Source organism: Leptidea sinapis, chromosome 2 (assembly GCF_905404315.1).
Source record: "Leptidea sinapis chromosome 2, ilLepSina1.1, whole genome shotgun sequence".
Classification (NCBI taxonomy): Eukaryota; Metazoa; Arthropoda; class Insecta; order Lepidoptera; family Pieridae; genus Leptidea; species Leptidea sinapis.
In genome coordinates this window covers 13,451,623-13,595,801 of record NC_066266.1, presented here as the reverse complement: position 1 = coordinate 13,595,801, position 144,179 = coordinate 13,451,623, and the positions used below count along the sequence as shown (strand labels likewise).

The following is a 144,179-nucleotide window of genomic DNA, read 5'->3' as shown; positions in this document are numbered from 1 at the left end:
AGTCAGATTTCTATGAAAATTATTCATATTGATATCCGCTGAATTTAAGAACTTTCTGAAAGTAACTAAACAAGAAAATAACTTTTATATTTTATTTATTTTTATTGGAGATAAGGTAAATACATTTACGTATTGAAGACCCCGAAACGGGACCCATATTGTATGCAACGTGCAGTCATTGATAGATTGATAGATGAAGGCGGATCTTGTAAAACACGGAGATAACCGAAATCCACTACGTTATAAGCAACTGTTCGCTTTAAAACTTAGCCGGATTATACTTCGTCGCCAATCGCCATACTTTAATAACTACTATATTATATCGAACTTATGTCAAATCATTGCACGTTTCATACTGAACTAAATTTAAATTTTTACGTAGGCAGTCCCTGTTCTTATTATGTAGTATTTACATCCTATTTGCTTTATCACACTAATCTCTATGACGTAGCTATGCCACGTGCGCGTCATAAGTCATTGTCCATTGTAAAAAACGTAATAGGTCTAATTAACTGAATCACAGGATTCGAAGAAGCGGTCCCTTTATACAATAAAATCATTCTTTGATGATGCGATACTGTATTTGATACTGAAAACATCCTTCAAACTAAGTATTAAATGAGTTTGACTGATCGCAGATTTTAGCAAGGTTGGAACTTCACCAAACGTGTTTAATCCATTGAGTTTAAGTTTAAGGCATTGACTATTCGACGTTTGAGTATGTTTGTTGCATCATTTTACATATTATATTGTAATTGAAACAATTTGTAAATCGACGGAAATGTAAATATTGATATAAAAGAGTGGCAATGAGTTTCTTGCTACTTCTTCTCATTAGCTCAACCCTTTACGAAGTAGCGGTAGATTCAATAAGAAAAATATTTTTTTGACATTCATAAGTATCATTTCCGTGACCTACATGAATAAAGTTATTTTGATTTGATTTGAGTTACAACATAACAGCCTTACATTAAGGATTGGTCTCCGCTACGCTCCAACTAGATATAGAGCCTCTTATTGAGGGCCTCCGACTGAGCCAGTGGAAGTCTCCTTTACACAGGATGCCAGCTAGATTGTCAGGTACCACAAGGGTGCCTATTTCTGCCATGAAGCAGTAATGTGTAGGCATTGAAGCGTAGCTATTGTAGTTACTGGGCGAATGAGACTTAACATCTTAAGTCTCAAGTCTCGCCCAGAATTTTTGTGTTTTCAAGAATCCTGAGCGGTGCTGTATTGAAATGGTTAGGGATTATCCATCACCATCAGCTGATAGTCCTGCTTGTCACTTATTATAATAAATAAATATATTTGATAAAATTTGTAATCCTCTTCCATAAAAGAAATCATTTATTTGAACAAATCTGAGACCAACATATTTGCGATGTGCAACATTTTGTCGTCTTTTTCTATTTATTCTAATTATATTTTATTCTTCTATAAATAAAATATATTATGACAGATACATAAATAAATAATAATAAGAAATAAGCCTTTTAATCAGTCTATTCATAAGCTATAATCCTAGAAACTAAGACTAGGTACATCTAATAAGGCAATATTAAATGTTTCTTCACATCAGCTATCCACACAAATAAATTTTTTGAAAGACAAAATTTTATGAACGATGCGGGACCCGAACCTACGACCTCCGGCGTTCCGTGCCGGTGCTCTAACTAACTGAGCCAACCGTTCGAGTACCGCCTCGTTACAAATTTCTGTTTACTTTGTTCAACTCTCAGGTTGTGGCTTCATCTACAGGATCGGCACGGAACGCCGGGGGTCATCGGTTCGGATCTCGCATCGTTCATAAAATTTTGTTTTTCAAAAATTTGATTTGTGTATTAATCCTAGAAGTCAGGGTTATCACTTTAAAAACATAACATATTGATCAGCTATCTACTTATATACTAGCATATATATTTTAGGCCTTTGGCATAGGCTTCTACAAACTGCCTCCACGGGCCTTTGCTGTTCCAGTCCATAACTTTCCACTGTTCTTTTCAATGTCGTCTCTGCGTCTTTTATTTTGATGTCCTCCATTTCTTTTTCAATTCCTTGGATGCCAGGTTGTTACCCTTGCCTATTACCTATCTCTACTTCAATCTTGTCACTTTAACTGAAACGTCTTCTATTCCTGTCGCTATTCTTATCTCTGTGTTTATTTTCTTTCTACTCTTCTCTACAGGTATATATTCATTGTTAATAAAATACCACAAAATAATTGAGAGGTTTTCAGTTGTTTCCATCAGACTGTGGGCTAATTGCAACAGTACCTTTCAATTCTTTAAAACCCTTTCGTCTTGCAAAAAGGTCAAACGAAACCTGACGTTAAGATGTTAAATGTTTAATGATGCGGAAAATGCTTTGGTTTAGTAACTTTATACTGTGGACCAGACCGATATATAGACAAAGAAAAAGCAACCTTAAATGTACTTATGTAAAGAGAAATTTTAAGCGACGCCGAAGTCATATAGATTTTGAAATAATTTAAGGCTTAAATTGTTATGCTTTAGGGCTGATATTTCCATGGCAGCGATGTGATATTTGAGAAGTGGTAAGCCACTGTTTAGTGTCGGTTTACTTATGAGTTTCGATGTCAAATTTCGATTCCGTTCAGTTAAGCTTGTGTTTCGAAGAAGTGTTGCGGTGGTTAAATAAATAAAAATAAATGCGGGTATTTAAAGATTTTATCTCTTTTTAATTCTGTCAAAAGCCTATATTCGTATAAAATACGCATGAAAAAGCATTTATTATCTGTTATTATGTTTATATGTTTTATTTTAAAATATGAAATTATGTATTTGAGAGGAATACAGGCTATTTTGGTATAAAATAGGAAATCAGAAAAATATTGGCTATTTAAGAAAGTTGTAATTTACTTTCAAACTATGACTAGAATCATTTATAATTATTATAATTATAATATAAATATAAAAAATTTATAAAGTGAAAGTATAAAAATTTTATAAAAGAAAAAAAAAAATATAAAAATTTCATAAAGTGAAAATATAAAAAAAATATATTTATAATGTGGAAATCTACTTAGACGAAGTCTCTGGCACAAGGTATAGAATAATGCTACACTAAACAAAGCTGTTGACACCAATGGCTTTCAAGGTCCTTAAGAAAGCGACCGAAGCTGAACCAATGATTACAATACATTCCCGGCTCCAGGGTATATAAAGCCAAAAATTACTGACCCAACCCAGCAATGAGTTATGCAAATCAAGAAATCAACTCAAAAAACAACTTAATTACCTCGTATTAGAATTGCTATGAAGGGTTGTGCGTTTTTCTTGTTCTTTTAACTGATTGTTTGAATCTTTAATAAAGGCAACGCATTCACATTTTTTATGAGAAATAGCGACGAGATTAGCAATACGTCCATCTGATTCTCTTGCAACACCAGTGGAATCACAGGAGCGTTGCCGGCCTTTTAAAGAAGTATACGCGCTTTTTTTGATGGTACCCATGTCGTATTGTCCTGCAAACACCGAACTAGGAATCTCATTCCACATCTTGGTTGTACGTGGAAGAAAGCTCCTTGGAACCACACTGGAGGAATACCACACATCCAGATCGTTTGGATGATATCCTTACTTGTGGCGTTTCGTGGTGGAATTCCTTCCCCGTGTTAAATGCCATTACAATGCAGTAGTAGTGTTTAGGATTCTTGAAATTACCAAAATTTGTGGAGGCGGTGATCAGTCAACATTAAGTGCGGATCACTCGTTGGCCCTCCAAGTTCTTAAAAAAATAAGCATAACAATTATGTACATTATAAGGAACTACTGAATTTTGCTTTTGGTATTTAAGCCGTATGTCGTATAGTCCCGGAAACAACGCTCAAGGAAGCATTGTTGTAGTTCTTTGATAACCGTACTGTGGAGGAACGAAACATATTACAGAGTTGGAGTTAAATAAATTTAAAAGTCATGTTCAGAGAATTTTACTAAGAAGGCATATTATATAGTAGTACAGAAGGTATACCTAGTAGTACAGAAGGTATGGTGAGTACAGAAGGAATACAACTGTAAGATTAGGGGAATAATTATTCTATAGTAATTAATAACTTTTTTTCATATGTTTATTTTATTCGTTATTTAATTTTTAATTGTTTCGACCTTTATTTTTTACTGCTATTTGTATTACATATATATTCATATGTATAAAAAAAACCGGCCAAGTGTGAGCCGGACTCGCACAGCAAGGCTTCCGTACCAATATCTATAAAACAGTAAAAAAAATGTCCGTTGTATGGCAGCCCCACTTAAATATTTATTTTATTCTGTTTTAGTAGACATACTGACAGACAGACAGACGGACGCTTTATTAATTAAAATTATTCGACTTTTTAGTGAGCTTACTCCATTTCGCGTGCACCATTTCTCAGTACTTTTTTTTATCTCATTAGTATGAGATCACAAAAATACCTGTAGCGTAAATTCACAAACAGTTTGGTTGACTTTTACTAAAACAACTTACTTTTCGGTATTTGTTTGCGAATCACCTTTTACAAAACACAAATGCACTGCTATAGGCCACTGGTTAGCGACCTTGCCTACTGAGCTAGAGGTCCCGGGTTCGAATCTCAGTAGGTGCAAACATTTATATGATGAATATTTGTTTCCGAGTCATAGATGTTTCTTTGTATTTATGTATGTTAAAGAAAGTATATTGTACTAAATATATCGTTGTCTTGTATCCATTGTACAGGATATGCCTAGTTTGGGGCTAGATAATTTGTATAAAAGTGTGTCAATATTATATTATTATTGGCTTCAGTTTCATGCTTGAAATAACAATAAAAATTTGTGCAAAAGAAACTCATTTGATTTTCGGTAAAGTCGGATTCCGAAAAATTTCTTGCAAGATGCCATTCGAGTGAAGCATCAAAACTTGCACTTGCCGGATCCACCATTACATCTCGACCTTCCGCAAGCACGTCACGCGACGCCATGATTAAAACAGTCATCACGCTATCCATTGACAGATAATGTACGTAAGTTCGCGTGTGGGAACCACGTGGTCTAGCGGTTATACGTAATGTACACGCAAGCACGCGATAGGCACACGCATAAGCTCAGTGCGTAGTCAAGCTTTGGGAAGGCACGTAAAGCAATTTGTATGCGGCGTGGTCACGGCTGAAGGACTTGAAGACACGACATGTAAACACTGACGCTGAGACAATTGGACTAAAACACGTGCAGCTGAAACAATAACTAGCCTCGAACTTATTTTGAGACTTTATAAATCGAGGCACTAAAATAGTTAAATTCAATGAAAAGACGGGTAAGGACACTTAACCGTTATGTTTTATATAAGAGTAAAATTGTCGTTAAATCTTCTAGTCCCAAATACCACAGTGTCTGAAGATGCAGGTTTTTAACCAATGTGTGTTGCTAGTGATGACATACGGAACGCAGACATGGTCGGTAACTTATGAGAAAGCTCATTGTTGCTCAGATGGCAAAGGAGGGGGCTATGCTCGGAATTTCCCAGCGAGATCGAATCAGGAATGAGGAGATTGCGAAACTGAAGTGACAGTGGGCAGGGTACATAGTTCGACGGACAGATGGCCGTTGGGGCAGAAAAGTCTTTGAATGACGACCATGTACCGGAAACGCAGTGATGGTAGGCTCCCCACAAGGGCAGCGCAGTAGCAGTCGTCGTGGAGATCTTTGTGGGAGGCCTTTGTCCAGCAGTGGACGACTTCCATGATGATGATGAAACAGGCTTGAAGCTCACTATGGGGAGTGGTGAGGAAATTGCCAATGAACATCAGCAACGACGGCGGTCAAGAGATGCGTTCTTAAGTATCAGTTCGGGAAAACAGCAGCCGGTAATTGATTCACATAGTGGATGTGCGAGGCAAGAAATTTCTTGCGAAACGAGCGGTTTTAGAATGCTGGACGTCAACATGATGCGGGTGGAGTATTGACACGCTGCAAAATAAGATATCATCCCCACCACCTGGATGTGTGTGGTTCCTCCACAGTGCGATTTTCAAGAAACTTTCTTACACGTTCAACCAAGCTGTGGAATGAGCTTCTTTGTGCGGTATTGATAGGAAGATACGAAATGGGTACCCTCAAAACATGCGTATACCTTAAAGGCCAGCAACGCTCCTGTAATTCCCCTGGTGTTGCAAGAGAATGTGGGCGGCGGTGATCACTTAACACTAGGTGACCCGTACGCTCGTTTGTCTTCCTCTTCCTAAAAAAAGCAAATCGTATAGCTGACCACTAAGTGAAACCTTATTTAGCGGCGTTGAGCACTTTTCGTGGGATGGGTATAAAATGTTAAACTCGCGTCAGGACACGTGAACTGATCGAAGATTCATAAGACAGCCATAAAAGATAAACTTTTTAATGTATAATAATTATAATAGTTCTGAAATGTTAATTTACCATTCAAAATATTCAAAAATGTACAACGCTAATGTTCAAGTCTTCACTTCTGTCGGCCCTCCCGGAGTGCAACCCGTATTTTTGTTTGCTTTTAATCAAATTTGCTCAAAGAGCCGTTTACGTACTTCATAAACTCAATCTTCTTCTTATGGTTTTCCTGCTTGCGGTATTTGAAAATTACAATAGCTATCTCGACAAATCTTTTTAAACAAATAAATACTAATACAAAACCTTATTCCTTCTATTCTACCAATATATGTGGCCTTCAGGTTCACTTCACAAAATATTACATTCTGCATACAAATGATTTGTTTGTTGTTCGCTATTATTACCTATTGACGTCATCATTCAATATGCGCTGTCAAATAAAGATAAAAATAAATGATGGAGATATCTTAGAGAGATATCTTGGAGAGATCTTAAATTATATATGGTTATCCGCCGCGATGGCTAGCGTCCTGATGGAATGACGCTGGTGGCTTGGGCACGGGGAAGGGCGCTGGTGTGGCACGCGACTTGCGTTGACATCTGGCTCCTTCTCATGTCCAAGTTACGTCAGTTGGTGCTGGGGCTGCTGCTTCGACTGCCGAAGACAGCAAGCATCGCAAATATGTTGGTCTCAGTGAGTCATACATCTTTGTGTCCTTTGGAGTCGAGACACTTGGCCCCTGAGGCCCAGAGGCGCCTCAATAAGGCTACTGGAAACCCAAGCGCTGGCAGCTATCTAGGTCAACGGATCAGCCTAGCTATCCAACGCGGAAATCCTGCCAGTATTTTAGGTACGCTTCCACGTAATGATAGTTTTAGTTTTATGTAGTCATATTATTGTAAATATAGTTATAAGATTTGTTTTGTTTGAATATATTTACTAACAAATGGAGATATTGCAAATTCAAATATTTTATGAAATTTTTTATTGAACATCAAAAACTACCACATACTCAAAATTTATACCTCTACCCCGAGAAGAACTGTCTTTTTATTTCAAATTTCGTTATAATATTCTAAGGTAACGAACCTAAAAATCACACGAGTTGATAACCTTCTGTTTTTTAAGGTTGGTTAAAACTGAAAAAAAATTAAACAATTTCTGTTTAGTTCTGTGAAAAAGTACGGTTCTAGTTTATTAGATGTATTGCGATAAACTTTGGCCCAGCCAGTTGAATGCACCGTCATATTGTCACGCTTGGCTGGCTGTGGACGGGTTCGATTCCCGGTAGATGCCGCGATAGCAACGGGTGTTCACCCCTTCACGATAACAGTGTTTTATAAATTAGCTTTATTCGAACTTTTTATAAAATGAATTTATAACAGTAGAAATAAGGGTTTGCTTGTAACTAACTCTAGTTAGCTTCCTAAGATACGAGTACATAATAGCTTTAAAGGTATTCGTAAAAAAGTCCCAGCCATTGCTTTAGGTATTATCTATAAATTTAAATGTTTTATTAAAAAAATGGCTCTCTCGTAAGTCCTACCACTCCATACCTGAATATCGAAGTGATCGGACAGCCTAGGAGTAGGATTTTATAGGCTGTATATTTATATAAATTTTCAAGTAAATAGATCATTTTCAAAGGCGAAAAATCAAAACGAGATAGTTATATTAATGGAACGTTGCCGGAAATGAGACAGTATTATATCGAAAGAAACCACGCCTTTTCTTCTGAGGGAGGCAAGAGGGTGAATGAGGCAGCCAACATTGGCAAGTACCTAACAGAAACATTGTTCAATAGAAACAGATTACGGTTTGATACTATCTAAATCTAAAATAATGTGACATCTTGATATAATAATAATCTTATTATTATCGCAGTTAAACATTAAGAACTTAATAGACATTCACGACCATATAACCCAGTGGTTAGTGACGCTGTCTACTGAGCTAGACGGTTCCAATCCCGATAAGTGCAAACATTTATATGATGAATATAGGAGTTGTTTCCGAGTCAAGGATGTTTATATGTATGTATGTTTAGGTAAAGTGTTGTCTTGAATAGGATATGCCTAGTTTAGGCCAAGATAATTTGTGTCAATATATTGTATAGTGTAATTATATATGTGTAAATATAGTGTAAATATATATTATTATGTCATAAGTATTGTAGTTGATTGAATAAATTATAAAAGGCCGGCAACGCTCCTGTTAATCTCTGGTGTTGCAAGAGAATGTGGGCGGCGGTGATCACTTAACACTAAGTGACCCATACGCTCATTTAGCGTCCTTTTCCATAAAAAAAAGAAAACCAATGGCTTTCTGACAGTGCTTGCAAATCTAACATCTAAATCTTACGTGATTTTCATTATTATAACACTAGAAATAAGGGATTGCTTGTAACTAAATGTAATAGGCTTCATAAGATACATAATAGCTTTAAGGGTAAATGTATACACTTTTATAATAAATTTTCAGCCATTGTTCAGGCATTACCTTTAAATAAATTTAAATGTTTCATAAAAAAATGGCTTTGTCGTAAATCCTAATACTGCACAGCTGAATATCTAAGGAATCGGACAGCCTGGGACTAGATTATGATTGTTTTATAGCGATAGAAATAACTGTACAATATTGTAGTATATTTTTATTGAAAAGAGCGCAAAAAAAAGAATGCTGGGAGAGTTTCTTGCGCCGCCTCTTCTCTCTCGGAGCGCCATTTGTTTCCGAAGCGGTAGTAGTATCTAGCATATTAGAAATGACATCAAAAAGAATTCTAAACAAATCAATTTTGAGAAAATAAATGCCTTTTATGCTTTTTTAACAACCGAGCCTCGCTACTGAAGGTTTTCTTGTGGCAAGTCCCTAAGCTCTAAGGGTGAGATGTGTACTCAGACTTTACTCAAGAGAAACTTAGCTGATTGTAAGCTTAGCATAATATTGGATTTGTTTTTATAGTAATTTCTAAGCTGAAATCATATTGAGATAAAGATAAGTCAGCTCAATGCAAATGCACTCAGCAAAGTTTTACGTGGGTGAGGTCTGAGCAAAGGCTAAGTACGCTCAAAGCTAAACGCGAACTTGACTTCAGCATTGGGCTGTCTTGGCTTAATCTAAGCATAGTTTCAGCTGTCAAATGACTATAAAAACGAATACAAAGAATATGCTAAACTTATACTCAGCTATGTTTTACGTATAGTAATACCAACTTATCTGTGAAGTGGCAACACTAGGAACTACGGTCGCCATGTTGAAATATATCATTCGACTGTCAGTGTCTACTTTCGAGTGTTCCGTGTATTACTGCGATACTTCTGAATTTTAAGCGTTAAATACGTCCCGACTTTTGTGCACATTGGAACTAATTAGCAACACTGAAAAGATGATGATGGCATCCATCCATCCAGTTCACAGATAAGTTGATGACACTGTAAGTAAAGTCTGAGCAAATTCTAAGTATGATCTATAGATCTCTGACCTAAGTTCTTAGAACGGATTCAAAACTTTATACTATACGGCCACATTACCTCTGGATCTCGCTGGAACGTGAAGCCCCCTCCCGTTCCCCTTTCACCCCCTGGCGCTCGCCCTGTTGCGTCAGTACGGTTTGCAGTTTCATTACCGTTAAGTGCATGTCGTGATATATTTATGCTATCACTGCTTTGTTTTTGAAGTTTTCATAGTAATGTTTTGACTTTTATTTCTTAATAGTTTTGTAGTTTCAATTGTTCTATGTCGCTATAATAGTTTTTTGAGAAAAATAAATACTCTTTTTATTCAACGTTGATGCTTTCATTGATTTTTTATAATTATAATGATAATAATCAGCATAACAACACAACAATGAATAATACAGAAAAAATAGTAATTTAAAGTAAATAATTCAGCACAGGATACATTGTTCTTCGAAGAGCAGTTCATAGCCCGACGAATAAAGGTTTCATGGGGCATTTGATGGTAAGATAATGACCAGACACGCAACAACCCCTGTGTCTATGGGGTCTGTTGAACTAATCGATACCAGTCGAGAATTAGTTTGATAAATATTTACGTTTCTGTTATAACAGTGACATTGTATGCTCCTTGTAATGTAACCGAGACTTAGATAAGCTATACGTCCAGATAGATACGACAGTTGTGAACACGCTGAAAAAATTGGGCCGAAGAGTTATCCTCTATTTTCCAGCCTATGTAAAAGTAATAAACCTGGCCTGTTTTCTAGCGTTGTGTAACAGCAAGAGACTCTATCCAGACGTATAAATTATCCAAGTTCAGCGGCATTTTCAATTGATTTCCAAACTATAATTTGATAAACTGTTGTCTAAAGGTACGCAATTATATTTTTGTTCTTGTTCCAACAATATAACAAAACTTTGATAGTACAACATTATCTTCGAATATCTAATATATATATTTATTTACCATAGGGAGTGACAATTACAAAAATATTGGTATAATATAATCATATAATTTTAACAGTTGAGATTTTATATGTTTTATAAAGAATTATAACGAAATATAACGTTATATTGACCATCCGAACATAACTCATACTAAAACCAAGTCTCGCAAATCAGTTCTTCTAACGTAAAAAGTTGTGAGATCCATTCAGACATAGAGAGATTTATTCAGTTCCTAGCTGTTATGGCTCCTTCTGTCTTAAGTTGTTATGTAATTAGCTAACGTAGCAACATATTATAGTCACTATACCAATATTAATAATATTTTATTTTATAAATAAATACATTAACTTGGCCCTCGTATGACACAATGTATCTTTTTTCATTTAAAACTCAATTTATCTCACAAGTAATAGAGGTTACATTAGATTGTGTCGTGAAAATTCAGGCTTCTAGATTTATCCACAACTAAGTAACGGTAAAAGGTAAGGGTGGTTGAAAATGTCCTGAACTTCTTCGAGAAAAGAATGGTACGGCCATGCCGCTTGTTTTTGGGAGGATATTATTCAATAAAGAATGTACACTTTTTCAGAGATAAACTCATTATAAAGTTCGTGATTTTCTCTTTTATTCTTATTTATTGATGAAAGAGTAAAATGTTCCTGGGACTCCGCCATTTCATTTAAATGTGATTTACTTTCCGTCCGTTGTCCACTTGCTGTATCTCCGTTAGACTTTCTTCTCTCTTTCACGTTGTCTTGGTGTATATACGCTTGTATATCGTACTTCTTAGCTAGGTTTTTTTTGGCAATTAAGAATGAGATGAGCAAAATGTTCAGCACATCGTATTTGATATGCCCTGCCAGGAATCTTGAAAAACTCAATCAACGCTCTTCTGACCGAAACATAAAAATGTTTACACATTACTGCTTCACGGCAGACAAACGTGCCGTTGTGGTAGCCATAATCTAGCCGGCAACCTGTACAAAGGATCCTCCCTGACTGGTAAAGTTTAACCAACAATTCTTTCTACATCGGCCCTATAAAAAGCTTCACATTTAAACAGATATGATAGATTACATACAACTTTATCAATTTCATTAACATACGCCAATACATTCGTGAGAATACTTATCATAAAAAGCCAATTAGACGGCAAAAGGCGTATAACAATGATGTTTACACTTGAAACGAAGTTTTCACACGGAAAGTGGATTAACGGTTTACTGGTGAACTCTGCTATTGATGCTACTTTTTTTTTATTCTTCAGATAGTTTCTACAATAACCATTTTAACAATAAAATATGTTGATCTTAGGCGTTACCTACACGAAGGATAACCAGCCGGGCCCTATTACTTAAATCTACTCCGTCCACTCGTCCTTCCAGTCGTGTTACTACATGAGTAAATAAAAAGGGTACAGAGACCAAAGGTCTTAAAAGCGGGCAGATTTGTTACCTATTTTGTTAGGCTTGTCACAAAAAGTAAAGAAAATATTTTTTATAAGCTTTTTTATTGGGTTCGATCATGGATATTAAATAACCCTAGATACAAGATTTCATATAAAGTTAGAGTTGAGGGTGACCGTATTAACATTATAAACATCTATTAATATAATTTATATCTCACCTGTCTAGTTTGGTATTAGTATGATATATATTTTTAAATATTTATTTAATTTAAAGATAGACCGACTAGACATTGTATATATACATGTATAAATTGATTGCCAATGATGTTTTCACTTCTGCCGTGTGGTCTTAAGTACTCCATTTGTATTTTTAATTGCATAAATATACATATATAGTAGTTCTAGAGGATATGGCATTATATTAAGTAAATATATTTTCAACGCCGGTGCATTCAACCATCAATGGGAACGCTGTTGTTACCTACTAAGGTATTATACCAAAAGATGTAAGTTATTACAAAAATCCCTACTTTACAATTAATTCGCAAAACACCTAATTGCTTATAATTTAATTATTATCATAATATCGCATCACACAAATCCCACAGTAACCAAGATAAGTTGCATTAATTTCTTTATTTATTATGCAAATTGGTTTGCGAATCCTCGATGCTTACTGCGTTACATCAGAATCAGATTGTAGCGATACTGCTCCTGCGTAAATTACAAGTGATAGCGGAAATATTGTTATAAAATTACAAACATAATAATAATAGCCTCTATTAATTATCTTTCTATAAGTACAATTACATTTCTTATCTTTTACTTTTATAATATGTGTTTATAAATAAAAGTACGTAATAATTTACTGTATTAGATAGTTAGTTTAGTTTTATAGTTTTTTAGACTGTCTTGCTTTCCAGCATAGGCCTCCTCAAGTGATTTCCACAAAGATCTATCTCTTGCTTTCCTCATTGATCTTCATAAACGAAGCCGCCTTGGTGGTCCTTTTTTACTTAAGGCAGTAGCAAAATGCAACCATTACTGTATTTCGTTATGAAGGGCCTTGTAGCCAGTTACATAACTAGGCTTAAAGGCAGGCTTAGAAAATGAATATTTTATCGATAGGCACAATTTTTATTCTTATATTAATATTATATCTAAATTGCTTGATTGAAATATTTGTATTGCGAATATGTAACTGAGGTATCGATGTAAGAGAATCCAAGCTAAAACAATGATATTTTTTTACAAATCGCTATCGCCTACAGCTTGTTCCGTAACCAAATTTAAGTTCTGCAGTCATATGAGCGATTATTACTTACCGCTGGGGTGGTTTTAGTGGTCTAAGTACAGTTACTATTCCAATTATTTGCTCAATACATATTCATAAGCGTATCCCCTTTGCAATTAATTGTATACAATTAATGAGGCATTACTTTTTTAACACTTATATATAGCAGTAGAATTTTTACTATTTTCAGCAAGTAATTTTAACACTTATGATCCGGGCAGCAACTGAAGTGTAAGAACAAATAGGGTTAAAAATCAAGTATCTCAATAAGAGCGGCATTATAATATTTAATGTATAATAGTATAATCACTTGATTTAAGCGCAAAAAAATATGTAAAAAAATTAAAATTATATGCAATAATAATTATTCGTTATAAAAAAAAACGATTTCAAGTCGAATAAATTACTTGTATTTACCCTATAAATATTATAAATGTGAAAGTTTGTATGTCTGGATGTATGTTTGAACTTCTTTAACGCAAAAACTACTGATTGGATTTTGATCAAACTTTACAATAATATAGCTTACACACCAGAATAACACATAGGCTATTTATTATTTATAAAACTATCGCATGAATTATACTTTATATGGCAAAACAACGTTTGCCGGGTCAGCTAGTTGTTAATAATAATATGATACGTATATTAATAATTAGTAAATAAAACACTGTATCAATGATTCTAATATTCCATAAATAATAACATCACAAAAAAGTATTACTTTGACCTCGATTCAGTTTATTGCATTTCAAACAATGTTCAATCTAGGACGTATAGTTTTTTCTTTAACTTACAGAACAAAAGTATTAGCTATTTATTGTACCAACATTAGCTCCAACGGTAATTAAAATGATTAGATGTTGAGGTGCGGTCTTACTTATAGCGATTTATAAGTGACTTTGTTTTTCATTAATTGCTTTGTAATTACAAACAATTAAGATGGCATAATATAATATAATAATAAATAATTAAAAATAATAAAATATTTATCGAGACACTAATCGAACTTTAGATAATATTACATAGTTATTGATTATTATTTCTATGAGAAAAGCTATACAAATACAACGTATAACTAATCCATTTTTGACACTCACCTCATAAACATCATTTAAGTTAATTTAACAACAATTTCTTTGTTTATATAATATTATAATTAAAATAATATATTATTACACAACATATAAAAAATATATGTGGAAATTAGCATAATTTTAGTTCATTGTTATTTTTTAATAAAATTTATAAGACCCACTTTTTATGTAAGCAAAATAATTAAAGTATGTGTATAAAATTAATAATTTAATTATAAATATTGAATAATTTTCATCACAATATTTACTAAATACATTATTATTAGAACTATCATACCAAAAATAAAAGTATAAATGCATCAGTGTTAAACGCTATAACAGACAACACACCTCACTAGCCGATTATGAATTATGTAAATTACAAATGCTGAGCCATCTAAGAGCTGATTGCGGTGTTTCTTACGGAAAAAATACCCCTCCACGCTTCGTCTGCCGCTCATTAAGATAATAAGTTCTTATACTAGCAGTTATTGGCGATTGCAGATAAATAACAAACGCTCTTAAACACTATAATACCGTACATGTTCATTTGAGAGACGCAGAGGTTGTGTAAGAAGTGTAGAGCGCGTTATTTAAGCAACTTGGCTTATTCCAATTTTTTTAATGATAATAAGGGATGAGACAAGCAGGTCGTTCAGCTGATGATAATTGATACGCCCTGCCCAATACAATGCAGTGATGCTCAGGATTTTTGAAAAACTCAAACATTTTGAGGTGCACTGCAACTGCGCTCGTCACCTTGAGACATAAGATGTTAAGTTTAATTTGCCCAGTAATTTCACTAGCTACTGCACCCTTCAGACTGAAACACTGTAATGTTTACACATTACTATTTCACGGCAGAAATAGGCGCCGTTGTGGTACCCATAATCTAGCCGGCATCCTGTGCAAAAAAGCCTCCGACTGGTGAAACTTTGTTTAAATATCTTCATAATGTTATCTTACTTAGATACTTCTGTAAGTTATTAATAAAATGTATTGATTTTACTTTTATTTAGACTAAAAATATTGAAACACGCGCTCTACATATTTGTACATAACTTATGAGAGATACGTAATAAGTCAATTCTTAGAAAGCAAAACCAATGTATAGGTGGCAATAGTGGTAGGTACTTAGAAGTTGCATTTTACATAACCAATAGGCCCATTGAAAATACAATTGGACTTATGACTAAATAGTTTCAGACAATCACTTGCTTGGTACGATATACGAATTTTACTTATCCAATATCCATAAGATACATAATAGCTTTAAGGGTAAATGTATATACTTTTATAATAAAGTTCAGGCATTATCTATAAATAAATTTAAATGTTTTATTAAATAATGGCTCTGTCATAAATTCTACTACTCCACAGCTGGATATCTAAGTGATCCGACAGCCTGGGACTAGATTATGATTATTTTATAGCAATAACAATAACAGTACAATATTGTATATTTGATTAAAAAGAGTGCAGTAGAACTGGAAGAGTTTCGTTCGCCGCTTCTTCTCTCTCAGAGCTCCATTTGTTTCCGAAGCAGTAGTAGTGTCTAGTATATTAGTAATGACATCAAAAAAATTGTAAAATAATCAACTTTGAAAATAATAAATGCCTTTTATGCCTTTTGACAGTTACCTAAGGAAGCGATTACGAAAATTCAAAGAAAATTCAATTGAATAAGTTACTTACTGAACAAACAAACATTAGGAGGTTTTACGATGGCTGTGAGTCACCTGGCACCAGGCAGTACCAATTGATACTTAACAATTACTAAGCCGACTATTCGCCGCAAACAGTGGGAGGCTTCATAGCGCAGTAAAAACTTATGGATTGCTTTAGCGACTCCAAATTATAATAGCGTTTAGAGCATTCCGTACTCTCTATAATATACATACTCCGTATTTTATAGCATTACTGTGTTTCGGTCTGAAAGGCGCCGTAGCTAGTGAAATTACTCAACATCTTATGCCTCAAGGAGACGAGCGAAATTGTAGTGCCGCTCAGAATTTTTGAATTTTTTAAGAATCCTGAGTGACACTGTATTATAATTGGCAGGGCGTATCAATTACCATCAGCTGAAAATCCTGTTCGTCTTGTCCCTTATTCACTGCTACAGCCTGTATTGGCATACTTGGCGTCGATATATCGAGCGACATTCAGTTGGCTTGGTGTACTCAGCAAGGCAAGACAGTTACTAAAAGCCACCGGCTGCAACTTTATAAGGCGCAAATTCGGCCTCACATGGACTACTGTTCTCACCTCTGGGTGGGTGCTCCGCAGTACCAGCTTCTTCCATTTGACCGCATACCACGAAAAACGGCTCGAATCATGGACGTTCAAGTCATCTCTGATCGGATTGATTCTTTAGCATTGCGTAGAGATGTGGGTTCTCTCTGCATCTTCTCCCGCTGTTATCACGGTGAGTGCTCAGAGGAGCTGTTCGGGTTGATACCAGCGGCATAATTCCACCACCGGACATTACAACCGCGCGTTTTGTTAGAAATTTCTCGCCTCACACAGCCACTTTGTGGAATCAACTACCGGCGGCGGTCTTCCCGAACAGATACGACTTAGGCACCTTCAAGAAAAAAGCACACTCCCACCTTAAAGGCCAGCAACGCATTTCTTGACACACCTGTTGTTGCGGATGTCCATGGGCGGTTGCCTCACCTCTCCCGATCTCGTGAGCTTCTTGCCCGTTTGAACCCTCTCATATAAAAAAAAACATAAAAAAAAGCGTTCACCAACCCTAATATAGTGGATTAGGATCTGGCCTTAATGATGGGCAGTCTTTAGCTCTGAAGTCAAAAAAGCCTTATGGTCTTGAGTATTCCTGAAAAGACCTGTCTTGGTTATGGAACATGGTGTTTTAAAACAGCTTCTCATAATTAGTATCATGATTGCTGATGTTTTAACATCCTCTTCGCAAAATATATTATATCAAATTCCTCGAAAGCTAACCCTCCGCCAAACCATTACTGAACTCTAAGCCTAATTATGAAGCTTCTATAGAGCTTTGAGCATAAACTGAATCATTTTTCTTTTTAATATATTGATCGACAGCAATAATTATCTTTGACGTCCTTATTCATCCTATTTATTTTTAAATTATAAGTTAAATAGTGACCAGTCTCTTGCAAACTCCAAGACCTAAGTCACCTTTTATGATTCTCGACGTGGTTTTAGGTGCTCGGGACAAAATTTTAAGCTTACTTAGAATTACTTTAATAGCTGTCATGGCATTCCGTCAATGCCCTGACAGCTATTTCCCAAATATTTTTCTGTTATAGACAAAGATAGTTTCATTGAATCTATTAATACCAAACGGAAGATGAGTTTCAAAAATTGCATTTGGCTCATGGCCTGTGATATTTAGAGCGTACTTAGATATTGCTCAGACTTTACTTACGTAAAACTTAGGTGCGTCTAAGCTTAGCCTAATCTTTCATTTTCATTTCATAGTCAGTATATGGACGACTGAGCAAAACTTGAACAAAAAAAAAGTAATAGGACATCTGGATTCGAACCAGGGTCTTCTGCTTTCCGAATCACCCAATGGCCCATCTGAGCTATTATTTAATATACTGTGGCGAAATTTACCTTTGTATTCTAATGTTTTTGTAGCTGTTTCTCAAGAATACACGGATAAAAATACAATTTTTTTATTGAAACCTAGCTAGATCGAAACTACCTGTATACTAAATTACATTAAAATCGTTGGCACCGTTTCCGAGATTCAGATTTTAAATATATAATACAAGAATTGCTCGTAGATATAAGATTTGACAGCTGTAATTATTTTTATTGTCATAGCTTAATTAAGACAGCCCAATTCAAAAGTCAAGTTCGCGCTAAGTTTTACGTCAGTAAAGTGTCAGTACCCTCTATTGATCTCAGCTATAATATTCATCTTTTTATTATTATTAAGAGCATTATTATTGAGTCCGTCAACTCTGACCAAAACACAATATAGGACAATATTTATTTTATGTTTCATTAAAGTCGATTACAACTTTACTTGATAAACTCAATAATTTTCACTCAGGAATTACAACGAATTTTCATACAAGAATGTCAGGTTCCAAACTCAAACTGAAACGAATTGGTAAGTCTTTTATCGAGTCAGTAAGCCTTATATTGGGCGACGTATATGCTTCTACAATATGATACCAGAAAATGTACAAAACAAATGTGTTGAAATTTAAAAGAATTGTTAAAAAACGTTTGTGTGGGAAAGGTTACTACAGCATAAACGATTTTCTTAATGCTACCACAGACTGGGAAAGACGCGAACACCCCCAGACTCTTTATGTATAAATGTTTATTGTACGATATATTGTAGTCCATATTTAAATATTATAAAAAGAGCCCGCTGAGTTTTTCCTGTTCTTCTCAGGTCTGAGGCAGTCTATTTTGAATAGGTGGTAATTTTTGACGTTGAATAAGTGATTGTGAATCCTATTTCGAATAAAAATATTTTTACTTGAAACGTAATACTAATTGTTAAATTACTATAGCATATAACTATTGAAAATATTACAAACGAATTGTAGGCTATATTATATACTTACAATAAAACACGTAATCTTTTTGCATCACTACTAGTTTTCTAGTTTATTTCTCGACGTTTTCAATTAGTTAAAAATACATTACGGAATTAAGTATTTATTATCTTATTAAACGATGTCAAACCATATAAATTAATCCCCGGAGCCTTTAGTGCGTTCACCTTAATTCAATCAGTGGTCTCACTAATCGAATAAGCCATGTTTAACTCGGGGAAAGGGTTTGTGTCGTACACTGAGCGAAACAAACGCGTCAATTTAATCGCGCGTTTTTTATTTAACGAATATCAACAAAATTATTATGTTATACTAACTGTTATTTATTCGAGTATAAAATTCGGTAAATTTAATAGTAATATAATATGTACATTTATATAAAAATATTATTGAGGTGTTTTCCGTAATTAGAGCGCATATATTTATTAATTGTTAACGTAAATTTAAATAAAGTATGCATTAAGTCACGTATGTATTGATTTTGAGTAATATTTACGATTTTGGTGTAGGGTTAGGCACGTATAAAGTTTTATAAATATGCGTTCTTTTGTACAGTCTGGTGATTGGTGTTACTGGATAATGTGTCCAGTGTGCGTATGCCTTTACTGCTATAAACTGCACTATCGCGACGCCGACAGTGAATCCAATAGGTTTTCATTTAATAAAACCCTTTTATTGGTTTAACTGGGATTTAGCTAGCTTTATTCGCCGCCAGCTAAGCTCTTTATGCCGTTACATACATTATTTATACACATACCTAACCTCAAAGCTCGTAATAAATCTAATTAAACTTAATCTACTTGCTAAGTCGTGCTATGTACTCTAATTTCAAAGAACAAACCGTGTAGGCATAAACTTATCCAAATGAAACAGCGTTTTTTACACTGCGTCGTTTTAAACTCTTTGATCAACGCTGCAGGAGTTTTGCGCAATATATATTTGCATTAACGAAATGGAATTACACGATTATGAACAAGGTTTTCGATTTAAAACCGTAGTACACGGTTTTAGAACTGTGTATTGTTTGATATTATAATGTACATAAGTTTTATTACCTTAAATCCTAGAACTGTTGTGTAAAAACCGCTTTCATTGGTTGTAAGGCGTGGTTGGATAGGTTATAATGAGATAATCTTCTTGTACCTCGATAGAGCGACGCCTATGATTAAACTTAACATGTAGATTAGCGCATAAATCGTGTTATCTGGCGTACTTACAGCGGCTTTACTGTTGCCACTATGTATTGTCGTCCAATCAAAATTCACCCATCAGACGTGGTTATATCCCAGTGTGAGCAAACGATTTGTGGCGAAAAACCACAGCGAATTGGTGACAAAAAATGAACGGTGGCTCGAGCAAACTGTGATACTACTGCCCTTAAAAATGATATAACCGCAAAATACGACACCCCTGAGTAAAAAACTGGCGAGGTTAGAATTGACACTCCGAGAAAATCAATCGTTTATAACTACAATGTAAGCGAATGTATTACAAACTCCCGATTTAAAAACAATGTAACCTTATGACGTAATATAGATACTTACTATGAGAGATATATCATGTTACAAGCTTACAGGTTGACGCAACATAATTGCAACAAAACCAATACGAACTATATTGCTATGGGGCAACGCTGCCGATATTAATACAATATTCGTGCTGCAGAAGAGGGCTATTCGCGCTACTTATAATCTAGATCCTAAAGAATCATTGAGAGCAAAATTCAAAGAAATTAATATCGTGACTGTCGCTTCTCAATATATTCTTGATAATGTAATGTTTGTTCAGAGGCACATAAGTGAATTTGCTAGACTCTGTCATAACCATAATGTTAAAACAAGGAACAGACATAAACTTATAATGCCTAATACTCGGCTAAGTCCAGTTAGTAAGCCTCTTGTGGGGCGATGTATATGCTTTTACGACATTATTCCAGAAAATGTTCAAAACAAAAGTATTACTTTATTCAAAGTTAACATTCAAAAATTAACACCCATAATAACAACACATACACACAGAATCATATGACAACATACACATGCAAACAGTATATAATGCGTGCATTTATTTTTTTCCTTTCTCGCTTTGCTATATTTATTTTTATCTCGAGTAGATTATTTATGAATTAATGATTATTTTTTAGTGTTTTGCCTATATAATATAGAATCACTGTTGGCCAACGAACTGTACTTTATTACATAGCTAATAAGAGATGTAATGTGTTACTATAACAGAAATGACTTTCTTAATGATACCACAGATTTGGAAGGGAGCGACTGCCCTCAGACTAATAAATAATATGTTTCATTGCATAATATTACTTTGTAAACCTATTTTTTCGATGAAAAAAAAGCCAGCTGAGTTTGTTGCGCCCATTCTTCTCAGATCTGAGGCATTCGTTTTGGAATAGGTGGTTGTTTTGACTTTCAATAAGTGATGTCACATCCTATTATGAATAAAAATATTTGAATTTGAAGCAAGAGGCTCCTTTGTACAAGATCCTGGCTAGATTATGGGTACGGTATTTCTGCCGTGAAGCAGTAATGTGTAAACATTACTGTGTTTCGTTCTGCAGGGCGCCGTAGCTAGTGAAATTACTGGGCAAATGAGACTACATCTATGAAAATACGAGGCATACAGACTCATAATTGAATTTGGTGTTGCGACAATGTAAAAGTGTAAATAACTGGGCAAATGAAACTTAACATCTTCATAGTCTCAATATGTCGAGCGCAATTGTTATGCCGCTCAAAATTTTTGTGTTTTTCAATAAAGTTGAGCGGCACTGCATTATTATGGGCAGGACGTATCAATTACAATCAACTGAACATTCCTGCTCATCTCGTCCCTTATTTTCATAAAAAAAAAGTGAAGCATCTCGCGTTTGCTTACATATTTAAAAAAAAGCCAACAGGCCCGTATAAGGAGGGAAACATATTATACAGAGGAGAATAAACAATTTTCTCCCAGCAAAAAAATATTAGCATATTCCACAATGATTTATGAGATGGACAGAGTTAATAATGCATGACAAACACTTAATGATGTTTTTATTACAGTCCACATTGGCTGCGTTTATTTCTGACAGCTTGTCAAATCTTAATTTAAATTGATCTATAGTATTTTCTGTGATTAACGCGTTTATTCCGGCACTATTATTCTAAAGGCGTAGTTCCTGACTCATGGAAGTCAGCCCTTGTCCATCCGATCCAAAAAAAAGGAGACAGTTCGGATCCAGCAAACTACAGGCCTATTGCTATCATCTCCCTGCTCTCCAAAATCATGGAGAGCATAATTAGCCGTCAGCTCTTGGTATACCTAGAGGGTCACCAGTTGATCAACGACCGACAATACGGGTTTCACCATGGTCGGTGGGCAGGTGATCTTCTGGTATACCTAACACATAGATGGGCGGCGGCTATTGGAAGCAAGCGGGAAGGCCTGACAGTTAGCCTGGATTACGAAGGCCTTTGATCGTGTATGGCACAAGGCGCTCCTCTCAAAACTTCCATCATTAAAAGATTAAAACGCGTGTAATTGTAACTGCGTCCTTACACTAGATTTTTGCGCAAAAGTCACATTTTTATTTTAGATAATCCGTCGTTTCAAGACTTTAATAGATCTCGATTTCAGGGGGACTGCAGATGAAATGAGTCAAAGATAGTATTCGTAATAGTTGTCATACGAAGTTTAGTGCCATTTATTGCCTTGGAGGTGATATTTGCTATAGGCAGACGCATTTTGGCATAATTTACTGACTTTGTCCTCCTATTTTTTGGTATGTGTAGTTGTGGGTTTTAATTTAGAGATCTACATTTCAAATTACAAAAATAAAAATGTAATGTATAAACATTGTAACAATTATTACACAAGTTTTAATCCTTTAAAAGTGTTTTATTAAAATTGAATTAGCTACTGTGCCAAACTCCGAAAAATGATAGGAAAACTTGCAGTCAAACAACCCCGACGTATGAATGGATCTTCACCATTATTGCTCCATGATAACGCGAGACCTCATACAGCACGAGAAACCGTAACTCTACAGACTATTAACTTTGGACAATTTTCTACTTGATAGAAAGTTTTCTTCTCAGGAGGCAATACAAAATGCTTTCACACCACACTTCTAGCGCAAAGGCATAAGTGACCTTCCTATTAGATGGCAGCAATGCAATTTGATTAAATAAATATGTAAAATTGAAAAAGGTTTTTCAACTTTTCTGTACAAATCGGAAATTCCATACTTTAGACCTTAGGGTCTAAAATCATAGTTTGACGGGTCAGCTAGTATAATATTACATTTAATTTAGTTAAATATAAATTCATCATCTAAAAACCTTGGTACCCAGAAATATGAGAAGTGTAAAACACTCTTATTTCTGGATTATTACCATAAGTTGAAATCGAATATCGCAATCGGAGCATATTTATGTAGTCGATGCATAGACTTAATTAAAACCTTTCTTATTACAGTCTGATATGTTATTTATCTATATTTTATTTCAATTTGTTATATATTATTCTTGAAAAATTATTTTCTCATACTTGATTTAATCGTATTTGTAAAAGGGCTTTAGCGTAAAAACCTCACAGAAAACAACGCAAGAAATGAATTAAAATTTGCAGGTTCTATAATCCTTATTAACACATCACTGCACGATAAAGTCTATCAGACATCATAAAATGTCTAACAAGTCAAAACTAACCAAACAAAGAGTGTAAAGAATATGACAAAACAGATTGATTTTGAATAAAAAATCTTAAATGCCCTATACACTGTACAGTGTAATTTAATTTATAGATTTAGCACGGCTTTTAGTAAAATGTAAGATGGGACTTAGCCAATTTTAAAATTAATTATTTATATTCTTCTATAATATATGTACCTGATGTAAATATATGTAAAAAGGTGGTCAAATCCTTAAAATTAATTGAAATTAGTTATTTGAGAGACTTTTTTTTAATATAATTAACCTTTTTCTACATCGTCTCAAACTTTTTCGTCTGTGTGTTGCATGTCGCGTGACGGTCGGGCACCTATACTTCGACTATTACTTATTTGTGCCAGTGCTCCACGCTATTTTCAGTTAAATGTCTGTAATGTGAAATAAAGTTTCACTTTTACCGTGGTTTCATAAAACCACACAATCCTATTTTTATTTATCTCGAGGGAGCATCAAATATACTGAAAAATTAATATAATCAATTTCATCTTACAGTGTAAGTTGTATGTATGTTATAAATGGCCAAAAATATAAAGATATTATATCGTCATCTGTTCTTGATAGGTGTGTGTAGTTTCAACGTAGTTAAGTGAAAACCACGTTAAATGATTCAGTTATCAGACAGATACAGGTGAAGTTAAAATAAGGCCTTATAATAAAGGTTTGGTCTCCGCTGCGCTCCAACTAGATACCGCAGGCATAGTCGCAAAGTGCGGCAACTACGCCCAGTCAAACCAGTTTCGAACAATGTGTGACGTGCTTACATGTTCTTTTAAAATATTACTACAGGAAATCAGTAAGTATTTTGTATTTTATTAATTTCAATGTAAAATAAGAAAAAATTTGAAAGATGCAACAAGCATCTAATAGTCGCCGCAATTAAAAAGGTTGGAAAAAAAATCATGTTTACTAAACTATTTTTTTTAATGAATAAACGGGACGTGACGAGCAGAACGTTCAGCTGATGGTAATTGTTACGCCCTGCCGATTTCGATCAGTGCCACGCCACTCAGGATTCTTGAATAGCCCAAAAATCCTGATCGGCACTACGATTGTCACCTTGAGACATAAGATGTTAAGTCTCATTTGCCCAGTAATTACACTAGCAACGGCGCCCTTCAAAAAAAAAATACAACTATTTGCCTCCATTGATTTAGCGTTGCAATTTGACAAGTTTGCACTCAGTAAAATATCAAGTTATTTAAATTATTGTAAGTATATTGTGTAGTCTCCTTAACAAACAATATCAGGTTACCGCACTACTGTACGACGCTGCCTTCGGACGCAGTATCTTAAATCGATCGCAGTCTTTTTATTTCTCTATTGAACCGCACGAAATTTAGAAGAATTAATTAAACCGTCGCATGTTATTTAACGTTTAAAACAGATTGTTGATATGTCAAATTTTACGCTTTTTTATCTGCGAGTACAAGGGACGTTCGGAATATACTTAATTCCTAAATTGGTATTTGATTGGCTTTATTGATTCTCTAGAATTAAATGCTTTAAGAGTTAAATGATATTATTAAGCAGTCTTTCTTTCTTTACTTTTGATTACATTATCGATATCATCTAAGATTATATCGATAATGTAATCGAAAGATTTTAAAGGCACGAACCCATAAAATTTTCACTTACAAAAAAGTTCAGGGAGTTATTATTTCAAATATTGTACAGAACCCTCGGTGGGCGAGTCCGACTCGCACTTAGCCGGTTTTTTTTACTTTTATTATTCTGCGTTTGGTGTCAAAGTACTTATATAGGCGTTGTTTTAATTAAAGCAATCATTACTTAGTAATTATTATTAGCTACGATTTATTGCTTTCCCACAAGACAATATTAAAACAATTGATTTTAGCAAACAATTGAAAACAATGACATCGTTAAAATTCTGTTTTAATTAAACATTCATATTATTGGAAATAAGAAATGCTGTATTTTTTGTTTCGTGATATTTATACAAAAATTGTAAACATTTGTTATTTTAATTGATTATTATTCACTTTATAACAAATAAATGTTATTTCCTATATTCATATAAATAAAAAACAACACTATGAATATAAATATAATAATAAAAGAAGTAAAAAAAACTAAAAAACACCCTTTGGTTGAAAAGATAATGGTTGAAACTTAAAATGAACACCAATTCCTACCTTGTCGAAGATACATAAATGAAGAAGCTATATAAACTAACAAAAATCTTATTTTGCAAATTGAAAATGGAAATTTTTTATCAAATTAATGTATTGTCAGCGGTAATCGATAAATCTACGAAGTTTGAACGAAATCTGGCCGTTTAAAATGCGTTAAAGTCGTGATTAAATGAGCCGGTTACAAACAAACATACATACAGGTGAAGCTAATAAAAAAAGTAAAAAATAGAATCCAACCCACGTAGGTTCACTACAATTCCGCCGGTGGTTACGGCAACAGGCTGATGAACTTCCGCACGATGCGTGCCGTTCCCAAAATAGCTACCTTCTGTATCTGACCCTTAATACAGTTATGTAGCGAGAGCCTCTTGAGATGATGGTGTTTCCTATAAGACCGTTTAGGGAAACAACTTCCTGGCAAATATTGTTGAATTAATATCCCACATGTCAGTAATCTCGTGTGCTAGGTCTAGATACTTCGACAATTTATCTATCTCAGATTTCACGAGGTTATCATCACACGGAACGGTGATATCAACAATGCCCGACGCTCCAACCGATCTACCAACACAATATCAGGCTTATTAGTAATAATATTCCTTGACTGATTATTATATTCATATTATTATCATTATAATCATACCAGTGGGAGGCTTCTTTGCACAAGATACCGTATAGATTACGGGTACCACAATGGCGCCTATTACTGCCGTGAAGCAGCAATGTGTAAGCATTATTGGTTCGGTCTGAAGGGTGCCGTAGCTAGTGAAATTACTCGGCAATTGAGAATTAATAATATCTTAAGTCTCAACGTGACAAGCGCAACTTGACTGCTTCTCAGAATTTTTGGGTTTTTCAAGAATCCTGCACGCCGCTGCATTGCAATCTGCAGGGCGTATCAATTACTATCACCTGAATGTCCGGCTCACGTCCCTTACTTATTGTCATAAATAAAATATTTCTCTCACTTCTGGGATAATAATATACAGACTCGATCTCTTGTTTTGATAACTACAGGTTTTAACTACAGTTTTGTATATAAATACTAATAATATAAATAATAAAATATTTATGTTCAGCCTTACAAATAACTTAGTATACATTTATACTTGAGAATAAACAAAGAATATGCAAAATGTTGACTATATCGCTGACAATATGGTCAATACAATGATAATTCTGAAGTTTTCCGAATGTGAAGCAGGCTTGCAAATAAACGCGGAAAACGATAACCAATCATTAGCAAAATGTCTATTTGAAAACATTTTGCATATTCTTGGTTTATTCTAAAGTCTAACTTTATACCAAGTTTATTTGTAAGGCCGTTAAAGTATATCAATACTTAAGTGGATGAATCGAAAATTGACATAAGAAGACCGCACTCGTGCATGTAACACGTATTAGTGCGGAGGGGACATTTCGGGAACCTAATGGATTGAAAGGGATTACTACGCGTTACTTCTCAGGCTTAAGATTTTCCTCCAGATATTTAAAGGTTTCTTATCAATTACTCTAATAGTTCTTTTTATTATGTAATAACTATATTTACAATACTATGATTACACTAATTTAAAACTATCATCAGATTTATCTAAGGAATTTGTTATTTTTTTAAAGTGATAACCCTTACATCGGGATTAATGACACAAAAAAAAAATTACAACAAGATTTATGAACTTGAAAACTTGAACAGTTGGCTCAGTGGAAGAGCACTCGAATGGAACCACTTGCAGGCTTGCACTATAAAAAAAATGTTTAGATTTGAAAGAGCGACATCTCAAGTCAATTTCCTTATATGCAAATATTGGGGTTGAGCAGGTTATCAACTGTAAAGTATATTCTGTAGATGAAGCCACAAACTGAGAGTTGAACAAAGACATATCAAGATTTATGAACTTTTCGTCACTCGACCGGTTTGCTCAGTGGAAGAGCGCTTGCACGTAACATTAGTGGTCGCGGGTTCGAGTAACTATAACTTAAATAATAGCGCTTTTGAATCGTCACTACAAATATTACTTTTAAATCGTTCATTAATTTTGTTTTCAATTTTAATTTGTGCAGATTTATCTATTTATTTATTTGGAAACAAAAAAGAAGCATTACTTAACACATTAAAAAATAGTTTCAACACTTAAAAAGAAGTACATAAACTCTACTTTCAAATCTATAATATTTTAAAATAATAATATAATGTTCCTCAACTAGTTTCACGGACAATATTTAATAAGATAATAATTAAATATTATCTTAGCGAAATATTATCTTTAATTAAATAAATAAATAAATTAAATTAAAAATAAAATCAAAACAAATATACAAAAACAATACAGTACTGAATGAAAATATGTATGATATAATTAAATTGAAAAAAGATGTTATGGTCAAGACGGGGCTCAATAAGACTATAATTTTTTAATTCACAGAGGAGGAAAAAGAAAACATATTTGATTCATATAATTAGGTATTATAAAAGTGGAACATTCTGTGGAGTAGTGCAAGTTTATGAAATTGATATTAAATGACCCCCAAGCCCAAAAACAATTTGGATTTAAACACCCTTTATAGATAATCGTATCCGAAATGTACTTAACAATTTCAATGATCCCAAACCATTACATTACTGGACTAAATCGGATTACACACCCTAACAGCCAAACCCCCCTATCCATTTCGCACCACAAAAGCCCCATATTGTATTTTGACAGGAGTTAATATAAGAACATCTCTCTCTACCTGTAACAAACCCCGCTGCGCCCGGCATGTGTCCATTGTACCATTCACTTGTTCCATCTGATGCGGTACATTTTCCCGTCAATTGGCGTTATTGGAGTATTTTGTTTGGGGTATGAAAACATCTGGTGGGTATCATTCATTGTTTCGATATTAATTGAAATGCGTATTGCGTTGTGACTTTATTATTCCAGTGTTCTATAACCGCGAGGGATTCGATGGCTGATCCATGCGTCGTGATCGTGAACTTGCGCTGCTTGTGGAGCACGGTCGTTTATATCCTGGTATATTGATAATACCATTTTAAGTTATTGTTTTAAATATTATATAATTGCTCGCGTTATGTCTTTACTTACGTACAATGTATGCGAATTGATACATCTTACTGCACTCGCTATTGTTTTGGTTTTTTTTTCAGATTAATAATCATTTCAATTTCTTTCTGTATAATGTTAAAGCTGTAATGTTTCATGTACAACAGTATATACAATACTCAAACCAGAAGATAACCATACAAATATCGTCCACCAGAAATGCGAGTGGTTACAGTACACCCTTGGAGTATCTGCTAGTGACACTAATGCATTTGCTTTGGTGATAAGGTAACGTACTTTCGATATCAGTCTTAACTTTCTTGATATCTATAATAATTCGTTAAGTGTGACCAATTATTTGGCCACACTTAACGATTACACCCTGTAGATATAGATTATCTTTTTAAAGACCTTGCCTAAGAATTGTTTTTTTTTTTGGAGAGGAGGTAACTACATTAACGTATTGATGACCCCAAAACGGGGCCCATATTTCGGGCTCTTGTGTAAACACCCCCTAATTTTACAGCGAAATCGGGCGGGGGCCTTGGAGGTCGAAAACGTAGCTAACAGGCGCGGGGCGCTCGGAAGGAGACTCGAACCTCGGATCGACTGCTCACTAGGCTGGATGGAGAGAAGATCACTAACGATCTAATATATCTGTTAGTCCATCATAATATATCTGACCTAAATATTTTATTTATAACTTACCATGTTACATCAAAGCAAAATTTAAATCTATTGATGTTTAAAAATACAAGAATCGCTTACAACGTTACCATTTTACGTCGTCAAAGTCTACTGCAGATTTTAATATTTTATGAGTGTTTACTTCGACTGTACATATCACATTAACATAAGTAGGGTCATCATATAATAGCAATGACTGCATGTTGTTTGTACAATCAAGTAGATAACGTCTGCAATTTGTGGACAATTGGAATGATTTAGACTAATCATCTAACTATCGGGAGTCATAGGGGAAACTGATTTAAAGTATTGAAAATAATTTAAAATTTCGCTGTTGGTCAGCTGGCAAAGTGTAATGTATACTAATACGGCCTTCAAACAAACAAAAAAAAAAATATTTTTATTTCGTAGGTAAATTGCATTGTACTTGAAATATGTCATTTTTTTCTTACAGCTCGTTCGGAAGGCAGATTTCCTCAGACAAGAACGAGCAAGAAAGTCTAAGGTTGCTCTTTTCAAAACTGAATGATATTACAGATTTTTATTTTCAAATTAATTTAACAAATCATTTCAACTGCAATATATGCAAACTTCAAAGTGATCCAACAAAATACACAAACGTCAATTACTAATGCTTCACACAAGTTAGTAAAAAAATGTAAATTAATAAGTAAAAACATAGTTATAGTTATTGAGTACATACTTAAAGTACCGTAAATAAAATTATGCGAGCATTTTATTAGCTATTAAATAAAAAAATATATACATAATAAGTTTGATTTATAAAAAAATATATAAAAAATAAAAGAAATAAAAAACATACATCACATTTCCCGGTCAGAGGATCATCCAGCCACCACAAGCAGCACCCGTTCACGAGCATGACGCATGGACCAGCTAACGCCTCCCTCAACCATATTTTAGGGAAAGTAACGACCCGCCCCACGTCGCCGCCACAAGCACTTTGGCATTAAGCTAGCATGACGATGTCTGCCACGAGAACTCTACCAAAATATAAAAGATGTTCATCTATGTGTATATATATGATATTATATTAGATGTTCATCCTTACAAATAAAATTGGTATAAACTGAGCATAATCCAAGAATATAGATAGATAGAAAGGTATGCAAAATGTTTACAAATAGACATTAATTGCCTATGATTAATTTATTTGGACGTAAAACGTTTCCCGTGTATATTTGCAAGGCTGCCTGATATTTGGGAAACTTTAGAATTATCATTGTATTGACAGTGTTGTCAGCAATATAGTCATCAACATTTTGTGTATTCTTGGACTGTTCTCAATTATAACTTTACACCAAGTTTATTTGTAGGGCTGATAGAGATTTCAGCTTCTTAGATAGAATAGAAATACATTCATTAGGCTTTGAGATGAGGACAAGAACTTATAAGAAACTCCCAGTACATCTTTCAAATTATACTGACAAATTTTTTTAGTCAATACGTACAATGTTAGGTGGCTTTCGCAAAACCAGACAAAAACCATGCATCATTATTCTCTACATTATATACTATACCTTCGTAAAGGACCATCACAGTAATGACTATGGCCGAGTATAAAGTAGAAATAAGGAAGAGACATTTGATATTGCAAGCTGACCTAAATTTTGGCGTTCACTCAAATCAAAACACTGCCTAGTAAAAAAGGAAGTATTTTGTCGATGAGAGGGCTCAAGTAAAAGAACAAAACGGGTTAGCTGTCAATGTTTGCCATTTCTTCATTCGGCACACGACGTCGAGGTAAAAAAGGTTCCAATAGTATTAGTTATTTTAGCCTTTATCATTTTAATTATGCATGGTGATTAAACTTACACTATCAATTAACCTCCTTATTCATAATGGTCCGCTAACTTTAAACAGCCGCTAAGGAGTGTTTTTTCTCATTCTGACTTAGATCAATAGAAGAAGGCAGAACGAGAATTAGCAATGCTTTAAGTTAGCAGACTATTATGGGGGTAACACTCCTGCAATTATTTATCTGATTCAGGGTGAATTACAATCGGGTGTCCCTATCCAACATTTATAGTCCCTTCCAAAGGACCTTAGGTGGTATGGTCTTAGTATTCTTTCAAGTTTTTATTCAGTGTTTTTGTTCCGATACCAAATGTTGTTATTACAAATAGCCTAGTAGTTTGTATTTAAATTTGAAAATATAATATTGTCCAATGCAAAGGAATATCGTCAATTAGAAAATAATCTTGAAACGATCGTTAACAAATCTAACTTTTATGAAATTACAAATATTTATAAATGAAACATATTTTAATGTAAAAAAAAGGGCGAAATAGGTAATGTTCATATCACTTAAAACTTGCAATGGTATTAATTATGAATGTTGTCTGATTATTTATTATTCAAACAATTATTTCACCTCGATTTTTGAAATGCATTATTATAACTATATATTTTATAAAGTAAAAGGCATAAAAAGCATTTATTTTCTCAAAATTGATTCCTTTAGAATTCTTTTTGATGTCATTTCTAATATACTAGATACTACTACCGCTTCGGAAACAAATGGCGCTCTGAGAGAGAAGAAACGGCGCAAGAAACTCTCCCAGCATTCTTTTTTTTCGCTCTTTTCAATAAAAATATACAATATTGTACAGTTATTTCTATTGCTATAAAACAATCATAATCTAGTCCCAAGCCGTCCGATCATTTAGATATTCAGCTGTGGAGTAACAGGATTTACGACAGAGCCAATTTTTTGATAAAACATTTAAATTTATTTATAGATAATGCCAGAACAGTGGCTGGGACTTTATTATAGAAGTGTATACATTTACCCTTAAAGCTATTATGTATCTTATGAAGCCTACTAGAATTAGTTACAAGCAATCCCTTATTTCTAGTGTTATAATAATGAAAATCACTATTAAGAGCAAAAAGGTGGCGATTTTTGTGAACGTATAATAAATTTTCATACATTTCAGTACAAGTACATTCGAATTTAAAGTTAAAATTCTGCAAAAGTTTCACAAGGTATCGTTTTTAATTTTTAGCTTAAAGTTGTGTTTAATAACGGAAGTATTTAGTTTTAATACAACTATTAGTTTTCACTTTTTTTCGAAAACCTTTTCAAAAGATATTAAACAATTCCATTTCTTAATTTCAAATCAATCTGATTTTTATAACACTTAAAAATATTTTGTTAAAGTGCTCGGCCTTTATCACCATAAACATTTGGACCACAGTTTCCTTTAATATCAGTTATATGCTAACCTTTTAAAATAAGTTAACTAAAACCTATCTTACACTTAACGATTACACCTGTATACAACATATTTAATAATAGCCTCTATTATGCAGGCATTTCCTATAATCAAGACCTTGACTGGAATAGAAATGCATATAAAGTACAAGAAAAATCGTCGGAAAACAGTTATTCCGTCGAAGGCTAGACGCGATCAAGCGAGAACTTTGATATTGGCACACTTAATTCGCTTGGCATACATGCTCATCTATGTACATCTACTTATACAACTCTAGCATCTGTTAAGTGGAAATAAATATCATAATTGCTTGAGATAATTCTCGTACTTATAGCTTAATAGTAAGCATTTTTTTTATCTAACAATGCTAAGGAATTACAGACATTATGCGTATCGAATTAGAGGTTAGTTTTTTGTCCGGCTAAATTATAGGCTGTCCTAAATTCTCATATTCGGATAAGGACAATGAAGGTTATGTCGGAGCCATTGTCTATGATTTTTACAAAGTACGATGAGTAACAAAGAATATTGTCGTATTTCTTTTAGATATATTCCCATGTCTTCAATTATAAGGTCATGGTTGGTGATACTGTCACATCAAATTATGTTTTTATCTTTCGCGTACAAAGTTCTGTCTTTATATTATAAATGGTTATCTGTACATTGTTCTTTATTATAAATTTTACGTTTTCAGTCAGATCCTTTTTTCGAACTAGTTTATTATATTGTTTTTCTCTTTTAAATTTTTGAAGTATAAACTTCTTTAGTGGCGTTGAGAACTTTTCTTGGGATGGGTATAAAATGTTAAACTCGCGTCAGGACACGTGGCCTGATCGAAAATTCGTAAGACAGTCGTTGAAATTATGGATGAAAGTTGATTTTTCTGAGAGAAACTTTTTAAATTTAGAATAATTGTAACAAAGTTAAATTTTTTATGTAATGTAAATTGTATCTTTTGTGTACGATGGCACAATAAATTAATATTGTATTTAACCACATAAATGCTAGTACTTTTATACTGATAAACAACGAAATTCGTGCGAATTACGAAATTATTCCCTAACCATTCCAAAATATTCAAAAATGCACAACGTTAATGTTCAAGTTTTCTCTTCTGTTGGCACTCCCGGAGTGCAACCCATATTTTTTGATCTTACTTACCTTGACAGAATGAAAAAATAAGGAAGTTGACGTTTATAATTTGAAATATAACTATTTTCACTGTGCAAGTTTCTCTACCCGACTTTACTCGAGCGTTACATTGTCCAGCGTGAGGGTTTAGTCTCATTCAATGCTCGAAAATAAAGTGCTCAGTGGAAAAAAAGACGAGGAGGGGTAAGGTAAAGGAGTTTTACTTCATTTTTTTTATCAAAATTGTTATGAATATTAAGTTTTGAAAATAATGTTCAGTAAAATATATTATCAATGAGTGAGCGTGAGATCACTTGAGATAAGACTATATAGGTGATCACCTCTGTCCCGTGCTAGCAGAAGGAGATAGGAGAAGCTCATTATTATAAGATATTATAAGATGTCATCTTCTAATTAAAGATGTCAGTAACATTATCATAAATAAAGTTCATGCTTTAATAATTCAACGCTATCTCTTTCAACTAGTATTGCTGTGAAAGGGATACCATGACAAAAAGCCACGCCTATGCAATCCTTCGCGTTTTCATTGGATATAATGCCAAGCGCCATTTTGATTTTTAAACATTATTGTCTATTCTTAATTTTGGTGATTGTGTATGATTTCATTCCATCTCCTGCTTGCATACCATTTTTTTAATTCTAATACCTTATAAAAAGTTTGAACACAAAATGTTATGAACGATGCGGGACTCGAACCCACGACCCCTCGCATTCCGTGCGAGTGTTCTCCCAACTGAGCTAACCGTTCGAAAGACGTATCATCATAAAATCTTGTATGCTTTGTTCAACTCTCAGGTTGTGGCCCAACATTAAAAAAAATTGTTTTCACATTTTACTTGTGTTACTGTAAAGTAAATCCTATAGATGAAGCCACAACCTTGAGATCTGAACAAAGCATACAAGATTTTATGACGATACGTCACTCGAACGGTTAGCTCAGTTGGCAGAGCACTGGCACGGAACGCCAGAGATCCTGGGTTCGAGTCCCGCATCGTTCATAAAATTTTGTTTTCAAATTTTATTTTTGTATTAATCCCAGAAGTGAGGGTTATCACTTTAAAAACACAACAAACTTATACAAAGTGTTCTTAAGTGAATTAAAATATTATGCAACAATCAATGGAAAACGTAAACAATGATTTTCATACAGTAATTAATAGCACTTTAATGATAGCTTAATAAGCTATAAATTCTTTGTTTTTCTGACTATATAATTGATATAAAGCAATTATAACACTAGTGATTATTGATAATTTTAATGTAGAGTTTTTTGAGTGCATAATGATCGGTAATTGGCGGTAGATTTTATTTGGGTTAGATATTACCTAATGGAACATTTTATGTACTGACAGTTTTGAATTATATTATATTTGGTCTTCATGCCTTTTTTCCCACTATGAACAATTCGCTATTCGAGGAAAAACTTTGATCAATGCTAATTTAGGACCTCATTTTAATAATTAATTACAAATGTTCGCATAACATATACCAGGAAATTATTTTTTCAAGATTCCTTACCCGAAAAATAACTAAGGGATCCCTATAACTAAGGGTAATGGGTGGTAGTTTTTGACGTTAAATAAGTGATTTTGAATCCTATTGTGAATAAAAATATTTGAATTTGAATATACCTTACATTTTGGAGAACTGGTACCCTCACCGCAATAATTGGACGGGATAAAATGGTCACAATTTGTGTATTAATAAAAATATGGCAGCTTTAACAACAAATTGTAAAATAAAGATTGTGAATTCGATATTTATAAATTTTAAGATGTTTCGTTTTAACTCTTTGTAATTCTTCACTTTTTATTGAATTCCCATAACTTGTTTTAAGTATATATAATCTATAGCTAGAAAGCAAATCAAATACATATGCTTACTAAAATGCACATTATGGGTGTAAAAAATGTTTTTAAATGTACATCGCGTCTTGATTGTAATCGGTATGCAGTCCTAGTCTTAGCGACGTTGCCAAATTTACACAAACAAAGATAATCAAAGGTTATAACAATCAATGAAAGTTAGATAGTGACATATTTTTCATTGTTGGTAAGTACAATCATTCATAATTTGAAGCGCTTAGTATGTAGAGTTGCCAATTTTCTCGTAAAAGTGTGTGCCATTGATATTTGTTAATTATAATTTTGATTTTTTTTGTATGAAAGATAAGAAACGCAAAAAAAAACATATAATAATTAAAAATAATAATACACCATTCGATTCTAATGAAAGGTCTCCTTAATAAATTAATTGTTGCATAAGAGGACGCAAATGTATATGAGACATGTGATTTGAAGTGGATAGGAAACCGCCCATGGACATTCGTAACATCAAGTAACACGAAAGGCATAAATAACTCGTTCATTTTCTCAAAATTGATTCCTTTAGAATTCATTTTGATATCATTTGTAATACCACCGCCGCTTCGGAAACAATTGGCGCTCTGAGACAAAAGAAGCGGCGCAACAAACTCTTCCAGCATTCTTTTTGCACTCTTTTTATTAAAATATACAATATTACTGTCATTGCTATTGCTATTGCTATAAAACAATAATAACCTAGTCCCAGGCTGTCTGATTACTCAGGTATTCAAATGTGGAGTAATAGGATTTACGACAGAATCATTTTCTAATAAACCATTTAAATTTATTTAAAGATAATGCATTAACAGTTGGCTGGGACTTTATTATAAAAGTGTATACATTTACCCTAAAAGCATTATTATTTATCTTTATTATGTATCTTTTGAAGCCTACTAGAATTATCTACAAGCAGTCTCGTATTTCTAGTGTTATAATAATGAAAATCCTTATTAAGAGAAAAAGGTGACTAGTTTTGTGAACGTATATTAAATTTTCATTAATGTACAGACAATGAACAGTCATACTATTCATTTCTTTAAATTTTTCAAAAAAGAAAGCTCTTAAGAGCATGATCTACTTATCTACCTACCCACTATCTACTATCAACCTTAAGGTTGAAGGTCCCTAAGTCGTATCGGTGCAGAAAAACTACGGCTGATAGTTGATTTCACAAAGTGGCTGTATGTTCGTTTCTCGAAATTTGACGTACGATCCGGTGAATTTTGGGTGCTGGTATCAAAACTGAAATACTTAAATACCTTGTGACATACGCGGCAGAAAAAGCAGCTATGTCGATTTCTAAATTAACAAATTTTAAGATGTTTCGTTTTTGTAAGGCTTTTTGTAATTCTTCACTCATCAATCGTTAGTTGAAATATAACCCTATAAAACAAAATTGAACCAAAAATTGCACCACGGCATATCCCAAATTTCTAAGCACTACTACGCATACTTGGATGGAATATCAAAACACCAAATATTATTTCAAAACAAGGCCTTCAAGTGTGGCCTTAACCCTTTCGGCCAATGACCTCACTAATACGATTATAATTATAGCTTACAACCGAGGCTGTGTGTAGGGTCTGTGGTGTAACATATATTCTTATTAATTTTTTTGGCAGCGTTTTTTTGGAATTACAAACACCTATGACCACATTCTAGCTTAAGGGGTTTCTCATACCTTCCGGAAACTCAAGACAGGTTGATTATAGAGACTTATTAAGGTTTGAGAGATTGAGGGAAGCTCTCCATCCAACAATTGTTATTTTGAAGTTATGAATTTTAAATGATTTTCTTTTAGCAGTCCTCTAGATTACTGTTTATTTACAATTACGTATAGATCTGTTGTTTATATAAATTACCTTTCATTTTTGTTCTTTTTTTACTGCTGTTGACGTAAATTTGTTAATTTTTGTTTTTCTCTATCCTTTGTCATCTTCTTCTATTTAGAAGATTTCCACTTATGTATTGACTCATGACGATATCTCAAGAACCATAAAGCTCACAGACGTGGAATTTGGAAGAAATGTTTCTTTTGTGGAGCAGAGATCAATTAAGATCGGCATTACGAAATATATTTGAGTTTATTTTATTAAAACAACATCTGTTTGGTCAGCAGGTATATTATATTTTAATGTATTTCTTGTGGTAAAGTTTATGATGTATCAGTCTTGTTTTTATATTGGTATATTATGAACTTCCAGTAGGCATGGTCATCATTGCCTGGATGCATATCATTATTGCCTGGTTTCTTCTATAATGAGTTAATTTTGGTAGGAATATATTATATTAGGACTTATGTTACCTTAGCTTCCTAAGTTTTGCAATCATCATTGTAACTAAACTTCGCATAGTATGGTATAATAATAATTAATTTATTTCAGACACAGAGACCATACAAAATACAAGATATGTTACTAAAATAATCTAAATTATGTTAGTATACACTAATATAACATTAATTAAAACTAAAGACTCTAAAGACTCTTATTGTAGGACATAAATACCACTACACACATGTCCACGCGCCCAGTGTTGCAAAAAGGGGTCCATCATTTTTGTCTGTTAGCGTTTTTAAAATGCTATTGGGAGTGCCCCATAGTATATTCGGGCTAATTTCCGCAACTCGAGGCTTCTGCGCCCTTTTTTGGAAGTGTGGGATTATATTTGCTATTCCTGCGATTCCAAATTCTCAGTAAACCTCAGCAAGATGTATAGCCACAATGTCCATTTGTACACCTGGACAGTGCAAAAGTACATGCCATTTTACCAGTGGGAGGCTTCTTTGGACAGGATACTGGCTGTATTATGGGTACCACAATGCCGCCTATTTCTGCCGTCAAGCAGTAATATGTAAACATTACTGTCTTTCGGTCTGAAGGGCGCCGTAGCTAGTGAAATTACTGGGCAAATGAGACTTAACATCTTATGTCTCAAGGTGACGAGTGCAATTGTAGTGCCGCTCAGAATTTTTGAGTTTTTCATGAAGTGCATTGTAATGGGCAGGGCGTATCAATTACCTTACGTCTCGTCCCTTATTTTTATTTAAATTTTATTTAAATGAAACATGCGAAGATGTTTCTTGTGCCACCATACAGGCTCAGAACACAGGGTTGACTGCTGTTTCTCAACTGTGTTATTATTAAACCCAAATACACGGAGGGTAATAATCGTGTATTAGTTGTAGCGTGTGAGATAAAGGGCGTTGTACACTACACAAGTAGTGACGTGACAACGGCGTGCAAGATTCGTTTTCGTAGCTTGCATGTCTGCACGGAATCCATTCAGTGTCTCTTGCCCTTGGTCATTGACTTGTTTACACCTATTGTGACTGTCGAGCACTTATGGTAAGAGCTTAGCTTTGTAAGTAAACTAAACAATTTGTTATGTTTTAAAGTGATAACCCTCACTTCTGGGATTAATTGGATGTAATTCTAGAAAAACTTTCCAAACCATAATCATGTCGAAATTGAGTTAAGATCACAAAACTTGGCACGTGATTCGTATTAACGGACTGACAAAATATGGCTGCCCTACTGTCACTCTTTAAATGACATCATGACTTAGTAGCCCAACCCACATGTATGGAATACACTAATATATAATAAATTTTAAACACGAATTCAGGAACTACGTCCGCTTACACAAATAAAATTTTAAAAAAAGTTTTTTGTAGACGCAGTTTAGATTTACTAGCGGTCAGACGCCCTAAGAGCTCGAAAATGTGTGGCCAATTTTGATTTGCCTATGTGTGCGTTACCTAATAGTTCAATATTGAAAATACTAGGGAGCTAATGTCAATAGTGGCTGACTACTTAGGACTTGTTAATCCAAAGTAGTTACAGACACAAAGGATTCATTTTCCTTTTCTATCTTGCTGTATCTCCGTTATATATGGCCTTCACACTTGCACGCTTTGTCTATACGATAGTAGATTGTAATAGTTTGAACATAGAGTATCTACTCTACAAGTAAGTAGTTTTATTATGTTATTTTTGACCTAAAAAAGTTATTATATTTATTATTTAAGGTTTCAGCGAAAATTATTATTTATGTTAAAATATAAAAAAAAGCTTAAAAAAACTGTTAATATTTTTCTGAAATAAAGGCTTTTATTATTATTATTATTATTATTATATATATGTATTTAAATTTAGATTATTTGAAATAAGTGGATTTTGTGCAAATTCTTCTCAATGTATCTCAACTTTTACAGAGTCTTGGTTATTGTTTAAATGTAGATTTGCTATTTATGTAATTTTTTACTTTAATGAATTACTTAAAGGTTTTTGATTGATTTTAATTTAAGGATAAATTATTATTTTAATATTATTTTACTTAATGTTCAGTGTATGCTTATCACTAATTTCCTTGTACTTTCCTTCGATTAGTATTGCGTGTTTGTTGCTAGTTTTGCTGTAAACTTGTTAAGTTTTAAGCGCCATTGCTTAGCTAGCTAGCATCTAGAACTATCACTTCGTATATATTTTACACAGAATGAAATATTGGCGCTCTGGTGACAGATTACTGATATACATTACACGGCACATCGATTATAACTTAATCGAGTTACAATTTATAGAAATAATCGGTGTTGATTTATCGATTAGAGGAAAAAATGCCACGGAATACAAAACCTTATCACAGTGGAGTAAGATTAAATATGTACACGTTGATAATGTATGTGTATAATTTGTATCGGAAAAGTATCAAAGGCCCGATTCTCGATGATACTTTGAATAAATCAACAAAACGACGGGCGGCAATGAGTAATGCCCAAATGTGTAGAGTAATTTTGGACAAATATACATGGAGACGCTTTTTCTTTAATTTTATAATTACAAAGATGGCTAAAAATTTTATATACAATATATTACTATTTTATCCTGTACCAAAAGTAACATATTTCTCATCAACATATAGAATTGATCTAGCATCTGCGACTTCTTTTTTAAAGAGTCTGACTGACTCCATATAGAATAAGTTGTCAGTAATGATAGGATCTGTATTAATAAAGATTGATTGATTTTAAGCTATAAATAAATAAAAACAATAACACACTGTAAATGGTGAAAGATTTAATAAAAACCAAAAAGAACACGGAAACACCAGCAAATTATATTTCACCATAGCTTATACTTAACCTCATAAATTTTAATGCGGGGTTTCACAGTACTGTTTTCAAACAGACAAAAATTTGGAATAAACTTTTATTCTAATTTTAAGTCAGTATGACATAAGGCGTAGCACAAAAAGCATTCATATCTTTTTCAAGGACCAGCACACTTATGCAATTCAGGTTATACAAAATATTGTAATTTATATTAAAATAGAAAACAAATATTTTATTCATGTTATGATTTTTATTTAAACGTATAAATAACGGACTCAATAAACTCAGTGGTTTTCTATTTTAAGAATCAAATTTAATTATAATCTAATTAATAGATTAAATATTTATCACAAGAAAGCGGTATAATAATATTATAATTTTATTCCAAAATAAAATCCATGCCATCGTTGTCCTGACAAACAAATACAAGCGAGATGTGAACACAAATGAACAAAAACAAATATGTTATATTTAAACTGTAATTTAACGCTAACTAATGCTAATTAAAATAGATTACGGCAACGTGTTGTCTTCATTACAATATATTATTTGTTCTAACAAATATAAATAAAACATATTTATAGATTTATGTTCAATTTCGGTCGTAGTTTGTGGTTACGTTTGGGTATTCATTATTTTATAGATGAAGATAAAACGATTTGAAGATGCTAGTGATATAACCATTAGCAATGGATTAACAGTCTTTTTTATTCTATTTAAAATTAAAATTTAATTCTAACTTCAAGTTAGATTAAAAAAATAAACATTAATGATTGGTAGAATCCTTGACGAGACGGCACTTCATTGTGTGTCTTCCGTAAGTATTCTGAAGAGCTGCTTAACCTTATTCCTATCGCCTAATTCCTCCTTTGCATAACACGCCACAGAATCGACTATCATCCTCACAATCTGAATGTCTATCGTTCCTCCACAGTGCAGTTTTCATGGAATTTTCGTCCACGTACAACCAAGCTGTGTAATGAGCTTCCTTGTGCGTTGTTTTAAAGACGTTACAACATGGGTACTTTAAAAAAAGCGCCTTGTACCTTTCTAAAAGGCTGGAAACGCTCCTATGTTACCACTGGTGTTGCAGGTGAATGCGGTTGGCGGTGATCACTTAACAGCAGGTGACCCAAATGCTTATTTGCCCTCTTCCATGACAAATGAATACACACCCATTTCTGCCGTATAAAAGCACTGGTCGTCTAGTTCAAAGCACATTCCGTCTTAATTACTTTACTTAAGCGTCTCTGTATAGAACCCTTTCATTAGAACAATGCCACAGGATATAATATCAGCTAAAGCAGTATGTAAACTACGCACAAACGTTAGATATAACGCACGCACACATAAGCAGGTGTCATGCATGTCTCAACGTGGCACGCGCAGGGCTCGCGCGATAACTGCACTGCGACGTCCGCCTTTTTAAAACCTGTGTCTAGCGTATATTTATACTGTGACAATGCGTTGCAAATTTAATTACATTGACACTGCTATAGACCATTTTACGATGAACGTTCAGAACCTGAACTGAAGTTGAAGCTGGAACATGAAATTTTTTGCAAGTACTAGATTGATAACACAAACGGCGGCACCACGAGTTTGTCAGATTTGGAGACTAGTTGGCATGAATAGGGTTCAATGGACACTGTTAGAGCAAGCCTTTGCCAAGAGGCATACTGAACTCAGAGTGTCTGGAGTTCCCTAACTTATTTATAATAGGTTGATTTATTAAGTATTACGATCTACCTTTCTAGCTTACACGCATAATATAACCGTCTCTTGTTCAGCCATTAATTAAAGCTTTATAATCACTTAATATTTCTATTATCGGCTGAGCTTACAGGTTGTAGGTGAGTCCTTGATAAGGAAGCTCAGTTATTAAGTAGTCACGCGAGACCTTGTGTTCATAAACTAGTTATAGATAGATATACATCTTTTGGTCACTTTGAGACAATTTATAAAACATTATAACCCTAATTACGGGTAGTCGCCGTACAACCTGTGTTGGTGGCAGTGGATAACTTTTTATTACATAAGTTTTTTATTTTATTTTATCCAGTAAGTTATGAAATCCAATACAGAGGCTGCTTATTTGCCTCTTACCTCATAAAAAGCATTTCGCGACAATATTTTTACTTTTCACAATCTCTTATTATAAGTAAGCATTCTGATCCCAACATATCTTCTTTATATTTTTTTCATATATCATTAAATTTCCTTACTCTAAATGTTGGTCCTTCGAGCCGGATCATCAAGACCCTAAACACCCTAAAGTAACATTTATTTGCACGAAAATAATTGATGACACTTGGTGGACCGCTGGTAGACTGTCAGTGTCTAATTAAACGATAACAGTTACTAGGTAAATTTAATATGTTCAAGAGAATTTCGACCTTTTTATTACAACTGTAGAAAAATGACATTAAGGTGAGTCACGATTCAATTTTGTCGATAGGCTGGCAACGCTCCTGTGATTCCTCTGGTGTTGCAAGAGATTGTGGGCGGCGGTGATCACTTAACAACAGGTGACCCGTACGCTCGTTTGTCCTCCTATTCCATAAAAAAAAATGTACAGTTTTCAATTTGTTAGGATTTTATTATTTGTATAGATTCCCAGCGGGCAGTCAGTGAGCAACGAATACCACTCTATAGTTAAACCCTCATAATATAAAATTGTTTCTTTTATAAACTGGTACATTTGTTTCAGCATTAAACCACCGACAAAAGACGGCGTGACGAAGAGCAATCCAAGCAAGAGACATCGGGAGCGTCTCAACGCCGAACTGGACACTCTGGCGTCACTTCTTCCCTTCGAGCAGAACATACTCAGCAAGCTTGATCGGCTGTCCATCCTGCGGCTGTCGGTCAGCTATCTGAGGACCAAGAGCTACTTCCAAGGTCAGTTGAACAACAGTGGGTTCAAATTCCACTTCTGACTTATAATAAAACACTTCTTCGATCCACTTCAATAGTAGGTCTCAAAAACAAATTTAGACCGTGGACAACGCATGAGCCAAGCGTAGCGTGCCGCGGCAGCGGCTTGCGAGAGTCTCTACCGCATCGGCTCTTGTACTATTTCAACAATAATTTTACATGGAAAATTGTAAGTATACACGCACCAATGTTAACTATTATTTTTTTGCAAATGCGAATGAAAATAAAATTGATCAAACAGAACGCTCGACGTGTCACTATGCTAACTTCATTTGTAATATAACTAGATTTACTATAACTTTAGTGTACCCGTGACATTACAATGATACTAAAAACACAACAGGGCGTTAAATTGTAAAAAATTCTGTCGATAATCTAACGTTTAATTATAATATTCCTAGTGAAATTATAATACCACTGCTTAGACAATATACCTACGACATATGCAAAGCACAAAGACGGCATTGGAAATGTATTCTCCGTAAATATATTGTTGGAAAGGTTGATGAAATAAACTTAAAATTATCGGGTTTCTAGGTGGTTAGGATCTAATGCTATTCAGGTTCAAATATTTCCCATACAGTTACATTGAAAATTAGAATTGTTCAATAGAACATGCGAACAATGGCCATTTTGAACAAATCAGCATTTTTTCTAACTACCATTGGATATACTTAACCAGGCATGCATACACACTCGTCGTCACTAGAAATTTTTAATATTTCTAAAATAACTTCTCGTTTCATATAAGCTACAATAGACGTAATTTAATATTTAAATTAATTATAGCAATTAATCTAAAATCAAGTAGACCTCAATTACAATGAACGTAATTAAAACCACGCTAAATCATTAAATCACTTAGAACAAAACGAAACTCGATGTTAGAATCGCATTCCGATGTATTCGATTACTTATAAATGTGTAGCGGAGCAAGTATTTAACGCTGTCAAGCAATTTTATGATGCGCCGTACGTATTAATAATAATCGAGACCGGACTCGATTCTCGCGAAAGTAATCGATACAGGAGCTCGCAGATGATTCGATTTCGTTATCGCCTCATCTTCCTATATATCAGGAGCGAGTAATACTGTTGGTTTAGACATTTGATTTTAAATCTCTCTGCGTCAGTTCTTTATTGAAAATACTAGAAAATACTTGTTATTGGACATTGACGTACAATAAACAACTAGACTCAAAATCACGCTCAGCAAAGCTCAATTAGGCAGAGTTTTTGTGCAGTTGTGTTTGACCGCGCTTTGAATACTACGCCACGCAATTACAAATTCTTCAGTGAACTTTTTACAAAACCTAAAAATTTCGTACCACAATCAATGAATATAACTTAACTCAGCACGATTCAGACGGCAATAATAATAATTTTGTGCGATGGACAGTGCAACATATCATCAAATAGGGTCAACTACTAGACCACGTCCGGAGTTCGGTTCTACCAAATCGGATCATGTGCTTAGGTTATAAAGTGTTAAAAAGACAGACGGAAAGTTGAGTCTTAGTCACAAAGCTCTCGTTTATTACCATTTGCGTTCCTTACCCTAAAAACAATACATTGAAATTGTTAATTACAAGTGCTGAGCCAGCAAACCTTTTTTTGCAATACAATAAGCAGGCGCGGTGTACTTAATTTTTTCAACATAGTCATATGTAATGAATAGTTATTGACTGAATTATTTGTATTGCGAATATATAGGTATTATTAAGTCAAACAAAATATTACCTATATTTTACGTAATCACGGTTAAGTAATCACCAACATATCATATACTAAAACATTCTCCGAAACACGCTGCATCTAATGGTATAAGTATGCTTTCGATCGGTTTAGTAGTTTTCGCAGTATAACCGAAGGAAAAAACTCTATTAACATCTTAATATATATAAATGACGTGTCACGTAGCTTGTCCGCGATGGATGCCTAAACTATGAACAGATTTTAATATGGAATAATTCAAGGAGTGCAGTTTAGTCCAACTTGAGAGATAGGATAATTTTTATTTCGATATGAGACCCTTAATTGTATTTTTTTAAATATTTGTGGTGTATGGACATATTTTGTATGAGAGAATTTATTGACACATGTTTGACAGTTCTGCTGGGAAACAATTCCATTAAAACAACAGGGAGCATATTTTAAGAAATAATTCTTGATGCTATCTAATATTATTGAAAAATTCATTAAAAACAGTATTTTATTTATTATGTACAGAACAACGTCTGTCGTATCAGCTAGTAGATTATATATGAAGGATAGAGTTAGAAAGACAAATGACAGTACATTCTAGTATTTAAAACTAAAGCCTTAACAGAAACAGTTAATAAAATATATCGTTAGAACTGATCCAACAATCATAAGATTAATATAAAAAGTAAATCAGTAATTGTTATTTTGTTCTTCGAGCTACTTTGCATAGCGAGTACTGCGTATATCAAAAAATGAATTACGAGTTACGTTTCATAATTTTATACTGAACGAATTTCGAATATAAAAACCTGTGGGGGGTGATTGGTTAAGTTCGGCCGATGATGTGTGTAACTTAGTGCTTAATCAGTACACTTGTGTACAAAAGTGTTTCACTTTTAATTATAATTTTCTGTAATGCATGAATAGCTCTTTAACAGAATCAAATATTTGTATCATAAAATTATAAACGATATTAACAGAGAAACAAGTACTTTAATACTAGTTTAAATTGTTTAAGTTGTTGAGACTGCCGGTAGAAGTGAAAACTTAAAACGTGTAGTATTAAAATTTCATAATGTTTATAAACAATTAAATTATTAATTTAAATTTATTTTTAACTATCATTTTCAATAATATATAAATCAAACAAAAACAACGCACGGTATATCCCCGCCGTGACAGCAGTGTCAACTTGACTTACGTCGTTTACTCGTAAAGTACATCATCCAGCTTTATAGTATGGAGTCAACCACACGCAAAATATACTCTAGCCTTAGAAAGGATACAGCGTAAATTTGCACCCAAATTGTGTAAAAAATCCACACCCTGTACCCGTCTTTATTTGTATCGGGTATGGTAGGGTTATACACTTTGCAACAAGGAGGACCTGGGCTATTCTGGTTCACTATTACCTATAACTCCGAAACAAAGTTGATAACTCTGATACCCTGTGCAGATGTGCATTACATGTGAGGTATAGGAGTGTCCGTTCGTGCAGGCGTCTGCCCTTTTTTCATAAAGCAACAACGCGGACTATTTCAAAATTTCAATTCACCAAACCTAGCGGGCTCTTAAGGCCTTGCTTTACTCAATGGCCTTATTGCTCAGCATCAACAATTATATGTTTTAGGGTTAATTAATATGAATTGAATAATCTTAGTTTATCCAACGTATGCGATTTGGCGTTGCTGTAAGCATACCGAGGATATTATTTTAATCAATTAATCATTGAATCTCCATTGAACTTTTCACTAAATCCATTGAATTTCTCTTATAACTTATACACAGCACTAATGGTGTACAATAGGAATTAGTACTTAATTCATTATTTTTATTTTTCTAATTCATTTTAGCATTAGTTTTTTTAGTTTAGTGACGTTGTGAATACGTTTAATTTAGATATGTAAACAGTAACAATTATTAATGTTTATCTAATCCGTATATGTTAAAATTATGCATCTAGTTGATAAGCCTTAATAAATAAATACGTCAGCTATATAGCTACAGGTAAGTTTTCACTTCAAAATAATGTTGTAGGCTGAATCGTTTTCTTGTATTTTATTTACTTTATTCATATTTATAATATGATCAAAACGATTATATACTATTTCTTTCAACAAAATTCTTTTAATTCAGTCTATTATAAAGATGCATACATTGCTCTTTATGAAACCAAATTAGGACAAAATAAAAAAAGTCTTTGTCTTTTCCGTTTGCAGTAGGATAGATAGATAATTTAATAAATAATAATCTGAGGTCACTAAAACGGCGGCCTGTCCCTCTCTCAAAGTGTGAGCAATATATATTTTTTAACTTACTCTTACTAGTAAGTTGAAGTCAAAATTTGCGCGCCTTTCATGTGTAAAAATTTGAAGCTGTTAATATTGATTTGAAACACTGGCAAGGAGTACTTGCCACTTCTCAGTAAATCTTAACTTATAGAAAAATTATCTTGTTTTCTTGCATTGCGAATTTTTAAGGAAGTACAACTATTATTATTAACATTAAAACTATAAAGAGCAAATGAATTAAAACACAAATTTAATAATATGCAGGTATATTATTGTTGCTTACAGCATTCACGTGGACGTAGTCACAGGTAGCACTTAGTCATTTATATAAAAAGTTGTAAGATTTTAAAGTCATTTTCTTCTAAAATTAAAAAGACACTTAGTACGAGTATTTTCATTGAATAACGCCAGTGTTCCACATGTTAATAAAACACTTCTTAAAGGATTTAAGTGCGTGTAAACATATCTGTGTTTTTACATTAATTTTTGCGTAAAAGTTACATTTATAACAGTTTTAATCCTTTAAAAAGTGTTTTATTTAAAAACACACACATTTATATATATATTTTTAATTTGCACTTTCGTTTGCGACTGTACTATTAAAAATATCGATAATTCTAATTAAATCGATTGTTGAAGCATCGATTACAAGTTGGAGCGCAGCCGTAAAGATTTCGCCGCGCGCGTCTCAGCGGGGCGCGCGATAGTTTTATAAAATATATTTAAATCAAGTATCAAGTGCGGCCGGTAGTGTTACCATTCTTCTCGGAATGTACCGTTTGTTCACAATAACGAGTTACTCATCATTTCGGTAGCTCGCGAAATGTTTATTGTTTGAGGAAGTCTTAAATTATTTACGAAACATCAGCTCTGATTTTTTTTTATATATTTATCTGTGTTTGTTTTATTAACATTGAAAGGAGGGGTTTTATTAACTTAAAACATGCACGTTCATGATTATTACCTACTCAAATTCAAATATTTTTATTCAAAATAGAATATGATATCACTTATTCAAAGTCAAAAACTAGCAATCATTCGAAAAAGTATGCCTCAGACCTGAGAAGAACGGGTGCAAGAAACTCAGCAGGCTTGTTTTTCTTAAAAAAAAAAATGGGTACAATATCATATCGTACAACAAAATTTATTATATATTAGCCTAACGGCGATCGCTACATGTATCCTCCAAGTGTTAATAACCCACAATAAAAACCGCATTTACAGACATAAGATTTTATCAAAATTGATACAGCAATTTTTGTATCATGTGATTATTACAATAATTGCTCTTATCAAAAATATATAAAGCCAAAGGTGAGATTTACAACAACTTTCATTAGGAGGAGAACTTAAAGAAATGATTAAATTAAACGTTGCTTCTAAATATATAGATATAAATGTATGTATGTATGTATGTATATTAATGAATTTTCTAGTACTAAAGCATCCATAATAATAATACCAGGAACGAATCGTATCTGGATATATTTACTACTCGTCTAAGTAGAGTTAATATTTTGTTGTACGATGTATGTGTTTCTGGAATAGAATTCCAGAATATGTATTCAAAATAGGATATGAATTCTCTTATTGTAACTCAAAAAGTACTACGGAAATGAATGTCTCAAACATGAGAAGAACGGGTGCAAGAAACCCAGCGGACTTCTTCTTTTATAAAATTTCAAATTTATAATTCAAATAGCCTGACGGCTCTATCTGTGGTATCTTTAAGAAAGTCATTTATGTTATAGTAACCTTTACCACACAAACATCTTTTAACAATTATTTTCAATTTCGTAATACATTTGATTTGCATATTTTCTGGGAGCATTTTGTAAAAGCATATACGCCCCTCAAAATACTAACTATTAAATATTATGTCTAAGTCTGTGTGTGTGAAGGTCTAATTTTTAAAGGATAATTATAAGATATATTATATAATAAATGAATTTATCTATTCTGGTCATAAGTATGGTTACAAATAAGAATACAGTTATTTTTTATGACGTAATGTAATCTTCATAAAATTATATGTATTTTTATTGAGACCTCAGCAATAAACAAAAGAGAATTATATTCGAAATGACTCAGTTTTTGTGGTAGAGTCATAGTTTTTTGTCGATTGTTGCATGGCTCCAGAGTAGTACTTTGGATGCAATTTTTTCGCAGTTCCACCTGCTAGTATGAATGAATGAATGATAATTCTTTATTACACTAAAGATAATGTTACAATTTGTTCATAAATTCAAGGTATTACAATTAGGCAACCTTATCGCTACTCAGCAATCTCTTCCAGGTAACCTAAGGGTGATTTTATTGCGACATAGGCAATAAATTAACGTACATATATTATATTAAATATACTTACATAATATATAAGCACACATACATATATATTATAATGCATCCGTACCATACAAAAAAGCGCTCCTGTGATTCCTCTGGTGTTGAGAGAGAATATGGGCGCCGGTGATCACTTAACACCGGGTGACCCGTACGCTCGTTTGTCCTCCTTTTCCATAAAAAATTATATACGAGTATACATACAACTTACATTTATACTGGTACGAGTATAATATATATACGCACAAAAGTGGAGAAAAAATAGGGTTTAATCAACTACAAAAATAGTAAGGTTAAGTATATTATAATAGTTATACTTTACACTCTTACTAAATGCCTTGTTGCAAGAAATAGTTTTAGTTGTAGCAGGTAGTAAAAAGAAGTAGTCCTCCACAGTACGGTTTTCAAGGAGCTTTCTTCTTCGTACTACAAAGCTGTGGAATGAGCTTCCTTGTGCGGTGTTTCCGGGACGATACGACATAGGTACCTTCAAAATGGCGGCGGTGATCACTTAATACCAGGTGACCCGTATGCTCGTTTGTCCTCCTTTTCCATAAAAAAAAGTGGTAGAAAGTTAATAGTAGTAAATAGTAGTCAAAGGTTGAACACGACTAATATATTAAATACAGTTCGTAACAAAATATCTTTTATATATATTACAGCTATTGTAAAATACTCTTATTGACATAAAAGAGTGGCCGTTGAGTTCAGTATGTTCTTCTCAAGAGCTCTACTTTTTCCGAACATATGCTAGATTCAGTAATTAAAAGAAATATTTATAGTGACGATTCAAAAGCGCTTAGTGTAAGCCTAATTGAATAAATAGATAGGTCCATGTAGTAGCATTAATGTGGTTAAATACAATATTTAATTATTGGACGTATTGTACACAAAAATGGTAATTTCTATTACATTAAAAATTTAACACTTCAGAACTATTACAATTATTTAACATTAAAAAGCTTAAATCGCAAAAAAATCAACTATCATCCATAATTTCGACGACTGTCTTACGAATTTTCAATCAAGTCACGGGTCCTGACGCGAGTTTAACATTTCATATTTTTTAAGTTTTCACTTCAAAAGGTATTTTTACTCTATAAGTTCTTAAATTTGTTGTTACAATGATGTTTTTACACTAAGGGAGACTTCTACAATCACTTTTGAATAAATGTAATAAATAAATAAAGAAATGATTTATCGCCATTACAGAACATTACAGAAATGAAATAGATAACTGAGTGAAGATGCAATAGGCCAAAAGAAGAACCCTCAGCTTCACCTGATATGGGATCATATTGTATTCATGTTTCCATGCAGCGCTGTTGTTCGATCCATTTCCATCACCTCGTCCCTAAAAGGCATTGAGTTGGAGCTGATGTATTATGGCTACTCCATATATACTAACTACTATATGAATTTGTCCTGTAATAATAATAGTAATTAATTTAGTCCTATCGCCTAGGGCATAAAGAGAATAGGGAAGTCCCAGGCCCGATGGTGTCGTAAGAGGCGAATTAGGGCTTTTATCAGTGGGAGGCTTCGTTGCACTATACCGGCTAGATTATGGGTACCACAACGGCGCCTTTTTCTGCCGTGAAGCAGTAATGTGTAAACATTACTGTGTTCCGGTCTGAAGGGCGTCGTAGCTAGTGAAATTACTGGGACAAATGAGACATAACATCTTATATCTCAAGGTAACGAGCGCGAATGTAGTGACACTCAGAATTTTTGGGTCTTTCGAGAATCCTCGGCACTTATTTCGGCACAGCATTGTAATGGACAGGGCGTATTACAAATTGTTACAAAATAATTTAAAATAAGTATGGTCACTCTTTTCAAGTGTATGTGTATGTAGTAGATCTTCGATGTTCGTTACAACTAAAATTATAATCATAATCTAAGCCATATTCGCATAACAATCGTAAGCATATTGAAGTTACATTATAGCTTGTAAACTTATACACAGCCTGTGCTTGGCCCGGCGTGGCACGACCGGAAGTGAGCTATCGATCGATGCTAATTCAATGCTTCACGAGCGATTTATAGAAGGCCCTATTCTTCATGAACATTTCTCTTTTATTCATAATTTTTTGTTTATATAGCCGTCTTTAAATTGAACGTTAAAGTAAGCAATAATGGTTATTCAATAAATTTCGACTTCTTTATTGGTAAGCGTTTTAAAACGAATTTTTACAATTTTAATGCATCGCGACTTTTGAATGTTTGTATAAAAATGATATTTACCAGTTGGCTTATGTTTTATTTTATTCTAGCTTATCCCAACAGTAGTTAGTTAAAGTAATATTGCGGAAATTTAAAATAAGCTTACATATTAAGTATATATTTTGTCAGTTATAAAAGCGGACTAAGTGCAACGCTACCTAGTGGTGAATAAGGAAAACGTGGATACAAGTATACAAACGGTCGCGATGAAAATCTAATATATTTTAAGGTGAATAAAAAATTATGTTTGATTTTGCCTATTCCTAAATTACCTTCTCACAAGTACAAGCAAAAAAATAGTAGTTTCATCGCAATCCGATGGAAATAATACCTATAGAAACTATATATTGAATTCTTGTTCTGTTATTTTTTCTATAAAGTTATAACCTATAATTTTCGTATCACACATACATTTGAATCTCATAATTTTACAAAATTCATGAGAATTACTAAAAATCGTTTGTGTGGTAAAGGTTACTATAGCATAAATGACTTTCTTAATGATACCACAGATTGGGAATGGAGCGTCCACCCTCAGGCTATTAAATAATTTTGAATAAAAATATTTAATTCAACATTTGAATACTCTTTTATTTAAAAAAGTTTAACAGCAAGCATCCTATCTTGTTAAATTCATCTTAACGAAATAATTCAAATATTTTTATAAGTTTCGCTTCCAGATTAATCGTAGTTCCGTGTTTTAAAAATGCTGAATTACTAATAATAATAACTTAAGCACCCCCATAATTAAATCAGAATTATATCGGAACACACCATCAGAACCAGTCGGGTATACAGTCCACGTTTGATGAATTACCCTTATCTACGATTATTGTTTCTAAACCACTCATGAAGGAAAATTACTAATTTGTCACATTGAATGTTTCGTAGGACGAAAAGTGCTTTTAACGTTTTTTAATCCGGTGCTATTGTGACGGTGAGTTGTTTAGAGGTTAAGTTGTTTGGAGCAAAATTACACTTACATGTATTATGATAGAGTATGAATTTATTTAAATAAAAAAACTTAGCAAGGAATATAAACGCGTGTGTGTACTGCTTGGTAAATAAATTATATTCAAAGTTAAAATCAAATAATCGTTAATTAACCAGGCTTAAGCTAAGCGCTTCGAAGCGTCACTGTAAATTTCATTTAGGCCGAAAAAAGTCCACTGCTGGACAAAGGCCTTCCCGAAAGTTCTCCACGACGATCGGTCCTGCGCTGCCCTTATCCAATGTATTCCGGCTATCTTGACCAGATCGTCGGTCCATCTTGTCGGGGGCTACCAACACTGCGTCTTCCGGTACGTGGTCGCTATTCGAGGACTATGTGTACTATGTGTCATGCCCACTGCCACTTCAGTTTCCCAACCATCTGGGCCACGTTAGCAACATTGGTTCGTCACTATAAATTTATCTTTTAATTTACTTAATCTACCATATGCTCGGAGATAGTAGAGCACATAAGCCCTTTACGAACTCATGTTGTTTCGTGATATTTACCTACCAAGTGATGTTGCATTATGTTATGTTATTGTCACTTCCTATGAAAAAGAAATATTTATATTCTTTATTTCTATAATATTTATATTCTCTAGAGAAAAACACACAAGAAACTCAAAAACCACTCTTTTAAATCAAAGAGTTTTCTATCTATACATATATAATGAAAATGGTCATAGTTTGAGGCTCTTTCTAGCCTAAACTACTAATCGTATCCACATGAAACTACCTTTCGATGCGATATGTATCCTAGATGGTTTATAGCTACTTATTTTTTTAACCGACTTCAAAAAGCAGGAGGTCATCAATTCGATCGGTATTTTTTATGTATGTTTACTCTGAGATTTATGATCCGATTTACGTAATTTTTAGTTCGATGCAGAATAGATGCCATTCGGTCCCAAAAAATATTAAATAATTTGGCCCTGTAGTTTTCATTTTATGAACATTTATATGAAAATTTTTGTTTACCTCGATGATAAAGTTGTTTTTTATAATTTTGACTTTAAAAACTGAAACGTGTCAAATAACTAAAAATTTAATTTAATACACCCTTACGTTTAATATTAATAAAATACTATTATTTGTATGTGCTACATATTGATAGCTTTGAAGTCGGTGGGAAGCCAAATGTAATAGTAAGTACCAACATTCGACACGCGTGGCCAGACAACCTAAATAATTACAGTAAGTAAGCTGTTTATAATATTAAGTTTAATTTTGTTTAGGTATTGGCACCGACTTAAAACCTATCAATAGGATATAAATAATTTTATTAATATTAATGATAAAGTATTAAATAAAAATTTTAGTTATTTGATGCTTTTCAGTATTTGAAGTCGGGTTTTTAAACGCAGTTTTTTTATTATTGTGTTTGTAATAAGATGAATAAGATTAAATTTTTTTTCCTTTATAAATTCGCCCAGCGAAACGGGCGGGAACGGTTAGTCTACCATATTATGTTCAAAAAAGTAATGCTCGTGAGAAGAACATACAAGAAACTCAACCGATTTGATAGTTTTAATGGAGTAGATAATATTAAATTTTAATGTCTATAATCTATATTCAACATTTTAGATCACAAATTCTCTTTATAAGCCACTTAATTTTAACTTCAATATTGCACCACTTATAATGGTTGTCATGGTACCAAAAACGATAATAAAATAAATAAACAGAAGTTAATGGTTAAAAATATAAAAAATTCACAATAAAGGTGTTCCTTTTATCAGATCAATTATATCGCAAGTCGGCTGACTCACCTGCTCATACAATTATAGTGTCTAACACGAGTGGGGTAGTGGCGAGAATTGTTGAGAATATTTAAGTACCTACTGGTCACATAGTAAATTTATGGTTTAGGTTTTACGACAAGCTTGTGTCGTAAGACTAAAGAATATGGTATTACTATAAATAATTAAAATTTTCCGAATTAACTACATCAATATCGACATTTAAACAGATTTAGAAAGAGTGGCATTTGAAATACAAACTTAATTTGTTACCTTAATTTATGAACGATGCGGGACTCGAGCCCGCGCCTCTCGGGTTCCGACCTCCATCCGAGATCTATTACCATCTGAGCCAACATCTTATATAAAAAAAACCTCAGTTATAAGACACATAAAAAATGGTAAGAATAAAGATTCCTGAATAACAAATAGACAATGAACTCAACCATTAAGTATTTACTCGTTTCTTACACCCTAAGTATCGCAGGAGGGGGGGAGGGTGCCCAAGCAGACGGTCTTACGCCTTACGTATTCTTGTAAATAACCTTTTGTTGCCTTAAGTACAACCTTTGTGTAGAACCTCCTTAAATTTCCTTTGTTGGAAGTAAATTTATGTACCACAGCCCTTTCAATACCAACATTTAATAATGTTAAAATAAAATAAATATAAAATATATTTTCCGAATTAAAATTTATCTAGTATTTTGACTCTTAATTTAACGTATTACTATGACCGTTATGAATCATTTATCTATTTCAAATTTGTTTATTGGTACCAAAAGTAATACATAATATAATTGGTTGGAACCTTCTTTTAGGTAACCAAACCTGTGTCAGAAGAACCAGCTCTTCCATATCTATAATCATTTAGTAGGTACCTACTAAACACTAATAAGGTGTGGTGGGTGTGGGTGTGTGTGACGATATGTATGTTTGTGTGTGAGGGTGTGAAGGTTTTTTTCAAGCAACTCATCTTGCCAGCTATATACAGTTATATTATGTACTTAGTAACTATGTTTTATAAGTGAGTCAACATTGAAATAAAAAACTTTTGAAAGGATTAAAATGCGTGTAGTAACTGTATTTTTACACGGTTTATTTTAGCTTCACCTGTTTGTATGTTCGTTTGTAACCGACTCATTTGAGCGCGATTGACTCACATTAAACGGCCAGATTTCGTTCAAAATTCGTAGCTATTTGATAAAATTATTGATATCAATTTTTGGTTATTTATGTAATTCTCATCTATCATTTTTCTATATTTTAGTTCGGTTTTCTATAAATAGCTTGTTTTTTGTAACCTATTATATTTTATTTACATAAGATATTTGCGTAAGTGTTCCAATTTTTATAATTTTATTCATTATATATATAATAACTGGGTTATAACCCAGGGGGACGCGTTAATAAAAAAAAATATTATGTGCCACAGACTGAATAATTCCAACCGAATAAATCACGTATGTCGAATATACGAATCACGAATAAATCAAAGAAAATACTGTCATAAAATTTTAAATAGACCATTATTCATTTACAATTCAAAGTATATAACAAAACATAAGGAAAAGAAACATACACATTCCGTTCTACATAATATAAAATCAGAAACTTTCCTGAAGGTAATCGCGAACAATAAAAGCAGTTGACGTAAAATTGATTGATTAACAACTCCAAGGAACCCCAATAAAAGTATCTTTTATGAAAAATGGTGCCAATAAAACTGCATATCGTAAAAGTATTCTCTGAAAGGTAACCAATAGGGTGCGTAAAAAAGGGACCCCTCTTAGGGTGAACATATCCCCTAAATTACTCGAGGTAGTTTGTAAAATTCGCCGACTCCTTGAAGGGAGGGGGTGAAACAACCCTTAATGGCGGAATTGCGTGACAGAATTTCGGCAGTGACCCGGCTTGGGTCTGTGAAAGTGAAAATAATTGTATAGAGCTGATGATACGTGCGCTAGTAAAATACAGTATTTGCTTTAATCTTACATCATGAAGCCGTGAATTTATAACAAAATGTTCGTTTTAGTTATATTACATATAGATATTTATTATACTGAATTCCAAAAGCATACATTTTTAAAATGTAAATGAAAAAATTGATTCCTTTGTCTTTTCAAAATATGAAGAGACAAATGAATTGCCCTGATTTCAACCTTAAATCAAAATAACATTACCCAACTTTACAATGAATTTTACAAAAGTTATGTAATATCTGTTTAACTCAACGTGAAAATTTGCTCATAGAAATAATGTTAAGTATTGACATACAATAATAATAATATATTTTTTATTTTTTTTACCACTTAATTTAATTATTTTTGAATATTTAAGTTGGTAAATTTTTTTTATTGTTTTGGTTATCGTCTAGTTTAATTTTCAAAAGAAGTTCAACTAATAAAATGTCGTTACTTAAATTGTCAACAAAACTTATACAGTTGAGGTAGTAACCACTCCTGCTAAATACTTTCATACACCTTGGAAAATTTTATTATAACCAAATTGTGAACAATGTTTCGTAAATATTTTGGTATAGAACTTGTTTAGTTTTTGTTTTGCTAACTGACACGAAGATAACAGTTATCAGCTTTTAATTTATTAATATTTTTGGAATGTAAGCGAACATTTTTAAACATAATGCTTTTTTATAAGAAAAAAAATGTCACGAGTGAGACGTAATACGCCCTGTTATTTAACGACATTTTGCTCAGGATTCTTGCAGAAATTCTGATTATTTCTGTATCAAATTATTTTTTAATGGAAAAGGAGGACAAACAAGCGTACGTACCTGGTGTTAAGTGCGCCTCCCACATTTTCTTGCAACATCAGAGGAATCACAGAAGCGTTGCCAGCCTTTAAGGAAAGCGTACTCGCTTTTTTTACCGCACAAGGAAGCTCATTCCACAGCTTTGTAGTACGTGGAAGAAAACTCCTTGAAAACGGCATTGTGGAGGACCGCCACACATCCAGGTCGTGGGAATGATATCCTAATTTGTGGCGTGTCGTGCGAAGGTGGAATTTGGCGGCAGGAATCAGGTCATACAGCTCTTCGGAACACACCGCATGATAAATGCGGTAAAAGACACAATGAAGCGACGTGAACGCGGGATACGTTATACGTCCGAATAAACCAATCGTAAGCAAAATGTCTATTTGTAAACATTTTGCATTTTCTTGGTTTATGATCAGTTATATCTTTATGCCAATTTTATTTGTTAGGCCGTTAGTGTGTTAATGTGTTTTAAACTTTATACTAAATTGTATTTTTAATAAATTAAAAAAAAAAAATGCGTGTAATTCACACGTGGTAGAAGTGAAACATTCAAAATTTTGGCTTCAAGATAATGAGACGAATAGAAAATTTCAGGAAATTAAATTTGGCATCCATAATTTAAATCAATGGATTCGCTGAATCCGATTCTAAATTTACATTAAACCTCTAATCTGCATATGAAGTCCTGGTACATGTTGCTAGGATCACACATGATTTCAACCGCTATTAACGACTTTACTATACACTGCTACCATATTTATCGTCAGAATATAATAAATATTAAGGTATACTCTCACTATACATAAGACAATCTCTTCTTCAACGATGATCGCTTGGTACCAAAACACTGTATAATGCTACCTATCTCATTTTCTCCCACGTTAAATCTTATGAATTTATGTGTATCTCTCTTTTTACTGCCGCTTTAAATCATTTTTAGAGACCGAGAACGTGTGATCAATTCCATCTCATTCTCGCGCAGGCTGAACCCTATACGTTTACTTGTTTGTGTCTCCATCGTCTCGCTTTTTCGTTTCATCGGGTTCCAAATCACAACGATTCTAAAGTAAATTACTTTATTAGCATCAATAGATGAAGTCAATAAAGCAGGCATTCATTTGGTACTCTTTACTGGTGATTTTTGAAAGCGAAAGCAAAAAATATTCGAAAATATGAACAGTGCGACTACCGACATCTATGGTACCATCGGTGAGTGCGTCTTTATATTCTCTACATTTCCTTCCCATTTATTTAACAAACTGAAAACATACTCTGAAAAGGTCACGTAACGGGCTGGGTAAAATAATAATAAAAAATGTAACTTTTACGCAAAAACTAATGTAAAACCAGTTAAAACTACCCGCGTGTTAAGCCTTTTAAAAGTGTTTTATTTAAATAATACTAATTATTAGCTTAGTTATTTTAATAACAATTTGCGAAAGTAATGTTAATAAAAGCATACCGGTGCCACCCCTAGGCCATGACAGATAATATTTTTATGGCGAAGTATTAAAAATAATTTATGTGTCAAGTTAATGACTTTATGTTAATGTGAAAACCACACCGCGTTTGTTTTTAAATTAATTTAGTAACATATTTATAATTACAAAGCTCTACTAATGTAACAGTTTCGTAATTTTCAGTTTTTATTCTAATATATTATGGCGATGTAATAGTTCTGCCGCACCCGCGATTCCTGTCCATTCTCGGGTGTTGCGCACTTGTTTCTGCGACCTACGCCTCTCCTTCCGGCAACTTTTCCCATCATGATGAATTCTAGGAGTTTGTACCTCTCGTGCCTAAGCACGTGCGCCAAATATGCGACTTTCCTCATCATGATGGTTTGCATGAGTTCGCATATTTGATTGACGCGACGCAGATCTTCCACATTCGTGATCCTGTGAGTCCAATTAATGGCCAACATACGTTTCAAAAGCTTCTATACGTCTCCTGAGGTGTTCTTTAATAGTCTACGCCTCACATCCGTATAGAAGTATTGGCCAGATGTAACAGCGCAGTAAACGAGTGCGCAAGGAAATCTTAACACCGCAAAGTAGTTTTTTCATTTTACTAAAGATGCTTCAAGCCACTTCAATTCTGGTCTTGTTTTCTTGGTCGCTATACCATTTAGCAGATTACTGTAGAGCAATAGATATCGTTAATGGCACATTTAAAATATTCGATTAAATCTTTGAAAAATCATCCAACACGATCAAATCAATTCAAACAGGATGCTATGAAGACGTATGGATGTAGCTTGACTTATAATTAAATAAGACATTATCTTATAATACACAGAATGAACGCATGCTGCACACCGTGACAGCAGTTACTGACTTACATAGATAAAATCGTTAGTTTTCTCTAACAAACATTGAAAAATAGTATAAATACGATCTGGGTTAGAAAGTGGAACAATGCCTGTTATACTTAACATTTAAAATGGCTGACTCTGACACCTTAGATTTCATTTATATGCGATTAGTTTTGTTGGAAAATATTTATGTTTTTATTAATGTAGCTTATGTATTGCGGTAACAGGAAGACTTTAATAGATTTTTGAGCTGCATTGAAGCGCGTCGGACATGTCCGCCGAAGGTTGGGTTCCCTGACATTTTCGCGATAATCCGGTCTCGCGTCGCCTCTTTCTGGCGAAGACTGCGACGTTCCGACAACAAAATACTCGTGGCTGTCTCTGACATCAGGTATCCAGTGTTTAAGCGCTGGATCTCTGTTCACATGTACAAGAACAAAAAATTACTGTCTGAATTTGCGTGTTGTAGCTGCCTATAAGTGGAATTTATATAAACTTAGCAGCGAAGACAAATAATGTAAAAATTTTATATGTTTAATTCTGTTGGTGGTTCGAAAAAAATAAAATTAATTGGTAAAATCTGATAATTAACAATGCCCTTCAGATCCCAACATTCACCCAGAATCACTTAATTGCGAGATAACTAAGCTCTGTAAAGCCTAACCCACCCTTGTCCAGTTTTCAGACGTTTTTGACTTTTCATCACCAGTTATCAAATCCCTTCATTAGATTTCTTTTAGTGAGCTCAAATGGTACCCAGGGTAACAAAAAGACCAGAGCGAGGTGCGTCCTTAACATTCCTGGATTGAAAACGCTTAAACCAACTTTGTGCTAATCTGACACGTCAAAGTTTTTCGCAGCTTGTATTGCATTGTATTTTATCCTTTTATTGTAACAAAATATTAAAATCTATCGAATGTGAAATAAGACTGGAACGATTAATTTACTATTTTGATTCAATTTTTGAAATGTAACCTTTTTAATGCCATCAAAATCAGAGATTTAATTATAAGTTTATACACTATATACTTGTTGCGTAAAGATGTAACAATAAATTATCTTACTTTTGTATCTTTACATATCTTAGAAATTAATTTTAATACTCGTTTTTGGTAGGTTAATATCGTATTATAATAGTTGTAATATCGCATTTACTTGCATATCCAAGTGGTCTTATTGAAATTGTGCCCCGATTATCTAACGGTTTTCTTATATGTTAACCCGGGAGACAATGTTAATGAATGCAATAATTGCATAATTATAGAGTTTTCACTCACGGCTTGTAAACTTTCTAGAACAATTACCGTATCTAGTCTCCGTAGTCCGGTGGTGAAAAAAATGAAAGCAGTAACAATAATGCGGTCGATATAATTGGAATCGACATTAATCATGAATTTATACACCTTCTTTGCATGCCATTTGTAATCAACAAATAGTCTTCGACCAACTTCAATCAAACGCAAGTAAAAGATACAATATATTCAAGGTCCCAGCGCTTTTACTAACTATGCGGCAGTTGGAAGAGCGCTGGGATCATAAATTTTGGTACAATTTAAATTTCTATATTTAATCCCAGAAGTGAGGGATGTGATTTAAAAATAACAAATTGTTAAGATTTTGATAAAAATGAGAAAATCGAACTCTCACCAAACTACCTTTGAAGTATATGCTTTCCAATAAAAAAAAAGAGTCATCGAAATCGTTTTGCGCGCACATACTTATAGAAAATTTTAGACTTTTATAGTTTTCTCATGGATGCCACTGTCAGATCTGGACCTAATTGCAATGGGGCCACACGGGAAGCACCAGCTTTCAAATAAAAAAAGAATTATCAAAATCGGTTCAATCGAAAGTTTTGAGGCAACAAACATAAAAAAACATACCGACGAATTAAGAGCCTCCTCCTTTTTTAAAGTCGGTTAAAAAGTGACATCTCAAGTCAATTTCCTAATATGCAATTATTGGTGTCGAGCAGGTAATCAATAAATAAATAATCAATAAATAATCAACTGTAAAGTAGATGACACAACTTGAGAGTTGAACAAGACATACCAAGGTTTACGAACCATACGTTACTCGAACGGTCGGCTCAGTTGGTAAGAGCGCCCGGACGGAACTCGAGCAGCGCGGATTCGAGAAAAACTGCATCTCATTTGAGGTAATAAATACGTACTTACATAAGCACATAAGTGAACTTTCTAGAATCTGTCATAATCATTTATTTATTTGGGCAACTAACAAATTGCACTCTTTACATGCTTAAACTTAAAATATAATAATAATAATATGGATAAGAGTTAATTCACTTATAAGCTACCACAGCATTCATAGTTTTTACTACGTTTATAAGACAGTAATTTTAACAATTTAAAAACCTAAATCTATAAATATTGTTATATGCAATTTAAAATAAAAATGAAATATGAAAACAAGGTTTCTAAGTCATGTGTGTAAATTAAGTATTTTCTTTTTTTATATTGAGCAAGCGGAAAAAAAATCAATGTACTGCGATTTGGCCAGTGAGTTATATGACCTACAGAGCCTAGAAATAGTTGCGTTTTGACCCAGATTAGTCCTAGATTGTGGTACTACAAACAACGAATAGGCATTTTTTCTTATTAATTTTGGAGGAGCGTTTATTTTGAATTTTGATAGCAAGTATGGAGAATCTATGTTACCGCTAAAAATATTGTGTAAAAACAAAAGATCTAACACTATCCTTCTATCCGCCAGTGGGATCACACCGTAATGCCTTTTTTGGTAGCTTGAGTGCTTTTTCGCTTAGAAGTCATTATGTTAACACCAGGAACAAACATAAACTTGTTATGCCTACTACTCGGCTGAGTCGAGACGGTATTTTTTTCAGTGAGGCGATGATTATTATCCTTTTACAACATGATCTCAGAAAATGTACAAAATAAATATATTTCGAAATTCAAATGAATTGTCAAAAGACGTTTATGTGGTAAAGGTTATTATAACATAAATAACTTTCTATATGATACAACAGATTGGGAACGGAGCGATCGCCGTCAGGCTTTTCGAATTATAAATTTGATGGTATCAAAAATTTTATTTAAAACAAGAAGATGACTGGTGAGTTTCTTAGGTCCATTCTTCTCAATAGTGAGACTTTAATGTCCAAATGAGTGGTTTTTTTGACTTTCAATAATAAAGATATTTGAATTTGAATATATCTCGCTATAATTTTTCGCACATATAACTTAATAGTTACAGGGTACAGAACATCTATTCAATTCACTGTATTAGGTAATACAGTGGTATAAATAGGAGGAGTCCATTCAGAGGTGATTGTGATCTGAGCGTGGAGTTAATGAGGATATAGTTCTGCCCAAGCCCACTTTATGAGACCACTTATACACTCCACTCTCACCAAGCTAAGATTATTGGCTTAATAAATATCATTGGTATTGGATAAGATAGTATTTATTACACGATTTATACCTTCGCCTGTATGTGTCACGCTCAAAAATTGTCTGAAGCAAAAATCTGTGTACGCTTCTATTAAGCAGAGTTTTGTGTTTCGACCGCGCTTTGAATACAACGCCACGCAATAACAAAGTGTTCAGTGAAAAACTGTCCCAAAAAATATTCAAATTTAAAAAGGATGGTGTCGTATTTCAGGTTAGTGCCCCTTTAAATTAACAAAAGTATGTAAGTAACTTAACATTTTTAATCATTTTGCATCTTAACATTTTTAATCATTTTGCATTTCAATTGCTATAATTAAATACATACAACAAAATCTGTGAAAAAGACTTACGTAGGTTTAGTAGACGGAGCATTTTAAACATTCTTGGTTTATTCTCAGGTATAACTTTAAAACAAGTTTATTTATCGAGATGATGTGTATAATACGAAATTCAACAGTAAAGTCCTCGAATGACGTACTGGCAGACGCAGTGTTGGTAGGCCCCCACCAGATGGAGAAATGATCTGGTCAAGATCGCTTGAATACGATTGAGGGGTAGCGCTCGATCGCCAGTCTTACAATATTAAATGCAGCAACATGATATAAAGTAGGTACATAATATATTACATTTTATTCAGCATTTGCTTACTAAAGCTGGGTTGCACTAACTTTAACATAACAATCAAGTCAAGGTACCGGTTTGAAAAAAGTGAGTTGCACCATTTAACAATTTTAATATGACGTCATAATTTTAACTGTTAACCTTCTTCGTGCAATCTTCGCCGGTTAAAGCTATTGTTAATGTTAAATAGCTAAATAGCCACTTGTTAAAAGTTTCAAATATATATTCGGCATTGACTTGATATTTCACTTTTAACTTTAATTTTAATTATATCAAGGAATACTGTGTAGCAACACATTCCGCAGTATATGTTAAAGTCATCCTTACTGTCAACGTTATATTTGACTCAAACCTTAACTATAACAGATTTTATGATACAACCCGGCCTAATCCTTCAATTTTACTTTAATTGCTAACTGCAATATCAACATAGTTTTAACGTTTTTGCCCGAATACAAAACTGGGCATGACATTCCGTAGCACTTTAAAAAACTTAACATTCCCTGCTAATTAACCAATTTTAATTGTCAAATCGCACCGATGTTATCGAGTTTTAACCTTCTCTTTTATAACCATTAAAGACGTATCGGACAACTATATTTCAAATGGGACAGCACTAAATTAAGAACGGAAGCCCCTGATAAAATTACTTAATTAAAACTCCATAAGGAAACAAATGAAATAAAACAAGTAGAAACGACACAACACTGTTTGTCACCAATATAACTGTCTGTTGTTTGGAATCTCATTTCTTGCTCTAAAACAGACTAACTGCCGCCTGTCTTTTTTTTGCGTGTATATATTTTATTTTATTTATTTATACAAAACATCAAAATACAATAACTTACCAGTAGGCTCCTTTGCACAGGATGCCGGCTAGATTATGGGTACCACAACGGCGCCTATTTCTGCCGTGAAACATTAATATGTAAACATTATTGTGTTTCGGTCTGAAGGGCACCGTAGCTAGTAAAATTACTGGGCAAATGAGACTTAACATCTTTTGTCTCAAGGTGGCGAGCGATTATTGTAGTGCCGCTCAGAACTGTTGGGTTTTTCAAGAATCCTGGTACTGTATTGTAATGGGCAGGGCGTATTAATTAATATCAGCTGTACGTGCTGCTCGTCTGTCCCTTATTTTCATAAAAAAACATCAACATCATGCTATATTTAACAATCGAGTCTTACTAAAGTAAGTAAAGGAACGTAAAGAACTAAAGTAAAGGAACAAACACTGATAAACATGACTATAATAGATGTTCTCGTACACATCACTCAGTTTGGTTAATTAGTAAAATTAAAATCTAATAATAAAAAAAAGTATCTGTGTACGGACCCATATATGACCGCAGAGAAGTGAGAAGAACATCATAAAAGACGAACTTAAAATAAGTCCATTTCCTAATTTCGAGAAACCTTACTCAGACATCAATCGGCTATGAAACAGCAATTGTTGTACTTTCAAACGATATTTTCAATCGAGAAGTGTAATTTCGAGATCAATCCGAATTTCACTTTTAACTCAATTAAACTATCATTAGTTCCGTTCATTAATTTCGTAACGATTATCGACAATTCTTTTATTTTGTGCATGTTTCTTAAGATTGTGTCGTGAAAGACCGTAAAAATTAAGTGCAATTGAATTTACCGTTACACTAACGAGGGAAAGATCATTGTAACTGATATTATATTTTATTATTGATATTTAATTGAATTGTAGGTGTAGGCATTTTAGTAATTTATTTTCTTTTTATTTTTTTTATGGAATAGGAGGACAAACGAGCGTACGGGTCACCTGTTGTTAAGTGATCACTGCCGCCCACAATCTCTTGCAACACCAGAGGAATGTTGCCAGCCTTTAAGGAAGGTGTACGCGCTTTTTTTGAAGGTACCCATGTCGTATCGTCCCGGAAAGACCGCACAAGGAAGTTCATTCCACAGCTTAATAGTACCTGGAAAAAAGCTACTTGAAAACCGCACTGTGGAGGACCGCCACTCATCCTGGTGGTGAGGATGATATCCTAACTTGTGGCGTATTGTATTTCATTGTATTATTGTGTAGGCCGAAAAGATGGACCGATGATCCGGTCAAGATCGCCGGAATACGTTGGATGAGGACAGCGCAGGACTGATCGTCAGGGCGATCTTTAGGGAAGCCGTTGTCCAGCAATGGACGTCTTCCGGCTGATGATGATGTTGATGAATTTAGTTTTATTTTATAATAATTCGTTCAACCAAGCTGTGGAATGAGCTTGCTGAAGCTGTAGACATGGGTAAAAAGCGAAAAAAACCGCGTTCACCTTTCCAAAAGGGTGGCAACGCTCCTCTGATGTGGGAGGCGGGGATCACTTAGCATCAGGTGACCCGTACGCTCGTTTGTCCTTTCTTCCATAATTAAAGTAGATACTTATATTTTTTTAATGGCAATGAGAGATGAAACGAGAAGGACATTCAGATGATGGTAATTGATACGCCCTGCCCATTATAATGCAGGGCCGCTCAGGATTCTTAAAAACCTAAAAATTTTGAGCGGCACTAAAACTGCGCTCGTCACCTTGAGACAAGATGTTAACTCTCATTTGCCCAGTAATTTCACTAGCTATGGCGCCCTTCAGACCGTAACACAGTAATGCTTACATATCATAATATGAATCATAATTCACGGCAGAAATAGACGCCGTTATGGTACCCATAATCTAGCCGGCATCCTGTGCTTAGGAGCCTCTCACTGGTGAAATGTCATGTACTTTTGCATTGTCCAGGTGTACTAACCGGGCTATACATCTTGCTGAGGTTTACTGAGGAGTTGGAGTGGCAGGAATAACAAATAAAATCCCACACTTCCAAAATCGGCGCAGAATCCCCGAGTGGCGGAAATTAGCCCGAATAAACTTTGGTAATAGTAACCATGTCGCGAGTTTTTTCCCATCTTAAGTTTGCTCTTCAAAAATAAATAACAAAATACAATTGTGTATTGCAAAGAGAAAGTTGTGGATAAATTGTGTCCCATACCATTAAATATAAGTATTCAAAAATAAAAGGTCACGACAATTTATTGTATTTGGTTCAGCTGCTTTTTACATGTATGTATTGATAATAGGAATACACCTGCCCTTACTAGCCTAGCTGCATACCGCATGCATGCATAGCATAATTGTGTTTGAAAATCAATACAAAAATTTGCAAGGAGTCCCAGTTTCATCGCAGCATGTTGAGTTCAATGTCGGGATTTGACAGACATAGGCACATTTGAGAATTTGCTAGGAACTGTGATAATTATAATGTTAGCTCCAGGAATAAACATTAACTTGTTTAGGCTTCTACTCGGCTAAGTCTTTTGTTGGACAATGTAGATACATGCTTTTAATAAATTCAAAAGATTTTGAAGAATCGTTTATGTAAAGGTCACAATGGATAACTTGGCGCTGTGTAGAGACGTCGCTTTATTGTGCGTCTTCTACGGCATTAAGAACTGTTTCACCACATTCCTGCCGCCGAATTCCACCTTCGCACATGCCACTATGTGTGGCGGTCCTCCACAGTGCGGTTTTCAAGTAGCTTTCTTCCACGTACTACAAACTCCAACACTCAAACACTCCCCGTGATAAATGAGGTAGAAGAAACACAATGAAACGACGTCTCTACGCAACGCTAAGTGATCTAGCCGTTCACGTAGAACTGGATCCCCGACCACGCGAGCAGCTCTGCGTTACACGTGTTCAAATGGTCAGACCAAATATGATGACAAGAATACTCCATGTGTGGCCAGACCTGCGCTTTGTAGAGCGCTAGAATGTGAGCCGGCTTGAAGTATTCTTCTTTAATTTTCATATGAGCCATTTTGTAAATCACGTAATATTAATTTTTATAACTATTGCAGTGTATGAGATAAAGTCTATAAGACAAAAGGACGGACAGTTGTCTAGCAGAGCCTGTATGAGGGCTTGGAAACGTAACCTTATTAATAAATTCTTAAACATTTCTTATTCTGATTAATAATACCGACATAATAATTACAAAGATATACATTATCCTTAATAACAATAAATTAAATAGCCCTTATTACATTAGTTTTAATTTGATACGGTCTGCATAACAATTACATAGTTTTATTTATAAGACGTTTTAAGCGCGTTTAACATTGCAATGCAGTGGAATTTTAAAGGCCAAATACATCTGCCGCAGAAATTAAAGAGGAAATTTAAAAATGTACACACGATTATTAGCAATTGGATTTTGCGACACACCGGGCCTGTATATTATGCGATTGATAAGTAACTGGTTGCAACCGGAAATATCTGGACTGATTACGTGCTTGAATTATGAATGGTTTGCATAATTGTGATAATCGGGAAAAGGTGGGTTCACTTTGCGAAGTGGAACTTATTTATGGTAGGTTTTTCTGTTTCAATAAGTACTCGTATATTTATGTTATGTTACGTTGCAATTCGTACATGTTAATATTTCAATCCCTCTTTTAACATTAGGAGATAAAGTACAATATACTTAACCTTATGAATAATTTTACGTTAGATAATAATGTAAAGCTACATTTAATTTTAGTTTGTTATGCGTTTATTTAGAGACAAAATGTCAATGTTGAACAATGAAAATAGAACTTCTTTGAGTCTACATCGAATGAATTCGGGACCTTTAATATTTTTTTTAATTTCTATGGCAATAGGAAACAATATCATAATTCAAGTTTCACATTTTTTTAATAGCGACTATTATTGTTATGTGAAACTCTAGTTTAGATACTGAAGTTGCCAAACAATTCTAAAAAAGGATATAATTATATTTGTTAACTAAAATTGCTCTCAAGGAGTTAATAAGTTAATAAGCAAATTTATTGTTTTATAATATTGCATCAGACTGATAAATAAGAATAAAGATACAATGTTAAAAATATATAAATACATACATACGTACAGGTACAAAATTATGAGTTCGTTAGTGATCATAACCATATTATATCTGATAGTTAAGCCGAAGAATTCTCAAACAAACATTCACATAAACAAGAACAATCACGAGGATTTAAAGCTGCTTCCAGTACAATTTACAGCGCGCACTGCAATCAATGAGCGTTATTTTGACGTTTCATTACGCGTTTGACATCTTCATATTGTAGTTATTTATGTTGCTGACTGTACCTCGAGGCGCTCTGTCCTTGTTTGAACTTACTCTATGCAAATTGCAGTACTATTCTAGAATGATGTATGGAATCGAAAATTAACTATATATTCAAATGTTGAGGAATTGTAATTTTATTCTCAGTTTAGGTATTCGGAAATAATTAAACTTATAGTAATGTTATTTTTGGAAGTTTTCTCACATCTATATTAAATAATGACAGTATTATATTTTCATTATGACATTGATGATAAATTTTCCTTTTCCCGGTCATTTCGACCATTTCCTTTTTATAAAAAGTTTATTTACGTATACAATACCGCAACATAGAATTAGGGCGCGAGTTGAATGCAGTCGGGGCCTGGGAGTCTTAGATAAAAAAAAGAACACGTGAAGTATCGAATTTTCAGACAAAGAAATCAAATCCATTTCACATATATAAATGATCTAAGAGCGGGAGTATCTCCCCCCGCTGTTCGTACGCCTTGCCTCGTGCGCCTGCAGTGTAGTACTGTGCCATAGTCGGTGCGTACCGTATTATCCATTAGGTTCCATTCCAAAAATACGAGGTTTTATTACTATTCATTAATTTATTTAAGACAACAAAAGGTCCATATATAAATGTTAGTGAAATAGTCTTAACCTATGTTAGGAAATACAATAATAAATTACATATATGTTAGTAATAAACTTATTCTATATTAGTTGATATAATTGATAAACTTACAAACTAAACCAGACATCCAGTGCGCTTTGAATGCGCTGTCCTGTCTGTCGGCTATCACCTTCAAAATAATATTGGGACTCCTCTCCAACCTATTTTTGACGGAGGCGATTCTTTTCCGTATGATTGCGGAAAAACCATCGACACGGTTCTCCACAAACATACCGGACGCGCTATAATACCGAGGCAGTCCCAACATTATCCTGAAGATGTTATTATATTGGACACGGAGGGAGAGCATTAATAGATTTTTGGGTATAGTCAACCCACAGACTGCACGTGTAAAAGCTCTGACAGAATGAGTTGAATAGCGTGATCTTTACATCTTTTGTGCAACGTGCAAATCTTTATTCATCGCCAAGCGCTGTGTTAAAGGAAGCCAGAACAAAATTTTGAGATTTAATTGTTAAGAATGGTAAACTTGAAGCAATGCTTAAATTTATCGACACACTTATGATTATGGTCATCAATAATTATAATTAGGTCACAGCACTATCGCATTCCTCAACTCTGCATTCAACTCGCGCGATATCTGTAGTTTAATGCTAGACCTAGTCTAGTTACTTGTGATAATCCACTCTTAAATTGTCTTTGTTCTCGGAAAAAAAGGTTTCTTGATAATCTAGAGGACTAAGGTCGATATCCTTCGATCACATAATTAGCTAGTCTTTGTATTATTCTCAAAAAATTTCGCCATGCATTTAAAAATAATTAGGCACAATCTTAATGTGCGTCTTAAGTATTTATTTAGCGACATGTGCACGACATTTTGCACGTAAACAGTCCACGATGTAGTGTTAAACAGTGCAATTTTGAGGTAAATATACCGTAATACTTGATTATAATTCGACTGTGTACCACCTGCCCACTCGATGATTATCGATTCAATCATCGAGTCGATTGAATCGATTCAGATCGTAATTGATTGGGCGCACGAGCCGTTAGTAAAACTGAAATCACCCACAACTCTGCGAATTTAGCTTTTATTTTTGGGTTATGAAAGGTGAAATTGCTTTAATAGTTTTGGAATTTAGTGCATTTTTGTGAATGTCTCAAAAAATCGATGTTAATAGCCGAAAGTTAAACGTAATGGAAACCGTATCACACTAAATCGTTTAATCGATGGAGTTTATTTTAATTGTTGTCGATACGGCTCGATTTTGTTATTCACATTTTATAATTTCTTTTTCCGGCACTGCCAAGATTTTTGTGTAATAAGTAGTTAGGACCTTTTTTATATTGGGTATAAATAGGTTGTTACAACACAGTTTCCATAAATATATTTGCAATACTCAACTCAATTTATATACCAAAAGCAAATACCGAAATATCATTTTAAAATACTCAAAATATTAAATTGAGTAAAATCGGCTTGAGATGACAATATAATTAACATTTAGTCTCTATATTATATTTTTTAGATACTGTATAAAGTAATAAAACTTGATTAAGTAATCATATTGTTTTTTTTTTAGATGTGGTGTGTATGTGTAAGGCTAGGATGAAAGCGCAAGTGGATTTGACAAATAATCTTGTAACCGAACTAATTAAAAAGCAGAGAGTGATTATTAGTAGTAATTATTTATTTGGTTGAATTATATCGTGATTTTAGTGATAAAAGTTAATAGCTTATACAGTATTTTCAACGTAGTAGAATGTTTAAGAGCTTATTAGTTCCCTGCTTCGCTCTTATTCTATCAATCTTCTTATAAAGCATGTATAAATATTGTTCGTTTCACTAAAAATCATACTTGCGTTAGAAAAGTTATGTTTTACGATTTCCGTTCAGTTTTGCTAATATATTATAACACATCACCATGTTTCTTAAGATGAGTTATGTGCAACACGCAATTACCACTTAAGTTAATGTTCCTAACGCAGAACTTACAAATAAATTAAGTTTGTCGGTCGCAAGTAAAGAACAAATAATAAAATATTTTTTATTTTCCTTTTTATCGATACTTTTAATAATTGCGAATCACATTCAGGCGTATACTTCATCCTAGATGTAAGGTCGTTAAAGAATAACGGACGAAACAGGCTAAGGCGTGTACACCATACAGCCATGTCAATATAAAATAATTAATTATAATTATGAATGATCACGTTATGTATTTCAATGTTGGTTAAATTAATGTTATCTGATTTATAATTCTACAATACATCTTCATCATGTTGATATAACTCTCTTATAACTATTTAATTATTTATTGTGTATGTGGATTGATGCATCTAGAACTGTACTCAATGACTCTAGCGGTTAGTTAATTAAATTACATATTTTATTTATTTCTCTCGACGTGATGTTGTAATTAAAATATGATTTGTAATTAAAATAAATTGGTGAATGTTCAAGCTAACTATAAATAGTTAACGACTTTCTTGCCACTACTTCTGAATGACACTGACATCTATTGACTGACATTCATAAGTATCATTTTTTACTTAAATACGGCAATTTTTAGATAACATAACGTTACTATTTTTGCTACGCAACAGCAGCTGTTTGTATGTTCTTTTTACTTTAGTTGCTTTTATTTAGAAAACCGAATGCTTTAACAATAAGGGAACAGTAAACAAAAAAAAAACTATAGAGTGGTATTTGTCATTGCAATTATATTTTATATAATACATCTCATTGTTGTGGCCTCGTTTCAATACTATGTATAGATATTTTATTATAAAAAAATAGCAATATACGTGTTGTTTGATAGTATATATCTCTTTTAATATAAAAAATAATCATTTTTATAAGCCAACTTAAGTCAAGTTTGAAATTTTATTTGACAATGAGTTCATATATCTCACATTGGTGTTCAGGTCTATGACTTCAGTGGTGTTCCTAGACATTCGTAATATTAAGTAACCCTCTTACAGAAATCAAACTCAAGTGACAAAAGACTGGTTCGTCAAGTGATTGGAACCTCATTAAAGAAGCCATGTTTTGATTCCATTTAATGCCATACATTCGCAGAAGGATTAAAACTGTTAATGAGATGGTATTGCTATAAACTTGACAGATAACAGGGTTACGTCGGTTGAACTGGCTTCCGCCGCGGGGTACATCAGATAGCGGGGTTTAATTGAGCCACACTCTCGTCTGATTTATGAGCTGGTAACACCGAAACTTATTTCATTTTGCATCTGATACGAAGACATACGGTAGCTGACGCTGTCAAACATTTATTTTTTATAAAAATGTAACAAATATTATATACGCTTTGGATTGCTTTAGGCATGTTAATGTACATAATTATAAGTAATATTATAATTAGTATTTTCATAATTTGCAACTTTTAGCTGAGCCAAGGGAGGACAAACGAGCCTACGGGTCACCTGGTGTTAAGTGATCACCGACGCCCACATTGTCTTGCAACAGCAGAGAAATCACAGGAGCGTTGCCGGCTTTTAAGGAAGGTGTACGCACATTTTTGAACGTACCCAAGTTTGCTATGTTTTTAAGCCTCTTTTCAACACTAATTCCGCTACGTTCTGTTTAGTATTAGGGCTAGTCTCAACTCGTCATCATTGGTATTTTTAGCGTTTCTTTACATTGCCAGTACTGTTTCATATGTTCTACAATATTAATATAATAGTAACTTCTTTGATTAACGCGAATGCTACATATTTAAAAAAAATACTTTTTAAAGGATTTAAACGCGTAAGTGTAACTAAATTTTACAGTCCTCCTGATTTATAAAAATAATTATAAAAATGTGATTTTTACACCAAAACTTATGTAAAAATAGAGTCAAAATTGGTAGTGTTTTAATCAATTAAATAGCATGTTATTTTTATATAATATTAGAACAATTCTGGCATGAAACTATTCCATGTACTTTTTTTAGGCTTTACTGTAACGAAAGGAATAAAATTAACTTACGAATAAAATATACAATATACGACAATATTTAAGCAATGCAAATGAAACACATATGATTTGACTCAAAAATAAAATAAAATATTATCAGCTTTTGTTGTCAGTTTTAGAGAGCAGTATGTATGCGTTATTTACAGTCGATACAACAACGTTATTTCTTTTATTTTACACTACGTTTGCAATTGATTTAAGTTCAGTTATAGTAAAGTGAATTGGCATCGGCCAGTGGGCTCTTTGTATGATGAAACTCGAAATAAATCAAAATTAATAAATTTTCAATTACTAGGCATTCCGAAAGCACACGCCAATCTGTGGTCTTACATTAAGGGAAAAATCTGACATTTAATTTTCGTTGCCAAAGAATATAACATAAGAGAGACTCATGGAAGAGGTTACCTTCTATAAATTCACAAATCTCTTATACCATAATGCGTAGGTAATATTGTTACAGGATAAAGACATTGATATTTTTGTCATAAATAGATATTTAAAACTATCGCAGTTTTACGGAAAAGTTGGTAAAATACACACTCCAGTGTAATATTAATTGTGTGTTTGGGCAACATATTAATTTGGCATATATCAATATTACATGGATGCAATTTACCAGTACCACCCTTACACAGGATGCCGGCTATATTATGGGTACCACAACGGCGCCTATCTGTCGTGAAGCAGTAATGTGTTTCGGTGTGAAGAGCACCGTAGCTAGTGAATTACTGGACAAATGAGACTTAGCATCTTATGTGTTCGTGTGCCGCTCAGGATTTTTGGAAAAAACCCAAAAATACTGAGCGACACTGCATTGTAATGGGAAGTCAAATCAATAACCATCCGCTGAATGTCCTTCTTGTCTCGTCATTTATTGCCATAAAAACATAACCAAAACTATTGAGATTTCTCTTACAACCATCTATATTCAAACAGACACAAAGCAGTCGGTTATAGCAATTATGATCACACAGGTAAAGGTATAAATAAAGTATCTTTACTCGAGTTCCGAAGTGAAAAATAAGCCATTTAAAACAGGCATAAAGCAAATCAGTCCTATATCCGTGAGGAATAAAGTGAACACAAAAAACTTAACTTGTGTTAATGCTATACTTTTTGTTTTATGCCATCGCGACGCGTGACCCGGCCCAGACTTCTGTTTACGAGCTGGGCTTACATGGAGACATATTTAAATGCAATTTTATTTTTTATTTTAACTATTGTTTAAATTAAATAGCATAAGCTGTGTATAATTTAATTACAAATATTATAAAATATATATCATTTTATTCTATTTTTAAAATTATTTAGAACATAAAGCGAGTGGATATTTTTAAATAAACACTATCTCTACTATTAATCATTGAAACACCGAAAATATTTATTAGCCAGTAATCACGATGCTACAACAGTTATACTTACTTATTTATTATGTTGCTATGCTAAACACAATGTTCCCTAATATATGGTTATTATTAAGGTTCTCAAATATTATTTAATTAAAATTAAAAAGAATTGAACGGACTTCATAAAACATAAGAAATTTCCTTAATCCTCAATTTCCAAAGTCTAGTTGGTGTAACGCGACTACATACAAATTATTTAGTACTCTTAATAAATTGTTCGCTCGCTCATCATCGCGATCGTATTTTTTTTACATAATTACTTTTATTTGAGGCCGCAGGCTTCCTACCTAGGATATTCTTGTTATAGTTTCTAATTGATTCCAGCAATTCTCTATGAAGCAAATGGGACCTTCAGAAAGTGTTTATGACAAACTTTATAGGTATATTCTTCCTGTGTGTGATTGAGAATTTTCTCAAATTTTGAATTAAAAGCTATAAAAATTACAGCTTCTGTTATTAAAAGAAATTAACCCAAAAATTTTTTTTTGGAATTACCTTCCCAACGGGTCGAAGCTAGCTGAAACGTGGTAAAAGTGAGAGCACTATAACTAAAAGTTTCGCAGCGTAATTTTAGCGTCATGTAGCCGTGCCTTCTCGGTACATACGGTGTGAAATCAGTATTGTGATAAGCTAACGACCGTTTCTTCACTCGGATTCCTCTCCGTATCAATTAAATGGACCGACGCAATCTCGCTCAGCGAAATATTTCTCTGTGCCACTTCTTTTTAATTAATCACCGCAAACACTTCTTGTTTTATCACGTTTTTGTTGCATTGACAATATACAAACCTTACGATCTGGACGAGCTTCTTCACCGCTGCTCATTAGGATGACGACTCGCCAATCGCGTTTATTTTAAATCATTAATTAGATCCTACACTTTTGAGAGGTAGTCGAGAGAGTAGAGTAGGTAGGACGTAGCTTTATTCGTTTGATATTAAATTTTTAGTAACATTTTTTAATAGTTATTAAATATACGTGTGTTTGTCTTACTAATGCTTTCACAAATTTTGTTGAAATTTAATTAAGGTAATTACTAAGCTAAAATTAAAATTTCACCCCATAACCTCGAGTGGAAATTATAAAGATCTGGGAGTTTTTATATGTATTAATAGATAAGTTAACTTATTCTTCGTAGAGCCGTCACATATTAGACCATTTATTACCTCAATATTTCTATCCATCTCATAGTATATTGTATCCATAAAAGATCTTGAATCAGGGGTACTAAAACGTACGTACGTAAACGTACAAACTACGTAGCATGCGATAAAAAATCAGGTTATATAAAAGTAACAGTAAAAGTAAATAAACGGATAAAACCAGTTTTCTATAACATTTTAAGGTTGATACATAAGTTCCTTTATAATTTACTAAATTATTTACTTAGGTATGTATTATATTATTGAAATGATAATTCGTAACATAAAAATGCTCGTAACGTCTCAGATTTAAATTATCTAAAAAATTTTGTAAAAACTGACAAAATCCGAATCGGTATATAGATCTCGGAGTTTTAATTAAGAAACACACAAGTTGAGAACCTCCTACTATTCCTGAAGTCGGTTGAAAAATATTACATGCACATAATTATTTATTTTAAGTAATAAATAGAAAATTGTTATTGAAAAATGACAAATCTTTAATATTCTTGATAAGTTTCAATAGATTATAACAAAAATTCCCAACAAAATACAGCTAAGTAAAATATAATAATTTATTCGCACTTCTACCCGCTATAACAGTCAGATATCAAATGAGCCAATCTCTCGATTACCACGCCCGTGACGTTTCGTTTCACGCAACTGTCACTCAATGACAGTTGGTGTAACACAGATAATCTATTTTGACGAACGGAGCGTACCGCGTGTGTAATTACTAATTAGTTTGTTTCGTCTGATAAATTATTAATTTCTGCAGTTACTTTGATAACATAGCTGTAATAGAAAAAAATGATTTAATGTTATTTATATAATACATTAACCATGCAGATCTAATACATAGGTAGGTACCAAATAATTATACATTGAAAAATTATATTACTATGATATAATGATGATGTTAATGATTACGGCGACAAGATCCCACGCACACAAGCATCTAATAGTTGCCGGAATAAAAATCTATTGGTAGTTATTGTTGATACTGCGGTATCTAGTTCGAGCGCAGCGGAGACCAATCCTTAATCAATGTCAGTACATTTATGAAAATTTAATATACGTTCACAAAAATCTGCAACTTTTTGCACAAAATAGTAATTTTCATGTAGTATTTTAGTGTTATAATATAACACTAGAAATGAGGGATTGCTTGTAAGTAATTCTAGTAGGCTTCATAAGATACATAATAGCTTTAAAGGTAAATGTATATACTTTACTGAACTGATGTTTGTTTCCAGTGAACTCCTAAACCAATGAACGGATTTTAATGGAGATTACTTCATGGAGTGCAGTTCAGTCTAACTTGAGAGAAAGGATAGTCTTAATTTCGATTTGGGACTCATAATTATTTCCAAAATTTGTTTTTTATGGACATATTTTCTATAAGAGAATTTCTTGACGCACGGTTTGACAGTTCTGCTGTGAAACAATTTCATTACAACAACAGGGAGCATATTTTACGAAATAATTCTTGTTGTTATGAAATATTATTGACAAATTCATAAAAAAAAAACAGTATTTATTTTCTTTACTGTGTACAGAACAACATCTATCGGGTCAGCTAGTATATTTATTATTTGTAAGTATATAATAATACACAACGCAATGTTTGTGGCTACAAGATTAACAGCTACGCGCCTTCTGAAGTATTCAATTTACAAGTTAGTAAATAAATATTTATTTATTTAAATTATATTATAAACTCATCGATCGTTAAACAGCTGACGATTTCTTTAAGCTAATTTTCTAAGACTGTGTGTTCAACACCTTATTAAGGCATAAACACACGAGAACGTTATCACGAATTAAAATAATCTTAAATTGTTTCAACACTGTCTACTCCCTTGAGATCATCTGAACTTTAAAATATTTGAAACTCTTACAAAAATGTAATTGTAAATTTAGAATAAAGGGTCCTATAACTCTTCAGGATTCCCACAGGGAGCGTCGACAACCAATGATTTAATGCGCGTGCGCACCTTAATTAATACGAAATGAGAAAAAACCTTGCGTCTCACTTGCTCACACGAATTTCCACGTCTAACACATCGTCTGTCTTTTTCGTGTTAAGTGTAATGCGTTTAATATAAAGACATCATTTGCTTGTGATTTATAAAGTTATCGGGTATTTTCTTTTTATTTGTTTACTTTTGAAATTAGTGGTTTACCGAAGGCAGTGGTGAGATAAATACTTTATGTTAATATGTTATACGCTTTGTTAGGTCTGGCTTGGTTGAAAATATACAAACACTTTTCGAGTATAAATTAGACTTCGCCTTCGTAAAATGTATGAGCGGTCAATTTTATTACAGTAATATGATGTCAAAATTTAATACAAAGCCTAGTCTTAAGTTTTTCCAATTTATCACTTACTAGGAAAATTCAAATTGAGCGAATCGAATGATAAAATCCGATACATTTTAAATTTGATTACGAAACAGGAAAATACGTAACACAACTTTTTTAAATCAAATAATAGGTCTAGGTTAATTGAGACAGCTGTGAAAACGTCAAAAAGTTGTGATAGACTGTTCACCTCTATTTTTTTCAAAGCACACACTTTAACACAAATTGACCCACAAATTACGTAAAAGACGTAGCTTGTCACGCACACTAAAGTAATTAATCTGGCCTGTCTTTATTTGTTGCCTTTTTTTTATGAACAGTAAGGGACAAGACGAGGAGGACGTTCAGCTGATGTTGATTGAAACTGTGCAACAGTGCTGCTCAGGATTCTTGAAAACCCCAAAACTTCTGAGTGGCACTACAATTGCGCTCGTCACCTTGGCTCATAAGATGTTAAGTCTCATTTGCTCAGTAATTTCACTAGCTACGGCGCCCTTCAGACCGAAACACAGTAATGCTTTCACATTACTTCTTCACGGCAGAAATAGGCGGCGTTGTGGTACCCATAATCTAGCCGGTATCCTGTGCACAGGAGCCTAGCAACAAGAGGCTCTATCTAGATGTATAAATTATCTAAGTTTTGACTCATTTGTAAAATATCTAGGTATACAAAATAGGTTAATAGTCCGTTGACACAAACTCACTGAAGGAAACCTAATAAACCATATACTTACTTCCGATTCTTAATTGGATTTATGAAACGATTTTTGAAGAAATTGATAACAGGTTTTCAGCTGGATATCGTTCGGCGCCATTCATTGTATTTTATTACAAGAGACTAACCGAGCAGATAAATCACAACCTAAATAATCGAGCCGTACGTTTATTAAAACGCATAACAAGGAATAAGTAGGCATTTATTTTCTCAAAATTGATTCCCATAGAATTATTTTTGATGTCGTTTCTAATATACTAGCCACTACTACCGCTTCGGAAACAAATGGCGCTCTGAGAGAGAAGAAGCGGCGCGAGAAACTCCCCCAACGTTCTTTTTGTTTGCGATAGAAACAGTACGTAAAGAACTTTAATATCTGTAGCAGTAGAGCCAACAGTATGTGCAGAGTTAGATAGCTATACAGGGTGTTATGATAAAGTGTGGCCAGGGCGATTACACCGACACAAATATCAAAAAACATTGAACTGATATCGAAAGCACGTAACCTAATCAGTAAAATGACATCAATCTTATACATAAAATTCTCGGGACCCGGTGTTTGTTACCAAACTCCTCCGAAACGGCTTAACCGATTTGTATGAAATTTTGTGTGCATATCGGGTAGGTCTGAGAACCGGCCAACATCTATTTTTCATAATAAATAATAAGGGTGACCCACCCCGAAATATATATTTTTCGTAGTGTTAATTTTTTTAATTTTTAATTTAGTTAGCATTTATTCACCATTAAAAATACATACAACGTCAAATTTTAACCCATCTACGATCAACACCTATTTTTGTATCGCGATTTTTTTATTATTCCGTTCATCCACAGATACGCAATAGGGGTGCGAGATCGAATACAATAATAATAATTGTAGTACGATAAATTTTATGTAAGATAATATATTTGGTAGGTCTGAGAATCGGGCGTCATCGTATACCTCAAAAATTTTTTTATTATTAAGAGATTATTATTATAAGGCAAGGCAACTATCGCTGGGTCAGCCAGTAACTTTTTAAAAATCAAACGAAATGTGTCCAAAATTTTGATTTTAAACACCCATTGGTACATTCAGTATGGGATTAGTAGAACTGTTTTAGGTTGCTTATTTTAAAAGGTTATTTAAGTTTAGTACTGAATAAATATTAAATTGAACTGTTTATTAATCGAACAAAGTAGTAAAGTTATCTTTTAATTACATAATATATATATTCCTTAGTAAGTTATTACAAAATTTTGTATTTGAAGTGACGTACTTGTTCTGCGAGACAATGACCTTTTACTCGGTTAATATGCTAAAACTATTATTTTAATGTTAAAATAAAACTTTGCCGGACAGACAAACTAATTTTAACGGGATTTTCAACAACAGTAGCTCAGGTTATAGAAGGTAACAAGGAAGTGACTTATGCTACTTTGATATCAGAAAACACTGGCATATAAAATTACTTTGGCGATAGAACTTTATAGAAAATAATACCATAATATCTGCTTAATAGTTTTCCAGAGGACATGCGACGGGAACCAAACAAAAATAAATTTAAAACGCTATTGAATTATTATTTATTGTTGCAGTAACATTTGTGAAAATACGTTTCAGGATTTATTTATATATGAGACAAACTGTCTAAAAAATTTTACAGGACTTTGTATTTGTTTAAGAAGAAACTGTATGTTTATAATAAATAAATAAAAAAAAATAGGAACAAAGGCTGATCATTACTAATAGTAAAAATTGAGACTTAAACTTCGTAGGCGAAAAAGCCCTTGCCGGTACGTATAAATCCCCAAAACAAATGAATCCATAATGCGTACCAACTTTCATTCTCTAATTAAAATACCGTCAAATATTCTTTTCCAACACTCCCCCAAGACTAAGGTGACCCTTGAATGTCTAATTAGGTGCTTGTAGTTGTTTCTGAGCGTCACCAAAGCGTTAAAACAATGTTGACATTGCGCGCGAACTAGCCTTGTGTCGCGTGTCGTGATACAGATTAAAAATAGTCACGATGACCATAGAGTACGCTACAAAGGAGTTTGTGTATTTGAATATAGAATATTTAGTGGCTGTATAACACTTATTTATTGTTTATCAAACTATTAGTGGTTTTGAAATGATCTGTCACACAAAATTAATGAATTGGTACTATAAACAATAGTTAGTTAGTTTTTTGCTTGTTTTACTGAGAATCGTATTGAATAATTGAACTAATTGTTTGTATCATAATATCTTTCATTTGCCTTTTTCACTTATATTTATATAATATATGTAAGTATATCAACTAATAATTATTTAGCTGCTTATTATTAAAACTTAATAAAAATTCTAAGCGTTTACTAAATACATGTTGCTTTTAAAAACAGCAAACATAAAACACTGATAATTTAAATTTTATATCATCAACTCTAATCTAACAAGGTCATAACCATAAACTAAAAAGGTGCCAACTTAAAAACTGGCCGAAAACAAAAAAATAATATCATTCGACAATTAAAAACGCCCGAACAGATGTTGCCAACCGTTTTACAATATGGCACGCGTCATGGTATATCACCCTTGACCAGCCAGGCGGAGAAAAAACATCCCATTATAGTTTTTGTTTCATCGTTAGTGCGGTTATACTGCATTAGCGCATATAGACTACGTCATGTCCATTTCAAACTTTATCCATAAATATAAACATATTCCATACGTGGAATTAAAAATAATCACGTATTTGAACATTATAAAATATTGCCGTATAGTATTCAAATTCAAATATTTTTAATCAAAATAGGAATAAGAAATCATTTATTAAACGTCAAAACTACCACCCATCCGAAAGATAATGCCATTGATCTGAAACTCTGCGAGCTTTTTTACATCAAGATATCTTGTTATAATATATCTAAAAATGAATTGCTGTTCGTTAGTCTCGCTAAAACTCGAGAACGGCTAGACCGATTTGGCAAATTTAGGTCTTCAATTATTTGTGGAAGTCCAGAGAAGGTTTAAAAGGTGAATAAATAGGAAAATGCTGCTAAATTAAATAAAAACAACAAATTTGTTTTTCCTTTGATGTGCCCATACATAATTTCTATGAGAGAATTTATTGACGCACGGTTTGACAGTTCTGCTGTGAAACAATTTCATAACGACAGCAGGGAGCATATTTTACGAATTAATTTTTGATGTTATGATATATTATTGACAAATTCATATAACAACATTATTTTATTTATTATATACAGAACAACGTCTGTCGGGTCAGCTAGTTACTGATAAAATTTAATATTAAATAGCCTGAAGACGGTCGCTCGGGACGGTCGGTCCCAATCTGTAGTATGATACAAGAATATCATAAACTAGAAAATAGTAACCTTTACCGCATAATTTTTTAATAATTCTCTTAAATTTCGTAACACATTTGTACATTTACTGATGTCAAAGCATATATTTTGCCCAACAAAAGACTTACTAAGACATCGTCATATTATAAACACTATTTTGTTTTGAACTAGAAGGTGGGTCACAGTTATATAATGAACTAATAAAGAATAAATAAAAAAATACAGGTTTATAATTGGTAGAACAATTTATCTATTGTCTAATTCAATCATTTTTCTAATTGAAATAATGTTCTTCTGAAAGTAGGCAATGTGCTGTTTAAATCCATTTCAAGTCTTAATTACGATTTTCCTTTATATGTGATTGTCGATCGATTTTTTTAACGTGAGGAAGAAAAATATGTATTTATGTATATTTTTTACTCACCTTAGAATATTGTGGATAATGACATTATGAAGCGTGCAGTTTTGGATATTTCTATTTTTTTTATTTAATTATGAGAAAAATAGTTGAGACCATTAAGACGTTCAACTCATGGTAAGCAATCCATCCTGCCAAATACAATGCAGTGCAAGATTCTTGATTGAACCCAAAATTCTAAATTTATTTCAATAGCACTCGTCATATTCTTATCTATATTATAATTTCATTGGCTACGGCTCCCTTCTATTCGGAACACAATCACGGTCAATCCTGGTAGAACATCTTAATATATATAAATCCAGTGTCCTGTTGTTTGTTTCCAGTTAACTCCTAAACTGATGAACGGATTTTAATGAGGATTACTTCATGGCATTTCGATTTGGGACCCACAATAAATTATTTCAAATATTTGTTTTGTATAGACACGTATTCTGTAAGAGAATTTATTGACTCACGATTTGACAGTTCTGTTATGAAACAATTTCATTATAGCAGGGAGCATATTTTACAAAATAATTCTAATGAAATTTTATTGATAAATTGAATAAAAACAGTATTTTATTTATTATGTATAGAACAACGTCTGTTGGGTCAGGTAGTATTATAAAATGCTATCTAATCAATCTCATTATATAATAAATTTATACACAAATAAAATTTGAAAAACAAAAGTTTTATGAACGATGCGGAATTCGAACCCACGACCTCCGGCGTTCCGTGCCGGTGCTCTAACCAACTGAGCTAACCGTTCGGCTCACCGAGCTGGTCGTGGGTTCGAAGCCCGCATCTTTCATGAAATATTGTTTTTCAAATTTTATTTGTGTATTAATCCTAGAAGTGTGGGTTATCACTTTAAAAACATAACATATTGTAATAAATTTATATACATAAATAGCTATTACTTATCTATAAATACACAACACAAACGTCTTCAGAACAAATAATTACAAATACATTCAAATGAATTCACAATGCTTCGTATTGTTATGTTCATATGAATAAACATGTGACACCAAATATGGCGGTAACACTCGTCGATATATGCCAAGTGTGAAGCTGGCAAGGTAAAAACTGTGGTTTCTTTTTCTTGGTGGGTGACCACTCGAGTGACAAGCTCATAACGTACTTATGAATTGCATATACAACTATTAATTAACGGTCGCTTTTTACTATAACTCGTACAGGTAAGGGTTTGTGTTAAATTAAAATAATACTGTCAAACTTTAGTTTAACGAACTTAATTTATTATTTGTCCTATATTTTCTTTAGTTTTAATATTAAAGTTGTTATATATCTATACTAATATTATAAAGAGAAAAGATTTGATTGTTTGTTTGTATTGAATAGGCTCCGCAACTACTGAACCGATTTGAATAATTCTTTCACTGTTGGGAAGCTACATTATTCCCGGCTGTATAGGGCATACATTACATTTTCAAAAAAATTAGGGATCCCTCCTAAAAGTCCAATAATGTAACCCAAGATGTAAAAATATGTACGCGAACGACGTCGCGGGGTATCAGCTAGTTTTTTATATAATAGCTAATAAAATGATCGCATAATGCCTTTATTTTATTTAGTGCATGTATGTATTAATTCATCTACTGACTTGTACTTAAAGTATGTACTCAATAACTATAAGTAACTATTTTTACTTATTAATTTACATTTTTTGATTTACTCGTGTAAGGCATTTAGTAATTGCCGTTTGAGTATTTTGTTGCATCACTTTGCCTATATTGTAATTGCATTTTGATTTGTAAATTTAATTGAAAATAAGAACCTGTAATTCTGTTTTGGAAAGAGCAACCTTAGAGATCCTGGCTCGCTCTTCTCTAAGGAAATCTGCTTTCCGAATGAGCTGTATGAAAAATGACATATCTCAAGTGTAATGCAATTTGCCCACGAAATAAAATTCAAGCTTTTTAGTCACTGTGTAAAAGTGTAATCCTGGTGACCAGTAATACAGGTATCTTATTACCTACCACAGGCACCAGCGATCCACGACCAAAACTCCTAAAAGACCAGTGGGAGGCTCCTTTGCACAGGATGCCGGCTAGATTATGGGTACTACAACGGCGCCTATTTCTGCCGTGAAGCAGTAATGTATAAGCATTACTGTGTTTCGGTCTGAAGGGCGCCGTAGCTAGTGAAATTACTGGGCAAATGAGACTTAACAACTTTTGTCTCAAGGTGACGAGCGCAGTTGTAGTGCCGCTCAGAATTTTTGAGTCAAGAATCCTGAGCAGCACTGCATTGTAATGGGCACGGCGTATAAATTACCATCAGCTGAACGTACGGCTCGTCTCGTCCCTTATTTTCATTAGAAAAAAGTTTGGATCCCCTGTATTTATAAGTTGTCGCTGTTTTGCAATTTTGGTTGTTGGTGAGAAATAAAGTTATTATTATTATTATAAAATATTTTTTTTTTATTGATTTGATAACAACAACGATAACCTCATATAACCGAGTATGTATATTTGGTAGGATCAAGACTAAGAGATCGGACACCTTTGGTAAAGTTATCTCCATTTTATTTCACTCTGTTCTGTTGATCGCTTTAGGTAAAATAAATCTTTTATAACTTACCATTCGACTCGTAACGGAACATAAAAAAGTGAATAAAAGCAATGTAAAAAATCTTTTGAATCACAATTCTCGTGTATACCATGGTAGGTACAACATAACACCATAAATTATTTCCTTAAAAACAGCCCATGCATTAAATACAAAAGATTGCGTTTCCTTGAAAATAATTATGCAGAAAGTTGCACTTTTAACAAATTATTCTTTGTTTATTGTAACGGAGGAAAAACTTAGCTCACATAATATAATGACCTGACGCCTGCAAATTAATTAAGCATTACTATTATTTCATGTAGGTCTTAGTTTTTTAATTTATTACGTTAGTTTTATGTAGAACCGTGAACTGGTTATGTGGCAGTATTGTTTCTTATACCTCAGTTATACCTAGTCCTAAGTCAAATTAGATTTATTCAATTAAGCTAACACTAAGCGCTTTCGAATCGTCACTATAAATATTTCTTTTAATTACTGTATCTAGCATATGTTCGGAAAAAGTAGAGCTCTTGAGAAGATACATACAGAAAACTCAACGGCCACTCTTTTAAGTCAATAAGAGTATTTTACAATAGCTGTAATATATATAAAAGATATTTTGTTACGTACTGTATTTAATATATGAATCGTGTCCAACCTATGACTACTATTTACTACTATTAACTTTCTACCACTACTACTATTTACTACTACTACAACTAAAACTATTCAGGTCTTCATCATCAGCTGGAAGACGTCCACTGCTGGGCAAAGACCTCCCCCAAAGATCTCCACGATGATCGGCCCTTTTTTTATACGTGTGAAACCCCCACGGACTTCACCCCACCTGGGTTTTCGGTAGGATGGTGTGTCGGAATCAAACCGACTAAAACCTCACGATGTACCATACCGTGTCTGGTAGGAGGAGTCCAGGAACGGCGTTAGTAGCACATCCGCCACGGTCCTGCGCTAACCTCAACCAAATATTCCGGCGATCTTGACCAAATCATTGGGGCATCTTGTGGGAGGTCTAACAACACTGCGTCTTCCGGTTCGTGGTTGCCATTCAAGGACTTTACTGCCCCAACGGCCATCCGTCAAATTGGTTTATAATAATTTATACGCGTGTATACGCGCGCTGTTAGTCTTAACCGGTTGCACATGCCCGTGCATCCAGCGCGTTCCATGAAAGAACAAAAGTTTAGTTTACTTTATGCCTAGACCATAAACTTAGAACTTAGCATACTAGCGTAATAGACAAACACTCTCCTCATTACGTCGAGACTTAATTCAAAATATTCATGTGTGCTAGTTTTACAGATGTGTTAGTGAGTCAGTGCAGTGTGTAGTATTTTGCTTTTAGTCAATCTCTATGACAAATATTGATAAACGGAGTCATTTCAGGTTGGGACTGTACGCAGGATGGCTCATAAATTCTTCTACTTTTCACTTATAAAATAAAATTTGACATACTGCCTGGCGTAATCGAATATGGCCTTTACTGTTATTTTTAAGGAATTAGTCAATAGCTCTCAGGACTAATAAATTATGATATATCAAATTACATCTTAAACATTCGATAATTCTCCAAAACAACAGTGGCCACGTGCCCATTTTTTTAATAATGAAGAAATGATCCACTTAGAGCCACTTTGTACACGCTCCATTGCGCTTGCGGTTCATCTTGAAAGACCCATTGCTGCATTTCGTTTACGATCATAACAATAAATTCATATTTTGCCACGTATTATGTCCCAGACTAAATTTGGCGCCACTTCTTTGAATATTATAATAGCACTGTACAGAGTGAGGCGGTTTTTTTTTTAAGGTGAGCCTCAAATTAAACCCGACTGAACGACCGTTCAACTGTGTGAAATCCACCGAGAGCAAAGCTTTTTACACGCTTTTTATTAGCTTCACCTGTATGTATGCTTGTTTGTAACTGACTCCTTTGGGCGCGATTTTGACCCACTTTAAACGGCCAGGTTTGGTTCAAAGATTTATCGAGGATCGATGACAATACATTAATTTGGTAAAATTATATATTTTAAGATATAAGATTTATGTTAATTTGTATAATTTTTTCATCTATCATCAATAAGGCAGGATTTGATGATAATTTTAAATTTCAACCGTTATCTTTCTGACCTTAGCGTGTCTTATAGTTTTTTGAAACTATTTTTATTATTATATATTCATATTTGTCTCCAATATTTATCTGAGATTGATTTGACTCATGCCTCAAGATGACAGACTCATAGTAGCTCACATGCCAGATATGACGATACGTTTCACAGTATCATTACTGTTTTTTGTAGCGGTGGATTCATCCGCGTCACCTGATGTTAAGTGATCACCGCCAACCACATTCTCTTGCAATACCAGAGTAATTACAGGAGCGTTACCAAACTTTTAGAAAGCGCTTTGTGCTACTTCCCACACTACTATATGGTGCCGAAACATGGAAAGTTAAAGAACGAGAGAGACAAAGAATTTACGCACTAGAAATGTGCTGTTGGAGACAAATGCTACGAATATCTTGGACGAAACACCGCACAAACGCCTTGATACTTGAAATGAAAGAAAGGCTTTCATCTATAGTCAGAGCGCATATCCTCAGATACTTCGGACATATCACGCGACTTGGGGAGCATGCCATAGAGAGACTTGTTGTTCAGGGAAGGGTCAATGGCAGTAGGTTAACATGACGCTTCTCTATGCGCTGGACAGACCAGATCAAAGCCCTAACCAACACTCCCCTCAACACATGTGCCAGAGAAGCAACAGCCAGGGATAACTGGCGTAGAATCATTCGTCGTTCGACGTGACCACGACTGCTCTGTTAAGAGTAATCCGACGAAGAAGAACGCGCTTTGTTTTGAAGGCACCCATGTCGTATTGTCCTAGAAACACTGCACCAGCTCATTCCAAAACTTGGTATTACGTGGAAGAAAGTTTCTTGAAAACTGAAAGATTGAGACGAGTGCGTTTTAATTCTGCAATCCAGCTATTTGCAGAATTAAAATTAATAAATTTTCCTAACTTATGATATTTTTTTGTAGATTATGGCTTAATTTAATCTCGGAAGCTAGTAATTCTTGTTATAAATAGTAATAAATCAGAATCAATCAAAAACAGACCGTCTATGTTACATGTAGTGATCAATAGAATGGCGGATAAGTGTCTATTGCGTGCTGTTAGAAATATACATTTTAATTGTTATACGCTTTGAGACATGCGAATCAATGTTACTGAGAATTGGAGAATATTCATTTCTAATTACTCTTTAAGTGTACTGAAATATGTTTATTGGATTGCTAAGGCATTTGTTTGTTTCCCCTTCACATTGTTTAAACAAATATATCTCTTTATATATGTAATTCTGTACGTGTGTTGACAGTGAACTCCTCGAGGATGATTTAGTTTTACAATTGAAGTACGTCCTAGGCTAGACCGATTTTGATGATTTTTTTAGAGTGTTCCATTGAATATGAGATTAGTTTAGATTCTCAATACAGTCGACGTATAGTTCTCCTACGTATGTTAGTGATCTCCTAACGTCTGGACCGATTTTTCAAATATATATCTGTTCTTCTATTCTTAATTTTACTTCCTTCTTTATTTTCTCTCACATCTTCTTTGTGCTTTATGTTTATCTAAACACTTTTTAATTTTTATAGTATATTTTACCCTTTTGCCTTTCCTGACCATTGAGTTTGACACGACAAGAGCCTACTCGATTTAATATTCAATTTGAAAAAAGTAACTCCGATAGCACCATAATGACGATTATAATGGTTGATAAGAGTGGCGCGTAGTGACGTGACGTGCCAGACGCTATCGATAAATCAGCCGATTGAACTTATCTTGATCGAAAACCGCAGCGAACTTGCTTATATGTTATTGATTTAAAAGCATCAACGGCTATAGTAAAGATCATAAAGATAGGAATTCAAGCGGCTGGCTAGGAAGTGACACAATTTTGTGTTGGTAACAATTTTATGAAATTAAGTAATGAGAGAAATTTCTAATATATTTAACTTATTTTTCTAACTTATCATAAAATTGTATATTATCTATAGTATATACAATCAAATGTATTAAATGAGGTAATAATACATTTATAATGATGTAATACAATAAATTTTGGATGACTTACAATACTGTAATTGTAAATTAAACGCTTTAAATATGTTGCAAAAAAAAGAATATTCTTATTAATATGTATTTTTATGTTGTGAATTTCCTTAATTTATGTACAGAAAGTGTGTTTTATATTAACACATTGTAATAAATCTTTATATTTTTGTAATTTTAAACTTTAATATCGATTATCGTATACTTATTCGACGTCACATCACTACGACCATATGTCGTCTCCCACGTGAGCCAGTAATTGGCCAGCGACAGCCTATCACACCGTTCTTTATTTGTGAGCTCGAAAGCGAAAACTTAAATTACACCGATCGTCGTTTCAATACTGACAGATTGATTTTTACGACCAATATTGACAGGACAAGTTTAAGTTTTCTTGGCGGAGAAGAATAAATGCTTTTTCAAAATTAATTTACCTACTATCATGTTTTGTAAATATTTCACAAAGTAAAAATATAAGTAGTGTATGAGTTTCATAGTTAGAAATTTATACTATTAGATTTAAGAATTGATCTCCGCTGCGCTGAAACTTGATACCGCACTACCTAAAAACAATAGCTTTTTTATTACGGCAACTATTAGATACTTGTGTGCGTGGCATCTTGACACTCAATGGTATTTCAAATTTTGTAACATATGCTTCGTGTTATTATTAAAATACTCTTTATTAAAATATTATTTATTTTGTATTTAAGATTGTTTAATCGTTTTTTAAACTATATTTTAATGCATTTAATTTTTAAGTGATATAACTCACTTCTGAGATTCATTACACAAATTACATTTTTGAAATTCACTTGAGTTGTCGCTCTTACGAATCTAAACAATTTGTTAACAAATTATTAAAGACCAATCAATAGCAGGCGGTACTTTAATAACTTTATATTTATTATTATAGGTTATGTGTTCTAACTCTAGGTGAACCCTAGCAAGGATGGAAAGCCAAAGCTATAAAATATTTTGCCAAAAAATCAAAAGAAAACTTGTCATTATTCTTGTGATGGGGATACAAATTTTCATGTCAGATGCAAGGACGAGTAAAAAATGGATGACTCCGCGCCGTGATATTAGCAAGTGAAGCACCGTTATGCTGGTATGTGTGCGGTTACGGGGGATTCTAGTTACACAATATTTTCTCGCTTAAATAATCATATATGGCCACAAATACTTATAAAGTATCGTTTTTACACGTTTTCACAACGCACGACAGCATTTTTCAAATGTTTTATTGTGGCGCAAACTGATCTGTCACAGACGATGACAATTCTCATAATAGCCGCCTATCGGCCTGTAGTAGTGTAAGAGTGTGCGTGGGGCTATGTATTTACACGTTAATCGGCTTGTTCTGGTGCTACACTGTTATGTAAGGTGACGTGGAGTCCTTATTTTTTTACTAGTCCGTGGTCAGATGTCTTGAATTACGTGAAAATCGCGTTCAAAGATTCCGTAGGTGTACATAGATGTATCTATACATACAGGCGAACATAATATATAAAGTTTATATTAAATATCTAACACGTTTTATTATTAAATTTGAAAGCATTGTATTTTCTACTGGTAATGGTTTTATTTAATGTACAATAGAGGTTATATTCGCGTGTGACATTGTACAGAATACACCCCTTGCAGCATCCCTTATTGAATCACAGATTCACAGCAGTGGGATTTGTCGCTCATTTTCACCGACCACGCCTCTGTACTACATTATTATAAGGGTCCTGCATAAGTGTCAACATACACTTAATAAAAGCCTGCTTCACATGTTAATTTATAGTAACACTAGCTGACCCAGCAAACTGTGTTGTATTGCCATTTACAGTAATAAAAAGAAATCAATAATTAAAATTTTTTTGACATATTTGATAAAAAATAGGTGACGACCGATTCTCAGATCTACCAAATATATCGTATATAAAATTTATCGAACTACAACAAACGTTCTATAATACAATTATTATTCAATGGCCATCTTGCAACCCTATTGCGGATCTGTGGATGAAACAGATTATTATAGAAATCGCGAACAAAAAATAGGTGTTGATCGTAGAAGGGTGAAAATTTGAAATTGTAATTAGTTTAATAATGAACCATAATAAAATAAAAATAAGAATTGTCAAAAAATATTTAGTTGCCCTTACCATTTAGAGGTATAAAAAATAAATGTTGGCCGATTCTCAGACCTACCCGATATACACAGAAATTTTCAAACAAATTGGTTTAGCCGTTTCGGAGGACTTTGCACCACCACAGACTATGAATATACGTACGTTTAGCGTGTAGACAAACTGACAGCGGGATGTATGATCAAATTAGATATGTCAATGTGTGCGTTAGCTAATGCCAACCGTAGCTGAGATAATCTTCTTTCTCGCAAGTTTGTTTGTTTATACACTAATATATTGTAAGTCTTTGGACACCACAGCCCTTTTATTGAAAGTACTATAACCTAATATCCTAAAAATCTCAAATGAAGAGCGCGTAAAAGTGCTTTTCTATAAAAAGAATCACTTTAACTTTAACATTAACTTACGGGGTTCCCAATATTCAGTCTTTCTCTTACTTGAAATGAAAATCATAACTATCGTTGACTTTTCTGTCCCAATAAACTTATCGACGGTAACTCACCCTATCCGTGCACGCTGTCTGTCAATGGGACGACGTATAGCTTACCAGCGATAGAAGTTTTTATGGAAATCGCAATTCACGCATTCCAATATAAGGCGATCAGAATAACTTATCGGGTATATTGGGACAGATTCAGATTATTGATAGCTAATTACTGACAATAGAAGGTAGTAATTTATCTCTTTCTGTAGATAGTATATTGGGAACGGCCGTTAGTGTATTTCAGACTTTACACTTTGGAACTGACGTATCGGGTTGAATGCAAAAGTAGCGACTAATATTTCCACTGAAGAACTTATACACAGGAAATGGAAACGCAGTGTTTTCTCCCTATGGCTGCTGGGAGACATGAATGTATGTATTAACGGCTAACCAATATGTACTTGTTTGTTTCAGTGGTCATGCACAAAGACAAAGATGATCTACACTCACACAGGCGCGACCACACACACTATGAACACGTAATGCCTGACGGTGAAATGTTTTTACAGGTAAGTTTGCCTTTTCCTTTAAAGGATAAATCCTCTTTTACCAGTTACGGTGTTATACATGACGCTTTAAACACCTTCTTTCCACCACGAATGATTGAAAAGCTCACGACATGTAAAGAAACCTTCTTTTTACTCAAAATATTATAACTCTCCAGCGAGATGACGTCTGTAACTCTTACTTACGTGTTATTTTGTGACGTTGTAGGGGTTAATCTCTGGATCTACAAAACCAATTTCAAAAATTATATATCAATAGAAAGCCATGTTGTTTTAGAGAGTGATAGGCTACATATTAACCCAAAAAATTAAAAGATTTCTTTTGTAGTAATCAGATTTGCAAAGTAAGTCGGTGAAAAAACGGTCATATTCTGAAAATAATATATACTGCAAAACAACGTTTTCTGCGTTAGCTAGTATTCCTTTAAATTGGAAAAAGTGTTTAGTATTTTACTAATTCAAGTGCTAATAATATAGAGGTTATAGTTATAGGATTACTTCACGAAATGAAAATACAGAAAAACGAAAGAACAGAAAAATCAAATACCAAAACGAATTAGGCGCCACGTGGACAGATTGATGTAATATTAGTGTCAAGTGTTTCTCGCCGCCTCCGCAGTTCCGCCGCGACCACGATTCATGCAATTTAATCGAATATCGGCACTAAATTAATAAAATATATCTATATATATCGTGAGTACACGTCATAATAATAACAATGAAAACACAATTTCCAATCGGTCCAATAACTTATTAATTAGCTGCGATAGATAAATCTAATACACTCTTGATTCACATTAAACAGATTCATTCCATCATTTCATCATAGTCTAATAAATGGAGAGACAGTTTTTTACTTGAATTATACAACTAAAAGAACTAAACCGATCGGAATAATACTTTTACCATTAGATACAGCGTGCTGTTTTAGTTATTTTTTTTATGGAAAAGGAGGACAAACAAGTGTACGGGACACCTGGTATTAAGTGATCACCGCCGCCCACATTCTCTTGCAACACCGGAGGAATCAAAGGAGCGTTGCCGGCCTTTAAGGAAGATGTACGTGCTTTTTTTTAAGGTACCCATGTCGTATCGTCCCGGAAACACAGCACAAGGAAGTTCATTGTACAGCTTTGTAGTACGTGGAAAAAAGCTCCTTGAAAACCGCACTGTGGAGGACCGCCAGACATCCAGATGGTGGAGATGATAGCCTATCTTGTGGCGTGTCGTGTGAATTCGGCGGCAGGAACTAGGTGAAACAGCTTTTCGGAACATTCCCCGTGATAAATACGGTAGAAGACACACAATGAAACGACGTCTCTACGCAACGCCAGTTATATGATATGTTTTTACTTTACTTATACAGAACCAATATTATTTTGATTTAGAAATACATAATATATATCCGCAATACAAATAATTCAGTCAACGATATTTCATTACATAATATGACAATTCATACAATGAGCGGGTTCATGTAAATTAAGTACCTACTATTATATATGACAAAACAACGGTTTCCGGGTCAGCATTTGTACATTACTTACTCGATATTAAGAACAGATAATATTGTTATGTTACTTGAAAAGTAAAAACTTGAAGTAGTTTGTATACTGCCAAGTTGAATTTAGTCCATTTATGTATGAAAGCTAGCTTTACAATTTCGCATTATTTCAATATTTGAGTGTCGCAATCTATCAACTTTGTCATGTTTCTGACGTTGGAATAAAGTCGAAAATTTTTATAATTAATCTTATATTGCGACGTTTGTCAAGGCATAATGCTAATATAGACAGTAAAATCTCTAAAAACTAAGAAACACGCTTTTATAGAAATTCAAACTAAAAAGTGGATTTCTACAAAAACTTATTTTTTATTTTGTTTTCTAACTATTATTTATGCTTTTTTAGACATGACATGATAATATCGTAGTAACGAATAATCGATCTATTAGCACACGTCATAGTCTTTGGCACCAAGACACTACCGGGTACGGGTGCGTACAAAGTACACAGAAAGAAAAATAGAATAGAAAATACAAAAAATGAACATACAACTATTTACTAAAACATACTACATTTAACAATATCTACCCTTGCGAGTTCACTCCACATACACCCAAAACTGTCCACTTTGTTGTAGAGTTCATTTATATCGCGAAGGTCTCTAGTTAAAGTTATGAAACGCCTACGATACTCGTTAAATTAAAAACAAATTATGGGACCATTATAAGAGCTAAAGACTTCCTAAATTAAAAATATAAGTGCGCCGGCTCTTGAAATATCGAGGAGACAGTAGAAGGCTGTAGTTATTTATAGCCTGAACTCGAGTATAGATTTATTATCAGAGGTCTCGCGCGATTTATGTGCGCTCAGTGAGAGACTATGTGTCGATGCTTTAAATATCGCTTGTAATTTACTTGGGACGCTACTAGGCTTGCCTTCCGTTCTTTATGGCTCACTTAATATGCTAACGAATTGTACATGATAACTGATGGCAATTTCGGAGTGTTTACTTTTTACCCGACTTCGCTAGAAGGAAGGTTATGTTTTTTGTTGCGTATGTTCAATTGTTTGGCAGCTCAGCAGCCTGAACGGCTCGATGGATTTTAGCTTGAGAGATGTCGATAGATTCGTGAGAGTGACACTCGGTATATCAAAAAAATTCACACTGCTAATATTTCCTGTATTTAAAAATATTATTAATAAAAATACAATGAGCTCCTGTACTATAATTTATTTACCCATGTTAGTTCACATTGGCACTAAACTTCTTATAGCACCTAAAGACCAATATGGAAGGTCTAAATTGATATTTTTTATGGATTTGACGCTTATAAGCATCGCCTTATCAAGTGCGGGTATGTCGACTTTCGTGTTTTAGAGTTTTTTTTCATTTCCAAATTAGGTAGAAATGCAGTCAGGTTTATTAGATTTTTTAAATAACCGTTCTTTTTTAATTTAATGTTTCACATACGCAGCTTACTCTGCAAGTTGTTTGCCACAAAATAAATAAAATCTCTTTTATCCTGAAACTGTAATTGAATTAAAATCAGCTTCCTATATATTGATCTCTTCTTTTGTTTGCAACAATGGACGGTTCGGTAGAATCTGTTCGTGCTATAATTTTTTATCAACACAATAAGAGATTTGAGTCTTGCGATAGACGCATTTACTTATTCTTCTGCTACTGCCTTCCATGAATCCCATTATTTGAGGTAGGATCTCCTCACTTTCCTGCGTCAAGTCGAACGATCTTGAGTAGTCGGTTTTGGCAATCTTTGGAATGGGCGTCGGAATATTTGGTTAAGACCTAAACGTTCGTTTACTATTACTCCAAACAAAAAAAATTTTTCAATTCCAAAAATGCAGAAAGAAAACTACATCAGGTGGTTGTCTTATTATTTTTAATCAACAATTATTATTAATTAATAATTATTTGATCCTTTATATTCAACTTATACGCCCAGGTCATCCGCCGTCGCCCTATAAGCAAGGTCACTGGCATATATTAACTCCTTAAGTACTAAAATTATGACTAATAAATAATAAATTAATTTATGTGACATTGATAGGGAGCGGAGGGCGTGTGCGGTTAGAAGGAATATTTGCACGATGCACAAAAGATGTAAAGATTACGCTATTCAAGTCATTCTGTCAGAGCTTTTACACGTGCAGGATGACTATACCCAAAAATCTATTAATACTCTCCGTGTCCAATATAATAACATCTTCGGGATAATGTTGGGACTGCCTCGGTATTGTAGCGCGTCCGGTATGTTTGTGGAGAACCATGTCGATGGTTTCTCCGCAATCATACGGAAAAGAATCGCCTCCGTCAAAAAAAGGTTGGAGAGAAGTCCCAATATTATTTTGAAGGTGATAGGCGACAGACAGACTTTACCAGTGGGAGGCTCCTTTGAACAGGAGTCCGGGTAGATTATGGGTACCACAAAGGTACCCGCCGTGAAGCAGTAATGTGGAAGCATAACTGTGTTTCGATCTGAAGGGCGCCGTAGCTAGTGAACTTACTGGGCAATGAAACTTAACATCTTATGTCTCAAGGTGACAAGCGCAGTTGTAGTGCCGTTCAGAATTTTTGGGGTTTTTCAAGAATCCTGAGCGACACTTCATTGTAATGGGCAGGGCGTCAATTACCATCAGCTGAGCGTACTGCTCGTCTCATCCCTTATTTTCATAAAAAAAAGACAGGACAGCGCATTCAAAGCGCCCTGGATGTCTGCTTTAGTTTGTAAGTTTATTAATTATATCAACTAATATAAATAAAAAGCTGTTAAGTGTAGATAGATATCATTTAAGTTGTGAATATTTAAACAACTGTCATGTCTATTTCAACTATAATAATTAATATATTTAAATTTTATGAGTCTTATCTTATCGTTAGATAACATTTGTAAAATCATGTATATGGAAATTTTAATGAATATTAATTCGCTGATTTAGTACAAAGTATTAAGGTTGTTAAACTTGGATATTTCTTACTTGGGAAAAGAGATTACATCCATTTGTTAACTTATAATTAAAAAATATTTTTAAAGAATTTCAAAAAATATGTAATTATAGGCATCATCCATAGTAGTGTAGAAATATTCAAATATTCAGCTTAATTATATATTATAATATAAGAGAGTCGTGGATATTTATATGCATTTATGTATGTTTAAGTTAAAGTATATGGTATTAAATATATCATTGTTACCCAAAGTACTGGCTATAACTAATCTGGTGCAATATAATTTGTGTAAAAGCCTCTGACTATATATAATATATTATATTAATACTAGCTGACCCGACAGACCCTGTTCTGTACATCTATCCATATATATATCTATATATATAAAAATGAATTGCTGTTCGTTAGTCTCGCTAAAACTCGAGAACGGCTGGACCGATTTGGCTAATTTTGGTCTTGAATTATTTGTGGAAGTCCAGGGAAGGTTTAAAACATTTGACTTAACATGAAAATGCTCGAAATTAAATAATAACAACAATTTTGATTTTCCTTTGATGTGGCCCGGTCGAATTTTTATATCTTTCTAAATTTCTCAGGAGTTAAAAAATAAACATAATTTTAGCTAACCATAGTTGGTAGATTAACAACAGTTGTTAAACAATCTATCAGATAATTTTTATGTAGACTGATATGTCATAAGTTTGAGAGTGACAATGAAGTACATAGGCTTAGAATGCAACGAGTTCGTGCAAATCAAACAGCCATAATCAAAGAGAATCTAAACACTACCCTATACGCTAGGTTTATTTCACCCACCATTGACGAAGTGGCTGTTGTCATTGTGGGAGAAAATTTACAATGTAAAACACATATTCTTATTTCCAATATTTGTTTTTTATTTACATATTTTGATTTATTGACAAATTCCTAAAAAAAAAAACATTATTTTGTTTATTATATACGGAACAACGTCTGTTGGGTCAACTAGTTATAAATAAAATACTGTTTTGTATGAATTCGTAAATCATATTTCATAGCATCAAGAATATAATCCCTGTTGCTATGCAATTGTTTCACAGCAGAACTATCAAACCGTGCGTCAATAAATTCTCTCAAAGAAAATATGTCCATACAAAACAAAGATTGAAAATAATAATAATTTTGGATCCCAAACCGAAATAAAAACTATCCTATCTCTCAAGTTGGACGAAACTGCACTCCATGAAGTAATTCCCATTAAAATCAGTTCATCTGTTTATGAGTTGTTTGGGAACAAAAATCAAGACACTGGATTTATATATATTAAGGTCAAAAGTGTATTTAACGGTTATTTATTTATTATTATTTATTAACGTTCTTCCACAGTGCGGTTTTCAAGAAGCTTTCTTCCACGTACTTCAAAGCTGTACTTCAAAGCTTCCTTGTGCGGTGTTTCCGAGATCATACGACATACGTACCTTCAAAAAAAAGCACGTACACCTTCCTTAAAGGCTGGCGACGCTCCTCTGCTGTTGCAAGAGAATGTGGGCGGCGGTGATCACTTAACACCAGGTGACCCGTATGCTCGTGTGTCCTCCTTTTTCCATAAAAAAAATATTTTTATTATAAGTCTGGAAGTTGATTTTTTAAATTTTATAACAGTTATGTCTTTTCTAAAAAGTTTCTGTATCAAACTCTGCTATCATTTTCTAATGTAGGTTTGTTCAATGTTTCAGGCTCTCAATGGTTTCCTCATGATACTCACGTGCGATGGTGAAGTCTTCTTCGCGACACACAGCATCGAGAGCTATCTTGGATTCCATCAAGTAAGTACATATCTAATGTCAAATTTTAACCAACTTCAAAAAGGAAGGTTCTCAATTCGTCGGTAATTTTTTTTTTACGTTTGTTACCTCTGAACTTTCTACTGGGTGAACCGATTTTAATATTTTTTTATTAAAATAAGCTGGTGTCCCGTTAATATGTAATTCTAACATTAATTATTATATTGTATAAAACTCACAATTATTTTAAATACGTTTTAGTGCATATTACATCTATTGTTTTGGAACAGAGTTTTTGAAGTCAGTTGTTTTTTTGTTAACATTTTTATGGTCAGGACAATACGAATTGCTCGACACATTTATAAGACACCTTCAACCAACATTATTTAGTAAAGTATTACGAAATTGAAAAACATTTGGTTAAACACATTTGTGTGGTAAAGGTTACTATAACTAATAAATGATTTTCTTAATGATACCACAGATTGAGAACGGAGCCAGCATCCTAAAGCTATTAATTAATAAATTTTAGTGTACGATATTACATTGTAACCATTTTTTTATAAAATACTGTAGCCCGTTTCGCAAGTACCGAGTTTCGTGCGCCCGTTCTTCTCAGGTCTGAGGCAAACTTTTTCGAATAGATTTATGACTTTGAATAAGCGATATCATATCCTATTTTGAATAAATATATTTAATGTAATATTTATTCAAAGAAAATAAATCTTATAACTATATTTACAATACTATTATTACATTAAAATAAAAGTATTATTACGGGGAAGTGTACCAAGAATACTGGCAGCATTTCCGTGTTGGATACCTAGGCTGATCCGTTGACCGAAATAGCTGCCAGCGCTTGGGTTACCAGTAGCCTTATTGAGGCAAGAAGATAGTACTTTATACATTTCCGCGTCTCTGGGCCCCACGGGCCAAGCGTCTCTACACCAAACAGACCAAAAATGTAAACCTCACAGAGACTGACATATTGCTTGCCATCGCGGCGGGTAATAGGTACCATTTGGCTCAAAAACAGCTGGTATATTAAGAGCGGCAAATCCCCTGTGAATGACTCCATGTTAATTTTCATGTTAAATTTGAATTTATTACCTGTTTTAATTTATTTCTAAAATTACTATCGAATTATATCGAAAACATTTCAACAAATGAAAATCTGAATAAATACTTGTTAGTAAAACGGCACAGTACTTGGTCGTAATAAAAACTTTATAACTCTCTTCGTTAAAGCATCGCGACATTACTTAGTTTACTTTATAATTAATTATAAGCATTTGTCCTAATTTTGCCGAAAAACGCAAAAGCGTTATAATATTAATCATATAAATATACAGTATGTTCAGGGCCGCGCCGTAGGGGTGACTCCATTAAAATAATAATTAGAGCGATAACTGTTTTAAATACTTAATTAGAGTGTGTTTTGAAATCACCTGGGTGTACGCATAGTCGAGCATGGTTTCCAGATAGCTGAACAGCTGACGATTTTATTATAACACTAGAAATAAGGGATTGCTTTTAACTAATTCTAGTAGGCTTCATAAGATACATAATAAAAAATAAAATACGCAAAAAAATAATGCTGGGAGAGTTTCTTGCGCCGCTTCTTCTCTCTCAGAGCGCCATTTGTTTCCGAAGCGGTAGTAGTATCTAGTATATACAAGTACATAGTATTATATACAAGTACATAGTATTATATACAAGGACATAGTACAAGTACAAGTATATAGTAATACATCAAAAAGAATTCTAAAGGAATAAATTTTGAGAAAATAAATGCCTTTTATGCCTTTTTAATAACTTTAAGGGTAAATGTATACACTTTTATAACAAAGTCCCAGCCACTGTTTAGGCGGTATCTATCATTATTTTTTTAAATGTTTGAATGTGATCGGACAGCCTGGGACTAGATTATGATTATTTTATAGCAATAACAATGACAGTACAATATTGAATATGTTTATTAAAAAGAGCGCAAAAAAATGCTGGGAGAGTATCTTGCGCCGGTTCTTCTCTCTCAGAGCGCGATTTGTTTCCGAAGCGGTAGTAGTAAGTAGTATCTAGTATATTATTATTAGAAGTGTCAGCAAAAAGAATTCTAAAGGAATCAATTTCAAGAAAACAAATGCCATAATGCCTTTTCAATAACCTTCGCTTTTACTTGAATTAGCACTACAGTTGTCAACCCTACTGTAATCAAATCAAAATCACTTTATTCATGTAGGAAATGACACTTAAGAATGTCAATTATTTCTTACTTTTTTATATTTACAGCCACTTCGGAGGGTTGAGCTTTATTGAGAAGAAGTGGAAAGAAACTCATTACCACTCTATTAAATCAACATTTAGTTACATGTAAAGTGATGCAACAAAATAAGGCAATCAATGTCAGATACTCAATGCCTTATAAGAGTAAATCAAAAAAGTAAATTTTATGTAAATGAATACGAAAATCTATATAATATAGTATCCTACTATTTAAACTACCTACTATCATTTTTTAAGTATAGTATAGTGGGCGAAACTAATATATTTTATCAGCATACAGTACAAGTGAGATATTAAAACTATCCAAAAAATAAAAACCTACGAATAAAACCTCAAAGCAGTAAAAAATATTCATAGAAATGATTCTTAAATATTTTTTCTGAATTAATTCTCTGGCTTCTATATTATTTTGGGTAATGAATCTGGGGCTTGTACCGCATTTATCACGGGGAGTGTTCCGAAGAGCTGTTTCACCTGATTCCTGCCGCCGAATTCCACCTTCGCCCGACACGCCACAAGTTAGGGTATCATCCCCACCATCTGGATATGTGGCGGTCGTCCACAGTGCGTTTTCCAAAGAGCTTTCTTCAAAGCTGTGGAATGAGCTTCCTTGTGCGGTGTTTCCGGGACGATACGACATACCGTCAAAAAAAGCCCGTACACCTTAAGGCTCCCCTCCTGTTATTTCAATGGTGTTGCAAGAGATTGTGGGCGGCAGTGATCACCTAACACCAGGTGACTCGTACGCTCGTTTGTCCTCCTATTCCATAAAAAAAACGCTCGATACGATTTTTCATAGACTTAGACTTGCATATACTTAGAACGCTATATCGGTCTGTCCGATTGTCTTTACTTTAGAAAAGGTCTATAATATTAAATGATAATATTATTATTAAATAGATTTAATAAATTCCGTACTAATTAATATTATCAATCTGTCATTATAAGACCAAAATTAAAGGTTGTTAAAACGGAGGGTATTTCTTAATTACAAAGTTTTCTCTATGACCTTAGTATTACTATTCACAGCGTTATTAAAAATTATGCTAATCGAAAACAAAAATCATGACGCATATTAACTTACCGATTATACTCCCGCATTACAGCTAATAAACCTACCATGAATTATTGCTATCACAAGTTGAAACCCCAATTTGGCTTGATCCCAACCCCACACTATAAAACTTTCAGTTCACAATCGTATAAATTTAACCCCCTTTCCTTTGTACGGTTGAATCAAAATTATTCGGTTACTTACCTGATTTACTTGGCAAAGACCAAAAGTATTTCACACAGATCCTTGACAACTGTCGTATGTCAATAATTGTATTTGTTATTTTTGTCATTGTCATGATTAAGGCGTTTTCTCGATTCAGTATTGAAGGCTTCTACTCTTTCTTCAACTGCTGCCAAAATTGCGAATCCTCCGCTGTCGTCCACCCATCGCTAAGATGATTTGCCGTGTCTTATGGTACATGTACTGGAACAAGAACATTTAAAATATCGAAAAATATATTACAAACTCGATCCACGTATGAGTTATGTTATTGTATTATATATTAAGTATATTAAATACTAGCTGACTCGACAGGCGTTGTCCTGTTCATAAAAAACCCTCGCGGGTAGAATTTCGTAAAATCCTTAGCTCCTCTCTACTCGGCGACAGGAATATTCCTAAGACATTTCAAGTGTCCACGCCTTATGGTGCCAGAGATATAGTGATGAGTCAATAATTTGCTGGATATCTCTTATCTTAATATATAATATATTTCTTTTGTGCGTCTGTTGTAACTGAACTCCTCCTAAACAGCTGGACATATTTTATGAAACTTTCTGAGTGTCTTAAGATGGATTCGAGAATGGTTTAGATTCACAATTGAAGTACCTCCAAAACGACTGGACCGATTTTGATGATTATTTTGGTGTTCCAATGAATTTGAGATTGGTTTAGATTCTCAATTCCGTCCGTATAATATAATTCTCCTGCTCATGTGTATGTTAGTAAACTCCTCCTAAGGGCTGGACCGATTTTTCAAATTTAAGACGTGTGTACAATACAACGTCTGTCGGGTCCACTAGTATTATCTATATAGATTAATATTATTCTCTACTAGCTGTATAGTAGATTAATCTTGTATAACACAACTTACTACTCAGTTATATATATTCTACGAAAATTCCTTAACATACACTATTATGTATATGTATAATATATTATAAATATATAAACATGATATTGTGCCTAAAGTAGGTTAAGATAAGTAAGAAATAGGTAGCCAAAAAACCTCTGACTCTTGGGCTTATATTTAAAAAATGTTATAACATAGCAAATTGAAGAAAATGTAACTTTAATGATAAAATAGTGTTCATAATATATTCCTCTTTTTAAATTTCATGAAGACCTTTTTCACTTCGGTGTTTTTTATTATACATGCCGTGAAGCACAGTAATGTGTAAATATTACTGTGTTACGGCCTGAACAGCGCCATAGCTATTGAAATTACTGGGCAAATGGGTCTTAACATCTTATGTTTCATGATGGCGAGCGCAATTGTAGTGTACCTAGCTCAGAATTGTTGTTGGGTTTTTCTAGAATCCTGAGCGGCACTACATTGTAATGTGCAGGGCGTATCAATTACCATCAGTTGAACGTCCTGTTCGTCTCGTGCCTAATTGTCATAAAGAAATATGCAAGTTCTGCGTCATTATTCACGTAGTACAGAAGGGAGGGTCGCGATTAAAGTTAATCGATTTTGAAATCGTTAAATCGGCTGCAACTCGCCGCTTCCTGCTTTAGGCACGTGCCAGCTGAGAAATCGACACATTGATTAAGCTGAATGAGCTGCCGTGTCCTGTATCGATCTAATATCAATCTCGCTTAAGACATTGAGGAATGGGAGACTATTATCGAATCGACTTTAACGAGCAATCGAGGATTAGTAGTCACAGATTATAGAGATAAGACTTGATTATGTTTATTGTTTAGACAGCAGACACTGTTTTATTGATAAATAACACGAATTGTCGCGTGAAAATTAAGATAACTGCATCAGAAAATACACACGAAAGTACTATCAATAATTCATGTTTTTAAAGTAATTACCTTCACTTCTAGGATTAATACACAAATATAATTTGAAAACAATCGTTTGCGAAAAAATTCGTTCATAAAATTTTTCAAAAAAAAAAAAAAAAAAATTTACAAGAGCGACATCTCAAGTCAATTTCCTTAAATGCAAATATTGGGGTTGAGCCGGTTATGGGAGCAGTTATCAACTGTAAAGTAGATCCTGTAGATGAAGCGATAACCTGAGAGTTGAACAAGACATACGAGATTTTATGACGCACGGAACACGAGAGGTCGCGGGCTCGAGTCCCTCATCGTTCATAAAATTTTGTTTGACTATTTATAGTCAATAAAAATGTACGGGATATTAGTTCTACTAAGGTATTCCAAACTTTTGGTTAATTGAATACGTAGATAATTTCTACATCTAGATAGACTGTGACGTCTGCATGCACGCACACTAAAATAAACTAACTAACACGTATCGCGAATGTAAGACGTAGCTGTCACGCACACTAAAATAATGAACCTGGCCTGTTATCATTCGTCAAATTTAACAATAAATAATTTAATACAGTATAATATGTTTTTTTTTATACTCATGGTTGTTTATGTATATTTATGTAGATATGTTTAAGTTAGTATATTATATTAAATATATCTTTGTCTTGTAGTACTTTTACTACAGGCTATACCTAGTTTGGGGCAAGATAATTTGTGTAAAAGTGTGTCAATATTATTACTATTATTATAATTTTAATTTACTTGTAGGAAATAGAACAATGGTAATTTTTGTTTCAAGCTGTATATAATAAGATACATATCATAAGATACCTACATAATAGCTTTAAGGGTAAATGTATACACTTTTCTAATAAAGTCCCAGCCACTGTTCAGGCATTATCTATATGTACATAAATTTAATTTTATTATAAAAAAAATGGCTGTGTCATAAATCCTACTACTCCGCAGCTGAATATCTAAGTGATCGGACAGCCTAGGACTAGATTCTGATTATTTTATAGCAATAGCAATGACAGTACAATATTGTATATTTTTATTAAAAAGAGCGCAAATAAAGAATGCTGGGAGAGTTTCTTGCGCCGCTTCTCCTCTCTCAGAGGGTCATTTGTTTCCGAAATGGTAGCAGTATCTAGTATATTAGAAATGACATAAAAAAAATCCAAAGGAATCAATTTCGAATAAATAAATGCCTTTTATAAATAACTGTATAAATGAGTAGGTACTAGGCAATTAGCATCAAAAAAGAGTAAAAGCTTCTAAAGTCTTTAAACGTAAATAAGTTAAAAACGTGTATAATTCGTCCCCTCTGTTTTGAAACAAGGGTTGTAGATTAGCTCCAAGCTGTCTCACCAGGTGGTGGCCCATCGATCCATTTTATATTACACCCCTAATGGTATAGTTCACCGGTGCTCTGTTGTTTAAATGTCCATAACTTTTAGCAGAAAGGGAATGTTTATTGTTATTAAATTAAAACATTAAGATTTTTAAAGGACTTCTTATTATTCATTGATCATCTTCAGCATCGCTGTCACAAATTAGGGATACAATGACTTACAAATTAACAATAAAACTATATAATTGCATGAACATTGTAAAGTCATTAGAAAAATATTTAATCTAAACACTGAAACATTTGAAAACTCATGCAGTTACCAAAAAATAATAATTATTGTTGTGAGACAGCCATATTGCATATAATGCCTACAATGCAAAAATAATAAGCATAAAAACAGTAATTCCTACATAGCAACGATTACCCCAAATATAGGAATACAAAGCAATTACCAAACAAATCATCCGCTGTCATTTTATGCCTCCGCAATATGTTCGAACCCACATTCAAACAGCACCAGAACCCCAATTTTACTTCGTTACGTTTTGTGCGCGTATGATTCATTTACATGTCAGTTGAAAAATAGAGGGCCCAATGTTGCGCCTTGCACAACCCCCATTGATTATCAATTAGTTTTGTACTTCGATCATTTGTTGTCGGCAAATTATCCACAGTGTTTATACGATTCTTTGTTGTACGACGTGTTAAAACTCATGGTATTAGGGTTCAATGAAAAAGATACCATATTGTTATATGAACGATGGGCGTCAATAGCCTAGCCTAATACGGAAATGAACATGTCTATCTTCGTTGCAGATGATTCTTTAATGATCGGACTCGAATCAATTTTAGGGTCATCGATGCTTTATTGATTTACGGCTCAGTTATGACTTGCTCTTTTTACGCTTATACATTCTTTAACGGGTTATCAGTTAATTATCTTGTTATTTTGATTTAACTGATTGATTATTTATTACATAGCATTTTATTACTTTTATCAGCCATCTTGTTAGCATAAATAATTTATAAGCACAATATTAATAATTATCTTTTATTAATGATATAAATAACATATCGTTCACTTGACAGTCGATTTTAGTATTCAACATTCCCATAGATAATAAGTATAGCAAAATTAAAGATAATTAATTTTGCAGACAATCATAAAACTCTTCACCAAATTGTACAGAAGGATCACTCAATCTGTACAGTTAAATTTGAAACTGATTTTCTATTTCAGAAACGCATCAGTATGCGGTTAATTGAGATGAAACCAAAAAACAATTTTATTAAAGTTAATTAAATAAATTGCATTTATACTTAAATTATCACTGATGGAATATTATTTGTAATGTTATTAGCTCACCATATTTTGGCATTGTTGTATTTGCTATGGGCGCAGCTGGCTAATACCTTAAGTGACTTTTTAAATGAATACCCGCGGATGGTCTTTTAATAGTGTTTTATTTAATTATAATTCTATGTATTTATAGAATCATTCAATTCAGGAAAATCAGGATATCCTTAATTCTGCAACAGCATGCTTGTTTAATCATTAAATGTTTGTTTTCAGTCAGATATCGTTCACCAATCTGTTTACGAGCTGGTACATTCAGAGGACAGAGAAGAACTTCAGAGACAATTACTATGGAACTCATTTCTACCACCAGATGTCAACAACCTAACATTACAAGAAGTTCTTCGGTCGGAACGAGCCAACTTACTCGAGAGAAGTTTTACAGTACGATTTAGGTGTTTATTGGATAATACTTCAGGCTTCCTTGTAAGTATTTCAATAATACCTCACAAACAACAATCAAGTTAGGACTAAATACGATATATATCAACTCAAATACATAACAAATTTGCATACACAATTGTACTTCTTATAGAGACAACCAGACCTTCATCTTTCCTTTTTTCATGATAATAAGGAAAGAGATGAGCAAGATATTCAGCTGAGTGTAATTCATACGCCATGCCCATTACAATGCAGTGCCGCTGAGGATTCTTGAAAAATCCAAAAATTCTGATCGGCACCACAATTGCGCTCGTCACCTAGAGACATAAGATGTTAAGTTTCACTTGCCCAGTTATTTCACTAGCTACGGTGCCCTTCAGACTGAAACACAAACATTTTTAACTAAGCAGTTGACGTTGTTACGTAAGCACCGTTACCATCAGAAAGTGGAAGTAATAAGAAAAACGCATTTCAGAGATTAGACATTCGAGGTCGAATCAAAGTACTACATGGGCAGAATAAGAAAACAGAAGAGCCTCCATTAGCACTGTTCGCGATATGTGCGCCGTTTGGACCACCCAGTCTGTTGGAGATACCACAAAAAGAAGTGATGTTCAAGAGCAAACACAAACTGGATTTGTCTCTGGTGTCGATGGACCAAAGGTACTTATTATTTTGAATTCTTCACTATGTACTAGTGGATTACTACATTTTATAATACAATCTGTCAAGGATGTTCCAAAGCAAAGCACAAAGGTGTAAATAGCAGTTTTCATATATCATATATGCATTAAAAGTCTGAAATATGTCGACAACACTATTTGAACTCTCCAAAATTAACAAAATTCCCAAACAGATATTTTTAAATGCTACTTATACTTAACGTTCTATTCGTGAATGATGTTTCCTTAAACCGATTGCAATTAAATACCTCCTTTAATGCAATAACACCAAGACCCATGTGTGAAGAAAATAGTTCTAACGGCCGGTGTAGAGATAGAAGCAATTGTTTGCAAAATTCTAAACCATTAATCATCGATCCCAGAAAAAAATATTTCGACTAAAGTATTGTATATTAAATAAATATTAAAATAAGTCTCACGCGCTCAAACCGCATCAACCACATAAAACAACGGGCGACCACAAAACCTATCGGAATGCGTCATGCCCCGTAAATAATGGTTAATTGTTAATACGGAGCCCGTATCTAATTAAATTATTAATACTTCGTATGTAGCTTTGGTTAAAAGCAACTTTTGTTTTAAAACGCTGACATTGTCTTTTATAAAAAAAAAGTTTCATTGTAAGCATCACCACATAACAGCGGGCTTCAACTGATCGTATATATAATGTCACTATAACATTAAAAGTGCGTCGTAATAAATAATAATAAAATAATTTTGAAAGCTAGACTCTAAACTACATAAGAACACTAATTGTAGGATACTAAGTAATATTATATTCCAAAGACAATCAATCTCAACACAAAATGCGATGCAGATAAATACTTATACTCATGAAGTGGTAGATGGATTCACTAATGTAAGACGATTTTCACATTTGCTGCTTAGATCGCTTTTTAAAACACTCATCTTTTCTCAATTACATCACCAGATCGTCTACTATCACAAAGGCTGCATCAGCAGCCTTACAGCCTTCCATTTAACTGTTTAATATCTCAAAAAGCTCCCTTTTTTATCTCAAATTTTATCTTTGAACTGGTTTCTGCAATCACTTCACCAAATCTATCGATGAAAACATAATTATTGAAAAATACAAAATTGATTCATAGGAGTTCATTTGCAGTTTCAGAAATTTGAATGTGGTCATTAGTGTGCGTTGTTAGTATACCTGTTTCGTCGCCATATAAATTTTACGACCAACAATTTTATTTGATTTAATATTTTTTCAGGGGCAAAATGTTGCTCGGTTACACAGACGCTGAGCTTGCCAATATGGGTGGCTACGATTTGGTACACTACGATGATCTGGCGTACGTGGCAAGTGCTCATCAAGAATGTAAGTGTTAAAATATTTTACTTGCTTTCCGCGAGCTTACGAGTAACCCAAGTTCAGTAGACTCACTGCCAACCAATTTAATTTTTAAGCTGAACCCAAAACTATAATTCTGTATTGGTTTAAGAGCTTCAGGGATTCCGTTTTTTAATGCCGTAATTTGTCCATTCCCTAAATTACAGCTCACATTAATTGGGGAAGGTAATTCTTTGATGTGCTGAAATATGTTTGCTAGCAAATTGAATATTGAATAGCAAACATATTTCAGCACATCAACGAATTACCTGATTGAACAGAATATTTAAAATTTTGTCGATGTTTTTTTCATTATATTGGGACCCAGTTCAATTTCACTTTTTCACATTTTCGCATTTCTTTCCTTTTAATTTAAGACAAGTGCTTAAAATAACTTTCTAAAAATCATCAGGAATTGAATTTCATGCAGTTTGTTATTTATTTATATTACATTTTTTAATTCAAAGGATTTCGTCTTTTTCAGTATTAAAAACCGGTGCATCTGGTATGATTGCATATCGCTTCCAAACTAAGGATGGGCAATGGCAATGGCTGCAGACGTCTTCCCGACTTGTTTACAAGAACTCCAAGCCTGACTTTGTCATCAGTACGCACAGACCTCTGATGTGAGTTTTCTAAAATTACCAACTCAGTTTTTTGAATAGACAATAACAAAATATCAATGCATGAGAACAGCCATTGTTTCGCAATATTGGCTATGAAATGATATAAATATTGTATATTCCAGGGAGGAAGAAGGCAGGGATCTTCTTGGCAAGCGAACCATGGACTTCAAAGTAAGCTACCTGGACACCGGTCTCACCAGTCTGTACTTCTCAGAGACAGAACAACTGTCAGGTTGTGAGTCCACGGTCACCACGCCGCCTCGAGCCGCTCGCAGATACAAGACCCAACTCAGGGACTTCTTGTCCACTTGTCGGAACAAAAGACGAGTGCCAACTACTCCTGCACCACCGCCAGTGGACTATTTAGCTGCAGACGTCGCTGCGGCTTACACTAACCTGAATGGAGCATACACAGCACCTTATGGCGAATACGCTCCAGCAACTACTTTGCACTACGCTCCTCCCTTAGATGACAGATTCTTAACAGCAGACAACCTCTTTCACCAATACAAACCCCTTTCTTACCACTACACGCCTTACCCACCAAATGGATTTCTAGAACCTCCCCCTCCTGGTTACGAGGTCACTCCATACCACAGGCCTCCATCCAGGGAATATGCGTATGTGGACAGTAGTGGAAGGTATATGAGTCCTGTTACTGGACATGAGAGACGGTCTCCAAGCATTGTTGCTGGACCAAGTCCAGTTGGCTCCAGTGGTTCGGCGGAACAGGAGAGAATGCAGCAGAGCCAGGCTGCAGAGATCCCGCGGCAGACTGTACTAATGTGGGGGGCGGGGGGGAGCGCACAGGATGTCCCCGTCGAGTACTCACCACCTCAGGTTTGGCGATATCCCTCACATTACCACACCGCTGAAGCCACGCAATGAGCAAACTTCTGTTGATTTTAAGTTATTTTATTGATATCATTCCAAATTGTAATGTACTTTTCACACAAATTACGCAATAAAATAGAACAAAAACTGTATTCTTAGATCATCTATACGTTTAGATAGACTTTGACATCTGTGAACACGAGAAAAAAAATTGAGGTTGACGGTTTACCTCCATTTTGAGCAAATCGCGAGTAAAAACTTAGCTTGTCGCGCACACCAAAGTAATAATCCTGGCCTGTTTTCATCGGTAGTCTATCAGATAGATGCTCTATCTAAACGTGTAACTTATCTAAGACTGTATTAGTAATTCTTTTGCAGATTGACATTTCATGCTTCATTTTGAAATTCATATGGTGCATATTTCATTTGTTTTAATTTGAACTATAGACAACGGTGTTCACCAAAGATTAAGATGAATTTGGGTTAAATTTTGAATAGAATTTTTTAACATATTACACGATTTGTGTTTGTTACCAAAATGATAAAGCAATTCACTGATTATGATGGTAATGCTTTCAAGACCTTCCATTTCTTATATTGAAATCGACTGAGATTTTGATTTTCGTAATCGATAAGGCATTAGTTATAAACATTAACAGTAAGTCTCATTCGATTTCATTAAGACAAAGTTGAAACAGGGTCCTTGCATCGTTGTAAATAATATAGTTAATTGTAAATTTAAAATACAACAGCTTCTATTCTAGCGTGGTTTTTCAATCACGCAATCAAAATAATATGTTTTGTATGTAAATAATGTTTTTATATGTTTTTAATGCTTTAGCTTTAGTCATATTAAATGAATAAATAGCTCAAAATATTATTAGTTCCGTTTGCTAGAATGTTTTGTGTGAATTTATCTTAAATCAATATTTATACATATCATATAATGCATGTAAAATAAGTGGATGTCCCTATAAAACTATATCATTACTATTAAAAGCCATAAAAGGCATAAAAAGGCATAAAAGGCATTTATTTTCTCAAAATTGATTCCTTTAGAATTATTTTTGATGTCATCTCTAATATACTGGATACTACTACCGCCTCGGAAACAAATGGCGCTCTGAGAGAGAAGAAGCGGTGCAACAAACTCTCCCAGCATCTTTTTTTTGCGCTCTTTTTAATAAAAATATACAATATTCTATTGTCATTGCTATTGCTATAAAATAGTTATAATCTAGTCCCAGGCTGTCCGATCACTTAGATATCCAGCTGTGGAGTAATAGGATTTACGACTATGATAACTATTTAATGACTTGTAGAAATGCGAATTATATTCTGTGAATAAAATTCCAACTCCTAGCTTGCCGGACAATGTAATATACAACAATGTAATAGACAATGTATATCTTTTAACTAAAAATAGCATGAAAAATTATATTTAAATATTTTTATTCAAAATGGGATATAATGTCACACATTGAAAGTCAAAAACTACAACCCATTCGAAAAAGTATGCCTCAGACCTGAGAAGAACGGGCGCAACAAACTCAGCGGGCTTCTTTTTTTTATAAAAATATGGTTACAATGAAATAACATTTTATAAAATTTATTATTTAATAGCCTTAAGGCGCTCTGATTCTTCCAAAGTATCCTTAACCACACAAACCTTTTTTAACAATTTTTTTGAATATCGTAATACATTTGAACATTTTCTGATAAGCTGACAAAAAGTCTTTTGTGCGGTGATGTATATTTCTATATACTAACTCGACTTAGCCGAGTTGTAGACATTATCGGCCTTACAAATAAAATTGGCATAAAGTTATAACTAAGCATAAACCAAGAACATGTAAAATGTTTACAATTAGACAATTTGCTTACGATTAGTTTATTCAGTCGTATAACGTTTCCCGCGTTTATTTGCAAGGGTGCTTGTCATTCGGAAAACTTCATAATTATCATTATATTGACAGTGTTGTCAACGAGATTGTAAACATTTCGCATTGTCTTTGTTTATCATCAGTTATAACTTTATACCAAGTTTATTTGTAAGGCCGTAAAAGTTTATGATTATTCCTGGTGTTTTTTCTGCCATGAAGCAGTAAACATTACTGTGTTTCAGTCTGAAGGGCGCCGTATTTAGCGAAATTGCCGGGCAAATGAGACTTAATATCTTATGTCTCAAGGTGACGAGCGCAATTGTAGTGCCGCCCAGTTTTTGGGTTTTTTAAGAATCCTGAAAGACACTGCATTGTAATGGTCAGGGCGTATCAATTACCATCAGTTGAACTTCCTGCTCGTCTCGTCCCTTATTTTCATTAAAAAAGAACTAATAACTGTACTGACGCAACAGGACGAGCTCGAGGGGGTGAAAGGGAAACGGGAGGGGGCTTCATGCTTCAGCGAGGTCCGGAGATAATGTGGCCTGCCCATAACAATGAAGTTCCGCTCAGGATTCTTGAAAAACCCCAAAAATTCTGAGTGGCACTACAACTGCGCTCGTCACCTTGAGACATAAGATGTTAAGCCTCATTTGCCCAGTAATTTCACTAGCTACGGCGCCCTTTAGACCGAAACACCGTAATGCTTACACATTACTGCTTCACGACAGAAATAGGCGCCGTTGCGGTACCCATAATTTAACCGGCATCCTGTTCAAAGGAGCCTCCTACTGGTAGTTTAACAGTAGTTTAATTATCTTTAGGTACATGTTGTGATATTTTCGTGTTATCACTTCTTTGTTTTTGAAGTTTTCATTGATTGACTTTGATTGTTAATAGTTCTGTAGTTTCTATTGTTCTATGCCGCTATAATAGTTCTGTCAGAATAACGAATACTATTTTGTTTAACCTAGATGCTTTCATTGATATTTCATCACTATAATAATAAAAAATCAGCATCATAATCCAACACCTTACTTCAATCAATACTACTGAAACAATAAATCGTAGTTTATTTATTAATAATAATATCCTAGTGATGCTTGTTGTGCACACCGTAACAAAGCAACGATGTGACGTCATCGACGTCATGTCCAAAGATTATGTAACCAGACAGTACTTATAGATTTTTACTATTGCGTCTGAATTTAGAGATTGGTATAATCGAAGCCTTTTGCTATTTAGATTTATAGGGACATCACAACCTACTTGCCTTGCCAACGTATAGCATAAAGCACTTGTATATACACGCGTGCCTTTCGCTACATTTCATTTTAATTCAATTCAAATTCAATTTAACTGAATAATCAAATGAATTATGCTACAGTGAGGTGCGTTGGTGAGGCAGGAGGACCTTCAGCTAGTAATAAGTTTATATTGTTTTTGTATTACGAAGTACATTTATCTATACTAATATAATGAAGAGGTTAAGTTTGTGAGGTTGTAGGATCTCTGGATCTACAGAAAATAAAAAGCTACATTATTTGTGAGTAAAAAAGGCTATATATTAACCGGAAAATTTAAGTCTTTTTCGTGGTATACGAACAAAGTCAGAAAAAGAAACAGTGGAATGAATACGTTTCTCACGAACGCTGTCTGTGAGAGATATATTATGTTTGATTTGTATATGTGTATGTCACAGCAATGTAACTAATATGGTCGCACTGGTAAACGCGGATGAAGTCACGGGTACAAACTAGTAACCAATATAAGGCTTCATATGTTACAGACACTGTTTGTTATTAGTAAAAATCTATCTAAATTCGTTCTAAAGTTATTTTTTTTATAAATGTTTACAGAGTACAGAGAGGCTCTATGTACGTCAATACCTCCAAAAATTCAGTAAATTTGAGATAAGGATAAGAAATTGTTTCGTAAACGATAACCCACTATTATCTTCACAATTCTGGGATATGTAAGTTTCACACAGAAACAACTGGAGTTGTGTTCTTTTGGAACCCTGTTGTTACTGTTTCTAACTGATCAATCGATATTATGTAGTTTATTATACATTCTAAGGCTTAGTTCTATTTATTGACACCAGGTGGCAAATAGGCCAGGTAAGAGCTATTCCTAAAAAGATAGATATAATATCTCCTATAAATAAATGTATTTCGTAATGAAACAAATATAGTTTGAGTCTTCTCTTTGTAGTTGTATTGTCCATACGGATTATCCATATTAATATCAAGTCATTCTACGAATTTATCTTCCATTCAAGTTCCACTCACATTGTTAACTAAAGCAAGATATTTAATTATATACTTTTTTAGATATAAGGGCAACACTAAAATAGAAAATTCAAGAGTGGGTGTGTACTTATTTACGCACGCACCAAGTTATACTTCTTCGGCGTAACAAAACAAAGAAAAATACTTATGGCGCGGACTGACTTGGATTGTAAACGCTACAACCAATAGTACAATATTTGTGTTGATCATGAGGCTAAGCTGCAAATGGGCATTTATTTTACTGGTTTTCTTTTGTTTATTCAAAATATACATATTAAATTGAATAATTGTTCGGTTTAAGTTTTAGAAAAATACTAATTCTATTAAATTCTTTAAGAATACAATGCTCTTATCGCTGGATATTCAGAAATTTTAAACTCCAAAGATGATTTTTGGGAAGCATCTTCTAAATTTTTTATTGGACATTTCAAATTATAATATGTAAATATTCTATTCGGTTAAAATTTTTCTTTAAGTCCTTCTTTATGTAATGTATTTTTTGCGTAGGAATATTTTCATTGGATTATGTTGTAATCGACTCTCTAAGAAACCATTTTTTGTGGATATTGAGGTATGACCGCGCCTTAAAATTGTTTATTATTCATAAAGTTTTTTTTATTTTTCAATAAGGAAAGTATTTAATACAATGGAAATCTTACAACGCCGCATAATTGGGTTGAATAATGTTTATTTAAATATAATTAGATTATTTTTATAAATTAAGTTGGTAATAATGTAATAATTTTTCTTTATTTTACAACTTATACATAAGCACTGAAATTTATTTAAATCTCGTCTATTCGTTGTGGTTCAGTAGAAATATGAGTTAAAAGAGGCTTATGGTAGCTGAAGTATGATACAAATGGTCTGGTTTAACAGCTAACGTCAGGGTGTCGTATTTGCGTGACGGTGTGCGCGCATCTTAAACATTCATTTTGATAATTTTTCCGTAAAGCGCCAAAGAAGTATAACTTGATTAACATTTATGTCGAACTTTACTACTGAGCTCTCCCTAAGATTTATATACCTATTTACGCCGATTGCAATGCCTATACCTAGGTATAGATATTTTCCGGACATGTTAACATCTGATGACGTCAAAGATTATTGAAAATAGCAATCTTAAGCAAAAAATTTGGAGCAATCATTTTCAATCAGGTTGTAATACTAAAACCTTACATGGGTATTAACTATTGTATCCAAAAGTATGGGGCCTTTGCTATCCATCCATTTAGACTTTTGGAAATTGAGATAGGATTGTTGAAAATAAGCATTATTTTCCTTGCCCTGTACAGAAAATATGAAAATGTATTATCTAATTATTAAATATTTGAGTATTATATCTTATTTGAGAAAAAAATTACATATACCTTTCTCAAAAACAGACGAGAACGTTTATAAGGAAAAATTGCTGCTTATTTACTTATTTTAAGATATATTTATACATATACATCAATTTTATGAAATGATCACTTTTGGGATATACTCAACTATTTAAATAATAATCATTAAATTTGTTTCACGTTTGGCGTAGGTCACACACGAACCAACAAGAAAATAACTTAAACAGTTATCGAATGAATTTTCAAAACGTTTATTCAACGTTTCATAAGTTCGGCAAAGCTCCTGTAATTCCTCTGGTGTAACAAGAGACCACGGGCCGCGTTGAAGTGCCCTCCTCATAAAAAACAATTTAAATTGAGAACCTCGAGAGAGAAAAATTGAAGCGCCTGATTATATTTTCGAGCAAAATTGTTGCTTAGAAAATTTTTGTAACATATTAACAGGCGCAAACAGTTTATATGCTTACAATCCTTGTTATTGATTACTAATCTGAATTAATGTATCTACACAAAAAAAGAACAAGCTACAAGAATAACTCTTCTGAGTTTCGTACTAAACAAATGCGTCATGCCGTGAAAAAACATGTTTAACTGTAAACAAAAATGGATTTTCACAAAATAAGGCTCAATAGATTTTATGATCTTATTTATTGTTTACTGGTTAATGAAAATTTTATTCAAAAACCATCTCAACTCTGCTATGATTGAAATCAATTATTCTAATTAATTCCAAAAGGTCTCCAATTTGCACGTCATCAGTTTGTTTCCCATTAATATTATAAACTTTATGATAATTTTGTGCAAGCAAATGCATATCACACGGTTAATAATTAAAATAATAATAAATTATTGACGCATAATAATATTGTAAATATAAAAAAATATAGAACGCTTTAATAATGTATTTATTTGTAATTCAATTAAACGTTTGAAAAATCTGTATTTATTTTAGTTTAGTGTAATAATATGTAATAATAAAGAAATTCAAATAAATTTTTCATGCCACTGATCTTGTCGATTTGTCTAAGAACTTTTCTCTCGTTTCAGTAAAGGTTTCAATGATTATACCTACTTAGGCTACGTCACACCAATTAACTTTGCAATTTTATCAATATATAGATGACGTCATAACTTTAACTGTTAACTGTAACCGACTAAGCAGTACTACTCTTTCCGCAGATTAGCTATATAGCTAATCGCTATTTTGTTCTCTACCTGTCAAAAGTTTTTTTTATGAAAATAAGGGACAAGACGAGCAGGATGTTCAGCTGAATGGCACTACAACTGCGCTCGTCACCTTGAGACATCAGATGCTAAGTCTCATTTGACAAATAATTACACTAGCTACGGCGCCCTTCAGAGCGCAACACAGTAATGCTTACACATTACTGCTTCATGTCAGAAATAGGTGACGTTGATGTATCCATAATCTAGCCCGCATCCTGTGCAAAGTAGCCTCCCACAGGTGTTTCAAATAAATATTCGATATTGACTTAATATTTCACTCTTTAATTTTAAATTTAATTACGCCAAGGAATACTACGGTGCAACACATTCCACAGTCTATGTTAAAGCCATCGTTACTGTCAACGTTATATTTGAATTAAACCTTAACTATAACAGCTAATATGATACAAACCAGCCTTAGTATATAATATGAAAATTCATAATTAGGAAAAAACATACATATTCAATACACAAATGCTTGCACCTACGGTGATTCGAACGCGGCATGCCTAGCTTATTAAATCAGCGTCACTAACGAGTTGGACATAAAACATCATCATTCATCATCACCATTTCAGCCGGAAGACGTCCACTGCTGCACAAAGGCCTTCCCCGAAGATTGGGAACTGTATGGCGATCGATCCAGCGCTGCTCTCATCCAACCTATTCCAGCGATCTCGACCAGATCGTCGGTCCATCTTGTGCGAGGCCTTTTAACACTACGTCTTCCAGTACGTGGTCACCATTGGAGGACTTTACTACCCCAACAGCCATCTGTCCGTCGAGTTTTGTGCACTATCCACTGCCACTTCAGTTTCACAATCATTTGGGCTATGTCAGTGACTTTGGTCTCCTACGTGAGTGACGTCAGTGACTTTGGAGTCCTCATTTCTGATTCCTTCTCACAGGGAAACTCCGAGCATAGCCTTAGAGCTTTCTCATCAGGCCCATAGTTAGCGACCACGTCTGCGTACCTAAAGTTATCACTGGCAACACACACTGGTTGTAAACCTTCATCTTCAGACACTGTGGTATTTGTGACTAGAAGATTTTATGGAGTGTCCCGAACGGTGCCTATCCGAGGTGGATTCGACGAGTGGATCTGCGTTACTGGATTCAACTAACAATTTCGAGAGTACAGTTCCCAATTCTTACAAGCGTAGGTGCGACATGGACTTTTGACATGATCGTCATCTTGTCCATGTTCATTTTGAGACCTACTCCTTGGGAAGCTGTATTGAGGCCATCGAGCACATGGCTTAAGTATCCCTGGTCTCTGTAATGATTGCGATTGCAGAAAATTCAGGTCTTTGGTGACTAGCGGAGCAGCAGTATGTGTAAAATCTGTGTGACTATTTATAATAAGGATCGACTCGTGAGATGTAAATAGTCTCTCACTATTTTCTTCACTTTTGTGAAGTTAACGTCAGTTAAAGATATTGATGTCCTACCAACGCGAGGCGAATCTTCCATCATTTCCTCGACCGCTTTTGAACGCTTTGTACTACTTAATAGCCTGGTTTTAATAGAGTCTCCTGTAATTCGATTCTTAATTAATACGATTCTTTAAAATTTTGGAATAAAAATTGTTGAGGTTTTCCTGCCATCTGGTGGATTTCTATTAAATCAACTACGCTGTCTGATATTGTAAGGCACAATTCCACAAACTTATAACCGGCATCCATAGAGGGCTCTTATACACAAACTAAGATCATAACAAAATATATTTAAATAATTCTACTGCAGTACTTATTCTACCTGCTTGGCATTTTCAGTTTTTAGTTTTCACTTTAAAATGACGTTTTTTTTTTATTTTTCGAGAGGAGTAAAATACATTTACGTATTAGACCCCGAAACGGGGCCCATATGTCGGGCTTGGGTGTAAACACCCCCTACCGACTAAAAACCTCCTCTGTGCTGATAGCCCTGAAGGCTTTTACAGTGAAGCCGGGCGGGCCCGGAGGCCTTGGAGGCCCAAAATGTAGCTCAGAGGCGCGGGGCGTCTCGGAAGGAGACTCGAACCTCGGACCGCCTGCTCACTAAGCTGGATGGAGAGAAAATCACTAGCAATCTAATATATCTGTTAGTCCAGTGGACTCTAGGTTTGAAGAGACTTCGCACTCGCCGGCGAATGCGGTGATATATGTATGTAAATATGTATGAGTGTATGTAAGTTTGTAACTATTTGTGTGTAGTGTTATTGTAGGTGTGTGATTTGTGATGTGAGTGTGAGTGGTATTAAACGATTACAGGACGAGGATTATCTCGTCGGGCTTCTATCAAAGTGTGTGAATCGTATTATATTAAGTTGCGGCCGCTGGAAATCGTCAAAGTGACGAGTGGCAGCGGTTTGATGTTCATGGCCGGGCCTACGTCTTCGAGGGCGGTGTGGTTGGCTTGGTGTCGATGTCGGTGATGGTGTTGGTGTCGCGTTCCTGATCGTAATATAGTCGTCCGGGTCGACTAGTACGTGTCGAGGTCGCCTCTGTTTGTTCAGATTGTGGTCTAGAGGAGTGTAAGCACATGCCTCCCTCACCAAGATATAAGGGTGCTTGCGTCACTTGTGCCACTTGTGCCATGCTTGCGTACGACATAATGGGACGTACGATGATCTTGTACAATGTCACCTTGTGTCTGAGCGGTAATTTGCTTCCCTTGCACACAAGTGGATACAGGCGGCTAAGGACAATTTGCACTTTCTGAGTCTTCGGGAGGTCACTCGTGAAGAGTGAGAAGAGGGTCGGGGACAGAACTGAGCCCTGAGGCACTCCCGACCTGATGGGTCGGGGCGTGGATAACGTGCCTTCTACTCGATAGCAGAAGCTTCGATCAGTAAGGTCGGCTCGTATGATGCGCACGAGCCTGTCTGGCATACCCAGTCCATACAGCTTAAAGATTAAGCCGTTATGCCATACCCTGTCGAAAGCTTTCGCGACATCGAGAAATACGGCCGCTGTAACTGTACGGTATTGGATTCGTTTGAGAATATACTCCATGAGTGGGTGGGCTTGTTGGGGACTCGAGTGAGCAGTCTTGAAACCAAACTGATGGTCGGGTATAATGTTCTGCTCCGCGATATAATATTTGAGGCGCGCGAGAATCTGACTTTCGTATAGTTTACCTAAAGAGTTAATTAAACTAATGGGTCTATAACTACTGGGACAAGTTTTACGTTTGCCAGGCTTGGGAATACCGATAACAATGGATTCCTTCCATTGTTCGGGGAACGCGCAATGTAATAGCAGTATATTAAAAACGGTTACTAATAAATTAATGAGTGTGGGAGGCAGGATTTAAGAACCCTGTTATTTATAGAGTCGGGCCCCTGGGCCTTTTTTGGAGTGAAGCTCCCTAATAATTCCTTTCACCTCTATACTAGAGGTGGGTTGTATTGGCTCGCCTGATGGGCTAAGAGAGATGCGACGTTCAACTTCACAGTTCACTTCATTAACATGGGCTGGGTCGGTAGCTGCGTTCGGGGTGCACTGACTCTCGAGACTGTCGGCAAGGCACTCCGCCTTGTCCTCGTCATCGAGGGCCGGCAGCAGTCCCTGTCCCTGTCCAAAGGAAGCATTACTGTAGGCGGTTCCTGTTTGAACACGCGAGGCAGCTTCCGAACGCCACGTGCGTCGGCTTCAGGTCGCTGAGCAAGCGGAGCAATCCCAATGATCGCCGCGGAGTTCCGCAATCCGTTCCTTTACCACTCGCTGTAGATAGCGGAGGTGATGCCTACTCTCGAGTGTAGGATACCTATCATATGCTCTAGTGGCTCTGCGCTTCTCAGTGAGCAGCTCTGTGATTTCTGGTGGCAGTATTAGCCGATGCGGTTGCATTGTAGGCACCTGCCTGGTGCAGACCTCCATCTTGTTGTGTATGTGGGTTGTCACACAGGAGTTAGCACTCTGGGCTACGTCAACCGAGTCAATGACGACAGGTATTGAATCCAGGTGCTCGGACGTTGTGGTCTCGAGTTCCTTCTCCAACCGTTGGCTGGTAGTTAACGGGCGGGCCTAGGTTTACTATGACCGGCCGGTGGTCTGAGTCTAGATCGTGAATTACTTCTATTGAATTTACATTAAGTTTTACATTTTTAAATAAACGGGTCTGTGTTCTACGTTATGTGGGTATCGATTTAGGAGGAGCAATTACCGAGAAGTGTAGTGTGTCTGTCAGTGCGTCTAGCAGTCTGCCGTTTCTGTTAGGGAATCTGCTGTTCCAGCTGACGTGTTTGGCGTTAAAATCGCCACCTACAATAACAGCAGCCCCGTGGCCGAATAAAGAATTGATATCTGATTCTAGAATTAATTTACTAGGTTGTAAGTAAGCTGATATCGGGCAGGGGCCTTGGAGGCCGAAAATGTAGCTCACAGGCGCGGGGCGTCTCGGAAGGAGACTCGAACCTCGGACCGCCTGCTCACTAGGCTGGATGGAGAGAAGATCACTAACGATCTAATATATCTGTTAGTCCAGTGGACTCTAGGTTTGAAGAGACTTCGCACTCGCCGGCGAGTGCGGTGATATATGTATGTAAGTATGTGTGAGTGTATGTAAGTGTGTGACTATTTGTGTGTAGTGTTATTGTAGGTGTGTGATTTGTGATGTGAGTGATGTTAAACGATTACAGGACGAGGACTATCTCGTCGGGCTTCTATGAAAGTGTGTGAATCGTATTATATTAGGTTGTGGCCCCTGGAAATCGTCAAAGTGACTAGTAGCAGCGGTTTGATGTACACGACCGAGCCTACGTCTTCGAGGGCGGTGTGGATGGTTTGGTGTCGGTGTTGGTGTTGGTGATAGTGTTGGTGTCGCGTTCGCGATCGTAATATAGTCGTCCGGGTCGACTAGTACGTGTCGAGGTCGCCTCTGTTTGTTCAGACTGTGGTCTAGCCACAGTCTGAACAAGGAGTGTAAGCACATGCCTCCCTCACCAAGATATTAGGGTGCTCGGCCACCTTATCAAAGTAGCGTCGCGATATCTCCTTGAAATGTTGAGCGATGGTCGGCAGCTCAAGATCGCGATGGAGATCTGCGTTACGAACGAACCACGGCGCTCCGGTGGCCGTGCGCGTGAATCTATTCTGAACCACTTGCAAACGCCGCAAGTGGCTCGGCGGCGCGTGGGCAAACACGATGCTTGCGTACGACATAATGGGACGAACGATGGTCTTGTACAATGTCACCTTGTGTCTGAGCGGTAGTTTGCTTCGCTTGCACACAAGTGGATACAGGCGGCTAAGGACAAACCGGGCTCTATTGCAAACCGTGCTGATATGTTTTGCGAAGTTCATGTTACTGTTGAACGTAACACCTAAATATTTATAATGTTGGGCCCACGGAATAAGGGTCCCATATAATTTAACAATAGGTATAGGGGTCAAAGATTTTATTTTATTAGTATTACCAAAGAGTACCGCTGCACTCTTTGAGGGATTGACTTCAATCCGCCATTTTCTGAACCAGTCTCCTAGTTCATTAACGGCGGCCTGAAGCACTCTTACATGAGTCGCGAGGCGCCCCCGAGTGGCGCAATAATAAATAGCCGTGTCGTCCGCCTATTGTGCAATTTGCACTTTCTGATGCTTCGGGAGGTCACTCGTGAAGAGTGAGAAGAGGGTCGGGGACAGAACTGAGCCCTGAGGCACTCTCGACCTGATGGGTCGGGACGTGGATAACGTGCCTTCTACTCGATAGCGGAAGCTTCGATCAGTAAGGTAGGCTCGTATGATGCACACGAGCCTGTCTGGCATACCCAGTTCATACAGCTTAAAGATTAAGCCGTTATGCCATACCTTGTCGAAAGCTTTCGCGACATCGAGAAATACGGCCGCTGTAACTGTACGGTATTGGATTCGTTTGAGAATATACTCAGTGAGTCGGTGGGCTTGTTGGGGACACGAGTGAGCAGTCCTGAAACCAAATTGATGGTCGGGTATCATGTTCTGCTCCGCGATATAATATTTGAGGCGCGCGAGAATCAGACGTTCGTATAGTTTACCTAAAGAGTTAATTAAACTTAAGGTAAGTAAGCTGATATTCTCTTGGGGTGAGCGATGAATGTAGAACTACGCAAGCAGGTGCGCACTGCACGTGGCAACTTCAGACCCATCAGGAAGTTTGACGAGGGGTATAATTGTTAATTACTAGCCATTTATCTAATTTAAGTATTGGTTATTAAGGTTTATGTCTGACGCTGACGCTACGCCTCACTTCGATTTTATTTTACGTTACGGCACAGAAATCTCGGGAAATATTTATTTAAAATTATAAATTTATAATTTATGTTTGCATTCAGAGTTTCATTTGTGGTTATCTCAAAAAAAAGGTAACTTCTCTGGCGTAACAAAACAATATTCTGTGAAATGTTTTATTCCTCATACTTTTTTACGTTAGTAAAAAGAACGATATTTTCATAAACAAGGTAAAAAAAGGCATTAAAGAAAATATAATTATTATTAAAATCAAACATTAAATTATATTTATACAATTAGAAAAAACTAAAATTTATTTTTTATTTTATAACTTACCTATACCGACATATTTAAATTAATTTAATTCTCGTCCATTGGTTATGGTTCAATAGACATATGTGTTACAAGAGACTTTTAGTAGCTGAAGCTTAGATTATTAATATATCTAGATAGAGTCTTTGCTGTTAAACAACCGATAAAACAGGCCAGGAATATTAGTTAAGTGTGCGTGACAAGTTACTTCTTACACTCGCGATTTGTATGACACTATGTGTTAGTGTGCGCACATTGCTCAAAATAGAGGTTAGTTCGAACTCATTTTTTTTGACATTTTCATAGCTTTCGTAGTCTATCTAGAGTCTAGACGTTTAACTGATCTACGAGCTGAAGTATGATACAAATACTAAGTAGTACTACTAAGTAGTTGATCAGCTAACGTCAGGGTGTCATAAATTCACTATGATAATCTTTCCGTAATGCGCCAAACGAAGTATAGGTACCTTAGAAATGGTGATTTAGAACATTCTGAAACTGCGAGAGATATTTTATAGCATCTTCGTAACACCCTTTACCCTAAATGACTACAAAATACGTAGCAGAAGTGTAAAACATGTATTTATTACCAAGGTTTTTCTAACAACGATATAAATTACAATAACCAAATGAAAGTGACCGATCTATGGCACGAAAACAAATATTATAATTGTTCAAGTAACTAAACAATTATTAATGCAAGCTTAAAACAATGAAAGAAAGAAAATATTTATTTATGAAACAAACAGTACAACGTTATAGACTTAAAAAAACAAAACATAAAATAAAGATATAAATCACATAAAAGTTTACACAATTAAATAGTACAAAGAAAAATGCGAGCAAATTAATTACAATTTAAAAGTATAATATATATTATATTGAATGGAAAATAATAATATAATATTCATAGAAAATTAAAAAAAATGTTTCAGTATTAATGACATTAATTTTTACACGCTTTATATTAGCTTCACTTGTTTGTAACTGACTCTTTTAGACGCGATTTTGACCCACTTTAAACGACCAGAGAGCCTACCATCAACTTTTAATAATCGATGCGAATCCGATGCAGTTCAGTTTAGGTACCTAAGCTGAATCACTTAAATTCGTACCATGAAGTGCCTTTTACTGAAAGGCGTTTGGATCGCATAGAAGAATGAACGAAATAAAATTGTGTTTCGATATGTTCTTGCGAATAGGCTTTAAGGCCCGGGCCTTTACTGCCTCGTCTTTAGTATTTTCATTTTTGGTATTTATTTTCAGTATTTTGTTTTATAAAAAAGTCCAATTAAGTATTCTCATCTCATCTTTCATTAATAAAATTCTTTTTCTGTATGTTTTCTCTATTTATTAAAAGTTATTAACAACATGATTCACTTTCCTCTGAGGAAGTAGCAACTTTTTTCGAATCGCTTACTTTGACAAATAAGCTATCCAGTTTAGGTTGAAATAACACCTCATGGTACGAATGAATGAACGAACGAAATCAGTTTGCGATTCAGTTGATATCATTTTTGACATTCAATTGACATCATTGCGATTTAATCAGTTGATTTGACGTCAACCTAAATTAGATAGCTCTAATCACGTCGTGGTACGAAATAATAGCAAAGCAGTTCATTTTAGGTTGTCAATTGAATCGGAATAAGAGTTCATGGTAGGCCCCCAGATTTCATTCAAACTTTGTAGATTCATCGAGGACCAATGACAATACACTAATTTGATAAGATTATTCCATTATTAAACTGGCAAAATAAGATTTTTGCCAATTTATATAATTTTTAAATAAATAAATCACTAATAAGCGCCATCTAGTAATTTATTGTAGACTACAATGGAACCACGCGACATGTCAAGAGAGTTCCACAAAAGTATAGTAACTTATTCATTTAGAAGCGAATAGATGGCGGTGAATTTGTATTTCACGCCATCTAACAGCATTTTAATAAACTCTTAAGGCAATTATGAAATGATATCATGGAACGTACGCGTATACAAATGATTCTGTAATGATGAAGTAATGTTTTTATTTACGTATAAATGGCTCTGTTTAAGTAATCTGTTTCCATTATAAATTATTAATTATGATTATTATGAAGCTAATTATTATAAGAGCTAGTTCGGTGATTTACGGCTAGCTGAATTAAGTGATATTTCAATATAACTCAAATATTTTTATTCGCAAATATTATCCCTTCATTCAATCTAAAAAAATTAACTAAAAAATCAAAAATAAATATTAGTTTAAAGAAATTAAGACACACGCTTTATATAAAATTCAAATCAATATCAATAAAAAAGCATGGGGTGTAGATTATTATTTTATTATTATTATTTTTATAATATCTTAAAAAGCACACCACGCTTTTTTTTATAATGAAATATATTTTTTTACACTAATTGAAATTTATTAAAATTTATTTTCTATTTTTTACTTGAATTTTATATAAAACGTGTTTTTTAGTTTTTTAAAACTATTATTTTCAAATTACTAAATAAGAATATTTAAAAAAAAAGACATTTTCTTAATTTGATCAAATTCTGTAACGAATCTGAAAAGTTTGTAAAATAAATAAGAACGATGAATGAAAGAATTTTGTGCATGTTCAGTACGTCTAGTATGTAAGTTAAATAAATATTTAATTCGTGAAGATAGAGAAAATAAGCAATTAAGTAGAAGTGGAGAATCAATAATATTATGAAGTAATTTTACCGTATCAAGTTGTTTTTGAATATATTTGTTTAGTTCAAAAAATATTTGCAAACATAAAAAAATCACATACTAAGGTAAAAACTTTAAATTAAAAGGGCGACTGATCAGCTTTATTCCAAACTAATTCACAATGTTGGTATTCTGCAGACGCCTATAGGTTGGTTGGTACGCATGTAAACATTATCGGCCTTACAAATAACCTTGGTATAAAGTTATTACTGAGAATAATCGAAAACTATGCAAAATGTTCACTATATCGCTCCAATATAATGCAATGATAATTCTGAAGTTTTCCGAATGACAATCAGCCTTGCAAATAATGGCGGGAAACGTTATACGTCCGAATAAATCAATCGTAAGCAACATATCTATTTGTAAAAAATTTGCATATTCTTGGTTTATTCTCAGGTTATAACTAATGCCAATTTTATTTGTAAGGCCGCTTAAAATAAAATTGTAAACAAAAATAAAATTGTTAAGCTTTAAAATAAAATTAAAGTAAATTAAGATAAAACAAGACATGTAACCCAATAATGAAAGTTACTAATAACAAAGGAAGCGTTAAAATAAAAACGAGGTATATAAATATAATCTGAGTAGTAGCTAAATGATATTTAAAATGAGACATACCTAAAACTTCTTTATTGATAATTTCTTGGGTTCATAATACATAAGAAGTTATAACCTAATAGTTCTAATACATTAATTAACAATATAATATTATAAATTTATTTGAGAAATAAAAATCATAACAATTGTTAGTAAAATGTCTTTATGAATTATGTTAGAATATAATTATGATTAAACAGGCACATGAAGAATAATCGGCACAACGTAATGACTAACAATGGCTTACAGAATGATGTTAGGGCTACCCCGCAACCTCTGCAGCGATGACGCGGTTCTTTTGCATTGGATGGCATGGAAGCCGTCCACCCTCGCATCCGCGAACATTGCCGAAGCACTGAAAAAGTGGGGCAGCCCCAACATCAACCTGTTGTACTAAGCCGTTGTTGTACTAAGTATATCTGACCCACAGGAATCTCGTATAGGTTTGACAAAATACTTTGAAAATCGTTATCTTAATTAGCATATTACTCCTCACTCACTCACTTAAATAGTAATCTAAATTCCGTTAAGTATTCTGGATAATTGTGCGTTAGTTCTATGGAAACATAGTAAGTATCTCATGGCTGTCTCATAAGGCAAGTGTTTCTTCTTGAACAGGCACCTGTCAATTATTTTTACAATTGCCGGCTTTTCTGTAAACAAAAAGAAGAATTTTCAAATTTCAAAGAGGATATCAAATCACTTATTTAAAGTCAAAAACTGCTATCCATTCGGAAATGTATGCCTCAGAACCAATGAAGTTCTATGCACATAAGATAGTATCATTCGCAGTCTGCAACGGCTAAGGTGTGCTTTAAGACAATGTAAGCACACTTTTCTATATGATCATGTGTCAACGGTCACTGTCCGAATCAAACCTGAATTGAATAAATATTTTATTTAAATCCTCTACTAAAGATTCTAAAACAGTTAGCTTATTGCCAATATTGAAACGCCCAATGTCCTAATAACCATTACATCATCCAAAAGAATGTTGTAATGAAATTCAGTACAACATTATACCATCCGTATTCATAATAACACGCCCTTAGATGATATTATGGTTACTAGGAATGGCTTTTTTAATGTTAGCAGTAACCTAACTGTTTCAGAATCTTTTATAGATTCTGGGTGTAGATAAAGTCTTCTATGCAACTGTTCATAATTTGGTACTAAAACACTCATGTGATACTATTGTCATGTAGATAAACCCACATTCGTGTTTAAATACCCCTTATTGCACAAAAGTTGCATACATAACTATTTACAACAAGATCCCAGAAAATGTTAAAACGAATGTATAAGGAAATTAAAATATTGTCAGAAGACTTTTATGTGATAAGCGTTACTATAACGTAAATGACTTTCGTAATGATACCATAGATTATTAGATTGAGAATGGAGCGAACGCCATCAGGCTATTTAAATGATAAATTCGATTGTATCGTAGTTTTATTAAGCTTTCTGAGTTTCATGCGCCCGTTTTTCTCCGGCCTGATTCATTCATTTCCGAATGGGTAGTATTTGACTTTCAATAAGTGATTTCATATTATATTATTCAGAATAGAAATTAATTGAATTTGAGCATGGACTTGGTGAAAACAAGTCCATGCTCAAATTCAATTGAAATGACACTTCAGACTAAGTTTTATACAACTCAGTTTTACTTAAACTAGGTCAAATCCCAGTCTTGATATCGATTAAAGACAAAGCGATTTCCCAAATACATTTTAGGCGCGCTCAAATATTTTTGACAGCAATAGCTGTCAAAACTGTCGTCGATAAGCATGAACAAAATCAAAATTGTTATAATATATCAAAGTTTGTCACTGTGGTTCACTGCACTAAATAGATAGGTAAATATTTTATTTACCTAATATGACTTGAAATAAAATACAATCAGAACCAATAAACCAGGTTTTTGTAACATTATTATTTTTGGTGTCTTTTGATCCACGGGGTCTTGGACCCACCCGAATAACCCTCACATAGATTCGCCCCTATTCGGCCCGTAAGTGTCGGTTTAACGTTAAAACTATTACTATTATATTGTTAAATTCATACCTTTTTCTGGTATATGCCGTAGGATAACATCCTGGTATAATACGCCAGCTTCAGACATGATTCCTTTCTTAACCAAGAAACACAGCATCCATCTTTTAATCATCGGTAAATTTGACTTGAAATAAACATTATTCAATTATGATAAATAATAGAAATTGAAATTTATAGAAATTTTATTCCAATAGATGCATTTAAATAAAATAAACAATAGACAGTGTTCGCTCTTTTTACTCTTTATTGGATTTTATGCTTTCTTTCAAATAAAATGAAAATATTGAGTAACGGCTTCAAACCTCAAAAACCTTAAGTGATGGTCAGGTCACATATCTCGCTACATCAACATGAACATGATGGACACAGTAGAAAGCGATGGATTAAGCTGGTTAAGGATAGAAGGCGCTAGATGGGGCCTTTATCCACAGATATGAACCGATATCTCGAAAATACAAGAAAACTAACATGAAAACAATACAAGCACTTCTAATAGGAATACGTGTCCAGACATAAGAGAAGACAAACGGGTAAGGAAATAAGCTGATGGTAACTGAAAACTCGTCAGCATAAATGACGTTAGCAGAACCAGAATTGTAGGCATAGATACTATGGTCTGTGTTTGAAGGTCCTTAGTTGGTTTGGAAGTACTAAACAGCCGGCAAATTATTTCACAAAGTTGTAGTCCGAGGGAAAAGTTACTTGTGTAAGACGCGGTTCACCGACGCAAGAAATCAACCTTATGCTGGTGAAATTTCGCATTATGACAACAATAACCTGAAAAAATTAAGGCGATTTGCAATAAAGCATAGAGTGTAATGATAACCTACTATTCAATGGCCTACCAACTCTTTACCGTCACTTTCATAAGAATAGCCCTTAAATAAGGAAGAAAACTCACAAGTTCCCAATGACCATTGAGCAATAACGCCACTTGATTATCAGGAGCGTGAGTCTCTTTGAGACACTCTCTCACCGGATCTCGAGGGACTAGTGTTGTAGCCACTGATGTTTTGTGTGGTTCGCCTTCATCATCCATGTCCATACGAATACTCTGAAAGATTATTCGCACAATATGAATACTACTAATAATAGTAGGTTGTCATACCTTTTGGTAAAAGTTTTTTGAAGTGAAAACTTCTTTTAGCGCGGTACGCATATTTTTAGATGAGATAAAATATCTGGACTCGCAACACCGTTACGAGACGCAGCTAAAGTGTGTGCATATATGCATGTACATATAGCAGACCGCGAACGCGTCTAGATAAATAAAAATTGAAAGCAATCAAAGCTGAAGAAGATATTGTCTTATGTATGACGCGAGTATACTTGTTTTATTCTGACGTCATACACACGAAGTATTACTACATAGACACCAGGAGAACATAAATATGGTAGCGGTGATAGCGTAGATAGAAGATGAACAATAGGTGCATCACTAAAATAACAATAATAATGTGACAGAGACACATAAATTAGATTGGTATTGAGAGTAAGCGAGGTACATTACAATATTTGCTAACCCTTTCGCGTATGCGATTTTTTTATTTGCACTCAGTTCATAGGCTCCTAACAAACAATGGTTAGCATCTGGTGTTCTAAAAGTAAGGATGAAAGTTGATTTTTCTGAGAGATAAACTTTTTAATGTAAAATAAATGTAAAAGTTCTGAATCGTTAAATTTTTTATGCTACTACTATATATTGTTATTTTTGTAAATGATAGCGCAGTAAATGAAAACTGTATTTAACCACATAATATAAGCAAGTACCTTTATTCTGATAAATAAAGCAATTCATGCGATATTATTCCCTAACAAAGGTTAGGTTAGTGGGTTATTTGTTATGCATTTTTGAATATTCTGGAATGCCAGAATATTAAAAAAAGCACAACGTTTATGCTCAAGTTTTCACTTGTGCCGGCACACCTGGAATGCAACCAGTTTTTTTATTTAGTCAGGCCACGCCGAGGTATTCGTATTTATATTAATTTATTTACAATTAAATAGGGTTATCTTGCATTTGTTAAATTATCTCATATTAGGCTTTACCAATGTCATGCAAACTTTGTCTTTTTCAAAACTCTATTACAATAATTATTAGACTCGATAGAAGTTGTTCTGTACATAATCAATAAAATACTCTTTAATATGAATATGTCAATAATATTTCATAACATCAAGAATTAGTTCGTAACATCTGCCCATCTGTTATGATGAAATTGTTTGTTGCGGAACTGTCAAACCGTACGTCAATAAATAATTCTCTCATAGAAAATATGTTCATACGAAACAAATATGGAAGTGAAAATAATTACGGGTCCCAAATTGAAATAATAACTGTTATATCTCTCAAGTTGGACTAAACCGCACTAAAGAATAAACTAAGCAATAAAGTAGTCCCCATTAAGATCCGTTCATTAGTTTAGTAGTTCACTGTCACAGTCTTTTCATTTATCGGGTAATATGTAGCCTATGACACCCACAATAATTGTGGCTTTCTATTGCTAACAGAATTTTCAAAAACAGTTCAGTAGATCCAGAGATTATCCCTAGAAAATTGTGATAATGACGATAGAAAGTATATTATTTCTTCGTCAATATTTCAATTTTTTATATCCTGATATTAGAAATCCTGAAAATCGGTCCATCCGTTCTCCAGTTATAAGTGTCCGAAAAACTATATCAAACCTAGAGTCCAATTGACTAACAGATATATTAGATCGTTAGTGATCTTCTCTCCATCCAGCCTAGTGAGCAGGCGGTCTGAGGTTCGAGCCTCCTTCCGAGACGCCCCGCGCCTGTGAACTACAGTTTTGGCCTCCAAGGCCCGGCTTCGCTGTAAAAGCCTTTAGGTCTACCAGCACAGAGAAGGTTTTTAGTCGGTAGAGGGTGTTTACATCCAAGCCCGACATATGGGCTTGGATGTAAACACCGCTTCCGGGTATTCAATACGTAAATTGTATTTTCCTCCTTTCGAAAAAAAATATAAAGCCTCTCTAATAAGGTGGTACCTAACCGTATTATTTGACATTTGCCAACCAATATGTCGATCGATACCTTTGACTGTCCACTCTGTAGACTGCACAATATGGAAACATGATGAAACTGTATTTTTTTTGTTGTAGAAAAAAGTTGTCTTAAATATTTCACGATCGACTATAATAAAAATAATAACCAGTCTATATGTTCTCGATAACAAATTACATTTTATGTAATCAGAAGGAAATACATAAATTCGCTTGTTATGATCATCTTGACCAGAGCCGCCACGTTTCCCCCTGCCTGTTTTTCGTCCGGCTTTTTCTAGGAGCTCGATGCACCCAAATGTGCCATTAAATTCACTATTTTGACAAAAACTTTATCGTTATGATATCAGTTGGATATGTAAATAAATGTACAAAAGTACATTTATTTACAGGGTTCGAGTTGCTTTTGTCTAAAAAGACAAAAGCAACTCGAACCCTGGAGACGTTGATGAGCTAAGACTATTTTGTTTACATCACCTGGTGACGCAACATCATAACGAAATAAAAAGTTAAAGTTTGAGATGATCTTTTTTTGTCACAATTAGTGACGAGATGAGCAGGACGTTCAGATGATGGTAATTGATACGCCCTGCCCATTATAATGCAGTGCCGCTCACGATTCTTGCAAAACTCAAAAATTCTGAGCGGCACTACAATAGCGCTCGTCACCTTGACACATAAGATGTTGTCTCATTTGCCCTGTAATTTCACTAGCTACGGCGCTCTTCAGACCGAAACACAATAATGCTAGCACATTACTGCTTCACGGTAGAAATAGGCGACGTTGTGGTACCCATTATCTAGCCGGTATCTTGTGCAAAGGAGCCTCCCACTGATAAATGATTATGATGAGAGATGATCTACAATACAAAAAATTTGTAAATATAACGAAACTATACCCTGAAATCAACATATTTTAATTAGTAACTTACGTTCACTTTTATAAAATATAGAATCAGCAAGACTATAGACTTCATCGTGGACTGCTTTCACTTCAGTATGTCAGGTCAATGTCAATTCTTTATAAGGATGACAATTTATATAACAACGGCTTGCCTTCTTAATACATATAATAATATTGATAATATTGAATAATACCTCAGGACCGGATTCAGGGTATTCATTATTCATAACATTTCTAAGAAAAATTATAAAAGTGTAGGAGAAGGCAAGTCGATAGTGTTAACAATATGCGAAATTACGTTCGAAAGTACGCTTAGTACCTGTCAACAATCACACCATTTTTTATTACTTATATGTACGGGTAAATGTATAGTTTTATTGTATTTAACACCGTATTCCAACTGAAGGTCGACATAATAATGTATTTATGAATGTAAGATAATGATTCCCGAGAAGTTAAGCACCTCGATTTAAAAAAACTATGATTATTCCTAAAGCAAATTCAATATCAATTGAAATGTTCGATATAAAAGTAATTGTGCTGAACGTCCTGCTCGTCTCGACCCTTATTTTCATGAAAAAACAATGTAAATGTTTATAATAATTAATGGTGAATCTGAGAAAATTCAAAAGCTCTTGTTAAATTTGTATCAAAACTAGCATATTATGATAGTACAAGATAAACTATTATTATACGTTTTATTATTATTTGAATGTGAATTAAATCGAATTTGTATGTGGCAAACCAAAACAAAATAAAGTCACACGAAAATTCTGCCATGTATAAAAATATCGCTTCAATCTAACGCCGGCCCTGTACTCGTATATATTCCTATTGAACATGATGCTAACTACGAATACAATATTGCCTCGATAATATTATAAGGAGAGTTGACAGTCTTGTGCTGCTTGTCTTCAAGCTGAAGGACAACAACGTCTATTGTTTTAACAATAGCCTATCTTTGAACAAAGGGCTCAGACACAACAATTTCTTCTACGAAATGTTTTTAAACACTACGATTATTAAAGACTAGATGACTCAATGCTATTGTGTTCAGTTCACGTGAATTCTTAGATCATATATGTTTTAATATAATGAGTTTAAATTCGAATTAATCAGCAACAGGTAAAACACATAGCCTATGAATAAAACGTGTCCATATAAAAAAGAATAAACGAAATATATACATTTATAATGTAGAACAATTATAAATAATACAAAACTACATATCCAAAGTGCAAATAGATGGTAAATTGGTATGATATAAACATAGAACAAAAAAAAATAAACAGAGTGTGGTAAAATACTTACCTACATCTTATGGTAGCAGAATTTAATATTATATGAGGTAGATCTATATGTGTAGATAAACATAATATATCCAACAAAGCAACGAGCGAAGCTTAATTTCACAGGTGTATTTAATCAACAGTTCCTCTTTTGTAGATGATCAAAAATAAATTTCTAAGGAAATAAATTACTTCTAAAACTATTAATTAAATTAATTCTAAAACTATGTAAACAACGCCAGCTCCGTATTGGTGATGGAATATTATTCCTACATTTCGTTGCAAGATTTCAGATTGGAAGGCTCCTTTGCACAGGATCCCGGCTAGATTATTAGTACCACAACGGCGCCTATTTCTGCCGTGATGCAGTAATGTGCAAACATTACTGTGTTGCGGTCTGAAGGGCGCCATAGCTAGTGAACTTACTGGGCAAATGAGACTTAACATCTTATGTGTCAAGGTGACGAGTGCAATTGTAGTGCCGCTCAATGTTTAAATAGAATCAAGAATCCTGAGCAGCACTGCATTGTAATGGGCATGGCGTATCAATTACCATAAGCTAGACGTCCCGTTCATCTCATCCCTTATTTTCATATAAAAAAGATACTGCCTTTAAATGCAGTAGATATTAAATTGCGCCCTAGAAACAGATTTCTAGCTGCAACGAACATTGAGCCAATAATCAAGCCTACTCTTTGCCAAGATCCTAATTCTTGCTTGGATAAGACGGTGTTTGATGGTTTACGACCCCACCAATGCGGAACACACCTTTGCAGTTTACGGTACATCATATTAACCAAAGGTTGTAATTATGAAAAGGTGCTACATGACATCCATGGTATATTTAAACAGAACCTAGTGTCGTCCACTTGTTCCACCAGCTTTCTTATCCTTAAAGCTAAGCTTACGACTAAGGATTCAACGAGTTATATAGGTACGCAATGTTTATTTTAAAAATGGTCTTATTTTATTTACAATTTTTAATCTATGATAGCATGCCCTGAGACATTCTGCGATATGGAGTATAACCTTATTTCACTTTCCATGTTTAGACCAAGAATACGTTCTTCGAAAACATGCTCTATACATTGACCTTCTAACGTGATATCTACCGATGGATTGAGTGTAGTGAGTTGATATTTAATGTCAAGAACGACATATTTAGCTGTATTAAGCAATATGTTCATATTAACCAATAAATTATTCAGCCGTTCCCAATATACTATCTACAGATATAGATAAATTACTACCTTCTACTGTCAGTAATCTGAAGCTGTCCCAATATACCCGATAAGTCATTCTTATCGCCTTATATTGGGACGCGTTAATTTCAATATCCATCCAACCTTCTATCGCTGGTAAGATATACGTCCTCCCATTGACAGACATCGTGTACGGATCAGGTGAGTTACCGTCGATCAGTTTATTGGGTAAATATGAATATATTAGATAAATAAAAATGGTTGAAAAGTCAACGATAGTTACGATTTTTGTCCGAAGTAGGCCACAACCTGAGGCATCCCATATTTCACTGCTAATTTATTCAATAGTAGCTGACCCGACAGACTTTGTTCTGTTCATAATAACAAAAAACTCTTGCGGATTGGAAAATCCGTTCTTAGATGAGAGGTCATCTTAGGTACTCGGTGAAAATAATATTCCTACCAAATTTCAAGTCTTTAGCTCTAATGGTTCCAGAGATATCGTGAGGAGTGACTGTATACGTCGAAATCTTTTATATATATATAGATCAGAGCCGTCAGATCCACGAATTGATACCGACTACTCAAATAACTTGCAATTCATTGGGCAACTTCGGAGTAAAACCATAGTAGCTTGGTTTATTTTCTTGGCTTCTCTTTCTTTCTGTGATCCATGGGTTAAGCAATCAAATCCCCAGGGGATTTGATTGCTTAACCCTTAAATCAAACTGCACCAAATTTTTCAGATTGGTCTTGAGCTAAGAGTACGGTATCCGTGATATCAAGTAGGATGGTTGTAGTATTTAGTCCTTTCCTGAAACCTTACTGTACGTTTGGCTTTCTTCCAGTAACTGAGTTAATTGCAAACATATTGCGACTTTTGACCTGGGGTCAGCCATTGCGATTATCGAATAGAATCCACTTTTCATTACACTTCACATTACGCCCCAAAATCCCTTCATTTCTGCCGGTTAAAAATGGTAAGACAAGCCTCAACGCGTGCATTAAGCCGCAATGTCTAGGACCGCCACACATCCAGATAGTGTAGATTATATCCTGATTTGTGGCGTGTCGTGCGAAGATGCAATTTGGCAGAAATAAAGTGTGTTTATCTAAATAACATTTGCGAACACTGCTAATGTTAAGAATCAAGCGACTAATTTAAGATACAATATTTTTCTTGGAACTCACGCCAATTGTATAATTATTCTTTTTAATAACAGCAATCATGTCAAAGTGTTTTCTGTATTTTTTGATGAGTATTAAGTATTTTTGGCTGAATAGGCAAGGCATAGACTGGAACCCTGAAGGAAAACGCAAACGTGGCCGTCCACAGCAAACCCGTTGGTGGAATGTCAAAGACATCAGAAAGACCTGGAGTTACACCACGTAATTGCGTGACCAATTTTGATTTGTCAATTAGTGTGCGTTAGCTAGTGGTTTCATGATTTTTATTATTCAAAATACTTAGGAGCTAATTCCAAGCGTGGTTGACTGTTTACGACTCGTCAATAAATATCGGTTACGGTAACAGTAGATTCGTTTTCCTTTCTTATCTTGCTGTATATCCGTTATGTTGTTCCTTCTCCTTTGAACGCTTTCTTCGTCTATTTAGTTTGTCTGTTCGTTAAGATTTTATATGTATTGATAATCTGTTTAATATTTTTACCAGTGGGAGGCTCCTTTGCACAGGATACCGGCTAGATTATGGGTACCACAACGGAGCCTATTTCTGCCGTGAAGCAGTCATTTAATTACTGTAATTAAAACGGTTAACATCAATTACATTAATAAAGACAATTTATTATTTATACAAACATTCATTTCTTCAGGCATTCTGACAATATCCCCATCCATTCGTCCGCGAACAAGTCACACTCAGGGTGCCGGGTTGAGCGTAGTGATGATGCGGGGTATAAAAGACTGTGTATGCGCTACTGTGTGCTTCATGTAATGTGTAAGCATTACTGTGTTTCTGTCTGAACGGCGTCGTAGCTAGTGAAATTACTGGGCAAATGAGACTTAACATCTTATGTCTCAAGTTGTATGGGTATAAATATGGTATCAATTACCATCAGCTGAATGTCCTGCTCGTCTTGTCCCTTATTGTCATAAACAAATGCATTGAAATAAAAAAGAAATTAGTTATAATATTCTTTATTCTGCACAATAAATTCGTAGCCGGTGAACTTAGTTAACTGGGTGAGCTAGCAGAGTCTACTGGGTGGTTGCTGGGTTTACTGGAAGACGGAGTGTTTGCTGTCCTTCTCATGGTAGCACTTGACGTAGTTCCAGGCTGTCTGCTGTGGTGTGTTGCCCTTGTTGGCTAAGCAGGCATCAATCAGCTTCTCAACGGCTGGTTTGTTTGCTAAAAAGAAAATTTTAACAAGAAAATAAACAACCTCAAAAAAAAGCTATTCCAAAACGAAATTGTGAATATTACCGTAATTTAAAATCACAATCATAAAATTTGTCATTGTGTTAGAGTCGGCCATATTTTATTATAGAAATATTTTTTCACGCAATATTTACTCCGTTTCCTACTAGAAAAATAATTACGTAATATGGATACCTAGATTATGGGTACCACAACACCTACCTGCCTGTTCTCTGCCGTGAAGCAGTAATGTGTAAGCATTATTGTGTTTTGGTCTAAAAGGCACTAGCTAGTAAAATTACTGGGCAAATGAATATAACTTATTTTTTTATTTATTTATTTATTTCATCAAATCTACAGCACATAACATCACTTCTTTGCAAGCATTATTGTGTTTTGGTCTAAAGGGCGCCGTAGCTAGTAAAATTACTGGGCAAATGAGTATAACTTATTTTTTTTTATTTATTTTTTTTTATTTCATAAAATCTACAGCATTATGTGCACCACTTTTTTTATTTGCTATATTGCAGTATTGTATAACAAAACATGGGCCAACAGAGATTTTATATTTATGGAATAATTTCATTTAGTAATATAAACTCTAATGATTATAACAGAATAACCACATTTCGTACCCCAATCATTAAAACAGGCTTTGCTCAGTCACAATATGAATTTAATTCGGCATACGCTTATAACTACTTCAGTAAATATAATAAAAATATAAGTAAAAAAAAATACTCTTTGACAAAATCTTTAAAATCATGGCTAGTAGTATTAAAATACGACGATTCAGAAAAAAAGGCTTTGCTCAGTCACAATATAAATTTAATTTTGCATACGCTTATAACTACTTCAGAAATATTATAAAAATAAATAAATATTCTTTGACAAAATCTTATAATCATGTAGGATACAGAAAATATTCTTAAAATTAAAACACCATTATTAGATTCTTTAATTAATTCTTAAGTAGCTTCTTAATAATAAACTGAAACAAGAAAAACAAAGTGAGTACGTTTAACATTAAGATTAACATTAACATATTATGACTCAAGAATTTTTGCAAGCAGTTTTTCAAGCATGCTGTGCGGCACTGCATTGTAATGGACATGGCGTATCAATTACCATCAGCTGAACGTCCTGCCATCTTGTTCCTTATTTTTCATAAAACAAAAACTTACGTAATTAATGGACGCCCACTTAGCAGTTTTTGAAACTAGGTTTAAGCAAAGAGATGGCCCCGTGTTAAATATTTCTGCTTTTGTAGAAACCTACCTTCATTGGGAACCTTGGCAAGAGCCACATCCTTCTTGAACTTTCCATCCTTTGTCATCAGCTCAGATTTGATCAGCATACACAGCGCGTATTTCTTCAATGGCTCTGTCTCAGTCTAGTACAAAAAAAATATTATTATAATATAGATATGATGTACTTGTCCAAAGTACAGCTTAAAATGAAATAAGATATATACATCTACTATTTATCGGTTGCCTTACAGTATTATTATTATTATTACAGTAAGAGAACTTTCTAGACGTATATATTATCTAAGATATTTTTATATACATTAACGAAATTTGTTAGAGGTGTCAGAAATAAATAAGCCGCCTGGGAGCTTTCAACGAAAACGCAGTCTAAGTCCTTTGACATATGTTTTAATGAGAAACAGCTACAACAACATTAGAATACAAAGGTAAATTTCGCCATTGTATACAAGACTATAATAGCTCATATGCGACATTGGGTGATCCGGAAAGCAGAAGAACCCGGTTCGAATCCAGATGTCCTAGTAGATTTTTTTTTGTTAAAGTTATGTGCATTCTTAAATATCCAGTTAAATGTCCAGGTCGTCCAGATATTATATAATTAACAACCACACTGTATGCCAACCTTAAAGTCACCAGTTTTGAGTTTATTGACAAGCTGTTCGTCCGCCTTGGTTTCCACCAGACATTCTGATCTATGCTTCTTGAGTTTCTCCTTTTGCTCATCAGTCAGGGCCTGAAAGAAATCATTTTCAAGTGGCAAAATGAGTAAAGGTTCTTATTGGTGACATAACATAAAATACTCTAATTCAAACTCTTCCCAACTAAACTTTGAGAATAGTACATGTTCAGATAGCGCGCGAGTTGAATGCAGAGCTTAGAATGCAATAGTGATGAGACCTAAATATAATTGATGTCCATAATCATAAGTGTGTCGATAAATTTAAACAATGATTAAAGTTTATCATTTCACACTAGGTTAAAATGAAAAAAAAAATATATATATTTTAAACATTATTATTCAATCTTATAATTAAAACTTAAATTTTTGTGCTGCCTTTCTTGAACACAAACGTCTAAGATATTTTTCGACATTTCTCGTACTTGGCGATGAATGAAAACTCGTTTCTAATGGAACGGATCCAGATGGACTCGGATGAGTCATTATTAAAATCAATACGTTAAGCTTACGATAACTGACAAGGCACAACACTACAATACAGGCGCGCAAGGCGAGGCGTGCGGCAAGCGGGGGGAGATGTTCTCGCCCCAACTGCATTCAACTCGCGCCATATCTGTATACATATTTCGCACGAGTGTTATACAATACTTTTTTAAGAAGATTATTTATATTTGATATTATAAATAGTCTTGTGGAAATTTGCATATAGTTCTTATGTGTACTACTGTATAAGAATAAATAAACATAAAAAATACTATATACTAAATTACTATTAATGTGAATGTTTATATGTGCATGATTTTTGTTTAGAATTTTTATTACATTGATTACATTAGTGAAGTGAATTAATCATTAAAACATTGATAAGATATGGAAGGATAGATTCAAGTTGTAATAAAAAAATCGCGAAAACATTTGAAAGCGATTACACAGGTAGGTTAAGGGCGATATAATTAATTTTATCACGTCATAAATTTTAATCTTTTTTTAAGTTGCATAATTTTTAATCCAGTTAAAAAGTCCCTATAATCTTGTTGTGGTAGCATTTAATTGTATACTTCGCACAGCTGAAATATATATATTAAATTAACTTTTATTATTGTTCCAGTCAATATACCTAGTATTGACTGGAATTAAGCTTTTGTATGTAAAAGAGTACAGAACTAACTTTGGGCTTCAATAGCTTGGAATGGATTTTTCGCGATTATAATAATCTTACATATGCTTTACTTTCGCCTTACAGTGACCAAAACCTGAAATATTTCATAAATGTTTAAGTAAATATAAAAAATTAATTTGCTTTTATTGTTTATAAATCTTTATTTTCCCGTGATTAAATAAAAAAAATAAGTAAGTTATGCTTCACTATAATTAGATGTACATTCTAACATGGTATTTTAAATATTGTATGCTCAATGTAACATAATATGTATTTATGGTGAACCATTAATTAAATAAAATTCAATTAAACTTTGTTAATCATTAAAACAATAGAAAAATACAAATAAATAAATTTAATTTCATTTCAATAGTATCTTTGTAAATGGTCGATTAATTTCTAATATTTCTTTTGTATGGACACATTTTCGATGAGAGAATTTATTAACGCACGGTTTGACAGTTCCACTGTGAAACAATTTGATTATAACAACAGGGAGCATATCATACGAAATAATTCTTGATGTTATGAAGTATTATTGACAAAATTAAATGTACAGAACTGCGTCTGTCTGGTCAGCTGGTTAATAATAATTTATTTTATTATTGTGGTGCGATATTCTTACCTGAACGGCGAAGACGCAGACAGCTAATACGAGTAATACCTTCATGTTGAAATGCTCAGAACACTACGAATATCCTCGCGACGTTAAGCCTTATATATAGCTGACCAATTGAAAGATCAAACCGTGTTTATCTGTTTGGAATTTAAAAGGCAGGGCTTGGCAACATTTGGCAATTTTAAATTTAATACTTACAACGTATATGATAAAATTTATTTGAAATAAGAACGTAACTGAATACCAAGACGCTTGCGCTGCAACTATCGTAATTTATACTAAGGGATATACCCGTATGTAATACTGTTATATTTATGACAACAAAAACACCGAAAACGAGAAAAAAGGAACGAATTGATATTGCGCACCTACATACGCTCTGAATAGTGTCAATATCTCCTTGCAACCATCACCTTATCTTTAAAATGTCTTGTTTGTCTGTTGTTTCACTAGTATATATGATGCCGTCATGCTTGTATTTTAATAAAACATTAATAACATTCACATTCAAAACAGGTAAACAGGCATTCACTTATTTAAACCGATAACATTGTTTGTAAAATTCAAATTGTACGAAAACATTACAACTATTTTAAATATAACTTTTTTTTATGGAAAAGGAGGACAAACGAGCGACAGGTCACCTGGTGTTAAGTGATCACTGCCGCCCAAATTCTCTTGCACCACCAGAGGAATCACAGGGGCGTTGCCGGCTTTTAAGGTAGGTGTACGCGATTTTTTTGAAGGTACACATGTCGTTTCGCCCCGAAAACACTGGTCAAGGAAGTTCATTCCACAGCTTTGTAGTACGTTGAAGAGAGCTTCTTGAAAACCGCACTGTGGAGGACCGCCACGCATCCAGATGGTGGGGATGATGTCCTAACTTGTGGCGTGTCGTGCGAAGGTGGTATTCGGCGGCAGGAATCAGGTGACTTAGTTCTTCTTAAGTTAAAATACTGAAAATTACTTAAATTAATCATGCAATAACAAACGTATGAATAGAACAGTGCAAACTGTATATAATAATTTATTTTTAATAATTTCAACCTTGCCTAATATATCTTACTAGCTGACCCGACAGACGTTGTTCTGCTGATTGTAACAAAATCTCTTACGGGTAGAATTTCGTAAAATCCGTTGGAAATCTCTTAAATATATAATATCGAATAGAGAATTGGGTTAGTTAACTCCATCAACATGATTCATATATTGGATGTAGCAACTTACAAACTAATGTAATATTACAGCTATTGTAAAATACTTATTGATATTTAAAAGACTGGCTGTTAAGTTTCTAGTATGTTCTTCTCACGAACTACTTTTTCCGAATATATGGTAGATTCAATAATTTAAATTCAATATTTATAATGACGATTCAAAAGTATTAAGGCCAGACCTCATTGGAGCTTTACGTCGCTAGACAGCACCTATCGCATTATAACTGCAGTCACTGACCACTTTATA

General features: G+C 34.0%; 2 protein-coding genes and 1 long non-coding RNA gene across 3 annotated transcripts; 1 reads left to right on the top strand and 2 right to left on the bottom strand.

Annotated features, from left to right (window-relative positions):
* The first annotated feature begins 43,854 nt into the window (after positions 1-43,854).
* On the top strand, positions 43,855-111,916 carry LOC126977481 (aryl hydrocarbon receptor). The gene is made up of 8 exons (XM_050826326.1): positions 43,855-43,972; positions 93,299-93,393; positions 99,579-99,668; positions 107,907-108,116; positions 108,550-108,737; positions 109,987-110,093; positions 110,590-110,731; positions 110,854-111,916. The coding sequence occupies exons 2-8, from the start codon at positions 93,304-93,306 to the stop codon at positions 111,617-111,619; spliced, it is 1,593 nt and encodes a 530-aa protein (XP_050682283.1). The 5' UTR covers positions 43,855-43,972; positions 93,299-93,303; the 3' UTR covers positions 111,620-111,916.
* Positions 111,917-128,192: 16,276 nt separating this feature from the next.
* Positions 128,193-131,237, bottom strand: LOC126977656 (uncharacterized). Its single transcript, XR_007732336.1, has 3 exons — positions 131,091-131,237; positions 130,199-130,313; positions 128,193-128,787 (listed from the first exon to the last, which is right to left on the bottom strand). It is a non-coding gene; the product is annotated as an uncharacterized LOC126977656 (long non-coding RNA).
* Positions 131,238-138,751: 7,514 nt separating this feature from the next.
* LOC126977499 (general odorant-binding protein 56a-like) lies at positions 138,752-142,887 on the bottom strand. The gene is made up of 4 exons (XM_050826350.1): positions 142,722-142,887; positions 140,881-140,991; positions 140,266-140,380; positions 138,752-138,978 (listed from the first exon to the last, which is right to left on the bottom strand). The coding sequence occupies exons 1-4, from the start codon at positions 142,764-142,766 to the stop codon at positions 138,848-138,850; spliced, it is 402 nt and encodes a 133-aa protein (XP_050682307.1). The 5' UTR covers positions 142,767-142,887; the 3' UTR covers positions 138,752-138,847.
* Positions 142,888-144,179: the final 1,292 nt, after the last annotated feature.

Excerpts from the sequence above, each read along its gene's own strand:
- LOC126977481 (XM_050826326.1), top strand. The coding sequence starts at position 93,304 with ATGCACAAAGACAAAGATGATCTACACTCACACAGGCGCGACCACACA. Across the intron at positions 108,738-109,986 it reads CTGGTGTCGATGGACCAAAG|GGGCAAAATGTTGCTCGGTT; the intron begins GTACTTATTATT and ends ATATTTTTTCAG. Across the intron at positions 110,094-110,589 it reads GGCAAGTGCTCATCAAGAAT|TATTAAAAACCGGTGCATCT; the intron begins GTAAGTGTTAAA and ends CGTCTTTTTCAG.
- LOC126977499 (XM_050826350.1), bottom strand. The coding sequence starts at position 142,766 with ATGAAGGTATTACTCGTATTAGCTGTCTGCGTCTTCGCCGTTCAG. Across the intron at positions 140,381-140,880 it reads TCAAAACTGGTGACTTTAAG|ACTGAGACAGAGCCATTGAA; the intron begins GTTGGCATACAG and ends TTTTTGTACTAG. Across the intron at positions 138,979-140,265 it reads TGCCAAGGTTCCCAATGAAG|CAAACAAACCAGCCGTTGAG; the intron begins GTAGGTTTCTAC and ends TTTTCTTTTTAG.